Source organism: Pleurodeles waltl, chromosome 8 (assembly GCF_031143425.1).
Source record: "Pleurodeles waltl isolate 20211129_DDA chromosome 8, aPleWal1.hap1.20221129, whole genome shotgun sequence".
NCBI lineage: Eukaryota > Metazoa > Chordata > Amphibia > Caudata > Salamandridae > Pleurodeles > Pleurodeles waltl.
Window position 1 is genome coordinate 796,965,252 of NC_090447.1, and position 144,179 is coordinate 797,109,430.

Below are 144,179 nucleotides of genomic sequence, written 5' to 3' on the forward strand. Positions count from 1 at the left end.
TTCTTTAAGATGGTTAAAGGGATTGTGTATGGCACTAGTCAGTTTAAATAAGATTATGCAGTGATCCAACCAGGATTGGGGGTGGGGTCTTCGATTGTCAACCCGAGGTGATTAAAACAAATCCCATCAAGACTGTGCCCTAACATGTGGTTTTGGACAGTTACCCTTTGGGAAAGCCCTATTTTCCTATGGGTGTCTAACAAATACATTACTTCTGGGTTGAGTGAATCTTCAAAATCAAATTTGAAATGTCCCAGAAAAATAAAATTGACATACTGGGGGGCAATGAGGGGGCAAGTGTCTCCCACAGTGTGGGTAGAAATGGAGCGACAGCTCCAGGGGAACGGTAGAGCAAGCAGCCCGCAACGGACTGAGAATGGTTGATTTTAAGCTAAAAATCTTGGCTTTCTGCTCCATTAACGGAGCCATTCTCAAACGGGGCTACATTGTAGTGTGTCCCAAATGATAATGGCTATTCCAACCTCAGGGCCTTCCTTTCAGCCACGTCTAATGATTGTATTTCCCTCGGGGAAAGGTAGTACCAATATCTGGGTTAGCCCAAGGCCTTAACCAAGTTTCAGCAATAAATAAAAACTCCAGTTGATTAACAGTAATTAAGTCATTCACTTCTTCTCTTTCTAAGAGATCGTGTATATATTAGGCCTCCATACAAGGAGCAGGTGGTTGGGGTCAGTTTCAGTGGCAGGACAAAGGGCTGGCTCAGTGGAAACACCAGACTAATTTTAGCATCCAGTACAAGCAACTGGGCCCATTAAATGTTTTGGGTCCCAAGTAAGACAGTTATAGTTTGGATTAGGCCTAAAACACTTGAAAAATGAGGAGTTAGGACTTTATCTGTTTTAAACTGGCAAAGTGGCTGGCACTGGCCGTGGAATGGATGTGGACGGGGACAGATGGGCTTGCCTTTGGCACACCTTTGGTACTCCAGCAGTGCACCCACTGCACATCTGCACTGCGGGCCTGCACATAAAAGCTGCTTTGTCCCCACACTCAAAAACAGCTAGTGTGGTCTTCCAATAAGGTGCTCCCAGTGAGTTAAAATAATTGTGCAATTAAAAATAACATTAAACCTAAGTTTAACTAACAACGATCCTCTGTAAGAACAGCAGCGTAGATAACGATTCCCTTGCAGGAAAGCCACAAATTTGGTTTTGATGTAGAGTGCCTCACACAGAGCACCTGCAGTCAGTGATGTCGGGAAATGTAGTGCCTTGCAGGCCACGTCTGCTGGCCTGCACATAAGGACAGCTTTGGCCCTATCCCCAACAACAGCTGCTGCAGTCTTCCTATAAAGTGCTCTCAGTGAGTTAAAAAAACAGCACAATTACAAATGTTAAACCTAAGCTAAAACATGCAAAAACAATGATCCTCTGTAAAAAACAGCAGTGAGATGAAAATGCCGTTGCAGATAATCATGAGTTTAGTTTTGAATCATAGTGCCTCGCACAGAGCACCTGCAGTCAGTGATGTTGGGAAATGTATTACCTAGCTTTTTAGTGTCAAACACTCCTTTAATGTCCAACACCTTCTTCAAATTGGTATAGATTGGAGTGGGGATAGTGCATTTCACCCCTTTAGTGTTCAGCACCTTCCTTAAATTAGTTGGGATAGGAGTGGGAATAGTAAATATCACCCTTGTGCTGCCCAACAACTTCTATAAACTAGTTTAGATTGGAGTGAGAATAGGAAATGTCACCCCATTAGTGTAAGACTCCTTCCTCAAATTGGATTAGGGTGGAGTGGGAACGGTAAACATCACCCCTTTAGTGTGCAACACCTTGCCAAAGCTGGTTTAGATATGAGTGGTAATGGAAAATGTCACCCACTTATTATCCAACACCTTCCTCAAATTAATTCAACTTGGAATGGGTGATAAGAAATGTCCCTGCTTTAGTCTCCAACACCTTGCCCAAATTAGTTTGGGTTGTGGTGGGAATAGTACAATTTCACCCTCTTAGTCTCCAACATCTTCCTCAACTTTGTTTAGATTGGCATGGGAATAGTAGATGTCACCACTTTACTCTCCCACATCTTCCTCAAATTGGTTTAGATTGTAGTAGGAATATTGCATTTTACCCCTTGATTGTCCAACACCTTCATCAAATGATTTTAGATTGGAGTGGCAATAGTGAAAATGACCTCTTTAGTGTCCAAAACCTTCCATATTGAGTTGAGATTAGAGTTGGAATAGTAAATCTCACCCCTGTACTCCCTAACACCTTCCACAAGCTGCTTTAGATTAGAGTGGATTTAGTAAATGTCATCCATTTAGTGCCCAACACCTTCGTCAAACTGATTTAGATTGGAGTAGTAACAGTAAATTTCACCCCTTTAGTATCCAAGGCCTTCCTTAAGTTCGTTGAAATTGGGGTGGATATACTACATTTCATGACTTTAGTGTTCCCCAAATTGGTTTGAATGGAGAGGGAATAGTATATGTCATCTTTTAAAGTTCCAACATTTTCTTCAAATTGGTTTAAATTGGAGTCAGAATACTAATTTTCACTCCTTTACTCTCCAACACCTTCCTCAAATCGGTTTACATTGGATTGAGAAAAATGAATGTCACCCCTTAATGTCTACCACCTTTCTTGCATTGGTTCAGATTGGAGTGTTAATAATGAATAACACCCCTTTAGTGTCCAAAACCTTCCACAAATTGGTTTAGATTTGTTAGAAATGGGTTCTCTGGTTGGCAGTCAGTTTGCACTCTGTCCCAGCAGGGGCCCTCACTCTAGTCAGGGCAATGGAGATACACACTTAGATAACTCCTGCTTACTCCCTTGGTAGCTTGGCACAAGCAGTCAGGCTTATCTCAAAGGCAATGAGTAAAGTAGTTGTACCAAACACATTAATACAGTGAAAACACTACAAAATGGACACCACACCAGTTTAGAAAAATAGGCTGTATTTCTCTATATCAACCAAGACCAAAACTACAAAAATCCAACATACACAAGTCAAGATATGAATTTTCAAAAGAATAAGATTCTTACTTCATAGAAAACAATGGAAATGTTGTTGTTACACAAAGTACCTGGTTTGCATCAAAAATAAAGGCACATGGGTGAGTGTGTGTCGGAAAAAGCCAGCGATGCGTTGATTCCTTACTCACAAGTGAGGGAGTGCATCAGGTAGGTGAGGCATCATTTTTCTCTCTTGCAAGAGAGCGATGCGTCGATTTCCGGACTGGCACCTTGGCTCCTCGCAGGCTTTGCTGATATTTGAAGCCCAGTGATGCAGCGTGAGCAATCTGGTCCCACGGTGTTGGGAAACCGCGCTGCGTGAGGTTTGCTTTGTAATCAGCAGCCGCATGCGGGAGTTGCATGATTTCTTCAGCTGCGATATGTTGATCTCCCAGATGCAATGCAGGTGGAACATCGATTTTAGCCATGAAGTGGGTGCCGAGTCATTTTTCAGCTGCGGTGCAGATGGTGCGTCAAGATTTTGCCTGCACGGTGTCTGTGCATGGATTACAGTCCTTGTTCTGTCACCTTTACCTCTCAAGGGCCCAGGGACTGGATAGAGCATCACTTGGCAGGGCAGATGTCTCAGTTGATAGTCCAAGAGATGGCAGAGGAAGTCTTTGAGACTTCATAACAGGAGGCAAGTTCAATCCAAGCCCTTGGAGATTCTTCACAACCAAGAATATACCACAAAGACCAGTCTTTGTCCTCTTTCAGGCAGAAGCAGCAACTGTTGGCCAACCCAGCAAAGCACAATCAAAGGCAAGGGGGCAGTACTGCTCCTCCAGCTCTTCAGCTCTTCTCCTTGGCAGAGGTTCCTCTTGATTCCAGAAGTAATCAAAACATCTGGGGGTTTTGGTCCACTACTGATATCCCTTTCTGCATTTGAAGTAGGTAAAATTCAAAGGAAAGCCTCTATTATTCACAAGATCCTGCCTTGTCTATGCCTGGCTCCAGGCTCACACCAGGGGGTTGGAGACTGCATTGTGTGAGGGCAGGCACAATCCATTCAGTTGTACGTGACCACTCCTCCCTCCACTCTAGGTCAGATGGCCCATCAGGACATGCAAGCTACATGCCAGCTCCCTTTGTCTCACAGTCTAGAGGGGATTCACAAACAGCCCAACTGTCAGTCTGACCCAGACAGGTCATACACAAGCAGGCGGAGTCACAGAATGGATTAAGCAAGAAAATGATCACTTTCTAAAAGTGACATTTTCAAACTGACAATTTAAAAGCCAACTTTACCAAAAGATGTATTTTTAAATGAGTTTAGAGACACCAGGGGTAACTGAACTTGAAAGATATTTAAAGCCAACCCCCATGTTAACCTAGGAAAGAGATAGGCCTTGCAACAGTAAAGACGAATTTGGCAGTAATTCACTATTAGGACATGTAAAACACATTAGTAAATGTCCCACCTTTAACATACACTGCAACCTGCCCATAGGGCTACCTTGGCCCCACCTTAGGGGTGCCTTACATGTATAAAAAGGGAAGGGTTCAGCCTGGCAAGTGGCAAGGTCAAATTGGCTGGTTAAAACTGTGCACACAGATACTGCAGGAGCAGGCCTTAGACATGTTTAAAGGGCTACTCATGTGGGTGGAAAACCCACTGCTGCAGGCCCACTAGTAGCATTTGATTTACAGGCCATGGGCACCTCTAGTGCACTTTACTAGGGACTTACTAGTAAATCAAATGTGCCAATCATGGAAAAGCCAATTGCACATACATTACACAGGAAGCACTTGCACTTTAGCACTGGTCAGCAATGATAAAGTTGCCAGAGTACCAAAACAGCAACAACAGAGTTCAAACATGGGAAGCAGAGTCAAAAAAAGATAGGAGAGACCAAACCAAGGATGCCACGTCTAACAAGATTGGAATGAGAATTGTAAATGTTACCCCTTTAGTGTCTAACACTTTCTTCACAGAGGGCTGGATTGCAGTGACAATAGTAAATATCACCCCTTTATTGTTGAAAGCTTTCCCAAATTTGGTTTAGAATAGATGTGGGAATAATAAATGTTGCAACTGTAGTGTCCAACACCTTCCCAAATTGGCTTATATTGGAGGAGGGATTGAAAATGTCAGCCATTTAGTGGCCAAACCCTCCTCCAATATGGTTGAATTGGCATGGGAATTGTAAATATCACCCCTTAATTGTCCAACATCTTCCCCCAATTTGGTTTGATTGGAGTTGGAACACCAAATGTCATCCTTATAGTGCCCAACACGTTCCCAAAATTGGATGAGATTCAAGTGGGAATAGTAAATATTACCCTTTAGTGCTCAACGTCTTCCCCAAAATGGTTTGGATTGGAGTAGGAATAATAGATGTCATACTTTAAGGGGCTGTTTAAGAGTTTGGCGGTCCGAGGACCACAATGTTGATGGTGGAGGTCTGACCGCTAATGGTCTAGTGGAGCGGGCCGCTATATTACAAGTTTGGCAGTCATAGAAACAGAAGACCTTCAGTGGACTTCCGCCACCACCGGGCAGTACAAACTGCCACAGTAACCTGGAAGCACAACCAGACCAGCAGAGCCTGTGTTTCTTCTGTACCCATTACGGGGTTGCACACTGCCAATGGAACTGTGGCGGTCCAACCACCATGTATAAGCTGGTTGGAACAGACAGTATAAAGGGAAAAATTTACCTGCAGGGCCACCATGGAGCCCTTCACAAACATCATGCAGCTGCTCCTGCTCGTCAAAGTACACCAAAATCACCGCCACCATGGATGACAGGAACTGCAAGTACATACACTAACCTGTATCATTAACCAATAAAGCAACATCACAAAACAAAATAAAATGATGGACGGAGTGTTGAAACATTTCAAACACACATCACAGATCTGGGTTTAATCCATCGTTATTTTGCTCGCCATGTCACCCCAGTTTGGACCCAGCCATATGCAAATCAGTCTTGACCCTGTTCCCCATGGGAACAGTCCAGCCCGAACTGCTAGGCCAGGTCCTCCCTGGACAGGAAACAAGCATCCTGGGACCGGTTTCTGGGTATCACCCTTCATCAGCCAGGCTAGCTTGAATCCAGTGGCACAGCGAGCAAGGGACCCACGTCTGGGCATACCCCTGCCACTTAGGGCGCATAAAGCAACATCACAAAACAAAATAAAATCCATCATCCTTTTGTGTTGTACAGTTGCCCTAAGAGGGAAGGGTATGCCCAGACGTGGGTCCCTTGCTCACTGTGCCACTGGATTCAAGCTAGCCTGGCTGATGAAGGGTGAAACCCTGAAACCGGTCCCAGGATGCTTGTTTCCGGTCCAGTGAGGACCTGGCTTGGCAGTTCGGGGTGGATTGTTCCCATGAGGAACAGGGTCAAGACTGATTTGCATATGGCTGGGTCTAAACTGGGGTGGCATGGTGAGCAAAAGAACAATGGATTAAACCCAGATCTGTGACTGGAGGTGAGTGTTTGCATTGTTCAGCACTCCGTCCATCATCCTTTTGTGTTATAAAGTTGCCCTAAGAGGGAAGGGCATGCCCAGACATGGGTCCCTTGCTCACTGTGCCAGTGGATTGAAGCTAGCCTGGCTGATGAAGGGTGAAACCCTGAAACTGGTCCCAGGATGCTTGTTTCCGGTCCAGTGAGGACTTGGCTTGGCAGTTCGGGCTGGACTGTTCCCATGAGGAACAGGGTCAAGGCTGATTTGCATATGGCTGGGTCCAAACTGGGGTGGCATGGTGAGCAAAAGAATGATGGATTAAACCCAGATCTGTGACTGGGGGTGAGTGTTTGCATTGTTCAGCACTCCGTCCATCATCCGGCTACACGTGTTACACAATACACACCTACAAACATACATCAACATCGACACCCACACACTTTGATCAGCACACACACACACACTGCACTGCAAAAACTACACAAATACACATGGCCACATAGCTCAGACAGAGGGACACTGAAGGCTACACAACATTCTCACACACAGTAACAACAACATAACTACTGCACATATACAAATACAACTCAAACACTCACAGCCAACACTGGCCAGGAACTGTCCACACATACAATACACTTATCCATAAATGTGGCATGGAACACATACAACATAACCATGAAACAACCCTGCAATGGACACACACAGCTCAATGGAAGCACAATGGCATGCACAAAACAAAGAGAGACAAATAGACAAAAGAGACAAAAAGCACCCCAACAACAAACCTGCATATTTGGGATGGGAGCCTAAGGAGCATACATGGAAAGAGGCTGCACTGGTACACATATCATGTTGAAGGGCGTGCTCATACAGCATGCACACAAGAAATCGGCCTACGTCGATCCCACGTACAAACAATACCAAAATCAATTGTCACGCACAGCTACACAATGGGGAAGGGTAAGTCTACAAAGCACATGCAACTCCTATACCACGGGACATAACTCGACATGAACTAGCTGCAAGTGACACACACCTAAATGGACACATGCACACTCAAATGCAAATCAACCCAGCACAACTGAACACTCTCCATGTCTGTACTAATAAACCCCAAGAAGATACACATCACATGTATACAATACCCATATTAGGGGGACAAGTGAAAACATCATACATGCCCACATTGCACAAAACAAAAAGAAATACTTATCATACCAAACACTACACAATGCCATGACACCAACATTGCAGCTACACACACATATTCATCACACAACAGATATCTTTCTCTTAGGGGACAACATCACTGCATACAAACTCACATACTGCAAACAAAGCCACATGGAGCAGGAAGCAGGCACACACACATACAACTACAGTACACAAACCAAGTCAATCAAAAACAACAAAAAGCTAAGAAAGGATTTGCAGGACAATGGTGTACCAAAAAAAACCAACAACTGGTTGGGTTTATTAAAAGTAAAGGGCTGTAAGTCTAAGGCCATAGGCCAGTCCACATGCTGTCTAAATAATGGCACTGTGTTGTGCCCAAACGTGACTCCTAAATGTCATGTAACCTCCATGGTAAGGGGCATCAAGGGGGGAGGCAGGCACCTCAGGGATGATCTGTGGGGTGGGGATATAGGGTTTTGGAGGGGGGGTTTGGGTTTGGGCTTGGAGGGCTCCTTTTTGGGAGGGGGGCTTCTTTTTGGAAGGGGGTATGGGTGCTTGCAGGGAGGGCAGGGGAGGCCTTGGAGGTGGACGGGATGGCCTTGGCCAAGACAGAGGTCCTTTTGGGTGTGGTATGGGGGGCAAACAGGATAAAGGTCTAGGTCACAAAGGAAACATTTCTTTGACACACAGGGGCGGGCATCAGTAGAGTGTTGGGATTTGAAGGTTAAGAGAGTAGTTGTCTGACGTGTAGTAGTGGATTTCTTGGGTGTGTGCTTGTGGGAGGTATGCTTGTGTGGAATTGGTGTCTGTTAGGTGGGTGAGTGAAGGCTTTTATGTGCCTTGAGCTGAGGGGGTGGAGGTCCTGGGGGATGACTCTGTCTGTTGGGTGGTAACTGCAGGTATACTGGATGTGGTGTATGTATGTGTTTCTGTAGTTGTGGTGTCTGCTGATATGGTGATGGGGTAGATGTCTGAGGGTCTGCTGAGGTGGTGTCTGTGGGTAAGATGAATGTGGTGGCTGGGTCTGTGACTGTTGTGGTGGTGTCTATAGGTATGCCAGATGTTGTGTGTGTGATTCTGGAGGTGAGGAGGGTGTCAGGCAAAGTAGTAACTATTGCTGTGTCTGCGGATGGATGTTGTTTGTGTGCATGCCAGTGTGTCTTATGATGCTTGTGTTTGTGAGTGCTTCGTATGTCTGTTAAGGTGGATGCATAGGAACTTTCTGTATGCTGGGAAGAGGGAGGTGGAGGGGGGACGGAAGACAAGGGGTGAATGGTTACCATCAGTGTGGAGACCAGAGCTTGAAAAGATCATTGTAGGCCAGTCATTGCACCATGAATGCCCTCCAGGAACGCATTTGTCTGCTGGAGTAGGGTCACCAATCCCTGGATGGCATTCACAATGGTGGACTGACCCACAGCTATGTTTCTCAAGAGGTCAATAGCCTACTCACTGAGGGTAGCAGGGAGAGCAGGGACTGGGGGAGGTGCCTGTGGCAAAGGAGATGCCCACCCTCTTGGGTGAGTGGGAACAGCCAACTGGGTGGGGAGCCACAGGGAGGATGGTGATTTAACAGGGTGACAGACAAAGATGGTGCTGGGGGTTCCCTGATGGGTCCGCCACCACTAGGCAGTGGCCACTGGAAGAGGAATATAAGGATGTAGTGGCTGACCCGGTCTCCCCCATGGCACACCCTGTGCCCTCCAGGCCACTGGGTCCCTCTGTGTTTGTTGTATCTTGACCCGAGGTCCTGCATCCAGATGCTTCTCGACTTGGCTGTGCCCCGTCTCCTTTGACTGTCTGTACTGATGCAGCCAAAAGAAAGAGAGCACACAAGCACAACATAGACATGAAAACACTTCAATCACAACTCTGAGAGACAAACCATGCCATAATTTCACGTAGCCCCTGCAAAAAGCCCCACCTAAGTGATACAATCATACACCATTACATACCCATGCATGACATCTTGAATTAGAAAAGTGACACAAAGGAAAATCAGGACCTAAGACAACTCAATCGCATGGATGAAGTCTAGCAACCACACTAACCATACTACAAGTAGGTTAACACACCATCCTCAAACCTGCGTACATGCAGCAGGCCCAGCAAACTAGTAGCCAACAACTGGATGCCATTGTAGGGTACTCTACTAAATACACAGACACAAGGTCAGGCACCCATCTATTCTGCACTGTTGTGATGTACCAGCAACACCAGAGGTTGCAAGTGAAGGGCAGCTAACAGAGGTACAAATCTGCAAAAACCTGGGGTAAGTGACATGGAAATGCCTGTGTCTCTATGGACACATCACAACATTGTACAGCTGCACAAGTGACAACTATACAAAATGAGTTAAGGAGGTAGTAGCAATGTCACTCAGGCATGCCCCAACTGTGGCATTGTAAGGAACAACAATGATATAATTTTCAAAATCTCATGGAGGGATGTTTCCAGAAAACACACAACAATGATTTTGTAAGGCCCAGGATAGCCACCACCAATGTCTGACACCCACTACAATGTTCCATCTGAGTGTGTTTGTAGTGAACAACTGTACCATGAAGGTTGGAGAGACATGGAACTTGCAATCACCAACAGAAGGACCCAAACTTGTTGTCCAATGAGAAGCTACATTACTACCCACATCTCAGACATGGCAAGCATGGCATCCGTCTGTTTATGAATCCCTGTCCCCAACATGTGATGCAAACATCACTGCAAGCCACTCCATGATGCACTCCAACACTCAGGGCACAATCCTCAATCATTACACAGGTGCAGTGCACCTCTCAACATGAATTCACATCAAGGGTACATACGAACATTAAGTGGATCCACACTCTGACCATACCTGTCATGTCCCTCGTTACTACTGCAGTTTTACATAACTAATGACATGCTATGTGGCATGAATGTACAGATCAGATGACCTATGATGGTGTCACACTCCTGTTTGTGGTGCCACAAGAAATGGGCCACCATTGCATATGTATCATTACAACAACAGTTCCCCATGCACATATATGTGAGATACTCCAGACATCATCCCATCAACATGGGTAGCAAATGCATAAAACAGAAGCATAGATATATACCCTAAGGCGAATGGAACGTATGACATGTAGGCACAAGGACTGTTGGCTACAGTGATGACACATCACTCATGTCAATGCACATCCCCCACTTAACCAAGGGAAAGTAGTTTGCTACAGCATGTACGTCATGTCATGTCACATGTATGATGGACCAGACTTCAGGGAGGAAACAGCACCCATCATACACTGAAGATAACTAGCTCCTGGGTGGCAGATCTCAACCTACACATATTCCCAGACACATGGCAGAGGACAGTGCCCACATCCTACTTATCTTTACACTCTAACATTTGGAAGGAGTGATCCGGTGCAGATAACTAACACCTGCTAGAAGAACAAATAGTACATATGTTTTCACTTCACACAGCCATATGTGGTCCCTGCAAAGCAAAAGGTCTGAGGATTCCCTATAGTTTTGTCCTAAGTTCCAGGTCCAAAAGGAAAAGCACATCCATTGGAAACACATGACCTGTCTATACAAATAAACCCTCATGTGATCTGTGACACCTCACACATCCCTCATTGTCAGGGGGAGCAGTAAGTCCTTCATTTCACACCTGGCAAAGGGACAAGCAGGAATTCGCCTTGTACTCACCCCCTTGTGGGTGCTGTGCAGCCCTCAAAAATCCATCCAACTCTTGGTAGGTCATTGCCAAAATGAGGGTCTTTGGGGGGTCATTATCCAAAGGGTACCCCATCCACGTTTGGAGGACAGTCCAAGCTGGCCCTCTGTGATCTTCTGGGCCCAGCATCTCAGGTCCTTCCACCTCTTCCGACAGCGGGCACTCCGCCGGTTGTGGACAACCAGGGTCCGTACCTTATTGGTGATGGTTCTCCAAATCCCCTTCTTCTGATAGGCATTGCCCTGCATGGATGCAAACGACATGACAAGACATCATGTCAAAAATTCCTGAAGAAAAGGACTGAGTCACATACTTGTCAGTGTGCCAAGCTATGAACATCCTGTCCCTGACCGTACTTCCCATGGGTTGCACATATCAGTCATTGGACATAGGGACATGACTACAATCACTCCCCAATATGCTGCCCTACACACCACCCAGCTCGGGCCCTGCACTGACTAGGTAGATCAACTGTGACTTCTATGGGACATTCTGGGCTGTCTACAGGTAAGATATCACAATGTACAGAGAAATTGTGCATATGGAGCACTTACCTGCTCTTCTGGTGCATCACAGAGCTATCCATACAGGGAAAGGACCTCCTCCACAAGCTTCTCCACCTCTTCCGGGGAAAAGGCAGGGGCCCTATCACCTGTTGGATGTTGCATGATTGCTCCCAGAGGCAGTACACAGCAGCTCAGGTAGTGGAGTTCTTGCTGGCAGGAGTGTCAGGAGTCAAGTGATGAATTTTGCAGAACACAGCGGTCACATCCGTCACGTATGCCCTGTCACGTATGCTGGCCTTCTCCTATCATGTAGGTCAATTGAATTTGACATCATTTTGGTATGATGCCAAGCACATGTGACAACATGATTAGGGGCACAGGCCCCCACCCCCGAAACCCAGGGAAATGTTGGTTTGGGGGCATTAACTCACAGTCCAAGTGGCAAGTCACATGCACACATTGTTGCTGTCCAGATAGATGATGTGTATACATTTGTGGAAATGCAAGGGGGAAACATGTAATTTCTGTGTAATTGAAGGTGGTGATGTGTATGTGTATCATGTTCTCTGGTACTCACATGCCATGTCACTTTTCGTCTATGACCTGCATTATGTGTCTTGCAAGTGACATGTTGAATTACGGCTATGCTTTCCTTTTGTCCTACATATTTACCATTTACCCTGGGAGGGAAAGGATCACACAAACTCCTATGTACTGTCCACTGGCAGATCTTCAGGCAATGGAGGACAGACACGTCATCCAGATATGCCATCTGGCTAGGCAGACAATCACAGATCTTTGTCATCAGTTTGAGCCAGATCTGATGCCTGCCATCATTCATCCACATAGCATACCACTGAACACTCAAGTCACAGCAGTGTTGCATTTCCTGGCCACAGGGTCCTTCCAAATTACAATGGCCTTACCTACTGGGATGTCCCAGCCTATGTTCAGTTTGGTCTTGGAGGATGGATTCAAGCTAGCCTGGATGATGAAGGATGATTCCCTGAAACTGGTCCTAGAATGTTTGTTTCTAGTCCAGGGAGGACCTAGTTTGGCTGTTAGGGCTGGACTGTTTCCATGGGGAACAGTGTCAAGACTGATTCGCATATGGCTGGGTCTAAACTGGGGTGGCGTGGTGAGCAAAAAAACATGGATTAAACCCAGATCTTTGTGACTGGGGTGAATGTTTGCATTGTTCAGCATTCCGTCCATCATCTGTTCTTTTTGCATATGTTGTTATTGTGAGCCACCCACTGTTAAGGCATTTGGATGTAAGTCCCTCTGCTGCTCCTTGATTTCCCTGAGTTTGGTTAGCACCAGGCCCATCACACTTTGGGAATTTTGATAGGCTCCCAGGACCTGGTTGATAGTGTCCTGGCCAGGGGCATCACCAGCAGCCTGTTGCTGCTGGGTCACACCATCCCTCCCACGCACCCTATCCCCACACCTGCTCCTTTCAACTGGTTCCAGGTCCTTCATTGTCAGAGTTGGCTGGCTGTGACTCAGGGACCTGGACTGGGGGGACAAGATGTTTGGGACTGTCCTCGAGACACAGGTTTGGGGGTGATTGGCTGCCTGAGATGTAGAGGCCACGGGGTTGGGAGGAGTCAATGTGGTCAGGGTGAGGCTCAAAGGTGTCATTTGACTAGTTTGCCTGGACGGGCCAGAACCAACCTCAACGTCCACCTGTCCAGGAGTGGTGTCCTCACTGAAGGCTTTACCCATAGAGGTAGTGGCAGTCTCTTCAGTGGTATTTGCAGTGGCTGCTCGACCTGTTGATGTGAGAGATACAATTTTACAGTTTTTATTGTGACATCTCCCTCAAATAGTTGACAGTGACATTGGGCTAGGGCCATGTTCACTTTGGATTTGTTGATTTGCCTTATGTGACAGGTAAACATGTTATCATTTGTATTGCCCTGACATTGGAGTTACATACCAATTCCATTTCAGTAAACTAGCCACATACTGTCTGGTATGTTTGGCTGATAAAGGGATGGTCATGGATTCATATCTTGCCAGCAGTGCAGGCAAAACAGTGGCTGGACAGGATGTTGTTTGGATCATTTTGAGACCTAGTTCTCTGTTATGCAGTCAGTGGCAAAACCTTGGATGATATATGATAGATGTCATCCTGTGGGCAGTGCATTGCAGATTTGACTGCTGCCAGTGCCATTCAGATGACACATCTTGGGGTCTTAGAACTGTCTTAGGTATTTCTTTGCAAACATTTTGAGCTGTCCTTCATGTCCTCACTATTTTCATCTTGGCATAGCTGCTCAAGATGGATCTGGGAGTGTTGCCACATCACAGGTGTACCATGACCTGTATCCTTGTCCCTCCCAGATGTATTAACTTCATAAGTGAGTTCACGGACATGGCACAATACCATATGGACACTGGCCTGGTGTTTGAGGCTGCATGGCCTGGCCCTCCTGGGATTTACGTTGACGTTATTCAACACACAACTTGCAGTTTACATTGTTAATCCTTTGAGGTGAGTAACTTCCATTGCAAGAATACCAACAAGGATATATAAACATGTGCAGTGCGGGATGTATTGTTGGATTGGGTAGACAGAGCCTCCAGGCATTGGCAGCCATGTGACTCCCTGTACTATATGCAGTTGTTCGATGTAATTCCCCAGATGTGTGCACTTTATATGTGAATTCCCAAGAAATTGTATTTTGGAAGGAATACAGTGGACTGTTGCTTCGAGTGACAGTAAGGGATCCTCCTATGGGTTCTATCCATTTCACTCCCCCTATCACACACACTGTACAGTTGTCCTCCTCTCAGGTAAGTCAAGTTCAAAGGGTGGGGAGTGGGGGAAGGGTGTTTTGTGGCAGGGAACACTGTGTTGGCTGGGGGGGGGGTAACACTGCTATTGCCCCCCAGCTTGGCCTTCCTGTCAGTGACTGTCCTACTCCCACAAACTGTACAGTTGTCCTCCTCTCAGATGAGTACAGTTCAATAGGTCAATAGAGGGAGAAGGGTATTTTTTATTTGAGTACACTATGTTGGCTGGGGGGGTAACACAACTGTTGTCCCTTAGCCTTGGCATTCCTGTCAGTACCTGTCCCACTTCCACACATTGTACAGTTGTCCTCCTCTCAGGTGAGTACCATTCCCTAGGGATTTGCAGAACTAGGTAATTTTGAGTGTGACACACTGTTCTGGTTTTTGTAATAGTAGAACAGTGCCTGCTGAGAATTGTGGTACTGTCATTCCCTCTGCTATACACAGTATACAGAGATGTGGTTCCCCCAGGTGAGTCTAGTTCCTATGTGAGATGGCAGATAGTAGTCTTTGGACAGGTCATGACAAGGCTGGTGAGTGGGGGGACAGTGAAGGGGCTACTGGTGATCAGTGTGCATGCATGACAATACATTTAAGGGACATTTATTTTATGTTGTGACTTACTTGACTCTACTGCCCCAGGTATTCCTGCAAAGTGCCTGGGATACAGGGTGGCCAAGACCTTCTCCTCCCATGATGAGAGCTGTAGGAGAGGAGGTGGGGGACCATCGCCAGTCTTCAGGACCACAAGCTGCTGTCTGGTTGCCATGGAATGGACCTTCCCCCTGTGGTCCCTTTGTACGCGGGGAGGTGCATAGAGAATTCCCTCTGTTGACTATCGTTTGCCACATTTCCATTTTGCTTGTGATAGTAGTTTGCTGGACTCTGAATAATTGTGCCTCTGCTCTAATGATTTCATTCACCATGACTCTTCATCTGTGAAACTGGGAATTTTCTGGGGTGACAGGGTGGTGTTGGATGAATACCTATATTGATGGGTGCTGGGTGCTAAACAGGTGATGGGGAGTGTATAGAGTGGGGAGGTGGAACTGGAAGTGATGGGTGTGTTTTGAGGATGTGAGATATGTGGTTGTGAAAGTTGAAAGACTGCCTAATCTATGATTTAAATTTTCTTTTGTGAGATCTATCTTGCTGTGTGGGGTGTTGTTGATGCAAATGATTGTGGTGTGTGAAGGGGTGTGTTGAGTGTGTGAATCTGTGTCAGCTGTGTTGTTTTCAAATGCATCCAATGAGGTGTAGTGCACTGCTGTGGTGACCGCCAACTGCAGCGGTTCGGACCGCCATTAGAAGACAACCATGGCAGGACCACCATTGTGTCTTTTGACTTGTAATACGGTCAGTGGTTGGTTGATGGGATGGCGTTGCCGGTGGTCGGACCGCCTATTTCCCGCCCTCCAGAGACCTGCCTGGGTCAGCTTTTTGGCTGACTTTTGGTGGTCCTGCCTTTGCTGCTTGTAATACGGCAGTCTGTGTGACAGCCAACATGGCAAACCTTTGGGGGCCACCACTATGCCAGTCTAGTGATTCAACCGCCAAACTCGTAATGAGGCCAACACCTTCCACAAATTGATATAGATTGGAGTGGCAATAGTAAATGGCCTTCTTTTGGTGTTTAAAATCATTTTTACATATGATCATTGTTGAAGTTTCAGGTCATATTCTTATTCTGAAATCTTTTTTTTAATTTTTTTTATGTATGTAATAGAAATATTTAGTGTCATTTTGTTTGAATTGTTTTTCAATAGTAATACATTATCAATCAATCAATCAAGGATTTTTAAAGCACAGCTAATCACCCATAGGGTCTCAAGGCGCTGGATTTAGGGGTGCTGCTCAGTCGAAGAGCCAGGTCTTGAGGTCCTTCATGAATTGCTTCAGTGATGCGGTCTGCCTGAGCTTGAGGGGAAGTATGTTCCATGTCCGGGCTGCTAGGTAGGAGAAGGATCTTCCTCCTGCTGTACTTTTCCGGATTTTAGGGACTGCTGCAAGGGTGAGCTGGGAGGAACAGATACGTCTGTTGGGTACGTAGAAGGTGAGGCAGTGGTTGAGGTATGCTGGTCTTGTGTTCTGCAGTGCCTTGAAGGTGTGGATCAGGAGTTTCTTTGTGATGCTCTTGTTGACTGGGAGCCAGTGTAGGTCTGTGAGGTGGGAGGACATTCAGCTGTGTTGGGAGATGTCCAGGATGAGTCTGGCTGCTGCATTCTAGACCCGTAGCCTTGATTAAAGTTTCTTGGTAAAGCTGGCATAGAGTGTGTTGCTGTAGTCCAGTTTGTTGGTGATGAGTGCGCGGGTGACTGTCTTCCTCGTGTCAGGGAATCCATTTGAAAATCTTCCGCAGGAGATGGAGGGTGTGGAAGCTTGATGAGGAGACTGCGGGGCATTCATAGAGTAGAGTCCAGGATGATGCCCAGGTTGCATGCATGGTCCATGGGGGCGGGTGCATTACCCAGAGTGGTGGGCCACTAGGAGTCATTCCAGGCAGAAGGGGTGGAGCTGATCACGGGGATCTCTATCCTGTCCAAGTTGAGCTTGAGGCAGTTGGCCTCCATCCAGGAGGCGCCTGCTCTTATCCCGATGTGGAAATTCCTCTTGGCTTGCGCAGAGTCCTTGGATATGTAGAGGATCAGGTGGGAGTCATCAGCATAGAAGACTATGTTTAACTATTGTTGTTTGGTGAGCTTAGCGAGGGGTCTATTTAGACGTTGAAAAGCATCTGGCTGAGTGAGGATCATTTGGGTACTCAGCAGCAAATGTCTTTAGGTTATGATGTGAACGGTGGTAGTCTAACCTTCTGTGTTCTTCCAGTGAGGAAGGACCTGATCCAGTTTAGGGCTTTGTCTCAGATGTCGGAGTTGTGAAGTCTGTCACAGAGAGTGGAGTGGGAGACGGTGCCAAATGCAGCAGAGAGGTCGAGGAGGATGAGTGCAACAGTGCCTCCATGGTCCATTATGATGCATATGTCATCGTGGCTGCTAAGAGTGCGTTTTCGGTGCTGTGTTTGCTTCTGAAACTGGACAGGGAAGGGCCCAGGATACGGTGTGTCTTGAGGAACTTGGTGAGTTGCCGGTTGATGGCTTTCTCGGTTACCTTGGCTGGGTAAGGGAGCAGAAAGATGGGTCTGTTGTTCCTCAGCTCCCTATGGTCGGTGGTGGGTTTCTTGAGTAGTGGGATGATTTTGGTGTGTTTCCTGTTGGAGGGAATGTAGTGGTCTTGAAGGATAGATTGATGGTTTGGCAGAGCGCAGTGCTATGGGGGCACTGGCCAAGTTGAGGATGTGATGAGGGCATGGATCCGAGTGTGCTCCTGAGTAGATGGAGTTCATCAGTCTTTGAGTGTCCTCTATGGTAATGGTGGTCTAAGAGTTTAGTATTTGATGGGGTACAAGGTCCATTGTTTTGAGCGCTGCTGGCGAACTTTGGTTCCTGAAGCCTTCGTAGATGTCCTGGATCTTACGATGGAAAAGGTGGCAAGGTTGTTGCAGAGGTTTTGGGAGGGAGGGATGGATGAAGTGCCTCGGGATTCATGAACTCTTTGACGATGGCAAAGAGCTCTTTGCTGTTGTGAGTGCTGGTGTTCAGGCGTGCTTGAAAGGTGGCTTTCTTGGCGGTTCTGGTGTTCTGGTGGTGAGTGATGACTGCTATTTTGTAGACTGTGCGGGATTTGGTGGATTTGCTGAGCCTCCATTTATGACTCAATCATCTGCAGGCGCGCTTGGATTCCTGTAGGTCTGGCATAAACCACTTGGGTGCTTTCCTCTGTCGATTCCATGCTGATTTCCTTAGGGGGAGCTATTAGCAAAATAGTTGAAGGCTTGAGAACAATGTTAATATTAATTACATTGATTCACATAATAAAGATATGCCTCCCATTTTCTCATTTTGTTTCTGTTGCAAAAGTTTATTTTTGACATTTCAAAAATATGTATTTTATCTGAAAAACAAACTGAGGCTGGCAGTCCTACGACCTCCAGCCTTGTGGTGGCAGTTGGACCACCGCAGCTGTGGGGGTCTGCCCACCAAATTACAACTTTGGTGGGCATGACCCACCAAAAGACCACCGTCTCCGCCAGGATCAGAGCTCCTGATGGGGTGGTAGCAGTTGGGCTTGTAACCAGCCATGGTGGCACTGAACTCAGTGCCATCTGGCTGATTACAACTAGGCCTGGACTGAGTTCACATAGCACACTATGCAGATCTCTACGAAGTCGTAAAAAAACTCCATCGCACCACGCAGAGTTCCGCTAGGCGGCAGAGTTTCTTGCTGCACCCATTTGCGTGACATTGAACATTCCTGGCAATGCAAAGTACGTCCTCGCTTTGGAATTCTCACACGAATGTAACCACACAGTTCGCATGGGTGCAGCCATCTTGTTTTTTTTGCTTGTTATGGTGCTAGGACCGACTTTTATATTCTAGTTTCTGGTTATTATATTATCTTTTCTCTTTGTGTTTTCATATTTGAACTTTCCTCCTTTTTGTGTTTTTTGCAACTTTTTTACTTTTAAATTTTTTGTTTTACTTTTTTTTTCCCTTCCTTCTCCCTTATCTCTCCCCCTAACACTCCATCGCCATGGCAAAGCAGGGGAACAGCAGTGCCAGGCCCCCAACCATCATCTTCAGCTGCCTTCGTTGTGGACTGCGGCAACGTGAACGGGTGCAGCCTGTGTCATTTTTTCTGAGGTGGAGATGGCTGCCTTGGTGTTTTATGTGCAGCAGCACCTGCCCTCCGCCTTGGCAGCAGGCTGCAGGCCCGGGTCTGGGTTTGGCCTCTGAGAGCACCAACAACACTGGGAGAGGGTGCGCTGGGCTGTGCACCGCATCTCTTGGGCACCCAGCAACAGCTTAATTACCGGTGGGCCGATATCCTGAAGCGTGAAATGGACCTAACTGACCTGCTAGGCGTAGAGGTTGTGGGGCTCGGTGAGTAATTACTAATTATTAGTTGTGTTCTATGCTAATAGTTTCTTCCCAAATAGCATCCATGCTTCTCACATGTAGGTAAGTTAACTTTATGTTACAAATATAATATTTTGTGATCCTCATCTCGACAGGTGCCCAGCGCTACCTAAGTGTACTTATCTTTGGCACTTGCTTGGGCTGATTAAGACGTAATACAGAGACTCCTCCTGTGCCCCATCTAAGATAGTCATAGTTGATATTAGTATTAGTGAGCTAGCATGTTCTCTCACATCTCTGTGCCTTTATTTTTTGCAGCTCGTACAATGCCAACTGACAAGCAATTTCCCAGTGATGTGTAGTAGCTTTGCAAGCATGCACCCAATCTATGCATTGAGAGATTGAGAATGAGATGAGAACTGTAGAAATCATTCATTGCAATTTTTTTGTAATTACCCAAATGTAGTTTAGGAAATTTGGAATAGGATTAGGAAATTTGGACTACGATGGCCCATGATATTAATATTATTATTAAACAGGCGCTCTGAACCTCTGATGTAGAAATATTACTGTGTTTGCCTTTTTCTCTGAAAAATTAATATTTTTGGGCAGATTATTTATTACCAGCACCACTAATCTTTTCTAATTATTTTCTTACATCATCCAGCATCCAGGGGCAGTAAGGGGGCTGGGGAGGCAAGTGTGGTAGCTGAAGGTGGCCCCTCCACAAGTGCCGGGGAAGATGGCTCCGCTGGCCCCATTAAGTCCTCCTGTTGTTTTTAATATTAATATTTATTTCCCTAACTTTCACCACTCCGCATTTAGAATTATTTCCTACCTTTTTACTTTGCCTGTCTCCTAATATGTTTCCAACTCCACTTCAATTTATCTATTCAATAATTCTTCTTATCCCTGCATTATTCTATTTACTTATTTTCTATATTTCAAGTTTCTTTACTTAAAACTGCCTGGTTGTACTGGTCTGTCCATGGCTTCCTTTTTTCTGCTTTGTCAGTGAGCTTTCCCTCTCCCCTTATATATCTTATCTTGTGGAGTGGTGGTGAGGTTCAGAGAACCCATGTAATGAAGATTGCATGCCCATGTAAGGTATTCTTCATGTTTCGTAAGAAGGCTTTCTTTTTCTTGCTGCAGCTCAATCATTAAAAAAAGGGGAAAAAGGGGCTTTTGAACATGGTCATGTAATTGTTTGTACCCTGTAATGTTGTGTATGTATTACTAGTATACTAGCAGTTGGTAGCCGTGCATTATGGTTGGAAGTATGAGGAGGATGGCCCCATGGCATTAGCCAACCAAGACCATTTGCCCTTCTTTGACCAATTCTTGCACCCTTTTATTTCTCTTAAAAAACTTTATTGATTCATCAATAGCTAGTTCTGCCCTTCCATTATCAAAAGTTTTTTTACTCTACTTCCTGGCTTTTAAAAAATTGCCAACCAACAAAATGCCCACCTGATATTTCGATAGAAGAGAAGTGTGTAGCCAAAATATATAGATGTATTGTGGTTGTATTTTGCTATTAGGAAAAAAAAACAATGCGGGGAGGTGTATCTGTCCTCTAAATTGTGCAATGTTTTTATAGACGCACCGACCACTAGTGCCGGGGCCAGCAGTGACAGCGCAAGCACAGACATGGCTGACTGGAGCAGATGAGGGGGGAATCTTGGCGGCGGCACTGACGGGAGGTGGTAAGTCCTATTGCTTGCTTATTGACAATTAGTAACATAGTCACTACAAGGGTGTATTAGGGTTGTTGACTCACTCATCAATACCCTTCTTTAGCAGATGCAACAGGAGTTATGTATTAATGGCCTCTTCTATCTGCAACTCAGCAGACTAAGGTTTATAAATGAACTTGAACAATGATGTGTTTTGGGAAATTGAAAGAAGGATGGAAGGAGAAAGGATGGGTGAAATATAATATGAGTAAAAGGATGTGTAGATCAAAGGGTGCATGATAATCATATAGGTAGGTGATGAGGATGAAAGGATGCATGGGATGAAAGTGTACACAGGTGAAAGGATGCCAGCCCAGGTGGGTGTAAGAGTATGGGTGAAAGGATTCCATGCTTGGATGGGTGAACTGACTCATGGGTGGGTTAGATCTCTTGGATGGGTGAGTTGGTGAAAGAATGCATGGGGTGATATTGGGTAAATGGATGTTTGAGAAAGGTTAGTAGAGAGCCATTTTTTAAATTTGGATGGTTTTAAATAGCGAAGAACTGAATGAGAGAATTTAAAGCTTAAATGGTGTGTATCAAAGCCAAGGATGAAGAATAAGAGTACTAGAAGAACAAATGTGCAATGATGAATAGATAAATGCTTGAAATGAAGAAAGAATGGAGCTCTTCTGTATAAGGGCACTCTTCTCACCTAATTTACTTGCTTGGAATGTTTTTCATTAAAGGTTTGATTCAAAGGGTTGGATGGTATTTAAGAATATTCCCTTGACTCACAGTATTTTTCAAGAGAAGCAGGTAATATGTATCCCAGCATCCATTAACCATCACCTCCCTCCCTAGCTATGGCCTTTCACCAGTTCCACCCATAAAGACCGAACAGCTGCATGGTTCAATTCAGCAGAATCAGCACTGCAATGTTGCATCTATCTTCTTAAGTTAATGTGTCAAACACCTTTCAGTCCATGGCAAAGCAAAAACAAGGTGTGTTTCACTTTCCTTCCAGTGCTCATTAGGTCAGTCGCTGACAAGTACGTCCCTCGTTTAATCTTTCTTAAGTTCTCTCCCAGACTTCTGAATAATTAGAAAAATCCAATCTTTGCTTCTGTGTCATTTTTCTACCCGAGTGATTGTAGTGCTACATGCACTACGTGCAAGGTAAACAATGGTGCAGGGTGTGGACCATTGGCCTCTGCTTCCATTGGCCTTCGCTTCCATTTTGGTTCACAACTCCATTTTGTCGAGTCTGGTTCAGTGCGTAAGGCACTGTTCTGTGTTTTTCCACAAGCTTCTGCAAGCTGAAGGGTGGGGTGTTTTTCTGCTCAACTTCGCTCCATCTGCCTGATACAAAGGGCGCTATTTACATTCCACGAGCTATCAGTTAGAACAACAGGGGGATGCGCCTGTACACAAGGAGGAATGCAAGCTTCACCTTGGAGCCCTCTCCTGGGAACTTGGCCCATTCTGAGGAGACGTCTCGAAGGGTGAACAAGGTACCGCCAATTGCACAATTTGTAAAGGAGGGGGTCTTTTTCTAGAAAAGACTCCTGGGCGTTAATAAATACTATAAAGGTTGGGGGCCTGGATGGACTGGTTTAGGAACTCTCTTCTGGGTTGGACGCAACGCCAGGAGGACTGATTGTCCCGAAAGGAGGCTCCCTGTGCCAGCTGATTTGGGTTCCCCGGCTTTGTGTACGGCGGAGGGATGCAGACGCTCTTTTCGGTGAAGCTTTTCAATTTATTAAGTATATTGTGTGTGCGTGCGTAATATACACTTATTCTTGCAGTCATTTTCATGCTATTGAGCATTGAAGTATATTGTGTGTGCTTGTATTATATGCACTTACTCTTGCAGTTATTCACAGAGTGCTTATATCTTCATCATTATTCCCATGTTATTCTCCTGATATATATATATATATATTAGTGTGGTTTAGTTTTGCTATCTGAGAACTTGCCCCTTAAATAAACTTGATTATTCTACTTATGAAGGTGTCTGGGAGTGATTGCTTTACATTGCGCCTTAAAATATCCTGAAGTGCATAGTTCTGATATTCTGAAGAGTAAAGCAACACAAATTGGCGTTTGCAGGATTCGAAAAAAAAAAAGGGAAAATGCTTAATAAGATCAAAGCGAACTCAAAAGCAAGTTCTCATGTAGCAAATCCAGATATAGAAATACCGGGGTGGGAAATGGCCCCGTATAAACTTTTAGCTCAGGAATGGTCACGTTGTGCTGGTTTGTGTGAAAATTGGAATGCGTGTATGTTAAATGCAGAACCTGAAGATGTTCTTACATGTTTACAAAAAGTTTCAATTGACAAGGGAAGGGAGATTTGTGTGTTGGGGAGGCGAGGCTGGATCTTGCTGTCTGCGTACCGAAAGTTGTCTGAAAAATGTTTACAGTTACAAAAAGACCACGAGCAGCTGGAGAAGGAGTTAGTAGAAGCCGGAAATTCTTCTACCATGCTAGCTTGTCAAAATAAATTATTAAGTGATAAGCTGGAAATGTACCAACTGGTTGCAGAGAGAACGGCTGTTAGCGTCGCTAAATATAAACACAAGAAACGAAGAGGGAAAGTTATTAAAAAGAAGGTGCATTTAGCTATCTCTCAGGCAGGATTAGCCTTTGACCCTGAATTTTGGGATGGAAACATCTGGGATACATCTGATTTTTCAGATGAGTCCGGGGGTGATAACTGTCAAGATGTTAGTCAGGGAAAGACAGAGCACAGGAATGTTGTCCATGCGCAGCCCATATATCGGTGAAAGTTACAGCATAGCCCAGCTAATCCTGGAGGGGTGATGTTGGATGCCCTGGAGGATTATACACAGCAAGAACTAAGTGATGTGATAGACAGATTTCGACAGAGGTCTGGGGAAACATTGCTTACATGGATGGTGCGTGTGCATGATATGGGAGGCCAGGGGGTCCAATTGGATCACGGCGACGCCCCGAGGCTTTGTATGTTAAGTACAGACCCGGTTATCCAAAATGAGTTTAGAACTTATCCAGGGAATGGTCCCATGACCAATTTGTTGTTGGAGTTAGCTGTGCAAGGGTGTGCTCAGAAGTATCCGACAGAGTCAGACTGGCCGCCTAATGATAAACCTTGGTATACTTTGAGAGATGCAGTACAGAGATTGAAGGAAGAAGAGATGAAAACTATCTTTATGGGTAATGCCCATGATTTGATGAATGGAATTTTAAGTGTGTCTGTGCGAAACCGGTTGATTAGGGCCGCTCCTCCTGCATATAAGCATGTCATCATGACTTTGTTAATTAATCAGACGGGTAACCCATTGTCTCAGGTGGTAGAAGCGGTGCGTGAGTTAAGTGATTTAGGAGAATGGGCCAAGCCAGAGAGGAATTCACGGTCTGAGAATCGTACTGATAACAACAGGGTGACCAGGCGGGACATGTTTCGGGCCTTGCTGCGAGATGGGGTGACCAGGGATGAAATTGATGGGATAAGCACCAAAGACATGTGGGAAATGTACCGCAAACGCGGTTTGGATAAAAAGGAGGGGAGCAGGAAAGGGAACAAGAAGGATAACAAAGTGGTGAACCAGAGAAAGGCAGGAGGGGAGGAGCGTGAGGGTGAAAAGGGAGAGAGAGGGAGAGAGCCCCACGGTAGAGAGAGATCCCCAGATGATGGAGATTGGGAGGAAGAGCACCGAAGCTCAGAGGGAACCCAGAGCAGGGAGAGAGACCAGGAACTGACAGGTTCTGGGAAAACTCGAGGAAGAGAGTGGGAGAGGGAGCTGGTAAGCTCAGAGAGGTTGCGAAGCAGAGACAGGGAGGAGGAGTTCCCTGAGAATTACCGCAAACTGTATCCAGATCTGACTTGGGCAGACTCTGATGTGCGCAGAGTGAAAATAGATTAGGAAACAGGTCAAACTCCGGTGCAGGGATGGGCTCGCAAAGATAACAGACCTCATGTCAAAGTAGAAATTTATTGGAAACGTGGAAATGTTCAAAAAGTTCGAGCCCTCGTTGACACCGGAGGGGAGGCCACTTTGATTCATTACAACCCAAGAAAATTCAGGGGACAGTACTTCACCATTACGGGATTGGGCGGAAAAGAAACCCAGGCAGTGCAAATAGTGGTTCCCATGAAAATAGGGGCACTTCCAAAGAGAGAATACACTGTCTTGATTGTGCCCATTCCTGAGTACATTATTGGAATTAACATTTTGAAAGGGATGACCCTACATTTGGAAGATGGATGTTATCAATTTGGTTCCAAAAGATTTATATCAGTAGCCGCCGCAAGGGTGGGGCTGTTGAAGATTCCTCCGGTAACACTTCCCCAAGCTACTAAGGTGATTCAAATGAAACAGTACAGAATACCGGGAGGACATGAGGAGATTAGCCAGATTATACATGACTTACTGGAGGCCGGGGTAATAGTTCCCATCACCACTGCGTGGAATAATGCCCTCTGGCCTGTTCGTAAAAGTGATAACAGTTGGAGGATTTGCATTGATTATCGCCAATTGAATAAACATACACCTCCTCTGACTGCAGCGGTCCCATACACCATTACCTTGATTGAGAACATACAGAAACACAGTGGGACTTGGTATGCCACCATTGACATTGTCATTGCCAATGCGTTCTTTACGATACCAATAGCTACTGAGAGTCAGCCTCAACTGGCATTCCAGTGGGCGGGGCGTCAGTATACCTTCTGTAGATTGCCCATGGGGTATTTACATAGCCCCACTATCTGCCACCGGCTGGTGGCAGAGCATTTGGATGAAGTACCAGTGGTTCCTGGAGTGCAAATTTCTCACTATATAGATGACGTGATGATGCCGGGATAGACACAAGAACAGGTGCAGATTCAGCTAGACAGGGTGGTGGAACATTTGCAGAATAAAGGGTAGGAGATTAACCCCGAAGAAGTGCAGGGACCGTCTCAGAGCGTGAAATTTTTGGCCATTCAGTGGAATCAGGGACACAGAGAAGTGTTGCCAAAAGTGAAACAAAAGATTAAGGAATTTGCAGTGCCGCGAAATCGGAAGGAAGCCCAGAGTTTTATTGGACTATTCGGGTATTGGAGACAGCATATACCCCATTTGTCTCAGATTTTGGCCCCATTGTACAAAGTTACACAAAAGAAAAATGCGTTTGAATGGGGAGAGCAGGAGCAGCGCGCAATTGAATTGGCGAAAGACGCCATTCAGCATGCTTTGGATTTGTGGCCGATTCGAGAGGGAAACATTGAGTTGAATGTGACAGTCCAGGGGCAGTATGCTAATTGGAGTTTATGGCAAAAACAAGGAAGAAAGAGGGTGCCCCTGGGATTTTGGACAAAGAAATTACCCGAGGCAGGAGAGCGGCTGCTGGCCTGCAATTGGGCCCTGGTTGATACTGAGCAAATTACACTGGGACACAATGTGATTTTAAGGCCTGACATTCCCATCATGCAGTGGGTGAGGAGTTCCCCTAAAACTCATAGAATTGGGCATGCGCAGGAAGCCAGCATTATAAAATGGAAATGGTATGTCCAGGACAGGGCACGAGCGGGTCCAAAAGGAACTGCCGTTTTGCATGAGCAGGTAGCGCAGGCTCCAGTGGAGAATTCCGAAATGTTGCATGATGTACCTTCAGTGTGTGAATCCCCAGAAGGGTGGGGCCAGCCGTTCGCAGACTTGTCTGCAGATGACAAAAAACATGTGTGGTTCACGGATGGCTCAGCAAAATATGTTGGAGCGAAAAGGCACTGGAAGGCAGTGTCCTATAATCCTGTTACAAAGAAGCTTTTGACAACTACAGGACAGGGAAAAAGTAGCCAGTTTGCAGAGCTTTATGCCGTGTATCAGGCTTTAAAACAAGAGCTACCCGGAAAATGTCACATTTATACAGATTCCTGGTCTACCGCCAATAGGTTAGCTACTTGGCTTCCCACGCGGCATGCACATCAGTACAAAATCCATAACAAAGAGGTATGGGGGAAGGAGTTATGGCAGGAGATCTGGGAAATGTTACCTCAAAGCACCGTGACTGTCTATCATGTGGACGCTCACTGTCCAACTGATTCATTAGACCGATGGTTCAATTGTCTTGCAGACGATCGAGCCAAGATTCAAGAGGCTGAAGTGGAGGTGCAGAATTCTGATTTGGTGGGAATGGCTAAATGGGCACACCAGAAATGCGGACATCTTGGAGAAAAGGCTACTCACAGGTGGGCCGAGATTAGAGGGATGCATCTTCCCCTAGATTTGATTAAAACAGCGATCATTGAATGTCCCATTTGTCAGCATGCACAGCACAGACCGGTCCCACAGGTGGTGAGAGGCCAGCTAGGCAGAGGTAAATTGCCAGGACAGATTTGGCAGATTGATTACATTGGACCAATGCCAGTGAGCAGGGGGTGTCAGTATGCCTGCACCGTGGTAGATACTTACTCTGGTTATCTCATAGCCTTTCCCTGCAAGCGGGCAAATCAGCAGAGCACCCTGAAAACATTAGATCTGTTGATTATGTACTATGGAGTGCCGCTCCAAATTCAAAGTGATAACGCCAGCCACTTCAAGGGCAGACTAGTGCAGGACTATTGTGCACAACACAATATTGAGTGGATTTTTCACATACCTTACTACCCACAAGCAGCGGGACTGATTGAGAGAATGAATGGGTTGCTGAAAGAACAATTGCGTAAACTGTCTGATGGGACACTGAAGGGGTGGAGGGATAATTTGTACGATGCTTTGCAAATTTTGAACAACCGACCCCTTACAAATGCCGAGACACCTCTTATGAGAATGCTCACACCTGCTTTACAGATTAATCCGTTTACAACGAGCAATACCATTGTGTATTGGGAAACAGCTCCAGGAGCTTTGGCCCCATATCGAGCTACCCCAGAATCTGCAGGACTTGACTTACATGCTTTACACATGCATCGATTAAAGCCTAGAGACATCACTCTGATTGAAACTGGGGTGGGAATTCAGATTCCCCCTGAGCATTACGGTCTGTTTGCCCCTCGATCTGGGCTTGCCCTGAGAGGCATCCAAGTTTTAGGAGGCGTGATAGATGCAGACTACCAAGGCGAGTTAAAAGTCATTCTCTTGAACAGTGGTGACGCAGACCTAGTGGTGCAACCTGGTGATCGCGTTGCCCAAATTGTCATCATGCCGGTTTATGGAGGTGTTGTTAAGAAGGGGAGTGCCCCAGCTCTTCTCACTGTAAGAGGCAAAGGAGGGTTCGGATCTACTGACAAGAACCCAGGGGCCAAAGTGTGGATTGAATCCCCAAATAACCCTCCTCAACCCGCTGATGTCATCGCCACTGGACCAGACAATGTCCTGGTAGTTATGCGACCTGGTCAAGACAAATGGGAGCATGTTCCCGCTGACAAATGCTATTTGCGAGAATGATAATACGTGTTTTGTCCTTTGTTCTTTTCAGATCATACTGTGGAGTGCCTGTGCCATGAGTGTGGTGTATGGAGCCCGTTCGGGAGACTCCACCGGGGAGCGGGAGGGGCTCATAGCCCAAAAATTCAACCGTCAGCCGCAGATGCCGATGCTGCTGCATCAACCGAACAATGTTTGGATTCATCTAGCGCAGGAAGTGCTGAATATATCTCACTTCTGTATGAGTAACATGCAAAGCGTTCAAGATCTGATTACCACTTGTCTAGTGGCAGTGCCCACTCCTGCTGCCGTATTATTGCACATCTTTAACAATACAAACCAGGATGGAATGGTGGATGTGAGTGACGTTCGCTCCCATCTGTCACTCTATGAGTACTGCCGTCGTTGCCCGGAAGTGGGCAGGCGGTTGTGGAGGAACATGACATCTATACTCACGTTTAACATCTCAAATGTGGATGTGTGCTATTCATTGACCTGTGATCCTATGAAAATAGGTAAATGTGCTCAGCTCAAATTGGAGAAAAGAGACAAAAACTTAACTGCTGCACAACGGACGTTGTGCCACTCAGGGAATGACCTGACCTGTTTGAATGTAAATAATTTGATGTTTTGCCAGCATGTGGTGCCTGCTGCCAGCCACATTCAAAATGTTAAGTTGCCTAAAGGTTGGCTCTTTTCTTGTGGCAACCTTTCTTTTACTTATATTCCAGCCAATCTAACCGGAGGGCCTTGTGCCTGGTCACGCTTAGGCTTTCTCATGTTTCCTATGGATACTGCTCTACACCCTCGCTATACCAGAGACACTATTCAATTACCTACGGACTGTGATTCTGAAATTTCATTGCTTTCCAAAACAGAATATGTTAGTTTAGCTGGTTCTGTCGTAGGGGTGCCAGGACTTGCAGTATACAATACCAGAGTTATTAATAAACTTGCATGTTTAGTAGTCAAGAATATTAACTATACATCAGCTGCCTTAGCTGAGCTATTATTAGATGTACAGGGAATTAGAAGAGCTGCTTTGCAGAATCACGCTGCTATTGATTATTTACTGCTTAAACACAACCATGGCTGCAGTGATTTTGAAGGGTTGTGTTGCTTCAATTTATCCGACCACTCCATATCAATCAACTCCCATATAGAGGCCCTGCATAAGTTAGTGAAGGGGGTGCAGCAGGATGTTGACAAGGGGTGGTGGGATTGGGCTTTTGGATGGCTGCCTAATTTAGGCCAACTGCGTTATATCTTTGGTGTAATCATTATCATAACAGTTATTTTAATTTCGTTATGTTGTTGTATTCAGTGTGTGCCTAACCTTCTATCTCAGTGTCACCCAAGAACATTGCCATTTCAGCTTATAGGATATACTTAGTTGTAAGTTGGCCAAATGGTCCAAGGGTGGAAATGTAGTGCTACATGCACTACGTGCAAGGTAAACAATGGTGCAGGGTGTGGACCATTGGCCTCTGCTTCCATTGGCTTTCGCTTCCATTTTGGTTCATGACTCCATTTTGTCGAGTCTGGTTCAGTGCGTAAGGCACTGTTCTGTGTTTTTCCACAAGCTTCTGCAAGCTGAAGGGTGGGGTGTTTTTCTGCTCAACTTCGCTCCATCTGCCTGATACGAAGGGCACTATTTACATTCCACGAGCTATCAGTTAGAACAACAGGGGGATGCGCCTGTACACAAGGAGGAATGCAAGCTGCCTGTACACAAGGAGGAATGCAAGCTTCACCTTGGAGCCCTCTCCTGGGAACTTGGCCCGTTCTGAGGAGACGTCTCGAAGGGTGAACAAGGTACCGCCGATTGCACAATTTGTAAAGGAGGGGGTCTTTTTCTAGAAAAGACTCCTGGGCGTTAGTAAATACTATAAAGGTTGGGGGCCTGGATGGACTGGTTTAGGAACTCTCTTCTGGGTTGGACGCAACGCCAGGAGGACTGATTGTCCCGAAAAGAGGCTCCCTGTGCCAGCTGATTTGGGTTCCCCGGCTTTGTGTACGGCGGAGGGATGCAGACGCTCTTTTCGGTGAAGCTTTTCAATTTATTAAGTATATTGTGTGTGCGTGCGTAATATGCACTTATTCTTGCAGTCATTTTCATGTTATTGAGCAGTGAAGTATATTGTGTGTGCTTGTATTATATGCACTTACTCTTGCAGTTATTCACAGAGTGCTTATATCTTCATCATTATTCTCATGTTATTCTCCTGATGTGTATATATATATATATATTAGTGTGGTTTAGTTTTGCTATCTGAGAACTTGCCCCTTAAATAAACTTGATTATTCTACTTACGAAGGTGTCTGAGAGTGATTGCTTTACATTGCGCCTTAAAATATCCTGAAGTGCATAGTTCTGATATTCTGAAGAGTAAAGCAACACAGTGATATAAATATAATTCATTATGGCTTTCATAATGGATTTACTTCTGTTCAAATGTTTCCCTTTCAACATTTGCCAACCACAGTGAGTCACACAATTAGCCAAACCCTCAGGCACATGATAATGAGGAATTGATCAGTAAAATGTGAACTCTACCCATCATAATCCCCTTTACCTTACCCTGCAGTTGAGTACGTTGAGAAGATTCCTTTCCTTACTGCAAAGCAAATGTATTTAAAAATAAAAAAAAAGTAGTAATTACAAAGTGTGGTGGAGTAGGGGCACGAGGACAGTGAGTAAAGTAGTACTAAGTAAGTGCCTTGATTTTCCTGAATGGGACAGTTTGTGATGATGTGAATTCGCCAAATACTATATATATATATATATATATATATATATATATATATATATACACACACACACACCATTCCTTATTCCTTTCCCTGTACTGCAGTGCATCACATTTTCCACCATCTACTTATGGCATACAGGATGTCTGCATGATTAATTTTACTATCCTACATTGCGTGTTTCATTCTTAGTATTCATCAGCCTTGTAGTCTGGATATAAAGAAGAACAAGGCCATTGGAATAAGATAATTTTGTAGTACAGCGGCCCCACCTGCAGACAGTAATGAGTACAACTAGGACGCCACCATTAATTTAGCAGAACAGGAGAGAGAAGAATACTTGTACTCCACAGAGCATAATGGCTGTGACTCTAATCTCCTTAAAATTGAATGGCATGAGGTGACTACCAAATGTACTGCTACTGTGCCACTATACTGCATGATTTTAATCAAGTGTTTTGCTCAGAGCAATGTTTACAATTTTTCTTTTTTTTCCCCCTTGATATAGCTATTCCTGCTGGTCAACCATCATGACAGAAAATAATAGCCCGGCTGCAGCGGCAGAAGCTGGAAACAGTCGCTGCCAGTTCTCAGGGCCCTAGCGTCTCCAGCCAAACAAACCCTGCCTCAGTCCCAGGGCAGCTGCTTGTCTCCATACCATCTCTGGTATCTCCCCCACTTCGGTCACTGTTTTCCAATTCTGTGTCCTTTGGAGGCTGGCGCTGTTAGAGGTCCATCAGGCCCGCATGGAGGGGCTCCTCAGATGAATCCTGGCCCACCTTCATTGTCTTCTTCTGCCATTTTTTTAACTGTTTATTTTTGTGGGTGGAACTTGTTGTGGGTGGAGAGGGTGATAATGTGTTTTTCTGGGACTTTTCTACTTTGTTTTGTGTTATATTATGGGCAATTGGACAGGTTTTATTTTAGGAAAGCGGTTGGGTAAAGGGACATATGTTTAGGGATAGGGGTAGGCCAGTTTTTGGTTGAAAGGGGTGTGTATATATTCTTTATGTTAGGGACAGGGAAAATAAATACTTATTTATAGTTGTTTATGCTAAAATCTTTTTGGGGTGTTTTATTTCACACTGATGCCCTTATTCAGTGTGTTTTTGAAATCTGCTAATAGTGTGTTCCTTTTAGCGCAGAATGTTTTAAAATCTGCTGATAGTGTATAACAATTATTTGTGCTGTTAAGTACCTTTGTCCTAATACTCTGCTAGTCTCTGCAGTGCATTCTGCTAAATTTGACCTATAGAGTGGGGCAGAGAGATTTTCCATTGCCAATTATACTACCCAAACTAAAAGTACAACAATGGTCCATAATTCTCTTACCTGAATAGATGAAGCGAGGGCTGCATGGTTTCTTAAGGTACCTGTGAGAAGGTTGCCTCTTTCTAGCATGGTTGCTGCCATTTTTGGCCTGTTTGTCAGTGTTTGTCAGTGTGTTTTAACTGTGTCACTGGGATCCTGCTAGCCAAGGCCCCAGTGCACATGGTTTGTGGCCTAACTGTCAGTCAGTTTAACTGTTTTTGTCAATATGCTTAACTGTGTCACTGGAGTCCAGCTAACCAGACCTCCAGTGCTTATGTTCTCTCTGGTTCCAAATTTGTACTTACATACTGGTAACCTAGTATTTCACTCCAAATTGGCATGCTGGACCCCCCTTATAAGCCCCTAGTATATAGTACCTAGGTACCCAGGGCATTGGGGTTCCAGGGGATCCTTATGGGCTGCAGCATTTCTTTTGTCACCCATAAGGAGCCCATACAAAGGCTTCTACAGGGTTGCCATTGCAGCCTGTGTGAAATAGCGCATGCACATTTTCACAGCCATTTTTACTGCACCAGGCCCCTTAAAAGTCACCTATATGTCAGGCCTTCAGACTCTGAAGGATGGGTGCAAAATACCTGCACTAGCAGAGGTGCCCCCACGTGGTCCAGGCCCATTTTCCCAGACTTACTGAGTGTGGAGACACAATTGTAAGTGTGTACTGGACATAGGTCAATACCTAAATAACCCTCAATATGGGTATGTAGGGTGTCTTACAACTGGGAATTGTACCCCAATACTGAGTCCAGTATTGGTTAAAAATTCCATGCACTCTTGGGGCTCCACAGTAGACCCCCAGTACTGCCATAGCATTCTGAGGTTTTTTCTGCAGCTCCAGCTGTTGCCACCTCACAGACAGGTCATTACCCTCTTGGGAGTTGAGTAGCTCAATCCCAGGAAGGCAGAACAATGCATTTTTTTAGGAGAGGGGTGTTACACCCTCTCCCCTTGGAATTAGGTGTTACAGACATGGGAGGGTATCCTCCCAGAGACTGTGGAAATGCTTTGAAGGGCACAGTTGGTGCCCTCCTTGCATAATCTCATCTACATTGGTTCAGGGACCCCCTAGTTCCTGCTCTGGGGAAAAGAAAGGAGAGTGACCACTCCTCTGTCCATTTCCACCCCAGGGGGGGGTGCCAAGAGCCCCTCCAGAGTGTCCCTGCGTTTTGCCATCTTGGATTCCAAGGTGGTGGGGCACTCTGGGAGCATTTTAGTGGCCTGTGCCAGCAGGTGACGTCAGAGACCCCTCCTGATAGCTGCTTACCTGGATAGGTGACCAATCCCCCCCTCTCAGGGTTATTTAGGGTCTCTCCTCTGGGGGTTTCTTCAGATTCAGATTGCAAGACTCCAGCGGGAATCCTCTGCATCCTTAACTTCATCTTCTACCGATGGATCAACCACTGACTGCTCCAGGAACTCTACAAAACTGCAACAAAGAAGCTAAGATGGCTTCTGCAGCTTTGTAACTTCAGCTCCTGCCAGCAACTGCACCAGTAAGGAACCCCCATCTGTCTTCTATGGTGTTATACTGACTTTCTTCTCCTCACCAGTGGTTCTTCTTTTGCACCTTTATCAGGGTTAGTAAGGGCTCCTGATCTCCCTGGATTCTTCAGTGCTTCAGGTCCGGGAATCCATTGTTTGTGTCTTGCAGTTTCTTCTGGTTCTTTCATAATCTTCTATCACAAAATTTAGTGTACTTTAGGAAACTTGCTGTGTTTTACTCCTGCTTTCCTGGGCCTTGGGGTGGGGTCTATTACTTACCTTTGGTGTTTTCTTACACTCCCAGCACACTACATTTGCCTAGGTGGGAAACCAACTTTTGCATTCCACTATTTTAGTATATGGTTTGTGTTCCACCCTAGGCCCATGGCAATCTATTGTGATGTTCACTGTTTTCACCATTTTCTGACTATTTACTTACCTGTTTTTGGTTACTATTGTATGTATTGTGTAATTTACTTACCTCCTAAGGGAGTATAGTCTTCAAAGTATTTTTGGCATTGTGTGACTAAAAAAAGTAAATTCATTTCTGAAACACTGAGTATTGTCTTTCATGTGTGTAAGTACTATGGCCTGATTTATACTTTTTGAGGCAACCCTGTGTTAGCGCAGGTTTGCGTCAAAATGTTCACCGCTGGCTAGCACCAATCCTGGATGGCTGCTGGGCGTCATATTAAAGGAATGACGCTAGCCAGTGGTAAGGCTCGGTTAACGTCAAAATAAATGTCGCTAACTGGTTGGGGGAGGCATAGGGGAAACAGGAGATTGTACGTCAAAGAATGACGCTAGTCAGGTTAGAGTCAGAAAAATTACTCTAACCTGACTAACGTTATTTTTTTACCACAACTCCCATTGACATGACTCCTGTCTTATTAAAGAAAGAAGTCATGGCCCCCTGCCCAATGGCCATGGAGGGGGGCCCAAGTTATGCCCCCATATGGCACCTCAATAAATCACACAGCACGGGGGAAGAGGGTTAGGGATTTGATGAATGGATGGAAAAGGGATTTGGGGAAAGGTGTGACAAAAAGACAAACACTACACAAACACAATATTCATCTCGGAAATGATCAGTAGCCTGCTGTGGGAAGAATAAAAAAATGAATATGTATGACACAGTTAACTTCACATTCCGTCAGCCCCAGTGAGACCGAAGTTGTTATAATATGTATATCTAAAAATATTCGGTCAAATACATTTACAAAATAGGACATATAATTAATCTTGGGGTGAAGCTAACACACAGTTCTAAAAAAAGATTATTGAAAGAATACATGACACTGTGACAACTGCACCAGCTGCACTGAACAAAAGCTCAGCAGACACACTGGGTACAAGGCAAGCCAGATACTTCACTGCCAGCCTGCTGAACACTGGCCATTGGCGCCTCTTCCCATAGCATTACACCAATGGGCTTTGATCCAGATAGACCTCTGTCGGGTCATACAGGTAGGCCTGGACCATCCTCTCAATAGTCATTGGTGCTCCACCTTGCACGACCTCTTTTGCCTTCAGCTCTGCAGTGGACTTCACCCTTGCCTTTAAAAAGCAATCAAATGCATATTTTCAGGCTGCTGGTCCTGTTCCTATTGTTGTTGCTGGTGTTGATTTTGGCTGCTGTGAGCCAACAGCACTGTCTGCAGGGTCTATGGAAGTTGTAGGCTGCACCCTAGAACTTCTGCCTATGAGTGGTCCTCTAATTTCCAGCCTTTCTTTTTCTAGGTCTCTGGCTTGCTCAGCAATCCATGTCTTGTAGATTGAAACATCCCTGTCTGAAAAAGGAAGTAAACTGGCTGGTAATTGTCAAGAATTGTGGCACAGATGTAATGTTTGGATGACACAATGTCTCTTTGCAGCCTAGTATAAACAGATAGGCGAAGGATTAAGTTTTCCGCCAACTCCTGCGCATCTGCTTTTCATCTACGCCTGCGTACATTTCAGACACCTCCTTTAGCTGTTTTTGCAATACATGCACCAATGGGATAGCTTGGCCCATGGTACAGTCCCATGTGAACATTCTAAAGGAGCAGCATCTCTGTCAGGCATTTGACTCATCCCCATTGGTCCTTTCACAGTTGCACCCCCTCTTTGCATGACATATTCATTGATCGGTCTGTATTGCTCAAACAGACGTTGCAACATGTAATAAATAGAATTCCAATGTGTTGGCACCTACTGTATAAGGTCTTTCACTGGCATTCTATTATCATGCTGGATAATCCTCAACAGCTTGTGGGTTTTAAAAGACTGGCTAAAATGAAAGCAGATTGTTCTGCATGTGGACAGTAAGTTGCTGACTCTGAGTTCTTTTTTGAGAAAGTCATGTACAATGATGTTTATGCAGGGCGCCAAACACAGGACCCTGAAATAGCCACCATCTGACATGACCTTAAGTATATTACTGACATTGTCTGTGGCAACAAATCCAATGTTAAGCCCTCTGGGGCACAGCCATTCAAATACCCTGTTGTTAAAGTAATCCAAGATGTTTGTAGCTGTATGTGATTTCTCCATGGCAAAAATAGCTACCATTGTATGCTTCAGAGCACCATTAAAAATTTCAGCTGTGTCAACACGTGCAAATATTATTTCTCTACCCCCCCACAAAAGAGATCCGGTGTGCAGTGGCTTGCCGACTGGTCCTCATGTCTGTTGTCAGGTGGAATGTGTAGGCAGCACTCTGATGCAAAGCTTGTCCTAATAATTCCAGCACATCGTGATGTAGCACTGGAACAGCAACCCTAGCAAAATAGGTTGGCTGGGAACCATCGATTTTGGGCAGATAGCTGCCACAAATTCTAGAAATCCCACTCTTTCCACAAAAGAAAAAGGGAAGAGGTCCAGTGCCCACATTTCATGCAGTTTCCCGTAAACGCAAACGTGCTGTTGGATGGTTGCGTTCGTACTGTCCCTCCTGCCTAAACATGGCAGTAATAGTAGCCTGGTTTTGTTTCTTTGCTGGTACCACTGATGCAGGTGATTTCAAAGCAGAAGGTGGTGGTAGGCTCAATGTGCATCTCAGGGGGGCAGCCTCTGTATGTTCTTGCATTGGTGTTTTGACCTGACACTGAATCTTCCTGTGCCAATGCGATGCTGCTTATGTGAGTGACAAAACTACTGCGCTGCTGGAAACAGGGCTGATTTGTGTATCAAAATGTCACCCTCTCCTTTACCTTCACCTTCCACCATCATCGGATCAGATTCCCTGCTTTCAACACCTTTACTAACACCACTTGCAGGCTTTTGGGTGCTGAGGTGCACCTCGCAGTAGGTTGCATGGTATTTTCTCAAATGGGTAGTTTGGCTTCCAGTTCCAAAGTTTGTACAAAGCTTACCCTGACTAACACTTGCTCAGCAAATGGAACGTATATCAATGTTTGGCTCCCTTTCACTAACCGTAAGGAAGTCCCAAACTGGGGATGTCAACTTTCTAACAATGGGGCCACTGCCAATATCTGAAGAAGTGGAAATAGGTGGATGTTGTTTTAATGATGTTTGCCTCTCTGCAGTGCCTTCTTCTATGGGGGTGGCTGTGGATGTAGGTCGCACCCGGGGTCTTGTAATTATGGAAGCTGGTGGAGGTGGAGGTTGTGGTATCTGTGCCACATCTCTCAGAGCAGGTTGAGAAGATGGGGTAATGTTTGACTCCACTGGGCTGGGCTAACTTCCATAATGACTGGCTCATCGTCAGACTCGTCATCATCCTCTTCTTCATCCATAACTCTGAGGCTTTCAGGAACCTTCATTTTTATTCCTGCCCTCTTCTGGCATGTCTCAGACTAAGGTGGCATCCAAGTGGAGTCTTGATCATTTAAAGGTTGGCTTGAAGAAGAAAATGGCCTAGATCTGGAAGACAATGGATCTTGTGAAGGAGGGGCTTCTTTGGCTTTCTCAGCATGAAGCTCAACATCCTGATGTACTCCTTCCTCTGGAGGAACTGCTATTGCTGGCTGTGGCTGTTGTTGTCTGCTGACCTGAGTTTCAGTTAATGATTGGGTACTACTTTGAGAAAGAGATAAGTCCAATTTAATGTCACTACTTGTCGGCATTCCTGTGATTAGAAATGCTGCCTCTGTACCAGACATGGGTTTGGGACTAGTTTGGAATGGGGCCACTGATGTGTGAGTGCTGCTCCCAGCTTGCTCCCCAGAGGCTGGTGCAGCCGGGACACGTTTTTGCCAAAAAAGGTCTGGAGTGACCTAACAGTGGTGGAAAGCTCCTTCTTATAACTGGCCACTTTCTTGGTAGCAGCTTTCTTTGGGGCCATCTTGAAGCTGTCAGTTGGCAGTAGCACTTAGCTTCACAAGCTGAAGCGATGTCCGTGTAGTTGTGAGTATGGTCACACATCACATCATGCACAGGCCTTCTGTCTGGTAGTACTGTGGGTTATTTCTCTTTCTCTATGTGCATCTAAAAAGCAAACATCCAAGAAAGATCAGTGAAACAAGGCATTGTTGCAGTTGCATTTGTAGTAGAAACAATATAATTAAATGGTTACTTAACTAAACTTCTAAATAGTTATGAAATAATACAGCATATCCATTTGTAAAACCACATGAACATTAACTTTCATTATCATGTACACTCATGAAGGATAAGAAAGAGCAACAATTGCAACATACAGAATATTTGCATCAAGTTGGCATGTGACACTTAGGGATGTGCTGGTGACAAAGGGAATAAGAATCCTTAAATAATGTAATGTAGTGCAACTGTACACCTATGGCAGACATTGGGTTAATGAGGAAAATGGGAAAAAAAAAAATTCAAGGAATAAAATAAACAAAAATTAATTTATATAAAAACAATTCTAAAACCAAGAAAAAATAATAATAATATGATTATACTGTTAATATAAAATTAAACAAAATAAAGTTTGTGAAACAAATTACAAAAAAAAATACAATAAAAAAAAATGAAATTGCTGATGTACTAGGGGAAGGGGACTACCATGAAAAACCACAGGAATTTGGGAGGCAATAAGTGGTGGAGGTGAAGAATGCAGAAAAAGTATATAATAAAATATAAAGCACTGCTCTTATAGTACATTCAGTAACAACCGTTGACCTGCTAGGCATGAATAACACACAAAATGGCCCCCAGCCACATAGTAAAAAAACAACCAGCAAGGATGCATGGCCACCACAAATAAGAAGAACACATGCAGGCCTAAAAGCACACTGGCTGCTTACACAAAATGCCCATTAGCCACATGGTCAAACAAGAACCAGCAAGGAGATATGGCCACCACAACAAAGAAGTACACAAGGAAGCCTAAAAACACACTGGCTGCCCACACAAAATGGCCGCCAGCCGCATGGTCAAACAACAACCAGCAAGGAGACATGGACACCACAACAAAGAAGAGCACATGCAGTACTACTGGCTGACTGCACAAAATGGCCACCAGCCACATGGTCAAACAACAAGCAGGATGAATAGAAAACAAAAAAACACATATAGGTATAGGACTATAATTGACTATACAAAAAGGGCCCATGGCCACATACCATGAGGAACAAAGATAAATGGTGGCCTATAACAAACACTTTCACAGACTGGCCAGACAAAGAATACATTGGTACAGGTGAGAAAAAACAGCATTAAGTCAGTAATTCCAAAAACAAAAATCAAAGGGGCTAAAAATGTTACAACAACAACACACATCATAGCAAGGCATCAAGTACTAATACCACACCATACACTGTTTGCAGGAAAAAATGTGAAATACCTCCAAACAACATTTTGTTCTCTTTAATCCAATGCCATCCATGGTGTTTCGGTTCAACAGACACCACAAACAGTTGTTTCATCAAACACCCATGAATAGTAATGGGCCTACAGCTCAATGGCCTATTCCATTAGCAGACTAGGTCACTTAACGTTAACATAGTGAATTAAATGAATATTACAAATTTACAACACACGACATGGAGAAAATGTAGTGAACTGTAAAACATTTTTCCTTTATTAAATAAAATTTACAACTAAAACTATAACCAAATGCAGGCCACCCACCACAATAAATTCTAAAAATGTAATAAAAGTACAGATAAATTCCGATGCATGCCCTGTATTAAACAAACAAGTTGCACAACACCCAAGTCTTTTTTAAATTGATCAGTGAAATCTCAACTACAGCAAAGCCCTTAAATCCAATGTACATCCAGGAGACAAAGAAAGTGATCCTTCCAACTCAAAATCCAAGTGAAAAGTGACCTGGCGATGGACAAAGCACTGGGAAGAGCATGCTGGACAGGAACAGGAAGTTGGAGTCTCTGGGGCACCTCCTTTTGTTGAAAAATATCATGTAAAAAGTACTCCTTGTACAAAAATACCAACGTGAATGGTCCGTTAGATAACATTTTCAACTCAAAGTTGTAGTTTTTAGCTGCTTCAGCTTTGCCAGGTGGCTGCAGTCAATCGCGCTCACTCGCTCTCACCACTATGTCACAAAAGACATGCTTGAAGTCACCGGCATGGCGCTATCTATTGCAAGCGGGTAAAAAATCTAGTTTGTGCTCAAGAGAGACCAGAAGTCTCACTTCCCAGGCATGCAAAATGACAGTAAGCATGTGCCAAAGGGGAAAAAACTGAAGAAAAACTTCACGACGTTATGGAGTGAAGGGTTTATCAGTAACTTTATGTTCTCTGTGGAATGCGGAGTTGACAAATTCTGCAAACTCGGCCAGCGGAACGCAGTTTTTCGCCCAGGCCTTATTACAACCTCACTTTCCACTAACTTTTAATTGGCGGGGATGCCATGAAAAGGCTGGTGGAAAGACAATGCTGGGGCCTACAAGGGGCCTCCACACTGCACATGCCCATGGTGTGGCCAGTGCAGCCCACCCCCAGCCCAGCACCCTCACAGTGTGCACTGTCATTGCAGACAGTGCGCATTCTGAGGGTGCTAGACGGTCCCCTCCGTGCTACAATATAGGACTATATCGTAGCACGTTTCCTGCCAGACTGACAGGTGGAAATGCATATTAGAATGTTCCCACCGGTTATCCCCTCAGAAACAGTGAAATACGCACGGTGAGGACATCACAACCATGGGGGTGGCGTTCTCCCTGTGAGTTTGGCGGTACGCGGTGGGACCATCAGACACAAAATAAAGCCCCATTGTGTGCTTTATGTTTTCAACCTTTCTTTCTAATTTTTCAAACGTTTTTGAATATTTTTAATTTGTTTTATATTCATATTTTCCACATCTTTTTAAAATATGTATTAGTGTATATATTAAATAATTATGTATGTGTTATACTATGGTTTAATTTATACTTTATATATTTTAAACTTTTTATCACAAAATGTTTGACATTTCTCATATTTAATATTTTTAAACTTGTTATATGAATTCAACATGTTTACAAGATTCCCAATTCATTTCTATGTGGAGATTTTTGTTTAGTTTCATTTCTTGGCCATTTATTTTACTGCTACCTGATAGTTTGTAATTGATTTGTGTTGGTTTTAGTCTACCTTCCCAGAAACAGGTCACTTCAAGGTGCTGCTGCTGGTCTGAACAGGAAAGTCCTTCTTTAATACGTTTAGGTGGAGGTCTTTATAGTGTTGATTGTAACTTTATTTGTATATTTACATGTATTAGTGTTAGCGTTTTCCGTTTTAAATATCATTTTAGTAATGTGTTGCTATGTTGTGTTAAATTAAGTTCTGTTTGTTATATTTTGATGATTAACTGTTGTTGATATGTATTTTTGGGAGCATATTGTTTCTTATGGGTGTATTTATGTTTTACTTTGCAGGTTTTTGTCTACAAATCTGTCCTACAAGCATTGGGAGTTTACATGTTTTTTTAAGGAAATAATTTTTGGTTTATCATAAACCACTGCTTTGTAACTTGATTTCCTTTTTTTGTTTAAGCAGACCATTTATTTTTTTAAAACATGTCTTGGGTTTTTTGTGGTTTCTACATACACGGGATTGCTTTGATATATTTGTATTGGATTTGTTTATTTTTTGCATTTTTTGGGGGTTGCTTGGACAATATTTTTCCATTTGTTGTGTGTTACTAAATTTGTATTTCATTGATAAAGAGAAATATCTGCAGGTACAGAACATTTCAGTTTTCTTTAATTAATTTTCCTTTGGGTGGGAAATATTGGTGCAAATATTATTTGATGGATTTGTGGCATTCTGTTTGTGTTGTAATTAATTTATGTGATGAATGGAGTTGTTTTTCTAATTTCTTTGTTGGTGATGATAAAATTGTAGTTTACATAATTTTTTGATAGTTTTAGTATATCAGTCTTTATTAAAATTGAAATTTTAATGAATGTTTTCACCAATGTGGTAGAAAATTATATTTATTATTTGAAAAATTTGAGGTTTGATATGTTGGTTAGGAAATTGTTAGAGTTTTTGAGGACTTTGGTAGGTTACTATTTGTTTTATAATATGCTTTTGGCTATCATAATCTAGTCCTGTGTAATTTGTGAAGCGTTTTAATTTAAATTGTAGCATATTGTATATTCTTTTGGTTTGTTTCCTAGGGTTAGGCCCAATTTGGGTAACAGATTGCTCAATTTGTAGTTGTTGGTAGCTTTGCTATTTTTGTAATACTTCTATAAATTTGTACAATGTGGGTTGGGGTCTGCCTAATGCAGATTGGGAGACATTTTGCAATCCTTCCACTACATTGTTTGTTTTGGTTTCCTGGGACTAGGTGCTGTCATAGACATTTCACCATGGTATTTGGAAGTTGATGTGGGGTCTGTGTCTGGAGTGATGCAATCTGCCAGTGTGACGCAGCGGAGATCAGTGGCGTCCCCCTCACAGGCCGCGGTCGGATCGGCGGTCCGCGTTTCAGGCATCCGGTAATGCCGCAAGCCGCTTTTTTGGCCCAACCTGCTTTATGGGCTGTGGCATGGCCTGGGAGTGCTGTCTTGGGCTCTGGGTCATGCTGAGCTCATTCACGGCCCCCATAATTTGCTCACCTGTTTTTTGGATTTCTTTTTCTTCTTTTCTTTTTCTTTTCCTTTTTTCTCCTTCCTTGGCCATATTTGTTTCTTCTTCCAAGGAGTCTGTGTTTCCTACCCTGCATGCATTGCTTACCACCTATTCTACTTTGGCTATTTTTCCATTCACCTGTAAGTTGCTGTCCCAATCCAAGACGATATCTTTAGCTTTTCCTGCATGTCATTTCCTGTTTGTCAGTATAAAAGCACAGAAGGTTTTCTGTTCCTTGCATTGCAAATACTCCTGTCCTGTTGGATCTCCTTGCTCCTGTTTCCTGTGATTTGGACCTTTCCTGTTTTTGCCTGCAGTTTTGTTGTTCCTGATTCGTTATTTTTCTCATTTTTTTCCCTTTTCCTCTTTTCAGGAGTTCCTGTGAGTTGAGTTTTTTTTTCCCAATATTCATTTTTTTCCTCTAAGTTTCCTTCTGGAGGTTATGGACTTCTAGGCATTATACTGTCTGCAGCACCGTGGCTACTGGACAGGGTCACCCTTACCTTGGCCAATCCAGAACAGCAAGAAACCAGGTGGTGCCCTGAGACTGGCAGATTACAGCGATAGGAAGCATGCAAATCGTGACAGCCAACCCAAGAGTCTTCGAAATAGTCCATTATGGGTTAAGTTTTTCTTCATTTTGTTGGTAGCAAGGGCTTTCTATTAGTACATTGTAGTGGTTGGCTACCACTGAGACAGTCATAAAAGGTAGTGCTATCATTGTTTTGATGTCAAGGACTAATTGGTTGTTTGTAGAATATTCTATTCTTAGTGCAGATCTTTAAAGGTGCTGTGATATGCTTTGATTGAATTGATAGTAACTGTATTATATGGCTGTGTGAGGGTGATTTTTGAATGGTTTGAATCATAGCTTGCTCAAAGTCTATGATTATTTTTGGGGGGTAGTAATTATTTGTTTTGTGTTTGATATGGTTTAGGAGCTCGTAGTAAGTGCTGCTTTGTTTATTTGGTAGTAGAATATATAAAATTGATATTTGGGTGTTGATAATAACAATGTATGGTGTATATCTGAGTCAATGGTTTGCAACACATTTTGAAGGTCCCATCCATCAGTGATGTTTAACATTGCTCCAGTTTTACTAGGTTTGGTGCTGCAGAAATTATTAGAATTAGTTTTTTGTTATTTAGGTTGTCATGTGAAACAAGAGGTTCCTCCTTATGTATTGTTATTAAGTGTTCAGGTATGTGTATGTATTGGTATATTCTAGGGGCTGGTAGGGTGTCACTGGTCGCTCTTTTAGCTCATGCAATTACATAATTTAAAGTGAGGACAGGTTTTATTTGGCCTGTTATGTGTTAGTGGACTTAAGGTAATATAACCTTAAGGATTTTGCCTTTGGGTTTGTAGTAGCTAGTGATTGCTTCTCCTATATCCTGCAATATCTCTCTTACTTCTATTTCTGTTACATTTGTGGAGTGATTGCTCTCTCTTACATGAAGAACAACATTGTCTTTTGTAGTCATCCTTCCATAGCATGCATTAGAATAATATTTAGTATATTTCCAGTTTATAGTTTCCGTTGATACTGTTTCTTGGCTGTAGGTGTATCCATGTGATCTAGTAACTGCTTTCCTTTGTGTGAAATGATATACTTTGCAACTTCTGTCATTGTATCTGAAAGTGATGTAATAGTATACATTTATAGAATATGTTAATGTTTATATATTTATTATTTACACTTAAAATTAAGCAATCACTTATCATTTGTATACATGCATGTCGTGTATAAGTGTTTCACATGATTTTGCTGCTTTTTTGTTGGGGGTGTTCTTATGTGCAGCAGGTGCCTTCTTTTCTGGTGGATGAAAAAAATCTTAAGTTTCGCTTGAAATATTAATTTATTTAAATTGTTAATTTGTTGCTATATTGTAGACATTGAGGTCATTAGGTGTATTTTTACTTGTTATTTGGATGAGTTTATACTTTTGTATTAATTCATATTATACTTTCTTTCTTACATTTTTGATGATTTTTGTTGCTATTGCCTGACAGTTTATCACTGTTTCTAGGCATGAGATTTTCTTTTAGGAAGTCTCTGTAAAATACAGAAGTGAAATGCTGTTCTATTAATTATTTGCTATTTTAACCTTTCTAAGATTAATAACAATTACGTTTTTGTGGAAAAATACGTTTTCTAACATTGGTTAGGCAGTTGTTGAAATGTATATATTATTTCTATGATGGTTTGGTGAGAAAATCTGACAGAGCTTCTTCGTCTTGCACTGCTTACCATTTTCAACTTAGTTAGTTATTTAAAGTGCCTTTAACATTGTTGATTTAATTGTTTGTTTGGTTTGACTGGTCAATGTTGTTTATAGGCTTATTTCATTGGTATGTTTAGTTTAAGTTCAAACATTTTAATTCATTTTGTCCTTCTACGGTAAATTATAATTTAGGTATTATTTGTGATGTAAAATATATGTGTGCATGTATATATATATCCCAACAGCAAGTCGCTCCTTCTGGGACCAAATACCCGAGAGGAGTGGTGTGCTTGCCAGCGGAGCAAGTCGGTCCCAAATATCACAAAAGTCCGAAGTAAATGCACAATCAGGGCACAGTCCTTGATTCAGAAATGTAGTTTTTTGGTAAATCTCACAACACATTTCGATTGATGAACAGTCTTGATCACATGCCAAAACAACAAATTGTGTGAAATTTTATACCATAAGTGTCAAGAACACAAACAACGGACAAAACATATACTACCTTTCCCTTATTGCATCAAGAGCAGTGGCCATTTTATACTGTCATTTAGCTCTCCAAACATACTCTTGCTCAAGAACAGTTCTGATGTTAATTGTGGAATATAATATGACATTGCGTAATCATGGTTAGAAGATTATGACTCCATATTAGCTGTTCATGCAAAATAAAATTCAGCGTGTCACCACTTAGTAAAAATATTTTGCGATCAGGTCATGGCATATATCCTGTGTCAAGATCCATTATATAATACTGGAGTAATGCGGCAACAATCATTAAGCTGCTTATCGCATGGGGGAGGAGAAACATGGGAGAGAGCAGAGTATTAAAAACAATGTTTCCAACATTCAATCACAACAAATATATTATGCTGTACTTAAAGCTTGTTCCAATGGGAAGTTGGATCAAGGAATAGGAATACGCCCACACTGTCATGACCCATGAATCAACGCGGCAGTCTTTCAACCGCGGTCATCCATTGGCGGTACACACCACCGCGCTCCAAATACACACACACTTACAAAACACAACCACATTGGACAATTCGAAAAATACACACCTGATACACATACACACACCACACCCACACACCCAATCCAATATAAAACACACACCCACATCACCCACAAACCCTTACAACCAAAAATTTGAAAGAAGGCCAGAGAGAGAGACTACCTAAAACAACACCAGCATCCACAGACACACAACACCATCACCTACACAACATCCACGCACCTCAAACAACACACACCAACGCATCCTCTCACACATCACAACAGACATCACCTCACACATCACCCACACCACATCATGGCACCTCAAAGACACCCCAGGTTCTCTGAGGAGGAGCTCAGGTTCATGGTGGAGGAAATCGTCCGGGTAGAGCCACAGCTATGCGGATCACAGGTGCAGCACACCTCCATTGCAAGGAAGATGAAGCTATGGCGCAGAATTGTTAAAGCAGCGGGACAGCATCCAAAAACACGGGATGACATCAGGAAGAGGTGGAACGACCTACAGGCTCAGATTGCTGTTCAGAGGACTGGCGGTGGACCCCCACCTCCTCCCCCATAACTAACAACATGGGAGGAGCAAGTCTTGGCAATTCTGCATCCTGAGGTCCCCGCAGGAGTAGCAGGAGGACTGGACTCTGGTAAGGCAAATCTTTACTACTTTATCCCCCACACCCCACCTGCATGCCATCACATACCGCCACCCTTACCCTCACACCCATCACCCCAACAACCCACAGATACCCCACTAACACAACCCACACATCCCAAAACCAAGGCCTGCATGTAACACCAATGCATGGACACCCATCACCAAAGCATGTCCAGTACAGAGACTCACTCATGCCCCAAAATCACCAATCACACAAGGACCAAGCCAATACAGGAGTAGAGGGTCACTCACCCATTGCACAAGATGGCACACACAGATACATTAACTATGCATTTCCACCCCAAAAGGACTCATACCCAACGTCACCGGACAGGAGGTGCCAGACATATCCAGTCCCCCCCACAGAAGAGACCCACAGCGATGACAGCAGCTCTGCACGCCTGGATCAAGATGACCAGCCCGGCCCATCAGAGACCTCGGGACAGTCGGTTCCCCTGACACAGTCACAAACCACCACTGAACCTCCCCACTCAGGAAACACCACCACAGCACCCACCCAGCGGGCCCATCCCTCTGTCCCCAGGACACATCAATCAGCAGTGTGTCCACCACTACAGGGAACTCAGGCAAACCCACTAACACAGGATGATCTGGGCCCTGGAGGCAGTGGGCCCATGTTTCAGAGGACAGAGTCACAGGATAACAGGGAAGCTGGGAGGACTGCTGTACGACAGGGGGAGGACAGGCCCAAGGAACCCACTCTCCACGAGGCACTCTCCAACATCCTGGGAGCTTATCACCATTCCCAGGAGACCATGGGCACGGTACTGGCCAAGTTTCAGGAGACCCAGGGGCTGCAGGAGGAACACTACCTGGGGATCAGGGAGGACTTGAAGTCCATCAACACCACCCTGGTCACCATTGCAGGGGTTCTGGAAGACCTTCTCAACACCAGGAGGGACACAGTGGCACACCAACGGGCCCCTGACACTAGCCTGGACGATGAACAGCCCTCCTCCTCCGCCGGCACTAGTGGACAGGAGGCACTGCCACAGGACCAACAGACCACCAGCACCCCACCCCCTGCTGATGGAGAACCACCACGCAAACGGTCCCTGAGATCCAGGAACAAGACAGAGAACATTGCCAAGACCCCCTCCACGAAATAAGACCCACCTGAAAGTCACCCTTCTGTCCCACTATGTCACCCTGTCCATCCTTAAACTGCCATTGCTCCACTACCTATGCCCCTTTGGACAATGTACCTGTGAAACAAATACACAGGACTCTGCCATGGACCTACCTCCACGATCACCCCAGTCCATTTTACAACCCACTCCACTTATTTGCACAGGAATAAACACACTTCAATCACAAAACAATCTGGAGTCAGTCTGTGCTTTCACAAACGTGTAATTGCAATATCTATGGAATATAGCAATGTCAATTTACTTGTTCACCTACCAATGTAACACAGCTGAAGGCCAGGAGTAAACATAGCAGAGGGCACAAAGTGGGACCCAGATCTGTGAAATGGAAAGTCAAAGTGACAAGTCAGTGTCCATACACTGAGTGAAAATTACAGACTTATGCTAGCTCAAACAATAGTATGAGATGTAGGAAGCAGTGACATCTTCTTACCTGTGTCTCACTGGAAGTATTGCAAGATGATGTTGTTTCGGTTGTCGATATCCTCTTCTTCTGCCTCCTCTTCTTCACTGTCCATAGGCTCCACAGCTGCCACAAGACCACCATCTGGCCCATCCTCCTGCAGAAAAGGCACCTGGCGTCACAAAGCCAGGTTGTGCAGCATACAGCAGGAAATGATTATCTGGCACACAGTAGTATAGGAAACCACCTGTCAGATGAAGGCACCGGAATCTGGCCTTCAGGATGCCGAATGTGTGTTCTATTATCCTCCTTGTTCGCCCATGTGCCTCATTGTAACATTCCTCTGCCCTTGTCCTGCCTTTCCTCACTGGGGTCAGTAGCCATGAGAGGTTGGGGTAACCAGAGTCACCTGCAAATGTCGAGGGACAACTGTTAGACACACACTAACCCTTAGGGACAACCCCATACCCAGACACCTAAGTCAACTGTATTGGGACCTTGGCCTCACCTATTAGCCACACACGGTGCCTCAGGAGTTGCCCCATCACATAAGGGATGCTGCTATTCCTCAAAATGTAAGCATCATGCACAGTGCCAGGACACTTGGCATTCACATGGGAGATGTACAGGTCTTCCAAACACACCATCTGCACATTCATCGTATGGTAGCTTTTCCGGTTTCTGTACACCTGTTCATTCCTGCGGGAGGGGACAAATGCCACATGTGTACCATCAATGGCTCCAATGATGTTGGGGATATGTCCCAGGGCACAAAAGTCACCTTTCACTGTGGGAAAATCCTCCACCTGAGGGAAAACGATATAGCTGCGCATGTGTTTCAGCAGGGCAGACAACACTCTGGACAACACATTAGAGAACATTGGGTGGGACATCCCTGATGCCATGGCCACTGTTGTTTGAAAAGACCCACTGGCCAGGAAATGGAGTACAGACAGGACCTGCACTAGAGGGGGCATCCCTGTGGGATGGCGTATAGCTGACATCAGGTCTGACTCCAATTGGGCACATAGTTCCAGGATTGTTGCACTATCAAGTCTGTATGTGATTATGATATGTCTCTCTTCCATTGTCGACCGTTCCACCAGGGGTCTGTACACTGGAGGATGCCGCCCTCTCATCACCTGCCCCAGCAGACGTGCCCTATGGAGGAGAACAGCGAGCAGAGAGTCATCCACCCCTGAGGTATCACAATGTATTATTTGCAGAAACGTTAGTAATCCGCAATGTGCTGTTATCTGTCTGTATTCCCGGCCTAGATAGGTGTGACGCACTTTTCATCCATCCCATGTGGCCCCCTGAAATGTCGGCTGCCTGACCTGTAAGGTGGGACAAGGGGAGATGAGCTACTGCGCTGGCGTTGTACACCGTCGCGTTTGGCGGTCGAAGACCGCGGCGCAATTCTGCATTGGTTAACATTGGACCCTATCGGTCCCAGGAGCCAATGACGATGTACGCCGTCGGTGACGGTACGCACCGCCGCGGACGTGACCTCCATTTTCTGTCTGTTCACTCACTTGATACCTGACCTTCAACAGGAGAGGACCTACACTGCAAGTGTTGCTGTGACCTGTGTCTGGAAGCGACAATGGCTACAGTGTCTGGGGAAAGGGCCCCTGCCTTCACTTCGGAGGAGTTAGAGAAACTGGTGGATGGGGTCCTCCGCCAGTACATGCAACTGTACGGTCCTCCAGACAAACAGGTGAGTACACTGTGAGCATGCTGCATGGGCAATGCCTGCTTTCAGTGTTGTGGATGGAAGATGCATGGAGGGCTGAGGTCTGCATGTAAGGATGGTGAGAGTATGTGCATCAGGGCATGGGTGGGAACTGGTGGGCAATGAGTATGACGGTCCAGACTGGTGAGTAATTTACTTCCCCCGTGTACAATTCCTCTAGGTCAGTGCCCACCAGAAGAAGGGTATTTGATGTGCCATCGCCAAGGACGTCCGGACCCTGGGGGTCTACCACAGACGGAGCACCCACTGCTGTAAAAGATGGGTGGACCTGCACCGCTGGAGCAAGAAGACGGCAGAGGCCCAGCTGGGGATGGCCTCTCAACGTGGAAGGGGTGCCCGTCGCACCATGACCCCCTGATTTCCCAGATCCCTTGTGAGGCAGGCTATGTGGCACCCCAACCCCACTAGTGGTAAGAGCCATCTACACCTAGTCAGGCTCCTGTGACTTCCAGGTATGCAGTAATTGGGCCTAGGCCTCGTACCGCATGGTCACATGAATTTTCTAGGAAATGTTAGTGCATGGCGTAGTTCTGAGGGCTGCTCCCTGTGTGTTGTGTCCGCCAACGGTAGTGGTGTTGCATGCACTTTTCTTCTGTCTTTACCTCCGTTTCTGTGGTCTACCTGTTCATGTGTGCAATAGCATCATCAGGCGGAGGAGCAGTGGCACCGGAGCAGGAGGGAGCTGCAACTCACTTGGCCATGGAGGGTGAAGCAACGGAGTCTGAAGCCACCAGTGGGATGGAGGGCGAGGGGAGCTCCACAGCGGGGACAGGAGCGTACACCAGTGACAGCAACTCCTCCTCTGATGGGAGCTCCCTTGGGGTGGCGGGCACCTCTGTTCCCCCCGCATCAACAGGTACAGCCAAACCCCCCACCAGCACCGCTCTCCCAGCAGCCCCTCAGCGTGTGTCCTGTGGCCGCTCACCCAGGAGGGTAGGCATCTCCTTCGCCCCAGGCACCTCAGGCCCTGCCCTAGTCAGCCCTGCTGCCCTCAGTGAGGAGGCTATTGACCTCCCGAGAACCCTCACTGTTGGACAATCTACCATTTTGAATGCCATACAGGGTGCTGAGAGGCATTTGCAACAAACAGATGCATACCTGGAGGGCATTCATTCTGGGCAGGCGGCCCCAACAGAGAGCATTTCAGGCTCTGGCTACAGCACTGATGGCAGCCATTGTTCCTGTGTCCAGCCTCCCCCCTCCAACTTCCTCCACCCAGACCCAATCCCCTGTACCTCAGCCTATCCCAAGCACACCATCAGACCAGCATGCACACACATCAACACACAAAAGTGGCTCCGGAAAACATAAGCACCACACATCCCAAAGGCACTCACACAGGCACCATCCCCATGCAGACACAGCAACATCCACTGCCTCCACTGTGTCCCCCTCCTCCACGTCCTCCTCCTCCCTCCCTGTCTTGTCTCCATTCACACCTACATGCACTACATCCTCAGCCGCTACCTCCATTACCAGCACGCCCATCACCACACACCGCCCACGTGCAATCACCACCCCCACTACCATTCACAAGTCCCCAGTGTCCTCTCCCAGTGTGACTGTGAGCCCTCCTCCCAAAGTACACAAACGCAGGCACACACCCACCCAACAGCCATTCACCTCACAACAGCCTCCGGCCCATGCACCTTCACCTAAATTCAGCAGACGTACACCTCCTACAACCACTACCTATTCCTCCACTCCAAAACCCCCTCCATCTTCCCGTCCCAGGGTGTCTAAAAAACTCTTCCTGGCTAACATTGACCTCTTCCCTACACCGCCTCCCCCCGTCCTTCCCCTAGGGCCAGGCTTTCCAGGTCCCAGCCCAGCACCTCAGCCACCAAATCCCCAGGCACAGTGGTGCCAGCAACTGCAGGGTCATCAAATGCGTCACTCATCAGGGCTGCCAGTGTGCCACGTAGCGAGAGCAAGGACATTCCGCCACCTGCCAAGGTGAAAAAGGTGCCCACATCCCAGAGGGAGAAGCCGCTGCTACCAGCCACCAAGGGCTCAGCAAAAACAAAAGTGGATAGTGGCAGGACAACTGCGGCACCATCAAAGGTGGGGAAGGGACAAAAGCACAAGAGCAGGTCAGGAGATGGCACAGTGGCACCGACTGAGGGACCAGTGTCACACCTTCTGTCCACGACCACACCAACCTGTACGGCAGCGAACACCGCAAGCTGCCCCGCCACCACAACCGCCACCTGCCCCACCACCTGCACCGCCACCTGCACAGCCACCTGCACAGCCAACGGCACGTCTACAGCCCCAGCGACAGTCCCTAGCCTCTTCCCCAGTGGGCAGCAGTCCGAGGCTGCAGGAGATGTCCTGCCGTGTCCCTCAGCAGGTGCTGACACATGCACCACCGCTAGCACCGCCGCCACAAACACCGCCGCAAGCACCACCACCAGCCCCACGACGTGCTCGGACAGTGGCACCACCGCTGACATGGCTACCATCCCCAGTGGTCAGTCGCCCGAGGCTGGAGGAGACTTCCTGGACCCTGGCCAGCTTCCATGAGGCACTGTTTGTACCTGCAGGTGGAATGCGAAGCTGCAGCAGTGTGGGGTATGTTGCTGCCTCCATGGCGTATCATGTTACCTGTACCTTGGCAATCTCATGGCACACACACCCAGGTGAGGGAATTGTACTGGCCACACAGCACGTGGAGCACTCTGGGCAACATGCTCCCTCCAGAACCAGTGGAGAGATACATCCACTACCTTAGTCCTTGGCAGGATGAAGCACTCTGGACACCATGCCCCCTCCAGAACCAGTGGAGAGAGACATCCACTACCTCAGTCCTTGGCAGGATGAAGCACTCTGGGCACCATGCCCCCTCCAGAACCAGTGGAGAGATACATCCACTTGAGAGACTGTGGCTTTGTACTCCCCAAGATAAAGCAGGGGGCAAACCACCCACTGGAGAGACTTGAGAGACTGTGGCTTTGCACTCCCCAGGATAAAGCAGTGGGCAAACCACCCACTGGAGAGCCTTATGAGACTGTGGCTTGGCACTCCCCAGGATAAAGCGGTGGGCAAACCACCCACTTGAGAGACTGTCGAGACTGTGGCTTTGCACTCCCCAAGATAAAGCAGTGGGCAAACCACCCAATGGAGAGACTTGAGAGACTGTGGCTTTGCACTCCCCAGGATAAAGCAGTGGGCAAACCACCCACTTGAGAGACTTGAGAGAATGTGGCTTTGCACTCCCCAGGGTAAAGCAGTGGGCAAACACCCCACTGGAGAGACTTGAGAGACTGTGGCTTTGCACTCCCCTGGATACAGCAATGGGCATGGAGCTCCCTCATGCAGCAGTGGCGTTGTGCGTTCATCTGGCTGAGGTACCCCCCTCCCCTTGAGGTGCCTGTATATTTTCAATCTGATGACCCAGCAGTGTTCTCTCCGTTTCCAGTCAGGTATCTTGTGTAGGCTTTGCCCATGCATTTTGGGCCCAGTGGTCCACGGACAATGATTGGTACACTATCCGGACTTGTGTAGTTGGTGTACATATTTGTATATACTGGATTTTGATTTTTGACTATCAGATTTTTCATGATTAAAATCGTTACAATAATTTCCTTTTGTCCTTGCATTCTTCCAGGGGGTGATGGGGTGTATATGTAATGTTGCTGCATGTATTTGTGTGTATGTTGTTGTGGGTGAGGGTGGGGGTGGGGTGTGTCACTCTCTTTTCCCTCCCCCTCCCCTGTGTTGTAGGTGCAGTACTCACCGTGGTCGTCGACGACATCTGTCCTGCACCTGATAGAGCAGGAGGAAGAGCAGCATTGTTAACGCCTGTAGTTCGGGCTCCATGGCGTCCTGGTTCCTCGTTGGGTGTCGAGAGGTGAGTGGTTTCCCTTCTGTGTACTGTTTCCGCCGTGCTTTTGACAGCGTTGGTTCCGCCCCAGAAATGGTGGCAGATAGGTGTGTTGAAATACAGTGGGCGATACTCTGTCCTCCGTCTGTCTGTTGGCGGTTACCGCCGCGGTGTTTGTTTCTACCGCCGTGGCAGTTGGAGTGTTAAAGTGGCTGTCTGTGTGGGTGGTTTTCGCCATATTCGTGATTTCATTTTTTTTTCGCCAGCCTGTTGGCAGTATTACCACCGCTTTAACACAGACCGCTAGGGTTGTAATGAGGGCCTTAATGTCCACAAAAACACAAAGTGTGCTCAGATTCTTATCTGTGGATATGTATCACCCAGCCCATGCAGATGAAGAAAAGGGTAGGGGAACCAGATCCAGTTTCACTAGTCACCTCCAGGACTCTTTCCTTTCCTCCTAAAACAAGAAGAACAAATGGAATATTCATTACAATTGCACAGTAAAAACAATTTAATACCAAAACTTTCTAATAATAGGCTATAAAAACAAAGATGAATATATGTATTATAAAATGAATATCCCAAAGCCTGTATAGCCTTAGATTAGAAGAGACAAGAAAAAGAGAAGAAAGGGGGCAACAGGAAAAATACTCAAGCCACCAATCTTCAGTTATATGGACCCCCAATTCTTCATGAATACTGAGTTCCCCCGGGTTTTTTTACTCAAGGGCCAGGATATGTTTGGACTCTTTCTGTCTCAGTCTCAGAGTCCTATCACCACCTCGGATTTACTAAACTGTATGGTGTGTATTTTATCATCAAAGATCTCAAACCTCACATCCAGATACTCCCCCATTGATCTACTTATATTATGGGAGAGGATACTGTTGTGAGTGCTGCCATTAAGTTTATCAATGACGCTCATAACTTCTGCTTCAGTTCCCTTCTAGATGATGAACAGGTCTTCAATATATCTTAAGCAGAGTATGACCTGTTGAAACTCTGGATACTTCTCAGTATTGTTAAAAATATCTTCTTCCTACCATTCCAGAAACAAGTTTGCAAAACCTGGGGTGAAATATGTCCCCATCATGGTTCCCAGGACCTGCCTATACAAGGACCCTTCACACAACAAAAAAGGAATTGGAGAGACAATATCTAATCAGGTCTGAGATCATATCAGTGTGTGCAAGATACTTCAAAGATTTAGCTCATAAAAAAAAATCCTGAATACTGTTTTCTTGGTGAATGATAGTATATAAAGAATTGACATCCAAAGTTAACAACTTCTACTCTTGCTCCCAGTGTATATCATAAAGTTTTCCCTGGAAATACATGGTGCCCCTAACAAGGTTACATGAATGGTTGAGTATTGTTGTTTTAAAAAGGAGTACCCCAAAGAGGGCGGATGTTGATATGTGTAGCAACTTGGCCGGGTCGGACAATTGCCAGCATCCAGTACCATCCTTCTTGTCATCTGGGTTTAGGCTCACACACGAGAATGTGGACCGAGACAGAAGGCGTCTTTTCTACCCGTGTCGCAACAACCTGGGGCTGAATGTGTAACAGGGGGCCAAGGGCTGAAACGGACCACACCTCCCAGGCACACCGACGGGAGGAGGCCGCCTACGATGCTCTGCAGCGCCAGAAGGTGCATAAACTTGACACGCGGTTTCCTCTGCGCACAACACTCTGCTCTTTGCCACAGGGGATGCAGGGCTGAAACGAACCACACCTCCCAGGCACACCGTTGGGAGGAGGCAGCCTACGACGCTCTTCAGCGCCCGAAGGTGCATAAACATGACAGACGCTTTCTACTGTGCGGAACGCATGTGGGATGTACCCGGGCACGTGCCTGGGCGAAGACCGGGCCAAGAGCGGGCCCGTCCCCGTCCAAACGAGGCTGGGTTGGGCCTACTCTTTTGGCCTTAGGATCGTTTAATGTTTGATCAGGCTGTTTATAAAACGGCAACTGATCATAGGTTGCCGGGCAAGTTTAGGAGACTTTTAAGTGTGCTATCATTGTTCCTCTATTTGATGACCACCCCTTGCAGCTGTACACCGATTTATTGAAGTGAGTGTCAATATATATATCTCAGACTACGCGACAATGGAAAACTATAGTTCAGACGGCAGATACTGAACCTTGCTGTTCAACAGTCGACTCCTTTCGGGTACGGGTGGTGGGAGGTATTTCCAAGGAAATTGACCTTGTCTATCCCTGGTGCAGCTGGACCGAGTGAAGGTACAGAGGGACCCCCCAGACCATTAGACTAATAACTGATCCTAATCATACCTTAGAATTGAAGGACATGAGGAATGGTGTTGACGGTACAGGGTATATGGACTCAGTTACTGTTACCCCTATAACAGTTAATCACTCACCTGCAGTTAAAAGGAGGAAACAATGCAGAAAGGGGGCTGATAGTGAATTGGGCCCTATAATGCCAGCTAATCCCGAACCCATTTATTGGAATAACCTTATGTCTGCCTTTAATGATCTGCTGAAACCACTTGGAGATAAATTGGATACAATTGAAGGGGAGGTGGAGAAAAACATGGATATGTGTCAGAAACTTTCCATGCCCTTGCCGGCTCCGATCCCCCTATCAACTGTTGCACAGAATGCGGCACAAAGTGAGCCAGGTCCCATAGTTATATAGCAGGGCATTGAGCCTATAGATTAAGATGGTTTAGCCACAAGTCCTAGGGGGAGGCACAATACAGTAGATGAACTAAGGGTGGCCTATGGCAAAGGCCAACCTAGTGGACAGTGTACAATTATTAGTAAGAAGCCGCATGGCTTGCCACCGGATGACTCAAGACCCATAACTAATTCTATACACCTAGTATGCCATAGACATGCAACATTTTGAACCTAACACGTACTGCACCAGCCCCGTTGCAAGGGAGGGAGGCTCCCCCAACTATTAATTTATCACCAGAGTGCTGCCCCTATGTAATTATCATGGCCAATGTCCTCCCCTGCCATCCACGGCCAGGTCATATCGAATCCCAAGGGACTCAGAAGAACAAAGTATTGAATTGGCTGGTCCAAAAATAATTTATTTACAACAGATAATGCCCACCAGATCATCTTACCTCGAAGAGTAAACTGTCCTTTAGATAAAGAATGTGGGGGAGATTGTATAATTATTAACTTTAGGAGCCCTAGACTTGTGAGGGATATTTTATATAGGGCTACCTTCCACCTACATCCTGTTAATATTCCATCATTACTCCCGTTGAGTGAATTCTATCGGCATTTGCAACCTGCACAATCAGGGTACCACCCGGTATATCACTATTCCGAGCCAATTGGATTTTTTTTCAACAGCCACCCAGTCCCATTAAGCAACAGATATCAGGCCCTGAGTACACTTTCAGACAACGATTGACAAAAGTATAGGGGACACTTGGATAGTCCAAAGATGGGGCCCAATATGGTAGAGTCCACTGGAAAGATATAGTTTACTGGCCATAGTAATGTCCCCACAGAGACCCAGGAGACAGAAGGGTCAGATTCCAAGGCCTGTACTATTAACCCCCAGTAATGGGGTGGCACAATGATGACAATCAGCCCTTGGTCAGGTTTTCAACAGACAGTCTTTATTTATTTTATTTTTTTCTTCGGTCCTTTGGTTAAAGTTAGTCTGTGCTACTTTTACTTTGTGCAGCTGTTTTTCGCTGAGGTTCATCTTCGTCTTCCTATTTTCAGGTGGGGTCCCCGGAGGCACTTGTGGGAAGAAAGGGAGAGAGAATGGTAAGTGGACTGGTGAGTCTTTGATCTTTTCCTCTCTTTCTATTTTCTTTCTTTTCTTTTCTCTTTTTCTTTTCTCTCTCTTTCTCTCATCTGTTGTTTTTTCTTGTTTTTCCCCTATTGTCTCTGTCTTGTACCTCTCTTCGTTCTATTACTTTCCATTTTTCTGACCATACAAAAAAAAAAACACTTTCTACTGGGTGAGGCTTTGTAGTAGACTTCTTTAGTTTTATTCACGGTGTTCCGCTTTTACATGCCCCTTTTCTTGTCTCTTTTGTCTCTGACTGTGTCACGGAAAATAAGACTAGAGAACCACAACATAAAGCACTTATTACCACTGTTGTTTTGTTTATAGTAGTCAAATAAACAATTAAAGAAAAAAATAAGTAGAACAAAAGAAATAATAGCGGAGTATTTCCGCGTTTCCAAAATTGAATTATCCTCACTGCTGTTTCCCCTCCACCTCCCTTCACCCCTTCAGCCCTGGCCACGCACCTGAAAAGGCCACGCTCTCCCCAGAGCGTGGCCAACGTATGGGCACACTGCCTCCTGGCCCCCTGCCGACTTCTCGGTGTGGGCGGTCTGGTGAGATCCCTGGCGTCCCGCTGGTTAGAACCTCTCCCGGACTGCTCCAGTAGATCCGGTCGCCACCGTCTCCTCCTCTGCACTCGTCTTCTTCTTTTAGTTGTTCCTCACCACCCTGCTCTACTTTGCCGCTTTCGCCATCTGCCACTGTTGCCCCGTCGTCGCCGTCACCAACCTTTTTAATCCTGGGAAAGGCACGAAGTTGCTGTTGCTGCCGGTCGTTCCCCGGAAGCTTCTGCTGATTGGTTCCCGCCCGGAGGACATCCGGGTCGGGAATTCCTATGTTGGCAGTGCCCCAGAGGTATCCAAGAACACAAACAGTGGCTGTGTATACATGGAGTGCACTTCCAAAGTGTACGCTAAATATTTTGCACAGGAACAATATAAAAGTGTCCTAAATGTTGGTCAGAGGAGTGCCAAAGTGGTTAGACACCCAGCCACAGAGTGTGGTAACTGTACACCAAAGTGGTTAACAGTTGTTTAGACGACAAAGAAAAAACCACAGCACATCACATCTTCCATGTTTCTTGTCTTTTATTTTTCTGTGATAAGTTAATAGATATCCGAACAAGTGGAATTCAGAAAGTTTGTTCATGACCATAATGTCAACCAGCTGAACAATTGTGGCAATTAAAGACCATCCACAGCCGACATGTGTTTCGTCAGTACTTGACTTTTTCAAGGCAAAACGAGTATGCTGTCAGAATACATGGTCAAGTATCGCAGTGGCAGTACTGCCGTCTGCTGCTAGTAGAAACTGACTACTTATTTCTGCGTTGTCCAATTCATAGAAAGACCATGGTAAGTCATTGAGTCTTAATTCTTGGGTTATCCGTATGCGTGGATCAGACCATGATAAGTCACTTCGACGGTCCGTCCGAATAACGGAGTCGGCGTCTCGTCGGCCCGTCACACCCCCATAGGGAATTAATCGGGAATTTTAGAAGTACCAGTAGCCAACTAGAAGCAAGGAATGGTGATAATAAGGTAATTATCAATATTAAAGAGCACCAAAACTTTGCTACATGGAATGTCCAAGGCCTACGGAGTAAGATTGGTACAGTGGAGTGGGGTAAAATCATCAACAAACTTGACCTGGTATCTATCCAAGAAACTTGGTGTGTTTCTCCAGTCCATATGCAGGGATTTATCTCACACTTCCTGTCAGCTACCCGTTCCCATTCTGGGAGGGCTAGGGGTGGGCTTCAAGTGCTTATCTCAAATAAACTCCCTATAGTGGTTAAAAAGACCTCCTGGGAGACCCCACATTTTCAACTAATGTGGTTGAAATATACGGATATAATATATGTGGTATTAATCAACTATTATAATAATGTTTTCAATTCTACCCATCGCAGAGTAGTTCATGCACTAGATCAGAACCTACACAAATTTCTATGCTCTATTCAGTCTAATTGTTTTATTTTATGGGTTGGTGACTTTAACATCCAATCATGTCCTCTACCAACATCCCGAACATGTGTGCTAACCAGTAATGAGGGAGTAGATTATGACCATTTCTATCATAATGATTATGGAGAGGCGCTCAATAAGATTTTGTCAAAATATGATTTGATGTTAATGGAATGTAAACGGGGTGTTAATGGGGAGGTAAATACCATCATTCAGAGGCACTAACTCCTCATCTCTAATTGATCATATTGTAGTGTCATTGTTTGTCAATAACGTATGCGATACCCCCTACATTGCCCAGTCATTACTGAGCGATCATGATCTGATTATTCTTCCAGCAGTATTCTGGGGCTCAAGCAGGAGTTCCATATTATTGCGAACCAGGCAGAGGTACCTATAACAAATGGGCTGCGACTGAAATGGAATGAAGTGGATCCAGCAGATCTTTTACAGAACATTGTGCGAGGATGTTCGTCTGAAATTAATTACTGCTTACAAGAGGAAATAGAACCCTCACAGTTGCTCAGTAGTTTTAGTAACACATACTAAGAGCCTTCTGACATATTACCCCCACATAGGCAGGTTAAGAAGAATAAAGGGTGGTTTGATCATGCATGCACTAAAGCCAGGAGAGATCTTAACCTAGCCCTCCATATATTTCCCAGAGACCCAGTAGCAATCAGGTCACTACGGGTACAATACAGGGAAGCCCTGGAGCAAACAAAGAAAGAGTTGAGGGAAGAGGCATGGTCAAATCTGGCATTGGCGACAGATACAAATAATACCAAATTGTTATGGAAAATAGTAAATGTTCCTTTTTTGAACAAATGGGTGCCTCCCGAAGTGGGTTCTAGCATATTCTGTGCAGCATGGGTGGAGCACTTCTCAAAGATCTTCAAGAAAAGAAGTGGGATAGCAAACATACCTAGGCAATTGGAGTTGGGGTATCCCAACCATTTACAAATTACAATAGATGAGGTTTTATCAGCTATCTCAGTTAGTGCCAGGGATAAGGCCACAGGCCCAGAAAGGGTACCGGTTGATGTTTTTAAATAGCAAAGTGATTTTTGGGTACCTATTCTGACAAGGATATTTAATATTGCCATGACCGGGGAAATCCGAAATGTCCTGGGCTATGTCCATCATTATACATATATAAAAGAAAGGTGACAAAGCTGATCCTAAAAACTACCACTCAATATCATTTCTGGATTCATCCATGAAAATCTTTAGCAGGATAATCTTGGCAAGACTCAATGAAGGGTCATTGGATAATAATATCCTTTAACCTGCTCAGTTTGGATTTAGGACAGGACTGGGCACTATAGAGCAATGTCTTAACTTAGATCTGATTATAGAGAAATATACAAAGGCCAAAAAAGGGGCTCGCTACCTCTGCTTTCCAGATCTTAGCAGTGCCTTTGACTTACTTGAGCATACCCTTCTATGGACCACACTGCTGAATATGGGTGCCCCAAGATACATCATTGAGTTTGCTGCTCACGGTTATGCAGAGCTAACATGTAAAGTCTGCTTTGGCCAATTAGGAGAATGCACTCCCCCTTTTAATATTGGTAGAGGTATTCGATAAGGCTATGTGCTGGCCCCGTTATTGTATTCCTTATATATTAATGGGGTGGATAAGTTCCAGCAGGAAATCCAGGTGGACCTCCCATATGTGGCAGGTGGTCCCGTACCCCCATTACTCTATGCTGATGATGTTGTCCTGATTTCTAGGACCCCATTGGGTCTTCAAAAACTAATGGACGGTCTAAAACAGTTCATGACATCAAAGGGTATAGTGATTAATAACTCTAAAACTTTTACTATGCCCTGTGGCCAAAAGATAAAGACAGGCAGGAGTTTTTATATCCATAACACAGAGATTGCTACTGTAAAGTCTTTTAGTTACCTGGGTGTATTGTTTTTGATAAATGGGCAATGGGAACAACATATTAATTTGGGAAAGGATAAGTTAAGAAGGAATTCCGGTGTCATTTTCAGATTCGCCAGCAAATTAGGGAACCGCCCCATTCCATCTATGATACACATCTATAGGGCTAAAGCATTATCCACAGTAGTGTATGGCTCTGGCGTGTGGGGGTACACAAAAAGCACCCCTTTACAATTAGAGGAAAATCATTTTTTAAAACGATTGTTATGTTTACCTAATTTAGCATCTAATTGGATCGTAGGTCAAGAGGTGGGTGTCCAGTTCCTGGAGGATGTGCTGTGGGTGAGCCCCTTGCTCCATGGCATAGTATTTGGTCCAAGGAGGAAACTGTTTTCACAAAGAAAGTTATTCTAGATTGTTTAAAATTGGATAATGCTGTGCGTATTCCATGGCTCGCCTTTACTGATTTCTCATTCAAATCTGTTTTCAATATAAATATAACACCAGACCCAGAGACAGTGTTAGTATTATCAAAGAAAAATATAAAGGACACTTTTTTGCATCACAGGGCTGACGTTAGGAAAACAATTGAATCTATGAAAACCACTGCAGGCATCATATTTGTCCCTTTCATTGGACGCATGTAGAGAAGGTTACCAACTTGGTGTTACTAATACGCAGCACCAGTTCCTCCTGACAGGATGAAGACTGTGTATAGTGCATCATTTAGTAGCATTTCCGAGTATGAGGTCTTGTCCTCTTGAGACAGTCTGTTGCCCCTGTGATAGGAGAAGTAAACAAAGCACTCTGCACTTAATGTTATTTTGTAAATTTTATGAACATCTTCGAAATTTTTATCTTAAACCTCTTTTTAAAAGAAAAAATAGCATAAGAACCTATCTGTTGGCACTGGGATTTTTGTTGACACTTAACAATACACATGTATGTCATAGGGTTGCATATTATATCCTAAGCGCCATAAAAGTCAGGAAAGGTCTTGTTTTTATGTCTGGTGAAACCGGATAAGTGCAATATTAGCATTTTATTTTATTTTTTAAATGGTAAATGTGACTTTGGGGGGGGTCAGTATTAATGTTATTATATATTATATATTAATGTTGTATCTATTCTGGTTAGTTAGTATCTGTATTATGAATTAGGATATGAATTTGTTGATTATGTATTTATATCAATGCTCTTTTATGGCTATTTTGTGTTGGCCAAATAAAGTTGATGAAATGAAACGAGTACCCCAAGCTACCAGTATTCGAAGAACCTGGTCTGGCAGTTCGGGCTGGACTGTTCCCATAGGGAACAGGGTCAAGACTGATTTGCATATGGCTGGGTCCAAACTAAAATGGCAAGGGTAGCAAATAATTGATGGATTTGGGCCAGTTCTCTGTACTGGGGATGATTGTTTGACATTGTTCAGCATTCTATCTATCACTTGTTGTTTTTTGTAATTGATGCCCTTAGTGGGACAGGTATGCCGAGACGTGGGTCCATGTTTCCCATGTCACTGGAGTCAAGCTAGCCTGGCTGATGAGGATTAATACCCCAAAACTTATCCCAGGATGCTTGTTTCAGTCCAGGGAAGACCTGGCCTAGAAATTCAGGCTGGACTGTCTCCATGGGAGTACAGTCAAGACTAATTTGCATATGGCTGGGTCCAAACTGGAATGGCATGGGTTGCAACAAAATGATGGATTTAGGCCCAGATCTCTGTACTGGGGGTGAATGTTTGACATTGTTCACTATTTCATCTATCACTTGTTCTGTTTGCATTTGTTGCCTTTATTGGGACTGGTATGCCCTATCAATGGTCCCATATTCCCCATGCACTGGAGTCAAGCTAGACTGGCTGATGAAGGGGGATATCCCAAAACTGGTCCCATGATGCTTGTTTCCAGTCCAAGGAGAACCTAGTCTGGCAGTCCCGGCTGGACTCTTCCCATGGGGCACAGGGTCAAGACTGATTTGCATATGGCTGGGTTCAAACTGGAATGGCATGAGTAGCAAGAAAAGATGGGTTTAGGCCCAGATTGCTATACTGGGGGTGAATGTTTGACATTGCTCAGCATTCCCCCGATCACTTGTTCTTTTTACACTACTTCTATTGTAGGCAAAAATTAGACGCTTTGGACTCAAGAGCAATGTCAGAAACGAAAACATGAAGTCACCAATAACAAGGTATTATTTGTAAAATGGACTAAGATGAACTTTAAAATATTAGAAGTGGTAGAAGAATCAAGGTGTGTTGCTAAAAAAGCTAACTTCTGATTTCAAAGAGAAGCCAAGTCAAGTCAATCTTTATTCAGTTTTAAGCAAATCATAAAAGTACATATAAAAACAGGTCCCCTATATATAGATAGATAGATAGATATATATATATATATATATATATATATATATATATATATATATATAGATAGATAGATAGATAGATAGATAGATAGATAGATAGATATAGATATGACCTTGTCAAAAATTTCATACAATTAAAACAGTGACTAATATTCAGAATATGTATCAAATCTAAGAGATATGAGTTAAGACCCCAAAAATTGAACCTAATGCAAAAAGTTAAGAGGCTTAAAGTGCATGAGATCAGTTTTACAGTTCTAAAACACTACAGCTAACCAAGAGTCACCCACCCATTCACCAGCACTTCTAGCAGATGACACATGTACCCAAAAAAGCAGCCCAATAGTCTTAGGCCAATACCTTTGCATATCAGTACTACTGAGGTAATGAATCTATATATGGTGTGACAAACTGCCTCAGTCTGAAGCAGCTGTTGATAGAAGAAAGCTGTTTTACACTAGTTAATTATGAGGTTCTGCAGAAAGGGTCTTAAAATGCATAGCTTCGGCTCGTTATAGAGTTCACAGAAAAAAAAAACATCTGCATATTGAGATGATGTTGTATTACATGGTATTATCAAATCTTGACTGTTATGAGCATTTGAGGGGTAAGATAGCAAATAATGGACTGAGCCTAGTCTAAATCCAGTCAAGTGAAATCCCTGATAGCATGGAAATTTGGTCAAATAAGGTTCCATGCCAGGAATAGCGCACAACAAAAGGTATGCTTCAGCTGACGTATTCCTTGACTCCAGCATCATTCTTTGAGTGACAAAAAAGTTTAGTAGTCCACGTTTGACAAGAACCTTGGTTGAGTGCTTAATGTTCTGCGGATTTTAAAAGAGATCAATCCTACTAATTGCCCACAAGCCATATTTAAGATGCTGGAACCATCTGAATTTATTAGCCTGTCCCAACTTTAAACAGTCAGCCATCACTGTTTGGCCCAGCACAGTTTTATCTGGACCAGACGGACAATCACAGCAAGGTTGGGGCTATCCTCATACTATCCTTCTATATCCTAATTCCTCATGCACTATTAGGGATGGGGTACTACTTGGGAGTGATAGGAGTCTGAGCAAAAAACTGTTTTCACTGGCCTGAACATGGAATGGTCAGTATATGCCCACACTTCTGCACCATAGGAATCAACTGATGCGGTCGGGCTTTATAGATGGTAATAGTGGCGTCAGGTGGCATGGACCCTAATTTCATGGCACATTTAAACTATGAGGCTATATGTTACTCTAATTGCACTGTCCTAACATCCATCAAATGCTTCCAGAATCCAACACCATCAAAAGGCACCACAAGATAGGTAAGAGTGGGTACACACTAGAGAGCAGTGCCATTCATATTAAACAAAGGGGTCGTGCTCAGAGGTCGATCACACACCATAGCAAAAGATTTTGCTTTATTGGTAGAGAGACCCAAGTTGTACATGAAAGTAACAAACTTGTCTAAAAGCTTTTGAAGCCCCCGACCTGTTCTGGCCATGAAGACACAATCATCAGCATGCATTGATAGTGGCAATAGCCTAGTCCCCGCCCATGGATGTTCTGCTTCTACCTCAGCCAGATAAACAAAAAGCCCATTGATTCAAAAACTAAAAAGGAAGGGGGCAGCACACAGCTGTGTCTGACCCATTTTCTAATTTTGATAGGGGATGATCACTCTCCTTTTTCCCCAGACCTTATTATGGCCTCGACATCCTCATTAAGCAGTGAAAGTAAGAGCATGATCCCTGGATCAGTGTCCTTCTTTGATAGCATATCCCACAGCCTTTCTGTTACAACATTATCAAAGGCTGCACTGACATTCATGAATGCTAGGAAAAGGCACCCTTCTTTAGCAAGCACATATTTATTAATCAGTATATGAAGGTTCAGGCACTGATCAGTTGTCCAGAGTCCCTGTCTGAACCCATTCTGGGCCATTGCTAGAATGCCCTTCTTGTTTGCCCAGTTTTCCAAATGGTCCAATAATGTCTTGCCCTATACCTTAGCAGAGGAATCAATTGAGTCTATCTGGCAAAAATATTGAGGGTTGCCCCTATCACCCTTTTTAAAGATCAGGACAATTTATGCTTTGGACCAATATTTGGGGGGTCCAATACTAATCGCACTTTGAAGCACGTTCACCAAGAATGAGGCCCAATTTATCAGATTGCTTTTAAAAAGATCAATTGGGACACCATCTGGTCCCAGTGCTTTATTGCTCGGGCACCTATCTAGTGCTGAAACAACATCCTGAACTGCAATTTTTAGCTGCTCCTTGCCTGTTATTCCATGGATCTTGATGGGGGTAGGGCAGTCACTATGGGATCAATTATAGGAATCGTATACAGTGGGAAAGTGCTTAACTCAAGCATATTCAGTTATAGTCATATCTATTTTAGTAGAGGGGCTCTTCATCAAAAAGGATGCATTATCTCCCAGAACTTAGTCACATCATTCCTAGCACAGGTGACAGTGGATTGCTCTCAAGCATCCCTTCTCATCTCCTCTTTTCTCATCACAATGATTTCTTTGCTGTGTTTTCTGAGCATCCTAATATTCACCTTGGCTCTGGGGGAATCTTGTGAGTACTTGCAACAGGCTTCAGTGTGCTTGGATGCACACTTTGCCAAACCACTTTTCACAACTTGGGGCTCGATGCTGTTGGGATACTGTTAGTAACTCAGTTGCCTTCTTACATCTTTCATATAATGCACACATTACACTTGTTGGGATGGGATCGATGCTCAGGCATAATTTAAAATGCTCCCTTTTGCTTCTCAAAAGAAGTTCTAGAAACACCTCCAGATCAAAATCTCTCCATTTGTGATGTATACCTCTGTTCCTGTAGCATACGATTTGGGCAACCATCTTGGCAAGGGTCATCGAGGGCAGCTCTAAATTGAGACCTAGGGCCAGATGTAAAAAGCCTTTTGCATGTCGCAAACTGTGAAAAACGCAGTTTGCGATGTGCAAAAGGCCTAACGCGATGCACAACCTCAAATTGCAAGTCGGTACCGACTCGCAATTTGAGGCTGCGACTCGCAAATAGGAAGGGGTGTCCCCTTCCTATCTGCGACCGCATCGCCATGCTAAGTTGCTTTGTGACCGCGAATGAGGTCGCAAACCAACTCGCAGTTACCACCCACTTGAAGTGGGTGGTAACTCATTCGCAAAAGGGAAGGGGTCCCTTGGGGACCTTTGTGAATGACGAAAAAAAGGTTTTTTCAGAGCAGGCAGTGGTCCTATGGACCACTTCCTACTCTGAAAAAAACGAAACCAAATGGTTTTTCTTTTTGCAACTCGTTTTCCTTTAAGGAAAACGGGCTGCAAAAAGAAAAAAAAAACTGCTTTATTAAAAAAGCAGTCACAGACATGGAGGTCTGCTGTCTCCAGCAGGCCACCATCCCTGTGTGTGCATGGACTCACTATGGGGTCGCAAAATGCGACCCACCTCATTAATATTCATGAGGTGGGTCTTTGCGACCCCATAGCGAGTCGCAGAAGGTGTCTGAGACACCTTTCTGCATGCACTTTTGCGACTTGCAATTTGCGAGTCGGTATGAATCGCAAATTGCAAGTCGCAAAATTGTACTTACCTACATCTGGCCCCTAATTCCAAAAGGTTATGGCACTTATCGGACACTTTACTATGGAGAATTTACACAACTTGCCTTGGATACAGCAATACAATCAATCAGAGAACCATTTCCTCTACCTATAAATGTTACCTGTTTAAAAATGTCTAAGGGGACCAGGTCTACGGCCAGAAAGAGCCCATGTGTAATCAACAGTCTATTCAGATTATTGCCACAGGAGGTGTGCTTGAAATGGGAGAAATTGCAAGATTCCTCAAACCCCATTCAACAAACATTATTATTAGAAACAAGGTATAATCTATGATTGAAGTCCCCCCCATATTATAACAATACCCTCTGTCAACCCTGCAGTCTTCATATCTAAGGCATTTATGAGTCATTCAGTAACAGACATATTGTTTTTGTCAAAATTATTATGATGAAAATTGATCAGCACTATAGGTGGAGTCACTGTAATTGACATACAAATTATCTGAAAAAAAGGCTTACTCTACAAAGACTTCTCCTACCTTGGCCGGCAGGGTGGTACTGACTAAAGTTAAGAAATCACCACTATGCCATCCTGACATTGACAATGTCGCTGGGGTGAATATTGAATAGAAACTGTTGATATGTATATGTGTGCAGGGCCATGTCTCTTAAAAACAACCTGATGGTCACCTACCAGTGTAGCCCAGTTATTATCAATCTACTTGCTGCTTATCCCTGTCATGTTCTAAACAAGTAAACTTATGTCATGATTAGCATGGCTGTATTTTACTTCACCTGAGCACATCTGCCCTTGGTTGAGGGGTTGCAAAGATCTTGGCAGCCCATCAGGTACTAAAGTGCTATTCTCCAGAAGTCTTCCCTCCTTGTTGGGTGCCTTGTAAAGTGACTGACCAATGGAACTTGCTGCCTGCATAAATGCATCCAATGAGAGAGAATGAAAATCAAGGCCACCCTTTAATGCTCTACTAGTAGGTTAGTCAATCAATTTGGGCTGAATAACTAAAGTTGGAGGGGGGTTGATGAGACCGATAGCCTCTATGTGTGTCCTTGGACTAGCTGGAGGGACTTGTTTGGGGGGTAGTCAGTCAACCTCTTCAAGGCCTGCAAAACAAATATGTGTTGGAACTGAATATAACCTGCTCCCTTCAGAGATACAATTTGGCCTGGTGGGGGATTCATGAGTATAGGACTGTAAAAATAGCCCATTGAGAGCAAACAAATCCCAGTACGGGGCTGTGAAAACCACCAGATTTGGGTCACAGATATTTGTTACAAAACAGTTGCCAGTTTCCCTTTTTGGACCTTTTTTCTAACAAATTGGACCCTGCAGAGGTCTATGATAGCTTTTGTAAATATATTGTTGCTAATGCACCCAAGAGCTGAGGCTAAGCAGTGGACTACCTTGTTCTTTAACTGAGTATCTGACTCGCATTGAGGATCGTAAAGGAAGTACATTTTTTAAAACTACCAATTACGGGGTACACTCAGGAGGCAGTTTAAAAAATTTAGAGTTTTTTAATAGAGTCTACACTGTCAGGAATACTGGATGCAGGAGGACCCAAGATATTTTTTGAGTTAAAATTAGGCCCATCAGGAAGGGGCTGTGTCTCAATGGGTGGAACAACTCAGTTGATCCTTCTGTCTTTGCAATAGCTGAAAACTGTCTAGGGAGCAGTGTAGCAGTTTCTGAAGGTCAAAGTTGGGGCTCCTCACCCGTAAATAGGCCAGGCAGTTTTGACTGAATTTCCAGGGATAATTCCTTCAAAGTCTCATTTATGTCCTGGAGGGCTATCACCATGGCACCAAGCAATTTTGCAAGTTTCTCTTCTATTTGACTATTGCTGCTGGGGGCTACAGCTACAGTAATATTGCTAGAATACCCTGGAGGCAGGACTTGGCTCTGCAGAGTTGTATCATGGTCTGAACGTTCTCTCCTGTGCTCCACTTATGCTTGCTCAGGGTTTTTTATGAGAAATCTTTGCCGCTCAAGTTGAGCACAGATTGCCTTTCATTCTTTTTGTAGGTGTGAGTCATTAATATTCTTAATCAGGGAATTCCTAGCACAACGTTCTTGCATCAGTGGCACCACTATAGTGTCCAAGTCTACCTGGAATATAGATAGATCATTCACTTCAGTGCCCTGGTCTTTTCAAAGTCGACTGAGGGTCCCCCCTGGTTGGTTGCTTGCGGGTGTGGCTATGTCTAGTGCAGGATTGGTTACCTGCTCTCTATTGGTTGTGAGTGATAAAGACCTCCTGGTTGCCTCTAACCTTTCTTCTATGCTCTCAATTTCTGAATTGATATCTGTAGGAAGTTGGCTCTGTATATACTATTTCAAAGTAAGAAATAGTGAGCACAGAGTCCAAGGGTTCCCCTTAGAGGTAAGATAGTGGCAAAAGTAGATAATTCTAATGCTCTATTTTGTGGTAGTGTGGTCGAGCAGTAGGCTTATCAGAGGGTAGTGTTAAGCATTTGTTTTACACACACAGGCAATAAATGAGGAACACACACTCAAAGGCTTACTCCAGGCCAATAGGTTTTTATATTGAAAAATATATTTTCTTAGTTTATTTTAAGAACCACAGGTTCAAGATTTACATCAAACACTTTAATTGTAAGGTACTTCACTTAGATACTTTAGGAACTTTGAATGAAAACAATATCATGTACAGTCTTTGTAAAAATGGCAATAAGCTAGTTTCAAAGTGGACACAGTGCAAAAATCAACAGTTCCTGGGGGAGGTAAGTAAAGGTTAGATTAGGAGGTAAGCAAAACACTTACAAGTCTCAGTTCGGGGGCATAGGCAGCCCACCGTTGGGGGTTCAAAGCAGCCCCAAAGTTAGCACACCAGCAGCTCAGGGCCAGTCAGGTGCAGAGGTCAAAGAGGTGCCCAAAATACATAGGCGCCTATGGAGAACGGGGGTGCTCCAGTTCCAGTCTGCAAGCAGGTAAGTACCTGCGTCCTCAGGGGGCAGACCAGGGGGGTTTTGTAGAGCACTGGGGGGGATACAAGTAGGCACACAAAACACACACTCAGCGGCACAGGGGCGGCCAGGTGCAGTGTGCAAAGCGGGCGTCGGGTTTTCTATAGGTTTCAATGGAGGGACCCGGGAGTCACTTTAGAGGTGCAGGCAGGCACGGGGGGCTTCTCGGGACAGCCACCACCTGGGCAAGGCAGAGGGTCACCTGGGGGTCACTCCTGCGTTGAAGTTCGGTTCCTTCAGCTCCTGGGGGCATCAGGTGCAGTGTTGGTTCCAGGCGTCGGGTCCCTTGTTACAGGCAGTCACAGTCAGGGGGAGCCTCTGGATTATCTCTGCAGGCGTCGCTGTGGGGGCTCAGGCGGGTCGTCTCTGGTTACTCACGGGCTCGCAGCCGCTGGAGAGTCCTCCCTGAGGTGTTGGTTTTCTGCAGGTTGAGCTGAGGGCGTCGGGTGCAGAGTGTAGAGTCTCACGTTTCTGGCGGGAAACGTGAAGTCTTTGGAAGTTGCTTCTTTGTTGCAAAGAAGTAGCTGGTTTTGAACAGGGCCACTGTTCACAGGAGTTTCTTGGCCCTGCAGTCCAGGGCAGTCTTCTGAGGCTTCTGAGGTCGCTGGTCCCTGTTGGATGCGTCGCTGGAGCAGGTTTTTGAAGTTGAGATAGGCCGGTAGGGCTGGGGCCAAAGCAGTTATCGTCTTCCTCCTTCTCTGCAGGCTTGTAGGTCAGCAGTCCCTCTTCTTTCTTCAGGTTGCAGGATTCTGATTTCCTGGGATCTGGGGAGCCCCTAAATACTGAATTTAGAAGTGTGTTTAGGTCTGGGAGGCCAGTAGGCAATGGCTACTGTCCATGAGGGTGGCTACACCCTCTTTGTGCCTCCTCCCTATGAGAAGGGGGGCACATCCCTAATCCTATTGGGGGAATCCTCCAAACTCAAGATGGAGGATTTCTCAAGGCAGGGGTCAACTCAGCTCAGGACGCCTTAGGGGCTGTCCTGACTGGTGGGTGACTCCTCCTTGTTTTTCTCATTATCTCCTACAGCTTTGCCGCCAAAAGTGGGGGAAGTGGCCGGAGGGGCGGGCATCTCCACTATCTGGGATGCCTTGGGGCACTGTAACAAAAGGGTTGAGCCTTTGAGGCTCACCGCCAGGTGTTACAGTTCCTGCAGGGGGAGGTGAGAAGCACCTCCACCCAGTACAGGCTTTGTTCCTGGCCACAGAGTGACAAAGGCACTCTCTCCATGTGGCCAGCAACATGTCTGGTGTGTGGCCGGCTGGCAGAAACTGGTCAGCTGCACTAGAAGTCAGTATTCAGGGGGCATCTCTAAGATGCCCCCTGGGTGTATGTTACAATAAATTGCACACTGGCATCAGTGTGCATTTATTGTGCTGAGAAGTTTGATACCAAACTTTCCAGTTTTCAGTGTAGCCATTATGGAACTGTGGAGTTCGTGTCTGACAAACTCCCAGACCATATACTCTTATGGCTACCCTGCACTTACAATGTCTAAGGTTTTGCTTAGACACTGTAGGGGCATAGTGCTCATGCACATATGCCCTCACCTGTGGTATAGTGCACCCTGCCTTAGGGCTTTCAGGCCTGCTAGAGGGGTGACTTACCTATGCCACAGGCAGTGTGAGGTTGGAATGGCACTCTTAGTCATACTTAGCACACACAAGCTGGGAGTCAGTGTGCATGTGCTTATTGGGGGTCCCCAGGGTGACATAAGACATGCTGCAGCCCTTAGAGACCTTCCCTGGCATCAGGGCCCTTGGTACCAGGGGTACCAGTTACAAGGGACTTACCTGAGTGACAGGGTTGTGCCAATTGTGGAGACAAAGGTACAGTTTAGGGAAAAAACACTGGTGCTGGGGTCTGGTTAGCAGGGTCCCAGCACACTTTCAAATCATAACTTAGCATCAGCAAAGGCAAAAAGTTAGCGGGGAACCATGCCAAGGAGGCATTTCCTTACAATATCATTCATGGGAGTGTTCAAATAATTTGTAATTGATCTCACTGTCAGATACTCTTTGGCTGCAGCAGTAATGGCACTGGCCTTTTTCGTACTCATTTGCTGTCAGCTGCGGATGTTGGAAAAGCTGAGCCCCAAATGACCGAGCCAAGAGGGGTGGCATGACCCAGCCTCCTGCATGCTCTGATGGGTGCAGACTTTCCCAGTTCTTGGCCTTGTCTTTGGGTGGGCACAAGCCCGGTAACATTCCGCACCACAGGCAGGTAAGTGTGCTTTAGTAGCATTGCGTTTTGCAGCCACTCCTCCTGGCTCACAGGTTGGATGTTGTGCAGCGAGGCCTGCTGGGGGATGTAGTTCCACCCCAGCAGGTCACAGGTACTTGAACAAACAAGCATCCTGTGCAGTGGACAGGTAAGCACAGTTTAGTAGTGTGGTGCATTGCAACCCCCCTCCAGACACATGAGCTGGGTGTTCTGCAGCGAGACCTGCAGGGGGGACATAGTCCTACCCGAGAAGGCCACAGGTCTTTGAACAAACAAGTATTCTATTCCACAGGCAGGTAAGCGTGCTTCAGAATCCAGTGCGTTGCAGCACCTCCTCGTGGCACACAGGCTGGGTGTTGTGCAGCGAGGCCTGCTTGTGCAGGTAGTCCCACCTCAGCAGGTCATAGGTCTTTGAACAAACAAGCATCCCATGATGCAGGCAGGTAAGCACGCTTTAGTAATGTGGTGCAGTGCAGCCTCTCCTCCTGGCACACGGGCTGGGTGTTGTACAGCAAGGTCTGCTGGGGGATGTAATCCCACCCCAGAGGTCACAGGTCCTTAAACAAACAAGTGTCCTGTGCCCAGTGCTTAATTTGTAAATAAAAACTTGCCGGTGCTCAAAGCCCTCTTTTTAAACATGCGGTTGCTGCAATTAAATGTGGGAACGCGAAATACTGAGGCAGCGTAATCGTGAAGCCATCTTGCGCCTCTTAAATCCATTTAAAGCCAATCCCTGCACCTTCAGCTCACTTTTGCAGCTTTCTGCTTTCTCCCACTATGACACTTAGGGGGTCATTCTGACTTTGACGGGCGGCGGAGGCCGCCCGCCAAAGTCCCGCCGGCAGAATACCGCTGCGCGGTCAAAAGACCGCCGCGGTAATTCTGAGTTTCCCGCTGGGCTGGCGGGCGACCGCCAGAAGGCCGCCCGCCAGCCCAGCGGGAAACCCACTTCCATGAGGATGCCGGCTCCGAATGGAGCCGGCGGAGTGGAAGGGGTGCGACGGGTGCAGTTGCACCCGTCGCGATTTTCAGTGTCTGCTTGGCAGACACTGAAAATATTGGTGGGGCCCCCAGGGGCCCCACGACACCTGTTACCGCCAGCCAGGTTCTGGCGGTCAAAACCGCCAGAACCAGGCTGGCGGTAAGGGGGTCGGAATCCCCATGGCAGCGCTGCTTGCAGCGCCCCCATGGAGGATTCCCCTGGGCAGCGGGAAACTGGCGGGACACCTCCGGTTTCCCGTATCTGACCGCAGCTGTACCGCCGCGGTCAGAATGCCCATGGGAGCACCGCCAGCCTGTTGGCGGTGCTCCCGCGGTCGTTGGCCCTGGCGGTCCATGACCGCCAGGGTCAGAATGACTCCCTTAGTTTTTCTCTTCCTCCGTCTTTCCCATTTGTGTCCTTTGCTCACAGCAAATGCTTGGGGCAGAAGAATAACCATTGCCCCTCAAAAATAAGTGCTGGTGCTCAGCACCAGAAACAGCAAACACAAATTAAGCCCTGCCTGTGCCGTGTGCAAGTAAGAGTGCTTTAGTAGCATGGCATTTTTCAGCCCCTCCTCTGGGGACACGGGTTGGATGTTATGCAGCGAGGATTGCTGGGGTACATAGTCCCACCCCACCAGGTCACAGGTCCTTGAAAAAACAATCGTCCAAAAAGAAGCATTCTTTATCGATAATTTAAGCATCATCTTCTCTCAAGGCTTAAATGAGAAATTAGACTTTCCAGTTTTCCGTACGTTTCTAGAAGTTCATTGAACTACAATAGAACATGACAAACTGCCATGAAGTGACTTGTTAAAAATCAGCACAACCATTCTGCATGGAGTTTTGGATTCTACAAGAATGCTGACCTCACTGGTCTGCCAGAGATGTTCAGTAAATTTCCTGGTGGTAAAAATTGAACCAGGATTGAATTTCTTGACAGACCTTTACGTCCTCATTACAATTTTTCTAGACTTTGGTATTGGGATACTGCTAAGGCAGAATCTCTGTTTCCAGAGAGTATTTCTGCACCTATTCCTGCACTTAAATCCTGGCATTACAAGTGTTTTAGTAGCAAATGGGAGCTAATTTATGGAACCATTAATTCTAGTTCAAATCTAAATGTTTTTCTCCATTCGAAGGGAAAAAACATGCCCAAATCTGCACACGTTTACCACCTGCTTGGCGTAGGAGATTTCTATGTGTGGGGGTTATTTTAAGAACTCTGTTGCGTGTTGTGTGGGGGTACAGTAGGTTAAGTCACAGATGGGGGCGCTTTTGCTACTCAGCCCATGCAGTAGGAAGTGTGCGGGCTGGACTAGGTGCAACAGCTGCAACAGCCATTCACAAAGGTTTGGTTTAATCCCGGGCCCAGTTATTTAAATTAAGACTTCTGGTGAATTGTGTCCAGCATGAAATACATTGAGTACTTGTAAACGATAGGTTCATTTTGTTGATAAACACAGAAAGAAAACACATTAAAACGCATTTAAAGACATTTTATTTCTCTCTAGGAGAAAAAAATCGAATTGCCTAAAAAGTGTATGCATTGCATTTACGAAACACCAGAATTATTATGCTTTGATTATAATTTTCCTTTCATTTGAAGTTGGACTATGGTTCTCTGCGGTTTATATTCAAAGCTGTTACCACTGGTGCTCCATTTGCTGTACGTACCTTAATGGTTACCAGAGTATCAACAATTAACAGCTCTGATTGGATATTCCATGCAGATTCTTGACATTTGATTGAGGAGAGCAACCGCCGTAAAGGTAAGCATCAATCATTTGGGCGGTGGCACGTTTTGACCTTTGATGAATGCCTAAGACTCTGATGTCTACAAAGTCAAGGCCGATTTGCATCTTGATTGGCAGGAACTCCATTTTCATCTGTTCCACTCCATGAATGCATTTTAAATGTTCACAATCCAAACTGGGATCAATTGAGCGCAAGCGATCCAACGTGGGAAGTCATGTGACTTTTGAAATGTAGTTCATCTATTCATTTAATTGTTTGAAAAACGAATAACGTGGGGATTTACTTACACTACCTCTTGCTGCTTTATGTAATGGTAGCAGTGTCAGCAGCGAAGAGCAATTAAATGTCATCACAAATATACTTGATCCATTTTTTTTAAAATCCCTTTTATAAAACTTCACTCAAAATAGTAAACTAGCTAATAGTCCAAAGACGTTTCCAGGCTCAAAGACTGAAGCATGTCTTTTGTTGATCCCTGAGATGACCTTGTGAACTTCCATTTTTGAAGCGAGTTTAAAAAAATGTCATTGGCCTCTCCTAGACTATTTTCTTGAATTTTGTAAAGCCTGATTCCATATTACGTAACTATTTAAGGTTCGGAGTAAATCGTACAGCAGAATGTTGGAATATAGGAATACTATATCCCAGGCGGTGTTCGGCTTGAGATCAGTGCAATGCCTAAAATTTTAATGTAAATTTTAACCTTTTAACGTGTGATTACCATTTCGTAAATTTTCCCGAAAGTGTGTAGTTCCTTTGCTTGGTCGCTTTTGCATTAGGGTGAAGGGCCTGTTAGAGCCCTCCCCTTTTTGCGACGGCGGCCATATTGGAAGTAGGGGACCAGGTCAGCAGACTAGCTGCTGTACCTGCGCTCCCGAACAAGCTACCATTTGGCATTTAAGCCGAAGAGGATGTGGCCGCGCTGCTGGCGTGCCAAAGGTGCCCCTAAGGCAAGCCTGTCTGTGCCCGATCGGGTCCGGGGGGCGAACATTAGGATACTGGGAGAGGAGTCTCCCTGCCCCTCCAGTACTCTAGACAGGACTGTCTGACTATTGCCACTATGCAGACATATGATGGGTGAGAGCAAGCCGGCCCTGAACAGACTAAGGGGTGGAGGTGTGGGGTGTGTACCTGGGAGCTTGAGGCGGCATCTTGCAGAGCTAAGTTAGGGGGCAATGTGAAAAACCACCTTATATGTGGTCTGACGAATGTACGCTCACTGAACAAGCACAGTGTGGAAATCAGAGATATGATTGAATCCACGAATTTAGATTGCCTCTTCATTACGGAAACATGGGCCAGAGAAGACTCTGGCCCAGACTTCTTGGCAGCTTCTCCGCCTGGCTGTGTGTTTCCTAGACTCAATAGGACCGGCAAGAGGGGAGGCGGTCTGGTGGTGATCTTTAGGTGCAATTTGCATCGTGCACTTGAATCCATCAACGTTAGCCCCGATTTTTGTGAGGGGGCCTACTTCAAGTTACGCTTACAGTACTCAATACTCTTCGAGGGTCTTCTAATCTATTGCCCCCCCCGGGCCCCACGAACACTTTTCTCTCCATCTGGCCTGCTATTGAACCTATTGCTAGGGTCCCTAAGGCCATAGTGCTTGGAGATTTCAATAATCATCTAGAAGATAAAGAAGATACCGCCACTGGTGCATTTCTCTACCTCATGTCAAGCCTTGATTGGGACCATATAGGCTCGCAAACCACACATCATGCGGGGCACGGGCTGGATGACATTTTTATCTGTCACGATAATTGCACCCTATTGGTGAATACAGCTCTAGACTGGACAGACCATCACTTGCTTACCTTTAAGGTAGCAAGTTCGATAGTCTCCACCAATGTCCCCCTAGCCCCTAGTCTATCCAGGCAATGGCACAGGGTTGAGGGGCAGAGCTTTGCTCGGGCCCTTAAGGCGGGCTGGGACCAAGTCAGGGAACAGGGCATTTCCACGCTGGAGGGTTTTGAGTATGGGCTCAGAGCGGCCATTGACTCACTCGCTCCTCATGGGGGGGTTGATTTAACTTCTCCTTGGTATACTGAGGAACTCAAAGATCTACAGAGACTATACAGACAGCAGGAATATAGATGGAAGCTACACCAGAATGATGCAGAGAGAGCCAAGTTCAGGTCTATACTGGAGGACTACAAATTAGCAATCAAAAAAGCTGAATCCACTATTTTTCCCACAAAATTAAGGAAGCGGACAATGTACCCAGGGAACTTTTAAAGGTGGTCTGCTCCTTGACCTCCCCTACCTCACCCCCAGAATTGGAGAATTCATCTGCTTTTTGTCAAAGGGTTGCCGACTTTTTAAAAACCAAAATACTACAGATCCACAAACACTTTGTGCAGCCTCTAGTGGATCTGAGTCTGGGGGCTTTGGTGGGAGCTCTAGCCCGAGATAATGGTCCTACATTCTCCAGGTTCCAACCTTTACAGGCAAACAGAATCAAAGAACTGATGTGCGGGGTCAAGTCTGGGTCTCCTAATGACCCTTGCCCTCCCAAGATACTGAAGCTTGCCCTAGGCCTGGTTTCGACAGCACTAGAACCGGTCTACCATGACATTTTGAAGGAGGGGAGCTTCCCTCTCTCCTGGAAGGAGTCCATTGTGATTCCGCTTATAAAGAAAACTGTTGGCACACCAAACGACTTGAAAAATCTCCGCCCTATATCCTTACTATCCACCCCGGCCAAAATCTCAGAGAAACACCTAAATATTGAACTGGCTGGCTTTTTACAGGCCAGTGGCTGCCTTGACCCTTTCCAACACGGGTCCGTAAAGCACATAGCACGGAATCCACTCTCATCTCTACAGTTTACATTATTTGGAGATGAGTGGCTCAGGGGGAGGGCCCCATTCTAGTTCTGCTGGATCTTAGAGCGGCGTTTGATACCATCTCCCCACAATTAATGATCCAGGGTCTTTATCAAGCTGGAGTTAGAGTTGAGGCCCTGGACATCCTAGAATCCTTTTTGTTGGATAGATCTATCACGGTAAGCTGTGGTGATTGCAAGGCTACACCGTTTCAACTCCCCTGTGGGGTTCCACAGGGGTCCTCTCTCAGCCCTACTCTGTTTAACATATATGTTGCCCCATTGGCCATACTGGTCTGCTCCTTCTGCTTTCAAGTGGCTTTTTATACTGATGATACTCAGCTCATCATCCCTGTCAACAGGAATTGGGAGGAGGTGGCAGATAGATTTCACAATTGTATGAGCGAGATTAACAAATGGATGTGCCACAATTGGCTCAAAATAAATGGAGAAAAGACAGAAATTCTCTTCTTTGGCTTAGACAGTGCCTTATGGAGCCCCCACTGGTGGCCACAGTCCTGCAGTGAGCGGCAAGGTCCTAGTCTTACAGCCAGAATCCTCCAAATCTTATTTGATAATAATCTATCTTTTGAGCAACAGGTGAATCACTCCGTTAAAACCTGTTATTGGACTTTGAAAATTATCAAGAAAATCCTTCCTTTTCTTCAGAAGGAACTTAGAATTTCTGTGATTCTGGCCTTAGTCACCTCTAAACTGGATTACTGCAATGCCCTGATGTTGAGCATTAGCAAAGGGTCCCTTTATAGGTTACAACCGATTCAGAATGCTGCAGCTTGCCTTGTCTTGGATCTACTGCGCTCAGCCTCTGCCAGTAGCAGCTTGAGGCAGCTGCACTGGCTACCTGTGGAAAGGGCATTATTTTTAAGACACTGCCTCACACATAAGGCTCTTCACTTGGAAGGCTGCAAATATACTTGTTCATCTTTGCAGCAGAATACGCCTAGTCGTCTGCCCAGATCTTCTAGTCTCAATTTAATTTCAATGCCTCGCTGTCGAAAGGCCAGTTGGGAAGACAGAGCCTTTTTGGTGGTGGTTGCGAAACTCTGGAACACTCTTCCACTGCCCATCAGGAAAGAAGACACTCACCTGCCTTTTCGGAAGCGGCAAAAAAATAGGCTTTTTTCTAGCTAGGGTGGGCTTCATTTACCAGTCCCACCGTTCCAGTGGTTTCTTTAGGGAATCATTCACTTCACTCACTTCTCAGCGCTTCGATGCTACAGCCCGAATGCACTTTATAAATACAAATACTATCATACGTCAGATTTAAAGATCATATCTGGCTCAATAATGATTGCTATATGTTGGCAGAAGCCCCTGTCATGGTGGGTCCTATCAAAGTGCAAAAAGGGGGGACAGCCACTTCTTCATTGGGTTGCTGGAGGAAGCTTTCCATTGACTGAACCAACAGGACTCTTTCAACGAAAAGCCCAGTGGCATAACGAAACTTGAGGGTCCCCCGCAAAGTTGCTGGAGGTGGCCCACTCCCATCTGGACCCAGTCAGGGATGTGCCATCTGTGCACAATGTACTGTGCTGAGGGGGCCCCCTAGGCTCACATCCCCCTCCCGCACAGCAGAGGCTTCAGGGGCCTTTGTTATGCCACTGCAAAAGCCAATGGTCCTCCCTGTGGGCAGGTGGACATTTGGGCAAGCCATGTACTCTGTTGCTTTTGACTAGGAGTTCCCTATTTGCAAAACTATAAATCACCCTCAAAGTGTTCAACATCTATAAGTCAGGAATGTTATCTGGGAAGCACACTTTGTTCTTTGATGTGTTCATCCTTAATGTCTAGACTCCAGCAACAATTGCTGTGACTTCTGGAGTCGGATCTCCCAATAGATAGGGCATCATCCCTGTTGTTCGCTTTATCCTGACTCATACACACATTGAGGGGGTCATTATGATCCCTGGCGGTTCAGCCCGCCATGGCGGCGGTTGGTGAAAAGACCGCCACCGGCATGGCGGGCTGAACCGCCATATAAAGAACACAGGGAGGGCTGCCATAGGTGGCCCTCCTCCACAGCCAGGCTGCCTCTGACAGGCAAACGGTGGAGGGAATCATTATCCGACAGGGCAGCTGCCCCTTGGATAATGATCCCTACTGCTACCAGCCTTTCCCTGGTAGGTTCCCCTGCCAGGGAAAGGCTGGCGGAAGGGGTGCTCTAGGGCCCCCATGGGAGCCCCTGCACTGCTCTTGGCATGGGCAGTGCAGGGGCCCCTGTGCAGTGCCCCATCGCGCAGGTCACTTCCCGATTTACAGGCAGTGATCTGCGTGACAGGTGCAGCTGCACCCACCGCACAGAGGCATTGACGGCGGCTCCATGTGGATCCGCCGGCAGTGTCCTGGCCATGCATTCTGCAGGGCCGGCGGGCAGAAACAATGTTTACGCCCGCTGGCCCAGCAGAATGTTCTTTATGCGGCCGGCGGGGTCCCGGGGGGCTGGCAGTCAAATGACTGCCACCCTGAACATGGCGGTAAACACTGCTGTGTTCATTATGAGGGCCTTAATCCTCTCTCCATTATGGACATATAAATGTATGCGCTATTTTCCCCTAATTCAATATTCAGTAATGAATTATGTAAATCATATTTATCTTTCAAGAAGTATTTCTAGTGAAGATAGTTGACTTTGTTATACTCCTGCAACTGAAAAATGTCCACAGATGTAAGAGAATGTTTTTTAGTTTTGGTTAGGACTCAAAAATCCCAACTTCGGTTACAAATTGTTTTTGTTTAGAAGTGGAATCTGTGAGAAGCATTCTTCTCTAGCTAAACATGACATCAAGCTCTTAAACTAAGACACATACCCACTTACCTTGTTCAGTGTGACCTGATTCTCATAATATCTTATTACCAATATATAACTATGCTGACCAGTCTAGGAGCATGTGAATATAGCATTTTAACATATGTTCAGATTTAATGCTGTTTCTATGGCATTTAGGGGGTGATTCTAATTCTGGCGGGCGGCGGAGGCCGCCCGCCAGAATTCCGCCCCCATAATACCGCTCCGCGGTCAGAAGACCGCGGAGGGTATTATGAGTTTTTCCCTGGGCTGGCGGGCGGTCTCCAAAAGACCGCCCGCCAGCCCAGGGAAAAACTCCCTTCCCACGAGGATGCCGGCTCGTAATCGAGCCGGCGGAGTGGGAAGGTGCGACGGGTGCAGTAGCACCCGTCGCGTATTTCAGTGTCTGCAAGGCAGACACTGAAATACCTTGCGGGGCCCTCTTACGGGGGCCCCTGCCGTGCCCATGCCATTGGCATGGGCACGGCAGGGGCCCCCAGGGGCCCCGCGACCCCCCCCCTACCGCCATCCTGTTCATGGCGGCTTTCCCGCCATGAACAGGATGGCGGTAGGGGGGGTCAGAATCCCCCATGGCGGCGCAGCAAGCTGCGCCGCCATGGGGGATTCTGAGGGCAGCGGTAAACCGGCGGGAGACCGCCGGTTTACCCTTTCTGACCGCGGCCAAAGCGCCGCGGTCAGAATGCCCTGCGGGGCACCGCTGGCCTGTCGGCGGTGCACCCGCCGACCCTCGCCCCGGCGGTCGAAGACCGCCGGGGTTAGAATCAGCCCCTTAGTGTCATTGTGTGCAAATTGCATAACTTGGTAATTGGCTGCAATAGGTAATGGCCCTCCTGTGAAGCAGGCAAATACAGCCATGATAATTTGAGTGGATAATTGCTCTTTTCTATACATATGCCTATCTAATTCATTCGGTACAACATAAATATGTTTCATATTAAATGAACACCATTTGTTCATGTTCCTCGACATATTTGGGAGAATAACATTTTAACAGATTTGTTCATTGCCTACAATTACAATTTAATAGTGTAACCCACGGGTAGTTTGATTTGTTGACATTATAATCAGCAGTTACCAACAAATAACAGCGGCGTAACAGCAAAGACATTGCTGCATACGGTGTTTTCGTAATTTTCGAGCCTAGTGATTTGCTGTTCTTTCTCCCATTTGGCTAGCATGTGCTAAAAGTCAATTTAAATCTGTTCCCTGCAATATAACATTAATGCCACGTCATGTTGTTTTCTGGAAATAGATTACAGCTGACGTTGTTTAATATGAGATACTTTTCACAACATTTATATGTATTTCCTGTCGGCAGCCACAGAAATGTTAAAACTGTTTTTTTTACTATTATGTCTGCCTTGGAGGTAGTTTGCTAAGTGCAGCAAAAAGACACATGAGAAAAGTTAGATCGACAGAAACTTTCTTCTTTGTTTAAGGGGATCAAAAACAGGCACAGGAAGACGAGAGAACAAGCAGTGGCACAGCAATTACGTCTGGCTTGAGGGAAGTCTTTGGGGATAGCTGGGAGACTTTTTTGTGTCATATAATGAAGCAACATCTAGCATACAATAATATGAAAGGTGGAGGTAGAGTCCTTAAGCTGTCCAGATTGCATTAGTTAGATTTGAGCCATACCCTCAAATAATGTGGTTACAAACATGAGTTAAAAAAGCCTTGGTACATGAACATCTTTATTAGGTGAACATAAAAGGCTGTATATCCAAACATTACAGTCAAGGCAGCAAAGTGAAACACATGAATGGGAAGGGGTGATTGATGAATAGCACTGCTTCCTTATACTAGACATTGATTCCTACCCAATGCACTTCATTAACAAAAAAGCCATACACCAACATAAAATGTGTCAGCAAAATAAACACATTAATGAACATAAACCGGTCTTCGGTAACAACAAGCTTGATAAGCATTCCATCCAAGCAATGTGAACCATGAAAAACAAATGAAAGCAGGTGGCGCAACGAAACTTGAGGGGCACCTCTGCAAAGTACCTGGAGGGGGTCCCCCCTCACCCCTGGACCCAATCAGGGTTCTGCTGCCCGTTCACAGTGTACTGTGTGCTGAGGGGGGCCCTGGAGCTCCGCTGCCGGGGCCTTTGTTACGTCACTGATGAAAGCTATGGCTGAAGTGGACTGGCCCAAAGCCTACCCTCTTAATAACCCTTCTTATTGTACATGTTTTTGAAGACTGGATGACATGAAATCTTCTGAGCACATAAAGCCGGTGTCGCCAGACCTAAACAGAGGAACACTAAGTACAAACAAACATTGCTTCCTGACAAAGCAAGACATTTGAACAAAATATACACTCATTACGTATCTGCAATACCATCCATAGATGCGGTTCAGTCATGCAAACGGTCTTTCTTAAGCTAGATAAGCAGGCATGCTGGTACACTGCACTGCAACCATCCTGGAACACATATATAAGTGGGGTTTGAATGCATTTATCTCAATTAGGCCGAAGATGCATCAAGATCATCTTCAGCAAACATAATGAAGACAAAAAAAAATAGGCACAGGGAAGAATTTAAAAAAATGACAACCTATAACATGGTGTAAGTGACCCAATTTCAACAGTTTCAATTGCATAGCAGAACCTGCCAGATACAGATTGTTTCATCAAAGAAAATACAAGTCAAGTCTCGGATTCATCAATGAAAATGGTGGAGGGCCAACATGCTATGTGGAGATATTTTCTGACATAAATTGAAATTAAGTAAGAATTCTATACAAAAGCATATGAATTAAAAATTAGACACAAATGATCAAATCAGCTAGACATTATATTTGGATCAGGTGTATTAGCCATACCATTTCCTTAGATGAAATGCCCTCTTTCCCTTAGCATTATTCAGGACAATGTGTTTTGAAAGACAAAGGTCACTTTTTTGCGTACTAACCACCCACTTTTTGGACTGATGATGCTGGTGTATGGAATTTTTTAACACATAGGCGTTGCCGTCCAGTATCCTGTCTATGTGCTCTGACCTGTAAAAACATGTACAATTGGCTAATCCCTGATTGGTATATTTAACTTACCTATAGGTCCCTGGTATATGGTACTCTGTATACTCAGAGGCTGTTAGGTATGTCAATAATGAACTGCAACACCTATTGTGCCACCACGAAAGTGATAGGATGATAACGCAAAGCATAGCCTGCCCTTGCAACCTGAGTGTACAGTTTTAAAGCTACAAATTAGACTTTGCACAAACCCTTTGCTGGGCCTTAACCTTCTTATTAATTCTTATAATTCACCCCACCCTGAAAGTATCCTGTAATTACCCATAGTGTAGAATGCATAATATATAAAACTAAGAACATGCATAATCAAATGTAGATGCCCTAGCAATGGTTTTTTCACTGTAGCAAGGCTTGTTCTCCCACAGAAAAGTGTTGGATTAGAGTATAACACCATAGAATGCATAACTTCAGTTTGGGAATAGGTAGAGCCATGATACAAGGAGTCAAATAAATGGGACTTTAAAATGCAATCTTATGCTAAAGACAGATTTTAAATTAAGATTTTGGAAATGCCACTCTTAGAAAGTTATTATTTTTATGCCTAAAAGCCTCTCGCAGCCCTTTCCGAGATAATCCCCAACTGTTGTTTGGGAGCCTACTGCGAGTTGTGGATTTTTCTCAGAAAAGGGAACAAAAGGGATTTGGTTGGGAAGAGGTGTAACCACCTCCTGACAGGATGGCTTAGGGATTTTGGCCATCAACTGTACAAGCTTTAATGGTGCAGCCCCTGTCAAAGGCAGGTGTAACTCACAGAGAGACCTGCCTCTGCCATAGTTCATTAACCATTGTGGCACCAATTCCAGTGAGAGAAAACCTTTTCCACAACTGATTTTGTAGAGGGAGCCTCTCATTTGCCTAGACACACCACATGGGTGTGCCCAGAGCTCTGACTATAGGAGGAAATATTCTTCCATGTTGGATTTTGACAGTTCAGGGCACCACTGGATTGTTTAGGGCCAACCCTCACAACTCCCACCCCCCAGAAATTATGTAAAAGTGGGCAGGGTTGCCCCTAGGAACATTTTCCCTATTGGTTAGGGAGTCACTGCCACCCACAGGCTAGTGTCAGGCATAAACGTGGCAACCCTGGATACTTCGGCAGAACCCTGCTGGACCTGAGGGAGACAGAAGAAGGACCACATTGCTGAACCCTGACTTAAGAAAGAGGACTGTACATACTTTAACCTGTGCAGAGGGGCCCCATGAGCTGGACCTGCTCCACTTCAATCCATAAAAGAAGAGTAAACTTCAAGTGTTAGCTGGCTAACCTCCAATTAAGTTGCAAGGTCACAAAAACCTGCAAGAAGCCCAACCTCCTCAAGAAACTAGCTCACCAGTTCCAACTGGACTTTCCCTGAACCCTCCTGGTGTCTGCCTCTGGAGTGAGTTGTGGCCTCCAAATGGTGTCCCTAAGGTCCTGGGGCCTAAGAATAAGTGTCAGGGTGTACTTCTCCTCCCTAATCCTAAAAGCTTAGAAGCAGCAAGTTGTCCAAGAAGTTTTGCCAAAAGGACGAGAGGCTACGACTGGACTGTGTAGGAAAGTACCATCTTGCCTGGCATGTTACCCCCATTTTTCACTGTATATATGTTGTTTTAGTTGTATGTGTCACTGGGACCCTGTTCACCAGGGCCCCAGTGCTCATAAGTGTGCCTGAATGTGTTACCTGTGTAGTGACTAACTGTCTCACTGAGGCTCTGCTAATCAGAACCTCAGTGGTTATGCTTTCTCATTTCTTTCAAATTGTCACTAACAAGCTAGTGACCAATTTTACCAATTTACATTGGCTTACTGGAACACCCTTATAATTCCCTAGTATATGGTACTGAGGTACCCAGGGTATTGGGGTTCCAGGAGATCCCTATGGGCTGCAGCATTTCTTTTGCCACCCATAGGGAGCTCTGACAATTCTTACACAGGCCTGCCACTGCAGCCTGAGTGAAATAACGTCCACGTTATTTCACAGCCATTTTACACTGCACTTAAGTAACTTATAAGTCACCTATATGTCTAACCTTTACCTGGTAAAGGTTAGGTGCAAAGTTACTAAGTGTGAGGGCACCCTGGCACTAGCCAAGGTGCCCCCACATTGTTCAGGGCCAATTCCCCGGACTTTGTGAGTGCGGGGACACCATTACACGCGTGCACTACATATAGGTCACTACCTATATGTAGCTTCACAATGGTAACTCCGAATATGGCCATGTAACATGTCTATGATCATGGAATTGCCCCCTCTATGCCATCCTGGCATAGTTGGCACAATCCCATGATCCCAGTGGTCTGTAGCACAGACCCTGGTACTGCCAAACTGCCCTTCCTGGGGTTTCACTGCTGCTGCTGCCAACCCCTCAGACAGGCATCTGCCCTCCTGGGGTCCAGCCAGGCCTGGCCCAGGATGGCAGAACAAAGGACTTCCTCTGAGAGAGGGTGTTACACCCTCTCCCTTTGGAAAATGGTGTGAAGGCAGGGGAGGAGTAGCCTCCCCAGCCTCTGGAAATGCTTTCTTGGGCACAGATGTGCCCAATTCTGCATAAGCCAGTCTACACCGGTTCAGGGGACCCCTTAGCCCTGCTCTGGCGTGAAACTGGACAAAGGAAAGGGGAGTGACCACTCCCCTGACCTGCACCTCCCCTGGGAGGTGTCCAGAGCTCCTCCAGTGTGCTCCAGACCTCTGCCATCTTGGAAACAGAGGTGTTGCTGGCACACTGGACTGCTCTGAGTGGCCAGTGCCACCAGGTGACGTCAGAGACTCCTTCTGATAGGCTCCTTCAGGTGTTAGTAGCCTATCCTCTCTCCTAGGTAGCCAAACCCTCTTTTCTGGCTATTTAGGGTCTCTGTCTCTGGGGAAACTTTAGATAACGAATGCAAGAGCTCAGCCGAGTTCCTCTGCATCTCTCTCTTCACCTTCTACCAAGGAATCGACTGCTGACCGCGCTGGAAGCCTGCAAAACTGCAACATAGTAGCAAAGACGACTACTGCAACTCTGTAACGCTGATCCTGCCGCCTTCTCGACTGTTTTCCTGGTGGTGCATGCTGTGGGGGTAGTCTGCCTCCTCTCTGCACTAGAAGCTCCGAAGAAATCTCCCGTGGGTCGACGGAATCTTCCCCCTGCAACTGCAGGCACCAAAAAGCTGCATTACCGGTCCCTTGGGTCTCCTCTCAGCATGACGAGCGAGGTCCCTCGAATCCAGCAACTCTGTCCAAGTGGCCCCCACAGTCCAGTGACTCTTTAGTCCAAGTTTGGTGGAGGTAAGTCCTTGCCTCACCTAGCTAGACTGCATTGCTGGGAACCGCGACTTTTGCAGCTACTCCGTCCTCCGTGCACTTCCGGCGGAAATCCTTTGTGCACAGTCCAGCCTGGGTCCACGGCACTCTAACCTGCATTGCACGACCTCCTAAGTTGTTCTCCGGCGACGTGGGACTCCTTTGTGTAACTCCGGGTGAGCACCGTTTCACGCATCCTCGTAGTGCCTATTTCTGGCACTTCTCCGGGTGCTACCTGCTGCTAAGAGGGCTCCTTGTCTTGCTCGACGTCCCCTCTCTCTCCTGGTCCAATTTGCGACCTCCTGGTCCCTCCGGGCCACAGCAGCGTCCAAAAACGCTAATCGCACGATTTGCAGCTAGCAAGGCTTGTTGGCGTTCTGTCGGCGGGAAAACACTTCTGCACGACTCTACAAGGCGAGAGGGATCCGTCCTCCAAAGGGGAAGTCTCTGGCCCTTTGCGTTCCTGCAGAAACCGCAGCTTCTTCTGTCCAGTAGAAGCTTCTTTGCACCCGCAGCTGGCATTTCCTGGGCATCTGCCCATCTCCGACTTGCTTGTGACTTTTGGACTTGGTCCCCTTGTTCCACAGGTACCCCAGATTGGAAATCCAGCGTTGTTGCATTGTTGGTTTGTGTCTTTCCTGCATTATTCCTCTAACACGACTTATTTGTCCTTAGGGGAACTTTAGTGCACTTTGCACTCACTTTTCAGGGTCTTGGGGAGGGTTATTTTTCTAACTCTCACTATTTTCTAATAGTCCCAGCGACCCTCTACAAGGTCACATAGGTTTGGGGTTCATTCGTGGTTCGCATTCCACTTTTGGAGCATATGGTTTGTGTTGCCCCTATCCCTATGTTTCCCCATTGCATCCTATTGTAACTATACATTGTTTGCACTGTTTTCTAAGACTATACTGTATATTTTTGCTATTGTGTATATATATCTTGTGTATATTTTCTATCCTCTCACTGAGGGTACACTCTAAGATACTTTGGCATATTGTCATAAAAATAAAGTACCTTTATTTTTAGTATGACTGTGTATTGTGTTTTCTTATGATAGTGTGCATATGACACTAAGTGGTACTGTAGTAGCTTCACCCGTCTCCTAGTTCAGCCTAAGCTGCTCTGCTAAGCTACCATTATCTATCAGCCTAAGCTGCTAGACACCCTATACACTAATAAGGGATAACTGGGTTTGGTGCAAGGTGCAAGTACCCCTTGGTACTCACTACAAGCCAGTCCAGCCTCCTACATTGGTTGTGCAGTGGTGGGATAAGTGCTTTGAGACTACTTACCACTCTTGTCATTGTACTTTTCATAACAGAAAAATATAAAAAACAAGGTCAGTGTATATACACATAGCCAAAAAGTTTTGCATTTCCTCTTTTCACTCTTTTCTAAGTGCTGAAAAGTACTTCTAAACTTTCAAAAAGTCCTTAAAAGTTAAAAAAGTTTTTTTGTTCTGTCTTTCTAAAAAGTTCTGAAAAGTTTTTTCTCTTTTTCTATCACTTTAACTCTCTCTAAAAATGTCTGGCACAGGCCAAAATGTTGATCTGTCCAAACTTGCATATGACCACCTTAGCTGGAAAGGAGCAAGGAGTCTCTGTGTAGAGAGAGGTTTGAGTGTAGGGAAGAATCCTTCCTTGGAATTGTTACTTAACATGCTTAGAGAACAAGATAAGGCTATAAGTGCCCCATCTGTTGAAAAAGTACCTAATAGTTCCCAATCTGATCCAGGGACTCCCCCAGGAAAAGATTCAGGAAAGAAACTTCCTAGCCTGCCCATTACTAGACAGTCTAGCATAGTTGGTAATGATGATGAGCCACACCATACAAATAGTGTTGTCTCACATCATAGCAAAAGCATTTATTCTCACCATACTGGTAGTAATGTTTCTGTTAGCCAAGCTGTTAGGCTAGCTTCTGTAAGGGACAGGTCTCCTTCTGTTCATTCCCATCATACCTCTGTATCTAGGAATGTCCCTCCCACCAACCCTGATGACAGAATGTTAGAGAGGGAACTCAATAAGTTGAGGGTGGAACAAACCAGACTGAAGCTTAAAAAGCAACAGCTGGATTTGGATAGACAGTCTTTTGAACTAGAGAAGGAAAGACAGAAGTTGGGTTTAGATACCCATGGTGGCAGCAGCAGTATTCCCCATAGTCATCCTGCAAAAGAGCATGATTCCAGGAATCTGCACAAGATAGTTCCCCCTTATAGGAGGGGGATGACATTAACAAGTGGTTTGCTGCACTTGAGAGGGCCTGTGTTGTACAGGATGTCCCTCAAAGGCAGTGGGCTGCTATCCTATGGCTATCATTTAGTGGAAAAGGTAGGGATAGGCTCCTTACTGTGAAAGAAAATGATGCCTATAATTTCCAAGTTCTTAAGAATGCACTCCTGGATGGTTATGGCTTAACCACTGAACAATACAGGATAAAGTTCAGAGAGACCAAAAAGGAGTCTTCACAAGACTGGGTTGATTTCATTGACCATTCAGTGAAGGCCTTGGAGGGGTGGTTACATGGCAGTAAAGTTACTGATTATGACAGCCTGTATAACTTAATCCTGAGAGAGCATATTCTTAATAATTGTGTGTCTGATTTGTTGCACCAGTACTTGGTGGACTCTGATCTGACCTCTCCCCAAGAATTGGGAAAGAAGGCAGACAAATGGGTCAGAACAAGGGTGAACAGAAAAGTTCATACAGGGGGTGACAAAGATGGCAACAAAAAGAAGGATGGTAAGTCTTCTGACAAGGGTGGGGACAAATCTAAAAATGAGTCTTCATCAGGCCCACAAAAACACTCTGGTGGGGGTGGTGGGCCCAAATCCTCTTTTAATCAGAACAAGGAAAATAAACCATGGTGCTATTTATGTAAAATAAAAGGCCATTGGACAACCGATCCCAGTTGTCCAAAGAAAAGCACCAATGCTCCTACCACTACAACCCCTACTGCTACCCCTAGTGTCCCTACTAATAGCAGTGGTGGTGGGAGCAAACCTACTAATAGCCAATCCAAGGGAGTAGCTGGGCTCACTATTGGTAACTTAGTTGGGGTTGGCCTTGTTAGGGAGGCCACAGAGGCTGTGTTAGTCTCTGAGGGGGCTATTGATTTAGCCACCTTAGTTGCTTGTCCCCTTAATATGGATAAGTACAAGCAGCTACCCCTAATAAATGGTGTTGAGGTTCAGGCCTACAGGGACACTGGAGCCAGTGTGACTATGGTCATAGAGAAACTGGTCCACCCTGAACAACACCTACTTGGTCACCAGTACCAAGTAACCGATGCTCACAACAACACACTTAGCCACCCCATGGCTGTTGTTAATCTCAACTGGGGGGGGGGGTTACTGGTCCAAAGAAAGTTGTGGTAGCCACAGATTTACCTGTAGACTGTCTACTAGGAAATGATTTGGAGACATCAGCTTGGTCAGATGTGGAGTTGGAGGCCCATGCGGCAATGCTGGGCATCCCAGGGCATATTTTTGCTTTGACAAGGGCTCAGGCCAAAAAGCAAAAAGGACAGGGAAGCTTGGATCCTGGAACAATGGACCAAGTGCTCCCTAAAGCTAGGGCTAGTAGAAGCAAACCACTTCCTACTATCCCTCCCTCTACAGTGGATTCTACTTCTGAGGAAGAAGAATTCCCTCCTTGTGCAGAACCTACACCAGAGGAGCTGGAAGCAGATACTGCTGAGCTTTTGGGTGAAGGGGGGCCTGCCAGGGAGGAACTGAGTGTGGCACAGCAAACCTGTCCCACATTAGAGGGTCTCAGACAGCAAGCTGTCAAACAGGCTAATGGGGATGTCAGTGACTCTCACAGAGTTTACTGGGAGGACATCCTCTTGTACACTGAGCATAGGGATCCTAAACCTGGAGCTGCCAGGAGATTAGTGATTCCTCAGGAGTACAGAAAGTTCCTCCTAACTCTTGCCCACGACATTCCCCTAGCTGGGCATCTAGGGTAAATGAAAACTTGGGACAGGCTTGTTCCCTTGTTTCATTGGCCTAGGATGTCTGAGGACACAAAAGATTTTTGTAAGTCCTGTGAAACCTGTCAAGCCAGTGGCAAGACAGGTGGCACCCCAAAGGCACCCCTTATTCCACTGCCTGTGGTTAGGGTTCCCTTTGAAAGGGTAGGGGTTGACATAGTTGGCCCCCTTGACCCTCCTACTGCTTCAGGCAATAGATTTATCTTGGTGGTAGTGGACCATGCCACAAGATACCCTGAAGCAATTCCTTTAAGGACCACTACAGCACCTGCAGTGGCAAAGGCCCTCCTGGGAATATTTTCCAGAGTGGGCTTCCCAAAGGAAGTAGTATCAGACAGGGGAAGCAATTTCATGTCTGCATACTTAAAGGCCATGTGGAAGGAGTGTGGTGTAACTTACAAGTTCACAACACCCTATCATCCACAAACAAATGGACTGGTGGAGAGATTTAATAAAACTCTCAAAGGCATGATTATGGGTCTCCCTGAAAAACTCCGCAGGAGATGGGATATCCTTCTACCATGCCTCATTTTTGCCTACAGGGAGGTACCCCAGAAAGGAGTGGGCTTCAGCCCCTTTGAACTTCTTTTTGGACACCCTGTTAGGGATCCACTCACACTTGTAAAGGAGGGTTGGGAACAACCTTTAAAAACTCCTAAGCAGGATATTGTGGATTATGTACTTGGCCTCAGATCAAGGATGGCTGAGTACATGAAAAAGGCCAGCAAAAACCTTCAGGCCAGCCAAGAGCTCCAGAAGCAATGGCATGATCAGAAGGCTGTTTTGGTTCAGTACCAACCAGGGCAGAAAGTGTGGGTCTTGGAGCCTGTTGCCCCAAGAGCACTCCAAGATAAATGGAGTGGACCCCACACAATTGTTGAGAAAAAGGGTGAAGTCACTTATTTAGTTGACTTAGGCACTGCCAGGAGTCCCCTCCGGGTGCTCCATGTCAACCGCCTGAAACCCTACTATGACAGGGCTGATCTCACCCTGCTCATGGCAACGGATGAGGGACAGGAAGAAGACAGTGATCCTCTACCTGATCTCTTCTCTTCCACAGAACAAGATGCTCTTGTGGAAGGGGTAGTTTTGGCTGATTGTCTTACTGCTGAGCAGAAAGACCATTGCATAAATCTCCTAGATCAATTCTCTGAACTCTTCTCTACTGTGCCAGGTACCACTTCTTGGTGTGAGCACACTATAGATACTAGAGACAGTTTACCTGTCAAAAGTAAGATCTATAGGCAGCCTGACCATGTCAGGGACTGCATAAAGCAAGAGGTGCAGAAAATGTTAGAACTAGGAGTGGTTGAGCACTCTGAAAGTCCATGGGCTTCTCCTGTGGTACTTGTACCAAAACCCCATTCCAAAGATGGAAAGAAGGAAATGCGGTTTTGTGTAGACTATAGAGGTCTCAACTTGGTAACCAAAACTGATGCTCACCCTATACCCAGGGCAGATGAGCTCATAGATACACTGGCATCTGCCAAGTATCTAAGCACTTTTGATTTGACTGCAGGGTATTGGCAGATCAAATTGTCAGAAGATGCTAAACCTAAAACTGCATTTTCAACCATTGGAGGCCATTACCAGTTTACTGTAATGCCTTTTGGTTTGAAAAATGCACCTGCCACTTTTCAAAGGTTGGTGAACACAGTCCTGCAAGGGCTGGAGGCTTTCAGTGCAGCATATTTGGACGATATAGCTGTCTTTAGCTCCAGCTGGGATGATCACCTGGTCCACCTATGGAAAGTTTTGGAGGCCCTGCAAAAGGCAGGCCTCACTATCAAGGCTTCAAAGTGCCAGATAGGGCAGGGGAAGGTGGTTTATCTGGGACACCTTGTTGGTGGGGAACAGATTGCACCACTTCAGGGGAAAATCCAAACAATTATTGATTGGGTTCCCCCTACCACTCAGACTCAGGTGAGAGCCTTCCTAGGCCTCACTGGGTATTACAGGAGGTTCATTAAGAACTATGGCTCCATTGCAGCCCCTCTTAATGACCTCACATCCAAGAAAATGCCTAAAAAGGTATTATGGACAGCAAACTGTCAGAAAGCTTTTGAGGAGCTGAAGCAGGCCATGTGCTCTGCACCTGTCCTGAAAAGCCCTTGTTACTCTAAAAAATTCTATGTCCAAACTGATGCATCTGAATTAGGAGTAGGGGCAGTCCTATCACAACTTAATTCTGAGGGCCAGGATCAACCTGTTGCTTTTATTAGTAGGAGGTTGACCCCTAGAGAAAAGCGTTGGTCTGCCATTGAGAGGGAGGCCTTTGCTGTGGTCTGGGCACTGAAGAAGTTGAGGCCATACCTGTTTGGCACTCACTTCATTGTTCAGACAGACCACAAACCTCTACTTTGGCTAAAACAAATGAAAGGTGAAAATCCTAAATTGTTGAGGTGGTCCATATCCCTACAGGGAATGGACTATACAGTGGAACATAGACCTGGGAGTAGCCACTCCAATGCAGATGGACTCTCCAGATATTTCCACTTAGACAATGAAGACTCATCAGGTCATGGCTAGTCTTATTGTCCTTCGTTTGGGGGGGGTTGTGTAGGAAAGTACCATCTTGCCTGGCATGTTACCCCCATTTTTCACTGTATATATGTTGTTTTAGTTGTATGTGTCACTGGGACCCTGTTCACCAGGGCCCCAGTGCTCATAAGTGTGCCTGAATGTGTTACCTGTGTAGTGACAACTGTCTCACTGAGGCTCTGCTAATCAGAACCTCAGTGGTTATGCTCTCTCATTTCTTTCAAATTGTCACTAACAGGCTAGTGACCAATTTTACCAATTTACATTGGCTTACTGGAACACCCTTATAATTCCCTAGTATATGGTACTGAGGTACCCAGGATATTGGGGTTCCAGGAGATCCCTATGGGCTGCAGCATTTCTTTTGCCACCCATAGGGAGCTCTGACAATTCTTACACAGGCCTGCCACTGCAGCCTGAGTGAAATAACGTCCACGTTATTTCACAGCCATTTTACACTGCACTTAAGTAACTTATAAGTCACCTATATGTCTAACCTTTACCTGGTAAAGGTTAGGTGCAAAGTTACTAAGTGTGAGGGCACCCTGGCACTAGCCAAGGTGCCCCCACATTGTTCAGGGCCAATTCCCCGGACTTTGTGAGTGCGGGGACACCAATACACGCGTGCACTACATATAGGTCACTACCTATATGTAGCTTCACAATGGTAACTCCGAATATGGCCATGTAACATGTCTATGATCATGGAATTGCCCCCTCTATGCCATCCTGGCATAGTTGGCACAATCCCATGATCCCAGTGGTCTGTAGCACAGACCCTGGTACTGCCAAACTGCCCTTCCTGGGGTTTCACTGCAGCTGCTGCTGCTGCCAACCCCTCAGACAGGCATCTGCCCTCCTGGGGTCCAGCCAGGCCTGGCCCAGGATGGCAGAACAAAGGACTTCCTCTGAGAGAGGGTGTTACACCCTCTCCCTTTGGAAAATGGTGTGAAGGCAGGGGAGGAGTAGCCTCCCCAGCCTCTGGAAATGCTTTCTTGGGCACAGATGTGCCCAATTCTGCATAAGCCAGTCTACACCGGTTCAGGGGACCCCTTAGCCCTGCTCTGGCGTGAAACTGGACAAAGGAAAGGGGAGTGACCACTCCCCTGACCTGCACCTCCCCTGGGAGGTGTCCAGAGCTCCTCCAGTGTGCTCCAGACCTCTGCCATCTAGGAAACAGAGGTGCTGCTGGCACACTGGACTGCTCTGAGTGGCCAGTGCCACCAGGTGACGTCAGAGACTCCTTCTGATAGGCTCCTTCAGGTGTTAGTAGCCTATCCTCTCTCCTAGGTAGCCAAACCCTCTTTTCTGGCTATTTAGGGTCTCTGTCTCTGGGGAAACTTTAGATAACGAATGCAAGAGCTCAGCCGAGTTCCTCTGCATCTCTCTCTTCACCTTCTACCAAGGAATCGACTGCTGACCGCGCTGGAAGCCTGCAAAACTGCAACATAGTAGCAAAGACGACTACTGCAACTCTGTAACGCTGATCCTGCCGCCTTCTCGACTGTTTTCCTGGTGGTGCATGCTGTGGGGGTAGTCTGCCTCCTCTCTGCACTAGAAGCTCCGAAGAAATCTCCCGTGGGTCGACGGAATCTTCCCCCTGCAACTGCAGGCACCAAAAAGCTGCATTACCGGTCCCTTGGGTCTCCTCTCAGCATGACGAGCGAGGTCCCTCGAATCCAGCAACTCTGTCCAAGTGGCCCCCACAGTCCAGTGACTCTTTAGTCCAAGTTTGGTGGAGGTAAGTCCTTGCCTCACCTAGCTAGACTGCATTGCTGGGAACCGCGACTTTTGCAGCTACTCCGTCCTCCGTGCACTTCCGGCGGAAATCCTTTGTGCACAGTCCAGCCTGGGTCCACGGCACTCTAACCTGCATTGCACGACCTCCTAAGTTGTTCTCCGGCGACGTGGGACTCCTTTGTGTAACTCCGGGTGAGCACCGTTTCACGCATCCTCGTAGTGCCTATTTCTGGCACTTCTCCGGGTGCTACCTGCTGCTAAGAGGGCTCCTTGTCTTGCTCGACGTCCCCTCTCTCTCCTGGTCCAATTTGCGACCTCCTGGTCCCTCCGGGCCACAGCAGCGTCCAAAAACGCTAATCGCACGATTTGCAGCTAGCAAGGCTTGTTGGCGTTCTGTCGGCTGGAAAACACTTCTGCACGACTCTACAAGGCGAGAGGGATCCGTCCTCCAAAGGGGAAGTCTCTGGCCCTTTGCGTTCCTGCAGAAACCGCAGCTTCTTCTGTCCAGTAGAAGCTTCTTTGCACCCGCAGCTGGCATTTCCTGGGCATCTGCCCATCTCCGACTTGCTTGTGACTTTTGGACTTGGTCCCCTTGTTCCACAGGTACCCCAGATTGGAAATCCAGCGTTGTTGCATTGTTGGTTTGTGTCTTTCCTGCATTATTCCTCTAACACGACTTATTTGTCCTTAGGGGAACTTTAGTGCACTTTGCACTCACTTTTCAGGGTCTTGGGGAGGGTTATTTTTCTAACTCTCACTATTTTCTAATAGTCCCAGCGACCCTCTACAAGGTCACATAGGTTTGGGGTTCATTCGTGGTTCGCATTCCACTTTTGGAGCATATGGTTTGTGTTGCCCCTATCCCTATGTTTCCCCATTGCATCCTATTGTAACTATACATTGTTTGCACTGTTTTCTAAGACTATACTGTATATTTTTGCTATTGTGTATATATATCTTGTGTATATTTTCTATCCTCTCACTGAGGGTACACTCTAAGATACTTTGGCATATTGTCATAAAAATAAAGTACCTTTATTTTTTGTATGACTGTGTATTGTGTTTTCTTATGATAGTGTGCATATGACACTAAGTGGTACTGTAGTAGCTTCACCCGTCTCCTTGTTCAGCCTAAGCTGCTCTTCTAAGCTACCATTATCTATCAGCCTAAGCTGCTAGACACCCTATTCACTAATAAGGGATAACTGGGTTTGGTGCAAGGTGCAAGTACCCCTTGGTACTCACTACAAGCCAGTCCAGCCTCCTACATTGGTTGTGCAGTGGTGGGATAAGTGCTTTGAGACTACTTACCACTCTTGTCATTGTACTTTTCATAACAGAAAAATATAAAAAACAAGGTCAGTGTATATACACATAGCCAAAAAGTTTTGCATTTCCTCTTTTCACTCTTTTCTAAGTGCTGAAAAGTACTTCTAAACTTTCAAAAAGTCCTTAAAAGTTAAAAAAGTTTTTTTGTTCTGTCTTTCTAAAAAGTTCTGAAAAGTTTTTTCTCTTTTTCTATCACTTTAACTCTCTCTAAAAATGTCTGGCACAGGCCAAAATGTTGATCTGTCCAAACTTGCATATGACCACCTTAGCTGGAAAGGAGCAAGGAGTCTCTGTGTAGAGAGAGGTTTGAGTGTAGGGAAGAATCCTTCCTTGGAATTGTTACTTAACATGCTTAGAGAACAAGATAAGGCTATAAGTGCCCCATCTGTTGAAAAAGTACCTAATAGTTCCCAATCTGATCCAGGGACTCCCCCAGGAAAAGATTCAGGAAAGAAACTTCCTAGCCTGCCCATTACTAGACAGTCTAGCATAGTTGGTAATGATGATGAGCCACACCATACAAATAGTGTTGTCTCACATCATAGCAAAAGCATTTATTCTCACCATACTGGTAGTAATGTTTCTGTTAGCCAAGCTGTTAGGCTAGCTTCTGTAAGGGACAGGTCTCCTTCTGTTCATTCCCATCATACCTCTGTATCTAGGAATGTCCCTCCCACCAACCCTGATGACAGAATGTTAGAGAGGGAACTCAATAAGTTGAGGGTGGAACAAACCAGACTGAAGCTTAAAAAGCAACAGCTGGATTTGGATAGACAGTCTTTTGAACTAGAGAAGGAAAGACAGAAGTTGGGTTTAGATACCCATGGTGGCAGCAGCAGTATTCCCCATAGTCATCCTGCAAAAGAGCATGATTCCAGGAATCTGCACAAGATAGTTCCCCCTTATAGGAGGGGGATGACATTAACAAGTGGTTTGCTGCACTTGAGAGGGCCTGTGTTGTACAGGATGTCCCTCAAAGGCAGTGGGCTGCTATCCTATGGCTATCATTTAGTGGAAAAGGTAGGGATAGGCTCCTTACTGTGAAAGAAAATGATGCCTATAATTTCCAAGTTCTTAAGAATGCACTCCTGGATGGTTATGGCTTAACCACTGAACAATACAGGATAAAGTTCAGAGAGACCAAAAAGGAGTCTTCACAAGACTGGGTTGATTTCATTGACCATTCAGTGAAGGCCTTGGAGGGGTGGTTACATGGCAGTAAAGTTACTGATTATGACAGCCTGTATAACTTAATCCTGAGAGAGCATATTCTTAATAATTGTGTGTCTGATTTGTTGCACCAGTACTTGGTGGACTCTGATCTGACCTCTCCCCAAGAATTGGGAAAGAAGGCAGACAAATGGGTCAGAACAAGGGTGAACAGAAAAGTTCATACAGGGGGTGACAAAGATGGCAACAAAAAGAAGGATGGTAAGTCTTCTGACAAGGGTGGGGACAAATCTAAAAATGAGTCTTCATCAGGCCCACAAAAACACTCTGGTGGGGGTGGTGGGCCCAAATCCTCTTTTAATCAGAACAAGGAAAATAAACCATGGTGCTATTTATGTAAAATAAAAGGCCATTGGACAACCGATCCCAGTTGTCCAAAGAAAAGCACCAATGCTCCTACCACTACAACCCCTACTGCTACCCCTAGTGTCCCTACTAATAGCAGTGGTGGTGGGAGCAAACCTACTAATAGCCAATCCAAGGGAGTAGCTGGGCTCACTATTGGTAACTTAGTTGGGGTTGGCCTTGTTAGGGAGGCCACAGAGGCTGTGTTAGTCTCTGAGGGGGCTATTGATTTAGCCACCTTAGTTGCTTGTCCCCTTAATATGGATAAGTACAAGCAGCTACCCCTAATAAATGGTGTTGAGGTTCAGGCCTACAGGGACACTGGAGCCAGTGTGACTATGGTCATAGAGAAACTGGTCCACCCTGAACAACACCTACTTGGTCACCAGTACCAAGTAACCGATGCTCACAACAACACACTTAGCCACCCCATGGCTGTTGTTAATCTCAACTGGGGGGGGGGGTTACTGGTCCAAAGAAAGTTGTGGTAGCCACAGATTTACCTGTAGACTGTCTACTAGGAAATGATTTGGAGACATCAGCTTGGTCAGATGTGGAGTTGGAGGCCCATGCGGCAATGCTGGGCATCCCAGGGCATATTTTTGCTTTGACAAGGGCTCAGGCCAAAAAGCAAAAAGGACAGGGAAGCTTGGATCCTGGAACAATGGACCAAGTGCTCCCTAAAGCTAGGGCTAGTAGAAGCAAACCACTTCCTACTATCCCTCCCTCTACAGTGGATTCTACTTCTGAGGAAGAAGAATTCCCTCCTTGTGCAGAACCTACACCAGAGGAGCTGGAAGCAGATACTGCTGAGCTTTTGGGTGAAGGGGGCCTGCCAGGGAGGAACTGAGTGTGGCACAGCAAACCTGTCCCACATTAGAGGGTCTCAGACAGCAAGCTGTCAAACAGGCTAATGGGGATGTCAGTGACTCTCACAGAGTTTACTGGGAGGACATCCTCTTGTACACTGAGCATAGGGATCCTAAACCTGGAGCTGCCAGGAGATTAGTGATTCCTCAGGAGTACAGAAAGTTCCTCCTAACTCTTGCCCACGACATTCCCCTAGCTGGGCATCTAGGGTAAATGAAAACTTGGGACAGGCTTGTTCCCTTGTTTCATTGGCCTAGGATGTCTGAGGACACAAAAGATTTTTGTAAGTCCTGTGAAACCTGTCAAGCCAGTGGCAAGACAGGTGGCACCCCAAAGGCACCCCTTATTCCACTGCCTGTGGTTAGGGTTCCCTTTGAAAGGGTAGGGGTTGACATAGTTGGCCCCCTTGACCCTCCTACTGCTTCAGGCAATAGATTTATCTTGGTGGTAGTGGACCATGCCACAAGATACCCTGAAGCAATTCCTTTAAGGACCACTACAGCACCTGCAGTGGCAAAGGCCCTCCTGGGAATATTTTCCAGAGTGGGCTTCCCAAAGGAAGTAGTATCAGACAGGGGAAGCAATTTCATGTCTGCATACTTAAAGGCCATGTGGAAGGAGTGTGGTGTAACTTACAAGTTCACAACACCCTATCATCCACAAACAAATGGACTGGTGGAGAGATTTAATAAAACTCTCAAAGGCATGATTATGGGTCTCCCTGAAAAACTCCGCAGGAGATGGGATATCCTTCTACCATGCCTCATTTTTGCCTACAGGGAGGTACCCCAGAAAGGAGTGGGCTTCAGCCCCTTTGAACTTCTTTTTGGACACCCTGTTAGGGATCCACTCACACTTGTAAAGGAGGGTTGGGAACAACCTTTAAAAACTCCTAAGCAGGATATTGTGGATTATGTACTTGGCCTCAGATCAAGGATGGCTGAGTACATGAAAAAGGCCAGCAAAAACCTTCAGGCCAGCCAAGAGCTCCAGAAGCAATGGCATGATCAGAAGGCTGTTTTGGTTCAGTACCAACCAGGGCAGAAAGTGTGGGTCTTGGAGCCTGTTGCCCCAAGAGCACTCCAAGATAAATGGAGTGGACCCCACACAATTGTTGAGAAAAAGGGTGAAGTCACTTATTTAGTTGACTTAGGCACTGCCAGGAGTCCCCTCCGGGTGCTCCATGTCAACCGCCTGAAACCCTACTATGACAGGGCTGATCTCACCCTGCTCATGGCAACGGATGAGGGACAGGAAGAAGACAGTGATCCTCTACCTGATCTCTTCTCTTCCACAGAACAAGATGCTCTTGTGGAAGGGGTAGTTTTGGCTGATTGTCTTACTGCTGAGCAGAAAGACCATTGCATAAATCTCCTAGATCAATTCTCTGAACTCTTCTCTACTGTGCCAGGTACCACTTCTTGGTGTGAGCACACTATAGATACTAGAGACAGTTTACCTGTCAAAAGTAAGATCTATAGGCAGCCTGACCATGTCAGGGACTGCATAAAGCAAGAGGTGCAGAAAATGTTAGAACTAGGAGTGGTTGAGCACTCTGAAAGTCCATGGGCTTCTCCTGTGGTACTTGTACCAAAACCCCATTCCAAAGATGGAAAGAAGGAAATGCGGTTTTGTGTAGACTATAGAGGTCTCAACTTGGTAACCAAAACTGATGCTCACCCTATACCCAGGGCAGATGAGCTCATAGATACACTGGCATCTGCCAAGTATCTAAGCACTTTTGATTTGACTGCAGGGTATTGGCAGATCAAATTGTCAGAAGATGCTAAACCTAAAACTGCATTTTCAACCATTGGAGGCCATTACCAGTTTACTGTAATGCCTTTTGGTTTGAAAAATGCACCTGCCACTTTTCAAAGGTTGGTGAACACAGTCCTGCAAGGGCTGGAGGCTTTCAGTGCAGCATATTTGGACGATATAGCTGTCTTTAGCTCCAGCTGGGATGATCACCTGGTCCACCTATGGAAAGTTTTGGAGGCCCTGCAAAAGGCAGGCCTCACTATCAAGGCTTCAAAGTGCCAGATAGGGCAGGGGAAGGTGGTTTATCTGGGACACCTTGTTGGTGGGGAACAGATTGCACCACTTCAGGGGAAAATCCAAACAATTATTGATTGGGTTCCCCCTACCACTCAGACTCAGGTGAGAGCCTTCCTAGGCCTCACTGGGTATTACAGGAGGTTCATTAAGAACTATGGCTCCATTGCAGCCCCTCTTAATGACCTCACATCCAAGAAAATGCCTAAAAAGGTATTATGGACAGCAAACTGTCAGAAAGCTTTTGAGGAGCTGAAGCAGGCCATGTGCTCTGCACCTGTCCTGAAAAGCCCTTGTTACTCTAAAAAATTCTATGTCCAAACTGATGCATCTGAATTAGGAGTAGGGGCAGTCCTATCACAACTTAATTCTGAGGGCCAGGATCAACCTGTTGCTTTTATTAGTAGGAGGTTGACCCCTAGAGAAAAGCGTTGGTCTGCCATTGAGAGGGAGGCCTTTGCTGTGGTCTGGGCACTGAAGAAGTTGAGGCCATACCTGTTTGGCACTCACTTCATTGTTCAGACAGACCACAAACCTCTACTTTGGCTAAAACAAATGAAAGGTGAAAATCCTAAATTGTTGAGGTGGTCCATATCCCTACAGGGAATGGACTATACAGTGGAACATAGACCTGGGAGTAGCCACTCCAATGCAGATGGACTCTCCAGATATTTCCACTTAGACAATGAAGACTCATCAGGTCATGGCTAGTCTTATTGTCCTTCGTTTGGGGGGGGTTGTGTAGGAAAGTACCATCTTGCCTGGCATGTTACCCCCATTTTTCACTGTATATATGTTGTTTTAGTTGTATGTGTCACTGGGACCCTGTTCACCAGGGCCCCAGTGCTCATAAGTGTGCCTGAATGTGTTACCTGTGTAGTGACAACTGTCTCACTGAGGCTCTGCTAATCAGAACCTCAGTGGTTATGCTCTCTCATTTCTTTCAAATTGTCACTAACAGGCTAGTGACCAATTTTACCAATTTACATTGGCTTACTGGAACACCCTTATAATTCCCTAGTATATGGTACTGAGGTACCCAGGATATTGGGGTTCCAGGAGATCCCTATGGGCTGCAGCATTTCTTTTGCCACCCATAGGGAGCTCTGACAATTCTTACACAGGCCTGCCACTGCAGCCTGAGTGAAATAACGTCCACGTTATTTCACAGCCATTTTACACTGCACTTAAGTAACTTATAAGTCACCTATATGTCTAACCTTTACCTGGTAAAGGTTAGGTGCAAAGTTACTAAGTGTGAGGGCACCCTGGCACTAGCCAAGGTGCCCCCACATTGTTCAGGGCCAATTCCCCGGACTTTGTGAGTGCGGGGACACCAATACACGCGTGCACTACATATAGGTCACTACCTATATGTAGCTTCACAATGGTAACTCCGAATATGGCCATGTAACATGTCTATGATCATGGAATTGCCCCCTCTATGCCATCCTGGCATAGTTGGCACAATCCCATGATCCCAGTGGTCTGTAGCACAGACCCTGGTACTGCCAAACTGCCCTTCCTGGGGTTTCACTGCAGCTGCTGCTGCTGCCAACCCCTCAGACAGGCATCTGCCCTCCTGGGGTCCAGCCAGGCCTGGCCCAGGATGGCAGAACAAAGGACTTCCTCTGAGAGAGGGTGTTACACCCTCTCCCTTTGGAAAATGGTGTGAAGGCAGGGGAGGAGTAGCCTCCCCAGCCTCTGGAAATGCTTTCTTGGGCACAGATGTGCCCAATTCTGCATAAGCCAGTCTACACCGGTTCAGGGGACCCCTTAGCCCTGCTCTGGCGTGAAACTGGACAAAGGAAAGGGGAGTGACCACTCCCCTGACCTGCACCTCCCCTGGGAGGTGTCCAGAGCTCCTCCAGTGTGCTCCAGACCTCTGCCATCTAGGAAACAGAGGTGCTGCTGGCACACTGGACTGCTCTGAGTGGCCAGTGCCACCAGGTGACGTCAGAGACTCCTTCTGATAGGCTCCTTCAGGTGTTAGTAGCCTATCCTCTCTCCTAGGTAGCCAAACCCTCTTTTCTGGCTATTTAGGGTCTCTGTCTCTGGGGAAACTTTAGATAACGAATGCAAGAGCTCAGCCGAGTTCCTCTGCATCTCTCTCTTCACCTTCTACCAAGGAATCGACTGCTGACCGCGCTGGAAGCCTGCAAAACTGCAACATAGTAGCAAAGACGACTACTGCAACTCTGTAACGCTGATCCTGCCGCCTTCTCGACTGTTTTCCTGGTGGTGCATGCTGTGGGGGTAGTCTGCCTCCTCTCTGCACTAGAAGCTCCGAAGAAATCTCCCGTGGGTCGACGGAATCTTCCCCCTGCAACTGCAGGCACCAAAAAGCTGCATTACCGGTCCCTTGGGTCTCCTCTCAGCATGACGAGCGAGGTCCCTCGAATCCAGCAACTCTGTCCAAGTGGCCCCCACAGTCCAGTGACTCTTTAGTCCAAGTTTGGTGGAGGTAAGTCCTTGCCTCACCTAGCTAGACTGCATTGCTGGGAACCGCGACTTTTGCAGCTACTCCGTCCTCCGTGCACTTCCGGCGGAAATCCTTTGTGCACAGTCCAGCCTGGGTCCACGGCACTCTAACCTGCATTGCACGACCTCCTAAGTTGTTCTCCGGCGACGTGGGACTCCTTTGTGTAACTCCGGGTGAGCACCGTTTCACGCATCCTCGTAGTGCCTATTTCTGGCACTTCTCCGGGTGCTACCTGCTGCTAAGAGGGCTCCTTGTCTTGCTCGACGTCCCCTCTCTCTCCTGGTCCAATTTGCGACCTCCTGGTCCCTCCGGGCCACAGCAGCGTCCAAAAACGCTAATCGCACGATTTGCAGCTAGCAAGGCTTGTTGGCGTTCTGTCGGCTGGAAAACACTTCTGCACGACTCTACAAGGCGAGAGGGATCCGTCCTCCAAAGGGGAAGTCTCTGGCCCTTTGCGTTCCTGCAGAAACCGCAGCTTCTTCTGTCCAGTAGAAGCTTCTTTGCACCCGCAGCTGGCATTTCCTGGGCATCTGCCCATCTCCGACTTGCTTGTGACTTTTGGACTTGGTCCCCTTGTTCCACAGGTACCCCAGATTGGAAATCCAGCGTTGTTGCATTGTTGGTTTGTGTCTTTCCTGCATTATTCCTCTAACACGACTTATTTGTCCTTAGGGGAACTTTAGTGCACTTTGCACTCACTTTTCAGGGTCTTGGGGAGGGTTATTTTTCTAACTCTCACTATTTTCTAATAGTCCCAGCGACCCTCTACAAGGTCACATAGGTTTGGGGTTCATTCGTGGTTCGCATTCCACTTTTGGAGCATATGGTTTGTGTTGCCCCTATCCCTATGTTTCCCCATTGCATCCTATTGTAACTATACATTGTTTGCACTGTTTTCTAAGACTATACTGTATATTTTTGCTATTGTGTATATATATCTTGTGTATATTTTCTATCCTCTCACTGAGGGTACACTCTAAGATACTTTGGCATATTGTCATAAAAATAAAGTACCTTTATTTTTTGTATGACTGTGTATTGTGTTTTCTTATGATAGTGTGCATATGACACTAAGTGGTACTGTAGTAGCTTCACCCGTCTCCTTGTTCAGCCTAAGCTGCTCTTCTAAGCTACCATTATCTATCAGCCTAAGCTGCTAGACACCCTATTCACTAATAAGGGATAACTGGGTTTGGTGCAAGGTGCAAGTACCCCTTGGTACTCACTACAAGCCAGTCCAGCCTCCTACATTGGTTGTGCAGTGGTGGGATAAGTGCTTTGAGACTACTTACCACTCTTGTCATTGTACTTTTCATAACAGAAAAATATAAAAAACAAGGTCAGTGTATATACACATAGCCAAAAAGTTTTGCATTTCCTCTTTTCACTCTTTTCTAAGTGCTGAAAAGTACTTCTAAACTTTCAAAAAGTCCTTAAAAGTTAAAAAAGTTTTTTTGTTCTGTCTTTCTAAAAAGTTCTGAAAAGTTTTTTCTCTTTTTCTATCACTTTAACTCTCTCTAAAAATGTCTGGCACAGGCCAAAATGTTGATCTGTCCAAACTTGCATATGACCACCTTAGCTGGAAAGGAGCAAGGAGTCTCTGTGTAGAGAGAGGTTTGAGTGTAGGGAAGAATCCTTCCTTGGAATTGTTACTTAACATGCTTAGAGAACAAGATAAGGCTATAAGTGCCCCATCTGTTGAAAAAGTACCTAATAGTTCCCAATCTGATCCAGGGACTCCCCCAGGAAAAGATTCAGGAAAGAAACTTCCTAGCCTGCCCATTACTAGACAGTCTAGCATAGTTGGTAATGATGATGAGCCACACCATACAAATAGTGTTGTCTCACATCATAGCAAAAGCATTTATTCTCACCATACTGGTAGTAATGTTTCTGTTAGCCAAGCTGTTAGGCTAGCTTCTGTAAGGGACAGGTCTCCTTCTGTTCATTCCCATCATACCTCTGTATCTAGGAATGTCCCTCCCACCAACCCTGATGACAGAATGTTAGAGAGGGAACTCAATAAGTTGAGGGTGGAACAAACCAGACTGAAGCTTAAAAAGCAACAGCTGGATTTGGATAGACAGTCTTTTGAACTAGAGAAGGAAAGACAGAAGTTGGGTTTAGATACCCATGGTGGCAGCAGCAGTATTCCCCATAGTCATCCTGCAAAAGAGCATGATTCCAGGAATCTGCACAAGATAGTTCCCCCTTATAGGAGGGGGATGACATTAACAAGTGGTTTGCTGCACTTGAGAGGGCCTGTGTTGTACAGGATGTCCCTCAAAGGCAGTGGGCTGCTATCCTATGGCTATCATTTAGTGGAAAAGGTAGGGATAGGCTCCTTACTGTGAAAGAAAATGATGCCTATAATTTCCAAGTTCTTAAGAATGCACTCCTGGATGGTTATGGCTTAACCACTGAACAATACAGGATAAAGTTCAGAGAGACCAAAAAGGAGTCTTCACAAGACTGGGTTGATTTCATTGACCATTCAGTGAAGGCCTTGGAGGGGTGGTTACATGGCAGTAAAGTTACTGATTATGACAGCCTGTATAACTTAATCCTGAGAGAGCATATTCTTAATAATTGTGTGTCTGATTTGTTGCACCAGTACTTGGTGGACTCTGATCGGACCTCTCCCCAAGAATTGGGAAAGAAGGCAGACAAATGGGTCAGAACAAGGGTGAACAGAAAAGTTCATACAGGGGGTGACAAAGATGGCAACAAAAAGAAGGATGGTAAGTCTTCTGACAAGGGTGGGGACAAATCTAAAAATGAGTCTTCATCAGGCCCACAAAAACACTCTGGTGGGGGTGGTGGGCCCAAATCCTCTTTTAATCAGAACAAGGAAAAGAAACCATGGTGCTATTTATGTAAAATAAAAGGCCATTGGACAACAGATCCCAGTTGTCCAAAGAAAAGCACCAATGCTCCTACCACTACAACCCCTACTGCAACCCCTAGTGTCCCTACTAATAGCAGTGGTGGTGGGAGCAAACCTACTAATAGCCAATCCAAGGGAGTAGCTGGGCTCACTATTGGTAACTTAGTTGGGGTTGGCCTTGTTAGGGAGGCCACAGAGGCTGTGTTAGTCTCTGAGGGGGCTATTGATTTAGCCACCTTAGTTGCTTGTCCCCTTAATATGGATAAGTACAAGCAGCTACCCCTAATAAATGGTGTTGAGGTTCAGGCCTACAGGGACACTGGAGCCAGTGTGACTATGGTCATAGAGAAACTGGTCCACCCTGAACAACACCTACTTGGTCACCAGTACCAAGTAACCGATGCTCACAACAACACACTTAGCCACCCCATGGCTGTTGTTAATCTCAACTGGGGGGGGGTTACTGGTCCAAAGAAAGTTGTGGTAGCCACAGATTTACCTGTAGACTGTCTACTAGGAAATGATTTGGAGACATCAGCTTGGTCAGATGTGGAGTTGGAGGCCCATGCGGCAATGCTGGGCATCCCAGGGCATATTTTTGCTTTGACAAGGGCTCAGGCCAAAAAGCAAAAAGGACAGGGAAGCTTGGATCCTGGAACAATGGACCAAGTGCTCCCTAAAGCTAGGGCTAGTAGAAGCAAACCACTTCCTACTATCCCTCCCTCTACAGTGGATTCTACTTCTGAGGAAGAAGAATTCCCTCCTTGTGCAGAACCTACACCAGAGGAGCTGGAAGCAGATACTGCTGAGCTTTTGGGTGAAGGGGGCCTGCCAGGGAGGAACTGAGTGTGGCACAGCAAACCTGTCCCACATTAGAGGGTCTCAGACAGCAAGCTGTCAAACAGGCTAATGGGGATGTCAGTGACTCTCACAGAGTTTACTGGGAGGACAACCTCTTGTACACTGAGCATAGGGATCCTAAACCTGGAGCTGCCAGGAGATTAGTGATTCCTCAGGAGTACAGAAAGTTCCTCCTAACTCTTGCCCACGACATTCCCCTAGCTGGGCATCTAGGGTAAATGAAAACTTGGGACAGGCTTGTTCCCTTGTTTCATTGGCCTAGGATGTCTGAGGACACAAAAGATTTTTGTAAGTCCTGTGAAACCTGTCAAGCCAGTGGCAAGACAGGTGGCACCCCAAAGGCACCCCTTATTCCACTGCCTGTGGTTGGGGTTCCCTTTGAAAGGGTAGGGGTTGACATAGTTGGCCCCCTTGACCCTCCTACTGCTTCAGGCAATAGATTTATCTTGGTGGTAGTGGACCATGCCACAAGATACCCTGAAGCAATTCCTTTAAGGACCACTACAGCACCTGCAGTGGCAAAGGCCCTCCTGGGAATATTTTCCAGAGTGGGCTTCCCAAAGGAAGTAGTATCAGACAGGGGAAGCAATTTCATGTCTGCATACTTAAAGGCCATGTGGAAGGAGTGTGGTGTAACTTACAAGTTCACAACACCCTATCATCCACAAACAAATGGACTGGTGGAGAGATTTAATAAAACTCTCAAAGGCATGATTATGGGTCTCCCTGAAAAACTCCGCAGGAGATGGGATATCCTTCTACCATGCCTCATTTTTGCCTACAGGGAGGTACCCCAGAAAGGAGTGGGCTTCAGCCCCTTTGAACTTCTTTTTGGACACGCTGTTAGGGGTCCACTCACACTTGTAAAGGAGGGTTGGGAACAACCTTTAAAAACTCCTAAGCAGGATATTGTGGATTATGTACTTGGCCTCAGATCAAGGATGGCTGAGTACATGAAAAAGGCCAGCAAAAACCTTCAGGCCAGCCAAGAGCTCCAGAAGCAATGGCATGATCAGAAGGCTGTTTTGGTTCAGTACCAACCAGGGCAGAAAGTGTGGGTCTTGGAGCCTGTTGCCCCAAGAGCACTCCAAGATAAATGGAGTGGACCCCACACAATTGTTGAGAAAAAGGGTGAAGTCACTTATTTAGTTGACTTAGGCACTGCCAGGAGTCCCCTCAGGGTGCTCCATGTCAACCGCCTGAAACCCTACTATGACAGGGCTGATCTCACCCTGCTCATGGCAACGGATGAGGGACAGGAAGAAGACAGTGATCCTCTACCTGATCTCTTCTCTTCCACAGAACAAGATGCTCTTGTGGAAGGGGTAGGTTTGGCTGATTGTCTTACTGCTCAGCAGAAAGACCATTGCATAAATCTCCTAGATCAATTCTCTGAACTCTTCTCTACTGTGCCAGGTACCACTTCTTGGTGTGAGCACACTATAGATACTAGAGACAGTTTACCTGTCAAAAGTAAGATCTATAGGCAGCCTGACCATGTCAGGGACTGCATAAAGCAAGAGGTGCAGAAAATGTTAGAACTAGGAGTGGTTGAGCACTCTGAAAGTCCATGGGCTTCTCCTGTGGTACTTGTACCAAAACCCCATTCCAAAGATGGAAAGAAGGAAATGCGGTTTTGTGTAGACTATAGAGGTCTCAACTTGGTAACCAAAACTGATGCTCACCCTATACCCAGGGCAGATGAGCTCATAGATACACTGGCATCTGCCAAGTATCTAAGCACTTTTGATTTGACTGCAGGGTATTGGCAGATCAAATTGTCAGAAGATGCTAAACCTAAAACTGCATTTTCAACCATTGGAGGCCATTACCAGTTTACTGTAATGCCTTTTGGTTTGAAAAATGCACCTGCCACTTTTCAAAGGTTGGTGAACACAGTCCTGCAAGGGCTGGAGGCTTTCAGTGCAGCATATTTGGACGATATAGCTGTCTTTAGCTCCAGCTGGGATGATCACCTGGTCCACCTATGGAAAGTTTTGGAGGCCCTGCAAAAGGCAGGCCTCACTATCAAGCCTTCAAAGTGCCAGATAGGGCAGGGGAAGGTGGTTTATCTGGGACACCTTGTTGGTGGGGAACAGATTGCACCACTTCAGGGGAAAATCCAAACAATTATTGATTGGGTTCCCCCTACCACTCAGACTCAGGTGAGAGCCTTCCTAGGCCTCACTGGGTATTACAGGAGGTTCATTAAGAACTATGGCTCCATTGCAGCCCCTCTTAATGACCTCACATCCAAGAAAATGCCTAAAAAGGTATTATGGACAGCAAACTGTCAGAAAGCTTTTGAGGAGCTGAAGCAGGCCATGTGCTCTGCACCTGTCCTGAAAAGCCCTTGTTACTCTAAAAAATTCTATGTCCAAACTGATGCATCTGAATTAGGAGTAGGGGCAGTCCTATCACAACTTAATTCTGAGGGCCAGGATCAACCTGTTGCTTTTATTAGTAGGAGGTTGACCCCTAGAGAAAAGCGTTGGTCTGCCATTGAGAGGGAGGCCTTTGCTGTGGTCTGGGCACTGAAGAAGTTGAGGCCATACCTGTTTGGCACTCACTTCATTGTTCAGACAGACCACAAACCTCTACTTTGGCTAAAACAAATGAAAGGTGAAAATCCTAAATTGTTGAGGTGGTCCATATCCCTACAGGGAATGGACTATACAGTGGAACATAGACCTGGGAGTAGCCACTCCAATGCAGATGGACTCTCCAGATATTTCCACTTAGACAATGAAGACTCATCAGGTCATGGCTAGTCTTATTGTCCTTCGTTTGGGGGGGGGTTGTGTAGGAAAGTACCATCTTGCCTGGCATGTTACCCCCATTTTTCACTGTATATATGTTGTTTTAGTTGTATGTGTCACTGGGACCCTGTTCACCAGGGCCCCAGTGCTCATAAGTGTGCCTGAATGTGTTACCTGTGTAGTGACTAACTGTCTCACTGATGCTCTGCTAATCAGAACCTCAGTGGTTATGCTCTCTCATTTCTTTCAAATTGTCACTAACAGGCTAGTGACCAATTTTACCAATTTACATTGGCTTACTGGAACACCCTTATAATTCCCTAGTATATGGTACTGAGGTACCCAGGATATTGGGGTTCCAGGAGATCCCTATGGGCTGCAGCATTTCTTTTGCCACCCATAGGGAGCTCTGACAATTCTTACACAGGCCTGCCACTGCAGCCTGAGTGAAATAACGTCCACGTTATTTCACAGCCATTTTACACTGCACTTAAGTAACTTATAAGTCACCTATATGTCTAACCTTTACCTGGTAAAGGTTAGGTGCAAAGTTACTAAGTGTGAGGGCACCCTGGCACTAGCCAAGGTGCCCCCACATTGTTCAGGGCCAATTCCCCGGACTTTGTGAGTGCGGGGACACCAATACACGCGTGCACTACATATAGGTCACTACCTATATGTAGCTTCACAATGGTAACTCCGAATATGGCCATGTAACATGTCTATGATCATGGAATTGCCCCCTCTATGCCATCCTGGCATAGTTGGCACAATCCCATGATCCCAGTGGTCTGTAGCACAGACCCTGGTACTGCCAAACTGCCCTTCCTGGGGTTTCACTGCAGCTGCTGCTGCTGCCAACCCCTCAGACAGGCATCTGCCCTCCTGGGGTCCAGCCAGGCCTGGCCCAGGATGGCAGAACAAAGGACTTCCTCTGAGAGAGGGTGTTACACCCTCTCCCTTTGGAAAATGGTGTGAAGGCAGGGGAGGAGTAGCCTCCCCAGCCTCTGGAAATGCTTTCTTGGGCACAGATGTGCCCAATTCTGCATAAGCCAGTCTACACCGGTTCAGGGGACCCCTTAGCCCTGCTCTGGCGTGAAACTGGACAAAGGAAAGGGGAGTGACCACTCCCCTGACCTGCACCTCCCCTGGGAGGTGTCCAGAGCTCCTCCAGTGTGCTCCAGACCTCTGCCATCTTGGAAACAGAGGTGCTGCTGGCACACTGGACTGCTCTGAGTGGCCAGTGCCACCAGGTGACGTCAGAGACTCCTTCTGATAGGCTCCTTCAGGTGTTAGTAGCCTATCCTCTCTCCTAGGTAGCCAAACCCTCTTTTCTGGCTATTTAGGGTCTCTGTCTCTGGGGAAACTTTAGATAACGAATGCAAGAGCTCAGCCGAGTTCCTCTGCATCTCTCTCTTCACCTTCTACCAAGGAATCGACTGCTGACCGCGCTGGAAGCCTGCAAAACTGCAACATAGTAGCAAAGATGACTACTGCAACTCTGTAACGCTGATCCTGCCGCCTTCTCGACTGTTTTCCTGGTGGTGCATGCTGTGGGGGTAGTCTGCCTCCTCTCTGCACTAGAAGCTCCGAAGAAATCTCCCGTGGGTCGACGGAATCTTCCCCCTGCAACTGCAGGCACCAAAAAGCTGCATTACCGGTCCCTTGGGTCTCCTCTCAGCATGACGAGCGAGGTCCCTCGAATCCAGCAACTCTGTCCAAGTGGCCCCCACAGTCCAGTGACTCTTTAGTCCAAGTTTGGTGGAGGTAAGTCCTTGCCTCACCTAGCTAGACTGCATTGCTGGGAACCGCGACTTTTGCAGCTACTCCGTCCTCCGTGCACTTCCGGCGGAAATCCTTTGTGCACAGTCCAGCCTGGGTCCACGGCACTCTAACCTGCATTGCACGACCTCCTAAGTTGTTCTCCGGCGACGTGGGACTCCTTTGTGTAACTCCGGGTGAGCACCGTTTCACGCATCCTCGTAGTGCCTATTTCTGGCACTTCTCCGGGTGCTACCTGCTGCTAAGAGGGCTCCTTGTCTTGCTCGACGTCCCCTCTCTCTCCTGGTCCAATTTACGACCTCCTGGTCCCTCCGGGCCACAGCAGCGTCCAAAAACGCTAATCGGACGATTTGCAGCTAGCAAGGCTTGTTGGCGTTCTGTCGGCGGGAAAACACTTCTGCACGACTCTACAAGGCGAGAGGGATCCGTCCTCCAAAGGGGAAGTCTCTGGCCCTTTGCGTTCCTGCAGAAACCGCAGCTTCTTCTGTCCAGTAGAAGCTTCTTTGCACCCGCAGCTGGCATTTCCTGGGCATCTGCCCATCTCCGACTTGCTTGTGACTTTTGGACTTGGTCCCCTTGTTCCACAGGTACCCCAGATTGGAAATCCAGCGTTGTTGCATTGTTGGTTTGTGTCTTTCCTGCATTATTCCTCTAACACGACTTATTTGTCCTTAGGGGAACTTTAGTGCACTTTGCACTCACTTTTCAGGGTCTTGGGGAGGGTTATTTTTCTAACTCTCACTATTTTCTAATAGTCCCAGCGACCCTCTACAAGGTCACATAGGTTTGGGGTTCATTCGTGGTTCGCATTCCACTTTTGGAGCATATGGTTTGTGTTGCCCCTATCCCTATGTTTCCCCATTGCATCCTATTGTAACTATACATTGTTTGCACTGTTTTCTAAGACTATACTGTATATTTTTGCTATTGTGTATATATATCTTGTGTATATTTTCTATCCTCTCACTGAGGGTACACTCTAAGATACTTTGGCATATTGTCATAAAAATAAAGTACCTTTATTTTTAGTATGACTGTGTATTGTGTTTTCTTATGATAGTGTGCATATGACACTAAGTGGTACTGTAGTAGCTTCACCCGTCTCCTAGTTCAGCCTAAGCTGCTCTGCTAAGCTACCATTATCTATCAGCCTAAGCTGCTAGACACCCTATACACTAATAAGGGATAACTGGGTTTGGTGCAAGGTGCAAGTACCCCTTGGTACTCACTACAAGCCAGTCCAGCCTCCTACATTGGTTGTGCAGTGGTGGGATAAGTGCTTTGAGACTACTTACCACTCTTGTCATTGTACTTTTCATAACAGAAAAATATAAAAAACAAGGTCAGTGTATATACACATAGCCAAAAAGTTTTGCATTTCCTCTTTTCACTCTTTTCTAAGTGCTGAAAAGTACTTCTAAACTTTCAAAAAGTCCTTACAAGTTAAAAAAGTTGTTTTGTTCTGTCTTTCTAAAAAGTTCTGAAAAGTTTTTTCTCTTTTTCTATCACTTTAACTCTCTCTAAAAATGTCTGGCACAGGCCAAAATGTTGATCTGTCCAAACTTGCATATGACCACCTTAGCTGGAAAGGAGCAAGGAGTCTCTGTGTAGAGAGAGGTTTGAGTGTAGGGAAGAATCCTTCCTTGGAATTGTTACTTAACATGCTTAGAGAACAAGATAAGGCTATAAGTGCCCCATCTGTTGAAAAAGTACCTAATAGTTCCCAATCTGATCCAGGGACTCCCCCAGGAAAAGATTCAGGAAAGAAACTTCCTAGCCTGCCCATTACTAGACAGTCTAGCATAGTTGGTAATGATGATGAGCCACACCATACAAATAGTGTTGTCTCACATCATAGCAAAAGCATTTATTCTCACCATACTGGTAGTAATGTTTCTGTTAGCCAAGCTGTTAGGCTAGCTTCTGTAAGGGACAGGTCTCCTTCTGTTCATTCCCATCATACCTCTGTATCTAGGAATGTCCCTCCCACCAACCCTGATGACAGAATGTTAGAGAGGGAACTCAATAAGTTGAGGGTGGAACAAACCAGACTGAAGCTTAAAAAGCAACAGCTGGATTTGGATAGACAGTCTTTTGAACTAGAGAAGGAAAGACAGAAGTTGGGTTTAGATACCCATGGTGGCAGCAGCAGTATTCCCCATAGTCATCCTGCAAAAGAGCATGATTCCAGGAATCTGCACAAGATAGTTCCCCCTTATAGGAGGGGGATGACATTAACAAGTGGTTTGCTGCACTTGAGAGGGCCTGTGTTGTACAGGATGTCCCTCAAAGGCAGTGGGCTGCTATCCTATGGCTATCATTTAGTGGAAAAGGTAGGGATAGGCTCCTTACTGTGAAAGAAAATGATGCCTATAATTTCCAAGTTCTTAAGAATGCACTCCTGGATGGTTATGGCTTAACCACTGAACAATACAGGATAAAGTTCAGAGAGACCAAAAAGGAGTCTTCACAAGACTGGGTTGATTTCATTGACCATTCAGTGAAGGCCTTGGAGGGGTGGTTACATGGCAGTAAAGTTACTGATTATGACAGCCTGTATAACTTAATCCTGAGAGAGCATATTCTTAATAATTGTGTGTCTGATTTGTTGCACCAGTACTTGGTGGACTCTGATCTGACCTCTCCCCAAGAATTGGGAAAGAAGGCAGACAAATGGGTCAGAACAAGGGTGAACAGAAAAGTTCATACAGGGGGTGACAAAGATGGCAACAAAAAGAAGGATGGTAAGTCTTCTGACAAGGGTGGGGACAAATCTAAAAATGAGTCTTCATCAGGCCCACAAAAACACTCTGGTGGGGGTGGTGGGCCCAAATCCTCTTTTAATCAGAACAAGGAAAAGAAACCATGGTGCTATTTATGTAAAATAAAAGGCCATTGGACAACCGATCCCAGTTGTCCAAAGAAAAGCACCAATGCTCCTACCACTACAACCCCTACTGCTACCCCTAGTGTCCCTACTAATAGCAGTGGTGGTGGGAGCAAACCTACTAATAGCCAATCCAAGGGAGTAGCTGGGCTCACTATTGGTAACTTAGTTGGGGTTGGCCTTGTTAGGGAGGCCACAGAGGCTGTGTTAGTCTCTGAGGGGGCTATTGATTTAGCCACCTTAGTTGCTTGTCCCCTTAATATGGATAAGTACAAGCAGCTACCCCTAATAAATGGTGTTGAGGTTCAGGCCTACAGGGACACTGGAGCCAGTGTGACTATGGTCATAGAGAAACTGGTCCACCCTGAACAACACCTACTTGGTCACCAGTACCAAGTAACCGATGCTCACAACAACACACTTAGCCACCCCATGGCTGTTGTTAATCTCAACTGGGGGGGGGGGTTACTGGTCCAAAGAAAGTTGTGGTAGCCACAGATTTACCTGTAGACTGTCTACTAGGAAATGATTTGGAGACATCAGCTTGGTCAGATGTGGAGTTGGAGGCCCATGCGGCAATGCTGGGCATCCCAGGGCATATTTTTGCTTTGACAAGGGCTCAGGCCAAAAAGCAAAAAGGACAGGGAAGCTTGGATCCTGGAACAATGGACCAAGTGCTCCCTAAAGCTAGGGCTAGTAGAAGCAAACCACTTCCTACTATCCCTCCCTCTACAGTGGATTCTACTTCTGAGGAAGAAGAATTCCCTCCTTGTGCAGAACCTACACCAGAGGAGCTGGAAGCAGATACTGCTGAGCTTTTGGGTGAAGGGGGGCCTGCCAGGGAGGAACTGAGTGTGGCACAGCAAACCTGTCCCACATTAGAGGGTCTCAGACAGCAAGCTGTCAAACAGGCTAATGGGGATGTCAGTGACTCTCACAGAGTTTACTGGGAGGACATCCTCTTGTACACTGAGCATAGGGATCCTAAACCTGGAGCTGCCAGGAGATTAGTGATTCCTCAGGAGTACAGAAAGTTCCTCCTAACTCTTGCCCACGACATTCCCCTAGCTGGGCATCTAGGGTAAATGAAAACTTGGGACAGGCTTGTTCCCTTGTTTCATTGGCCTAGGATGTCTGAGGACACAAAAGATTTTTGTAAGTCCTGTGAAACCTGTCAAGCCAGTGGCAAGACAGGTGGCACCCCAAAGGCACCCCTTATTCCACTGCCTGTGGTTGGGGTTCCCTTTGAAAGGGTAGGGGTTGACATAGTTGGCCCCCTTGACCCTCCTACTGCTTCAGGCAATAGATTTATCTTGGTGGTAGTGGACCATGCCACAAGATACCCTGAAGCAATTCCTTTAAGGACCACTACAGCACCTGCAGTGGCAAAGGCCCTCCTGGGAATATTTTCCAGAGTGGGCTTCCCAAAGGAAGTAGTATCAGACAGGGGAAGCAATTTCATGTCTGCATACTTAAAGGCCATGTGGAAGGAGTGTGGTGTAACTTACAAGTTCACAACACCCTATCATCCACAAACAAATGGACTGGTGGAGAGATTTAATAAAACTCTCAAAGGCATGATTATGGGTCTCCCTGAAAAACTCCGCAGGAGATGGGATATCCTTCTACCATGCCTCATTTTTGCCTACAGGGAGGTACCCCAGAAAGGAGTGGGCTTCAGCCCCTTTGAACTTCTTTTTGGACACCCTGTTAGGGATCCACTCACACTTGTAAAGGAGGGTTGGGAACAACCTTTAAAAACTCCTAAGCAGGATATTGTGGATTATGTACTTGGCCTCAGATCAAGGATGGCTGAGTACATGAAAAAGGCCAGCAAAAACCTTCAGGCCAGCCAAGAGCTCCAGAAGCAATGGCATGATCAGAAGGCTGTTTTGGTTCAGTACCAACCAGGGCAGAAAGTGTGGGTCTTGGAGCCTGTTGCCCCAAGAGCACTCCAAGATAAATGGAGTGGACCCCACACAATTGTTGAGAAAAAGGGTGAAGTCACTTATTTAGTTGACTTAGGCACTGCCAGGAGTCCCCTCCGGGTGCTCCATGTCAACCGCCTGAAACCCTACTATGACAGGGCTGATCTCACCCTGCTCATGGCAACGGATGAGGGACAGGAAGAAGACAGTGATCCTCTACCTGATCTCTTCTCTTCCACAGAACAAGATGCTCTTGTGGAAGGGGTAGTTTTGGCTGATTGTCTTACTGCTGAGCAGAAAGACCATTGCATAAATCTCCTAGATCAATTCTCTGAACTCTTCTCTACTGTGCCAGGTACCACTTCTTGGTGTGAGCACACTATAGATACTAGAGACAGTTTACCTGTCAAAAGTAAGATCTATAGGCAGCCTGACCATGTCAGGGACTGCATAAAGCAAGAGGTGCAGAAAATGTTAGAACTAGGAGTGGTTGAGCACTCTGAAAGTCCATGGGCTTCTCCTGTGGTACTTGTACCAAAACCCCATTCCAAAGATGGAAAGAAGGAAATGCGGTTTTGTGTAGACTATAGAGGTCTCAACTTGGTAACCAAAACTGATGCTCACCCTATACCCAGGGCAGATGAGCTCATAGATACACTGGCATCTGCCAAGTATCTAAGCACTTTTGATTTGACTGCAGGGTATTGGCAGATCAAATTGTCAGAAGATGCTAAACCTAAAACTGCATTTTCAACCATTGGAGGCCATTACCAGTTTACTGTAATGCCTTTTGGTTTGAAAAATGCACCTGCCACTTTTCAAAGGTTGGTGAACACAGTCCTGCAAGGGCTGGAGGCTTTCAGTGCAGCATATTTGGACGATATAGCTGTCTTTAGCTCCAGCTGGGATGATCACCTGGTCCACCTATGGAAAGTTTTGGAGGCCCTGCAAAAGGCAGGCCTCACTATCAAGGCTTCAAAGTGCCAGATAGGGCAGGGGAAGGTGGTTTATCTGGGACACCTTGTTGGTGGGGAACAGATTGCACCACTTCAGGGGAAAATCCAAACAATTATTGATTGGGTTCCCCCTACCACTCAGACTCAGGTGAGAGCCTTCCTAGGCCTCACTGGGTATTACAGGAGGTTCATTAAGAACTATGGCTCCATTGCAGCCCCTCTTAATGACCTCACATCCAAGAAAATGCCTAAAAAGGTATTATGGACAGCAAACTGTCAGAAAGCTTTTGAGGAGCTGAAGCAGGCCATGTGCTCTGCACCTGTCCTGAAAAGCCCTTGTTACTCTAAAAAATTCTATGTCCAAACTGATGCATCTGAATTAGGAGTAGGGGCAGTCCTATCACAACTTAATTCTGAGGGCCAGGATCAACCTGTTGCTTTTATTAGTAGGAGGTTGACCCCTAGAGAAAAGCGTTGGTCTGCCATTGAGAGGGAGGCCTTTGCTGTGGTCTGGGCACTGAAGAAGTTGAGGCCATACCTGTTTGGCACTCACTTCATTGTTCAGACAGACCACAAACCTCTACTTTGGCTAAAACAAATGAAAGGTGAAAATCCTAAATTGTTGAGGTGGTCCATATCCCTACAGGGAATGGACTATACAGTGGAACATAGACCTGGGAGTAGCCACTCCAATGCAGATGGACTCTCCAGATATTTCCACTTAGACAATGAAGACTCATCAGGTCATGGCTAGTCTTATTGTCCTTCGTTTGGGGGGGGGTTGTGTAGGAAAGTACCATCTTGCCTGGCATGTTACCCCCATTTTTCACTGTATATATGTTGTTTTAGTTGTATGTGTCACTGGGACCCTGTTCACCAGGGCCCCAGTGCTCATAAGTGTGCCTGAATGTGTTACCTGTGTAGTGACAACTGTCTCACTGAGGCTCTGCTAATCAGAACCTCAGTGGTTATGCTCTCTCATTTCTTTCAAATTGTCACTAACAGGCTAGTGACCAATTTTACCAATTTACATTGGCTTACTGGAACACCCTTATAATTCCCTAGTATATGGTACTGAGGTACCCAGGATATTGGGGTTCCAGGAGATCCCTATGGGCTGCAGCATTTCTTTTGCCACCCATAGGGAGCTCTGACAATTCTTACACAGGCCTGCCACTGCAGCCTGAGTGAAATAACGTCCACGTTATTTCACAGCCATTTTACACTGCACTTAAGTAACTTATAAGTCACCTATATGTCTAACCTTTACCTGGTAAAGGTTAGGTGCAAAGTTACTAAGTGTGAGGGCACCCTGGCACTAGCCAAGGTGCCCCCACATTGTTCAGGGCCAATTCCCCGGACTTTGTGAGTGCGGGGACACCAATACACGCGTGCACTACATATAGGTCACTACCTATATGTAGCTTCACAATGGTAACTCCGAATATGGCCATGTAACATGTCTATGATCATGGAATTGCCCCCTCTATGCCATCCTGGCATAGTTGGCACAATCCCATGATCCCAGTGGTCTGTAGCACAGACCCTGGTACTGCCAAACTGCCCTTCCTGGGGTTTCACTGCAGCTGCTGCTGCTGCCAACCCCTCAGACAGGCATCTGCCCTCCTGGGGTCCAGCCAGGCCTGGCCCAGGATGGCAGAACAAAGGACTTCCTCTGAGAGAGGGTGTTACACCCTCTCCCTTTGGAAAATGGTGTGAAGGCAGGGGAGGAGTAGCCTCCCCAGCCTCTGGAAATGCTTTCTTGGGCACAGATGTGCCCAATTCTGCATAAGCCAGTCTACACCGGTTCAGGGGACCCCTTAGCCCTGCTCTGGCGTGAAACTGGACAAAGGAAAGGGGAGTGACCACTCCCCTGACCTGCACCTCCCCTGGGAGGTGTCCAGAGCTCCTCCAGTGTGCTCCAGACCTCTGCCATCTTGGAAACAGAGGTGCTGCTGGCACACTGGACTGCTCTGAGTGGCCAGTGCCACCAGGTGACGTCAGAGACTCCTTCTGATAGGCTCCTTCAGGTGTTAGTAGCCTATCCTCTCTCCTAGGTAGCCAAACCCTCTTTTCTGGCTATTTAGGGTCTCTGTCTCTGGGGAAACTTTAGATAACGAATGCAAGAGCTCAGCCGAGTTCCTCTGCATCTCTCTCTTCACCTTCTACCAAGGAATCGACTGCTGACCGCGCTGGAAGCCTGCAAAACTGCAACATAGTAGCAAAGACGACTACTGCAACTCTGTAACGCTGATCCTGCCGCCTTCTCGACTGTTTTCCTGGTGGTGCATGCTGTGGGGGTAGTCTGCCTCCTCTCTGCACTAGAAGCTCCGAAGAAATCTCCCGTGGGTCGACGGAATCTTCCCCCTGCAACTGCAGGCACCAAAAAGCTGCATTACCGGTCCCTTGGGTCTCCTCTCAGCATGACGAGCGAGGTCCCTCGAATCCAGCAACTCTGTCCAAGTGGCCCCCACAGTCCAGTGACTCTTTAGTCCAAGTTTGGTGGAGGTAAGTCCTTGCCTCACCTAGCTAGACTGCATTGCTGGGAACCGCGACTTTTGCAGCTACTCCGTCCTCCGTGCACTTCCGGCGGAAATCCTTTGTGCACAGTCCAGCCTGGGTCCACGGCACTCTAACCTGCATTGCACGACCTCCTAAGTTGTTCTCCGGCGACGTGGGACTCCTTTGTGTAACTCCGGGTGAGCACCGTTTCACGCATCCTCGTAGTGCCTATTTCTGGCACTTCTCCGGGTGCTACCTGCTGCTAAGAGGGCTCCTTGTCTTGCTCGACGTCCCCTCTCTCTCCTGGTCCAATTTACGACCTCCTGGTCCCTCCGGGCCACAGCAGCGTCCAAAAACGCTAATCGCACGATTTGCAGCTAGCAAGGCTTGTTGGCGTTCTGTCAGCGGGAAAACACTTCTGCACGACTCTACAAGGCGAGAGGGATCCGTCCTCCAAAGGGGAAGTCTCTGGCCCTTTGCGTTCCTGCAGAAACCGCAGCTTCTTCTGTCCAGTAGAAGCTTCTTTGCACCCGCAGCTGGCATTTCCTGGGCATCTGCCCATCTCCGACTTGCTTGTGACTTTTGGACTTGGTCCCCTTGTTCCACAGGTACCCCAGATTGGAAATCCAGCGTTGTTGCATTGTTGGTTTGTGTCTTTCCTGCATTATTCCTCTAACACGACTTATTTGTCCTTAGGGGAACTTTAGTGCACTTTGCACTCACTTTTCAGGGTCTTGGGGAGGGTTATTTTTCTAACTCTCACTATTTTCTAATAGTCCCAGCGACCCTCTACAAGGTCACATAGGTTTGGGGTTCATTCGTGGTTCGCATTCCACTTTTGGAGCATATGGTTTGTGTTGCCCCTATCCCTATGTTTCCCCATTGCATCCTATTGTAACTATACATTGTTTGCACTGTTTTCTAAGACTATACTGTATATTTTTGCTATTGTGTATATATATCTTGTGTATATTTTCTATCCTCTCACTGAGGGTACACTCTAAGATACTTTGGCATATTGTCATAAAAATAAAGTACCTTTATTTTTAGTATGACTGTGTATTGTGTTTTCTTATGATAGTGTGCATATGACACTAAGTGGTACTGTAGTAGCTTCACCCGTCTCCTAGTTCAGCCTAAGCTGCTCTGCTAAGCTACCATTATCTATCAGCCTAAGCTGCTAGACACCCTATACACTAATAAGGGATAACTGGGTTTGGTGCAAGGTGCAAGTACCCCTTGGTACTCACTACAAGCCAGTCCAGCCTCCTACATTGGTTGTGCAGTGGTGGGATAAGTGCTTTGAGACTACTTACCACTCTTGTCATTGTACTTTTCATAACAGAAAAATATAAAAAACAAGGTCAGTGTATATACACATAGCCAAAAAGTTTTGCATTTCCTCTTTTCACTCTTTTCTAAGTGCTGAAAAGTACTTCTAAACTTTCAAAAAGTCCTTACAAGTTAAAAAAGTTTTTTTGTTCTGTCTTTCTAAAAAGTTCTGAAAAGTTTTTTCTCTTTTTCTATCACTTTAACTCTCTCTAAAAATGTCTGGCACAGGCCAAAATGTTGATCTGTCCAAACTTGCATATGACCACCTTAGCTGGAAAGGAGCAAGGAGTCTCTGTGTAGAGAGAGGTTTGAGTGTAGGGAAGAATCCTTCCTTGGAATTGTTACTTAACATGCTTAGAGAACAAGATAAGGCTATAAGTGCCCCATCTGTTGAAAAAGTACCTAATAGTTCCCAATCTGATCCAGGGACTCCCCCAGGAAAAGATTCAGGAAAGAAACTTCCTAGCCTGCCCATTACTAGACAGTCTAGCATAGTTGGTAATGATGATGAGCCACACCATACAAATAGTGTTGTCTCACATCATAGCAAAAGCATTTATTCTCACCATACTGGTAGTAATGTTTCTGTTAGCCAAGCTGTTAGGCTAGCTTCTGTAAGGGACAGGTCTCCTTCTGTTCATTCCCATCATACCTCTGTATCTAGGAATGTCCCTCCCACCAACCCTGATGACAGAATGTTAGAGAGGGAACTCAATAAGTTGAGGGTGGAACAAACCAGACTGAAGCTTAAAAAGCAACAGCTGGATTTGGATAGACAGTCTTTTGAACTAGAGAAGGAAAGACAGAAGTTGGGTTTAGATACCCATGGTGGCAGCAGCAGTATTCCCCATAGTCATCCTGCAAAAGAGCATGATTCCAGGAATCTGCACAAGATAGTTCCCCCTTATAGGAGGGGGATGACATTAACAAGTGGTTTGCTGCACTTGAGAGGGCCTGTGTTGTACAGGATGTCCCTCAAAGGCAGTGGGCTGCTATCCTATGGCTATCATTTAGTGGAAAAGGTAGGGATAGGCTCCTTACTGTGAAAGAAAATGATGCCTATAATTTCCAAGTTCTTAAGAATGCACTCCTGGATGGTTATGGCTTAACCACTGAACAATACAGGATAAAGTTCAGAGAGACCAAAAAGGAGTCTTCACAAGACTGGGTTGATTTCATTGACCATTCAGTGAAGGCCTTGGAGGGGTGGTTACATGGCAGTAAAGTTACTGATTATGACAGCCTGTATAACTTAATCCTGAGAGAGCATATTCTTAATAATTGTGTGTCTGATTTGTTGCACCAGTACTTGGTGGACTCTGATCTGACCTCTCCCCAAGAATTGGGAAAGAAGGCAGACAAATGGGTCAGAACAAGGGTGAACAGAAAAGTTCATACAGGGGGTGACAAAGATGGCAACAAAAAGAAGGATGGTAAGTCTTCTGACAAGGGTGGGGACAAATCTAAAAATGAGTCTTCATCAGGCCCACAAAAACACTCTGGTGGGGGTGGTGGGCCCAAATCCTCTTTTAATCAGAACAAGGAAAAGAAACCATGGTGCTATTTATGTAAAATAAAAGGCCATTGGACAACCGATCCCAGTTGTCCAAAGAAAAGCACCAATGCTCCTACCACTACAACCCCTACTGCTACCCCTAGTGTCCCTACTAATAGCAGTGGTGGTGGGAGCAAACCTACTAATAGCCAATCCAAGGGAGTAGCTGGGCTCACTATTGGTAACTTAGTTGGGGTTGGCCTTGTTAGGGAGGCCACAGAGGCTGTGTTAGTCTCTGAGGGGGCTATTGATTTAGCCACCTTAGTTGCTTGTCCCCTTAATATGGATAAGTACAAGCAGCTACCCCTAATAAATGGTGTTGAGGTTCAGGCCTACAGGGACACTGGAGCCAGTGTGACTATGGTCATAGAGAAACTGGTCCACCCTGAACAACACCTACTTGGTCACCAGTACCAAGTAACCGATGCTCACAACAACACACTTAGCCACCCCATGGCTGTTGTTAATCTCAACTGGGGGGGGGGGTTACTGGTCCAAAGAAAGTTGTGGTAGCCACAGATTTACCTGTAGACTGTCTACTAGGAAATGATTTGGAGACATCAGCTTGGTCAGATGTGGAGTTGGAGGCCCATGCGGCAATGCTGGGCATCCCAGGGCATATTTTTGCTTTGACAAGGGCTCAGGCCAAAAAGCAAAAAGGACAGGGAAGCTTGGATCCTGGAACAATGGACCAAGTGCTCCCTAAAGCTAGGGCTAGTAGAAGCAAACCACTTCCTACTATCCCTCCCTCTACAGTGGATTCTACTTCTGAGGAAGAAGAATTCCCTCCTTGTGCAGAACCTACACCAGAGGAGCTGGAAGCAGATACTGCTGAGCTTTTGGGTGAAGGGGGGCCTGCCAGGGAGGAACTGAGTGTGGCACAGCAAACCTGTCCCACATTAGAGGGTCTCAGACAGCAAGCTGTCAAACAGGCTAATGGGGATGTCAGTGACTCTCACAGAGTTTACTGGGAGGACATCCTCTTGTACACTGAGCATAGGGATCCTAAACCTGGAGCTGCCAGGAGATTAGTGATTCCTCAGGAGTACAGAAAGTTCCTCCTAACTCTTGCCCACGACATTCCCCTAGCTGGGCATCTAGGGTAAATGAAAACTTGGGACAGGCTTGTTCCCTTGTTTCATTGGCCTAGGATGTCTGAGGACACAAAAGATTTTTGTAAGTCCTGTGAAACCTGTCAAGCCAGTGGCAAGACAGGTGGCACCCCAAAGGCACCCCTTATTCCACTGCCTGTGGTTGGGGTTCCCTTTGAAAGGGTAGGGGTTGACATAGTTGGCCCCCTTGACCCTCCTACTGCTTCAGGCAATAGATTTATCTTGGTGGTAGTGGACCATGCCACAAGATACCCTGAAGCAATTCCTTTAAGGACCACTACAGCACCTGCAGTGGCAAAGGCCCTCCTGGGAATATTTTCCAGAGTGGGCTTCCCAAAGGAAGTAGTATCAGACAGGGGAAGCAATTTCATGTCTGCATACTTAAAGGCCATGTGGAAGGAGTGTGGTGTAACTTACAAGTTCACAACACCCTATCATCCACAAACAAATGGACTGGTGGAGAGATTTAATAAAACTCTCAAAGGCATGATTATGGGTCTCCCTGAAAAACTCCGCAGGAGATGGGATATCCTTCTACCATGCCTCATTTTTGCCTACAGGGAGGTACCCCAGAAAGGAGTGGGCTTCAGCCCCTTTGAACTTCTTTTTGGACACCCTGTTAGGGATCCACTCACACTTGTAAAGGAGGGTTGGGAACAACCTTTAAAAACTCCTAAGCAGGATATTGTGGATTATGTACTTGGCCTCAGATCAAGGATGGCTGAGTACATGAAAAAGGCCAGCAAAAACCTTCAGGCCAGCCAAGAGCTCCAGAAGCAATGGCATGATCAGAAGGCTGTTTTGGTTCAGTACCAACCAGGGCAGAAAGTGTGGGTCTTGGAGCCTGTTGCCCCAAGAGCACTCCAAGATAAATGGAGTGGACCCCACACAATTGTTGAGAAAAAGGGTGAAGTCACTTATTTAGTTGACTTAGGCACTGCCAGGAGTCCCCTCCGGGTGCTCCATGTCAACCGCCTGAAACCCTACTATGACAGGGCTGATCTCACCCTGCTCATGGCAACGGATGAGGGACAGGAAGAAGACAGTGATCCTCTACCTGATCTCTTCTCTTCCACAGAACAAGATGCTCTTGTGGAAGGGGTAGTTTTGGCTGATTGTCTTACTGCTGAGCAGAAAGACCATTGCATAAATCTCCTAGATCAATTCTCTGAACTCTTCTCTACTGTGCCAGGTACCACTTCTTGGTGTGAGCACACTATAGATACTAGAGACAGTTTACCTGTCAAAAGTAAGATCTATAGGCAGCCTGACCATGTCAGGGACTGCATAAAGCAAGAGGTGCAGAAAATGTTAGAACTAGGAGTGGTTGAGCACTCTGAAAGTCCATGGGCTTCTCCTGTGGTACTTGTACCAAAACCCCATTCCAAAGATGGAAAGAAGGAAATGCGGTTTTGTGTAGACTATAGAGGTCTCAACTTGGTAACCAAAACTGATGCTCACCCTATACCCAGGGCAGATGAGCTCATAGATACACTGGCATCTGCCAAGTATCTAAGCACTTTTGATTTGACTGCAGGGTATTGGCAGATCAAATTGTCAGAAGATGCTAAACCTAAAACTGCATTTTCAACCATTGGAGGCCATTACCAGTTTACTGTAATGCCTTTTGGTTTGAAAAATGCACCTGCCACTTTTCAAAGGTTGGTGAACACAGTCCTGCAAGGGCTGGAGGCTTTCAGTGCAGCATATTTGGACGATATAGCTGTCTTTAGCTCCAGCTGGGATGATCACCTGGTCCACCTATGGAAAGTTTTGGAGGCCCTGCAAAAGGCAGGCCTCACTATCAAGGCTTCAAAGTGCCAGATAGGGCAGGGGAAGGTGGTTTATCTGGGACACCTTGTTGGTGGGGAACAGATTGCACCACTTCAGGGGAAAATCCAAACAATTATTGATTGGGTTCCCCCTACCACTCAGACTCAGGTGAGAGCCTTCCTAGGCCTCACTGGGTATTACAGGAGGTTCATTAAGAACTATGGCTCCATTGCAGCCCCTCTTAATGACCTCACATCCAAGAAAATGCCTAAAAAGGTATTATGGACAGCAAACTGTCAGAAAGCTTTTGAGGAGCTGAAGCAGGCCATGTGCTCTGCACCTGTCCTGAAAAGCCCTTGTTACTCTAAAAAATTCTATGTCCAAACTGATGCATCTGAATTAGGAGTAGGGGCAGTCCTATCACAACTTAATTCTGAGGGCCAGGATCAACCTGTTGCTTTTATTAGTAGGAGGTTGACCCCTAGAGAAAAGCGTTGGTCTGCCATTGAGAGGGAGGCCTTTGCTGTGGTCTGGGCACTGAAGAAGTTGAGGCCATACCTGTTTGGCACTCACTTCATTGTTCAGACAGACCACAAACCTCTACTTTGGCTAAAACAAATGAAAGGTGAAAATCCTAAATTGTTGAGGTGGTCCATATCCCTACAGGGAATGGACTATACAGTGGAACATAGACCTGGGAGTAGCCACTCCAATGCAGATGGACTCTCCAGATATTTCCACTTAGACAATGAAGACTCATCAGGTCATGGCTAGTCTTATTGTCCTTCGTTTGGGGGGGGGTTGTGTAGGAAAGTACCATCTTGCCTGGCATGTTACCCCCATTTTTCACTGTATATATGTTGTTTTAGTTGTATGTGTCACTGGGACCCTGTTCACCAGGGCCCCAGTGCTCATAAGTGTGCCTGAATGTGTTACCTGTGTAGTGACAACTGTCTCACTGAGGCTCTGCTAATCAGAACCTCAGTGGTTATGCTCTCTCATTTCTTTCAAATTGTCACTAACAGGCTAGTGACCAATTTTACCAATTTACATTGGCTTACTGGAACACCCTTATAATTCCCTAGTATATGGTACTGAGGTACCCAGGATATTGGGGTTCCAGGAGATCCCTATGGGCTGCAGCATTTCTTTTGCCACCCATAGGGAGCTCTGACAATTCTTACACAGGCCTGCCACTGCAGCCTCAGTGAAATAACGTCCACGTTATTTCACAGCCATTTTACACTGCACTTAAGTAACTTATAAGTCACCTATATGTCTAACCTTTACCTGGTAAAGGTTAGGTGCAAAGTTACTAAGTGTGAGGGCACCCTGGCACTAGCCAAGGTGCCCCCACATTGTTCAGGGCCAATTCCCCGGACTTTGTGAGTGCGGGGACACCAATACACGCGTGCACTACATATAGGTCACTACCTATATGTAGCTTCACAATGGTAACTCCGAATATGGCCATGTAACATGTCTATGATCATGGAATTGCCCCCTCTATGCCATCCTGGCATAGTTGGCACAATCCCATGATCCCAGTGGTCTGTAGCACAGACCCTGGTACTGCCAAACTGCCCTTCCTGGGGTTTCACTGCAGCTGCTGCTGCTGCCAACCCCTCAGACAGGCATCTGCCCTCCTGGGGTCCAGCCAGGCCTGGCCCAGGATGGCAGAACAAAGGACTTCCTCTGAGAGAGGGTGTTACACCCTCTCCCTTTGGAAAATGGTGTGAAGGCAGGGGAGGAGTAGCCTCCCCAGCCTCTGGAAATGCTTTCTTGGGCACAGATGTGCCCAATTCTGCATAAGCCAGTCTACACCGGTTCAGGGGACCCCTTAGCCCTGCTCTGGCGTGAAACTGGACAAAGGAAAGGGGAGTGACCACTCCCCTGACCTGCACCTCCCCTGGGAGGTGTCCAGAGCTCCTCCAGTGTGCTCCAGACCTCTGCCATCTTGGAAACAGAGGTGCTGCTGGCACACTGGACTGCTCTGAGTGGCCAGTGCCACCAGGTGACGTCAGAGACTCCTTCTGATAGGCTCCTTCAGGTGTTAGTAGCCTATCCTCTCTCCTAGGTAGCCAAACCCTCTTTTCTGGCTATTTAGGGTCTCTGTCTCTGGGGAAACTTTAGATAACGAATGCAAGAGCTCAGCCGAGTTCCTCTGCATCTCTCTCTTCACCTTCTACCAAGGAATCGACTGCTGACCGCGCTGGAAGCCTGCAAAACTGCAACATAGTAGCAAAGACGACTACTGCAACTCTGTAACGCTGATCCTGCCGCCTTCTCGACTGTTTTCCTGGTGGTGCATGCTGTGGGGGTAGTCTGCCTCCTCTCTGCACTAGAAGCTCCGAAGAAATCTCCCGTGGGTCGACGGAATCTTCCCCCTGCAACTGCAGGCACCAAAAAGCTGCATTACCGGTCCCTTGGGTCTCCTCTCAGCATGACGAGCGAGGTCCCTCGAATCCAGCAACTCTGTCCAAGTGGCCCCCACAGTCCAGTGACTCTTTAGTCCAAGTTTGGTGGAGGTAAGTCCTTGCCTCACCTAGCTAGACTGCATTGCTGGGAACCGCGACTTTTGCAGCTACTCCGTCCTCCGTGCACTTCCGGCGGAAATCCTTTGTGCACAGTCCAGCCTGGGTCCACGGCACTCTAACCTGCATTGCACGACCTCCTAAGTTGTTCTCCGGCGACGTGGGACTCCTTTGTGTAACTCCGGGTGAGCACCGTTTCACGCATCCTCGTAGTGCCTATTTCTGGCACTTCTCCGGGTGCTACCTGCTGCTAAGAGGGCTCCTTGTCTTGCTCGACGTCCCCTCTCTCTCCTGGTCCAATTTACGACCTCCTGGTCCCTCCGGGCCACAGCAGCGTCCAAAAACGCTAATCGCACGATTTGCAGCTAGCAAGGCTTGTTGGCGTTCTGTCGGCGGGAAAACACTTCTGCACGACTCTACAAGGCGAGAGGGATCCGTCCTCCAAAGGGGAAGTCTCTGGCCCTTTGCGTTCCTGCAGAAACCGCAGCTTCTTCTGTCCAGTAGAAGCTTCTTTGCACCCGCAGCTGGCATTTCCTGGGCATCTGCCCATCTCCGACTTGCTTGTGACTTTTGGACTTGGTCCCCTTGTTCCACAGGTACCCCAGATTGGAAATCCAGCGTTGTTGCATTGTTGGTTTGTGTCTTTCCTGCATTATTCCTCTAACACGACTTATTTGTCCTTAGGGGAACTTTAGTGCACTTTGCACTCACTTTTCAGGGTCTTGGGGAGGGTTATTTTTCTAACTCTCACTATTTTCTAATAGTCCCAGCGACCCTCTACAAGGTCACATAGGTTTGGGGTTCATTCGTGGTTCGCATTCCACTTTTGGAGCATATGGTTTGTGTTGCCCCTATCCCTATGTTTCCCCATTGCATCCTATTGTAACTCTACATTGTTTGCACTGTTTTCTAAGACTATACTGTATATTTTTGCTATTGTGTATATATATCTTGTGTATATTTTCTATCCTCTCACTGAGGGTACACTCTAAGATACTTTGGCATATTGTCATAAAAATAAAGTACCTTTATTTTTAGTATGACTGTGTATTGTGTTTTCTTATGATAGTGTGCATATGACACTAAGTGGTACTGTAGTAGCTTCACCCGTCTCCTAGTTCAGCCTAAGCTGCTCTGCTAAGCTACCATTATCTATCAGCCTAAGCTGCTAGACACCCTATACACTAATAAGGGATAACTGGGTTTGGTGCAAGGTGCAAGTACCCCTTGGTACTCACTACAAGCCAGTCCAGCCTCCTACATTGGTTGTGCAGTGGTGGGATAAGTGCTTTGAGACTACTTACCACTCTTGTCATTGTACTTTTCATAACAGAAAAATATAAAAAACAAGGTCAGTGTATATACACATAGCCAAAAAGTTTTGCATTTCCTCTTTTCACTCTTTTCTAAGTGCTGAAAAGTACTTCTAAACTTTCAAAAAGTCCTTAAAAGTTAAAAAAGTTTTTTTGTTCTGTCTTTCTAAAAAGTTCTGAAAAGTTTTTTCTCTTTTTCTATCACTTTAACTCTCTCTAAAAATGTCTGGCACAGGCCAAAATGTTGATCTGTCCAAACTTGCATATGACCACCTTAGCTGGAAAGGAGCAAGGAGTCTCTGTGTAGAGAGAGGTTTGAGTGTAGGGAAGAATCCTTCCTTGGAATTGTTACTTAACATGCTTAGAGAACAAGATAAGGCTATAAGTGCCCCATCTGTTGAAAAAGTACCTAATAGTTCCCAATCTGATCCAGGGACTCCCCCAGGAAAAGATTCAGGAAAGAAACTTCCTAGCCTGCCCATTACTAGACAGTCTAGCATAGTTGGTAATGATGATGAGCCACACCATACAAATAGTGTTGTCTCACATCATAGCAAAAGCATTTATTCTCACCATACTGGTAGTAATGTTTCTGTTAGCCAAGCTGTTAGGCTAGCTTCTGTAAGGGACAGGTCTCCTTCTGTTCATTCCCATCATACCTCTGTATCTAGGAATGTCCCTCCCACCAACCCTGATGACAGAATGTTAGAGAGGGAACTCAATAAGTTGAGGGTGGAACAAACCAGACTGAAGCTTAAAAAGCAACAGCTGGATTTGGATAGACAGTCTTTTGAACTAGAGAAGGAAAGACAGAAGTTGGGTTTAGATACCCATGGTGGCAGCAGCAGTATTCCCCATAGTCATCCTGCAAAAGAGCATGATTCCAGGAATCTGCACAAGATAGTTCCCCCTTATAGGAGGGGGATGACATTAACAAGTGGTTTGCTGCACTTGAGAGGGCCTGTGTTGTACAGGATGTCCCTCAAAGGCAGTGGGCTGCTATCCTATGGCTATCATTTAGTGGAAAAGGTAGGGATAGGCTCCTTACTGTGAAAGAAAATGATGCCTATAATTTCCAAGTTCTTAAGAATGCACTCCTGGATGGTTATGGCTTAACCACTGAACAATACAGGATAAAGTTCAGAGAGACCAAAAAGGAGTCTTCACAAGACTGGGTTGATTTCATTGACCATTCAGTGAAGGCCTTGGAGGGGTGGTTACATGGCAGTAAAGTTACTGATTATGACAGCCTGTATAACTTAATCCTGAGAGAGCATATTCTTAATAATTGTGTGTCTGATTTGTTGCACCAGTACTTGGTGGACTCTGATCTGACCTCTCCCCAAGAATTGGGAAAGAAGGCAGACAAATGGGTCAGAACAAGGGTGAACAGAAAAGTTCATACAGGGGGTGACAAAGATGGCAACAAAAAGAAGGATGGTAAGTCTTCTGACAAGGGTGGGGACAAATCTAAAAATGAGTCTTCATCAGGCCCACAAAAACACTCTGGTGGGGGTGGTGGGCCCAAATCCTCTTTTAATCAGAACAAGGAAAAGAAACCATGGTGCTATTTATGTAAAATAAAAGGCCATTGGACAACCGATCCCAGTTGTCCAAAGAAAAGCACCAATGCTCCTACCACTACAACCCCTACTGCTACCCCTAGTGTCCCTACTAATAGCAGTGGTGGTGGGAGCAAACCTACTAATAGCCAATCCAAGGGAGTAGCTGGGCTCACTATTGGTAACTTAGTTGGGGTTGGCCTTGTTAGGGAGGCCACAGAGGCTGTGTTAGTCTCTGAGGGGGCTATTGATTTAGCCACCTTAGTTGCTTGTCCCCTTAATATGGATAAGTACAAGCAGCTACCCCTAATAAATGGTGTTGAGGTTCAGGCCTACAGGGACACTGGAGCCAGTGTGACTATGGTCATAGAGAAACTGGTCCACCCTGAACAACACCTACTTGGTCACCAGTACCAAGTAACCGATGCTCACAACAACACACTTAGCCACCCCATGGCTGTTGTTAATCTCAACTGGGGGGGGGGGTTACTGGTCCAAAGAAAGTTGTGGTAGCCACAGATTTACCTGTAGACTGTCTACTAGGAAATGATTTGGAGACATCAGCTTGGTCAGATGTGGAGTTGGAGGCCCATGCGGCAATGCTGGGCATCCCAGGGCATATTTTTGCTTTGACAAGGGCTCAGGCCAAAAAGCAAAAAGGACAGGGAAGCTTGGATCCTGGAACAATGGACCAAGTGCTCCCTAAAGCTAGGGCTAGTAGAAGCAAACCACTTCCTACTATCCCTCCCTCTACAGTGGATTCTACTTCTGAGGAAGAAGAATTCCCTCCTTGTGCAGAACCTACACCAGAGGAGCTGGAAGCAGATACTGCTGAGCTTTTGGGTGAAGGGGGGCCTGCCAGGGAGGAACTGAGTGTGGCACAGCAAACCTGTCCCACATTAGAAGGTCTCAGACAGCAAGCTGTCAAACAGGCTAATGGGGATGTCAGTGACTCTCACAGAGTTTACTGGGAGGACATCCTCTTGTACACTGAGCATAGGGATCCTAAACCTGGAGCTGCCAGGAGATTAGTGATTCCTCAGGAGTACAGAAAGTTCCTCCTAACTCTTGCCCACGACATTCCCCTAGCTGGGCATCTAGGGTAAATGAAAACTTGGGACAGGCTTGTTCCCTTGTTTCATTGGCCTAGGATGTCTGAGGACACAAAAGATTTTTGTAAGTCCTGTGAAACCTGTCAAGCCAGTGGCAAGACAGGTGGCACCCCAAAGGCACCCCTTATTCCACTGCCTGTGGTTGGGGTTCCCTTTGAAAGGGTAGGGGTTGACATAGTTGGCCCCCTTGACCCTCCTACTGCTTCAGGCAATAGATTTATCTTGGTGGTAGTGGACCATGCCACAAGATACCCTGAAGCAATTCCTTTAAGGACCACTACAGCACCTGCAGTGGCAAAGGCCCTCCTGGGAATATTTTCCAGAGTGGGCTTCCCAAAGGAAGTAGTATCAGACAGGGGAAGCAATTTCATGTCTGCATACTTAAAGGCCATGTGGAAGGAGTGTGGTGTAACTTACAAGTTCACAACACCCTATCATCCACAAACAAATGGACTGGTGGAGAGATTTAATAAAACTCTCAAAGGCATGATTATGGGTCTCCCTGAAAAACTCCGCAGGAGATGGGATATCCTTCTACCATGCCTCATTTTTGCCTACAGGGAGGTACCCCAGAAAGGAGTGGGCTTCAGCCCCTTTGAACTTCTTTTTGGACACCCTGTTAGGGATCCACTCACACTTGTAAAGGAGGGTTGGGAACAACCTTTAAAAACTCCTAAGCAGGATATTGTGGATTATGTACTTGGCCTCAGATCAAGGATGGCTGAGTACATGAAAAAGGCCAGCAAAAACCTTCAGGCCAGCCAAGAGCTCCAGAAGCAATGGCATGATCAGAAGGCTGTTTTGGTTCAGTACCAACCAGGGCAGAAAGTGTGGGTCTTGGAGCCTGTTGCCCCAAGAGCACTCCAAGATAAATGGAGTGGACCCCACACAATTGTTGAGAAAAAGGGTGAAGTCACTTATTTAGTTGACTTAGGCACTGCCAGGAGTCCCCTCCGGGTGCTCCATGTCAACCGCCTGAAACCCTACTATGACAGGGCTGATCTCACCCTGCTCATGGCAACGGATGAGGGACAGGAAGAAGACAGTGATCCTCTACCTGATCTCTTCTCTTCCACAGAACAAGATGCTCTTGTGGAAGGGGTAGTTTTGGCTGATTGTCTTACTGCTGAGCAGAAAGACCATTGCATAAATCTCCTAGATCAATTCTCTGAACTCTTCTCTACTGTGCCAGGTACCACTTCTTGGTGTGAGCACACTATAGATACTAGAGACAGTTTACCTGTCAAAAGTAAGATCTATAGGCAGCCTGACCATGTCAGGGACTGCATAAAGCAAGAGGTGCAGAAAATGTTAGAACTAGGAGTGGTTGAGCACTCTGAAAGTCCATGGGCTTCTCCTGTGGTACTTGTACCAAAACCCCATTCCAAAGATGGAAAGAAGGAAATGCGGTTTTGTGTAGACTATAGAGGTCTCAACTTGGTAACCAAAACGGATGCTCACCCTATACCCAGGGCAGATGAGCTCATAGATACACTGGCATCTGCCAAGTATCTAAGCACTTTTGATTTGACTGCAGGGTATTGGCAGATCAAATTGTCAGAAGATGCTAAACCTAAAACTGCATTTTCAACCATTGGAGGCCATTACCAGTTTACTGTAATGCCTTTTGGTTTGAAAAATGCACCTGCCACTTTTCAAAGGTTGGTGAACACAGTCCTGCAAGGGCTGGAGGCTTTCAGTGCAGCATATTTGGACGATATAGCTGTCTTTAGCTCCAGCTGGGATGATCACCTGGTCCACCTATGGAAAGTTTTGGAGGCCCTGCAAAAGGCAGGCCTCACTATCAAGGCTTCAAAGTGCCAGATAGGGCAGGGGAAGGTGGTTTATCTGGGACACCTTGTTGGTGGGGAACAGATTGCACCACTTCAGGGGAAAATCCAAACAATTATTGATTGGGTTCCCCCTACCACTCAGACTCAGGTGAGAGCCTTCCTAGGCCTCACTGGGTATTACAGGAGGTTCATTAAGAACTATGGCTCCATTGCAGCCCCTCTTAATGACCTCACATCCAAGAAAATGCCTAAAAAGGTATTATGGACAGCAAACTGTCAGAAAGCTTTTGAGGAGCTGAAGCAGGCCATGTGCTCTGCACCTGTCCTGAAAAGCCCTTGTTACTCTAAAAAATTCTATGTCCAAACTGATGCATCTGAATTAGGAGTAGGGGCAGTCCTATCACAACTTAATTCTGAGGGCCAGGATCAACCTGTTGCTTTTATTAGTAGGAGGTTGACCCCTAGAGAAAAGCGTTGGTCTGCCATTGAGAGGGAGGCCTTTGCTGTGGTCTGGGCACTGAAGAAGTTGAGGCCATACCTGTTTGGCACTCACTTCATTGTTCAGACAGACCACAAACCTCTACTTTGGCTAAAACAAATGAAAGGTGAAAATCCTAAATTGTTGAGGTGGTCCATATCCCTACAGGGAATGGACTATACAGTGGAACATAGACCTGGGAGTAGCCACTCCAATGCAGATGGACTCTCCAGATATTTCCACTTAGACAATGAAGACTCATCAGGTCATGGCTAGTCTTATTGTCCTTCGTTTGGGGGGGGGTTGTGTAGGAAAGTACCATCTTGCCTGGCATGTTACCCCCATTTTTCACTGTATATATGTTGTTTTAGTTGTATGTGTCACTGGGACCCTGTTCACCAGGGCCCCAGTGCTCATAAGTGTGCCTGAATGTGTTACCTGTGTAGTGACAACTGTCTCACTGAGGCTCTGCTAATCAGAACCTCAGTGGTTATGCTCTCTCATTTCTTTCAAATTGTCACTAACAGGCTAGTGACCAATTTTACCAATTTACATTGGCTTACTGGAACACCCTTATAATTCCCTAGTATATGGTACTGAGGTACCCAGGATATTGGGGTTCCAGGAGATCCCTATGGGCTGCAGCATTTCTTTTGCCACCCATAGGGAGCTCTGACAATTCTTACACAGGCCTGCCACTGCAGCCTGAGTGAAATAACGTCCACGTTATTTCACAGCCATTTTACACTGCACTTAAGTAACTTATAAGTCACCTATATGTCTAACCTTTACCTGGTAAAGGTTAGGTGCAAAGTTACTAAGTGTGAGGGCACCCTGGCACTAGCCAAGGTGCCCCCACATTGTTCAGGGCCAATTCCCCGGACTTTGTGAGTGCGGGGACACCAATACACGCGTGCACTACATATAGGTCACTACCTATATGTAGCTTCACAATGGTAACTCCGAATATGGCCATGTAACATGTCTATGATCATGGAATTGCCCCCTCTATGCCATCCTGGCATAGTTGGCACAATCCCATGATCCCAGTGGTCTGTAGCACAGACCCTGGTACTGCCAAACTGCCCTTCCTGGGGTTTCACTGCAGCTGCTGCTGCTGCCAACCCCTCAGACAGGCATCTGCCCTCCTGGGGTCCAGCCAGGCCTGGCCCAGGATGGCAGAACAAAGGACTTCCTCTGAGAGAGGGTGTTACACCCTCTCCCTTTGGAAAATGGTGTGAAGGCAGGGGAGGAGTAGCCTCCCCAGCCTCTGGAAATGCTTTCTTGGGCACAGATGTGCCCAATTCTGCATAAGCCAGTCTACACCGGTTCAGGGGACCCCTTAGCCCTGCTCTGGCGTGAAACTGGACAAAGGAAAGGGGAGTGACCACTCCCCTGACCTGCACCTCCCCTGGGAGGTGTCCAGAGCTCCTCCAGTGTGCTCCAGACCTCTGCCATCTTGGAAACAGAGGTGCTGCTGGCACACTGGACTGCTCTGAGTGGCCAGTGCCACCAGGTGACGTCAGAGACTCCTTCTGATAGGCTCCTTCAGGTGTTAGTAGCCTATCCTCTCTCCTAGGTAGCCAAACCCTCTTTTCTGGCTATTTAGGGTCTCTGTCTCTGGGGAAACTTTAGATAACGAATGCAAGAGCTCAGCCGAGTTCCTCTGCATCTCTCTCTTCACCTTCTACCAAGGAATCGACTGCTGACCGCGCTGGAAGCCTGCAAAACTGCAACATAGTAGCAAAGACGACTACTGCAACTCTGTAACGCTGATCCTGCCGCCTTCTCGACTGTTTTCCTGGTGGTGCATGCTGTGGGGGTAGTCTGCCTCCTCTCTGCACTAGAAGCTCCGAAGAAATCTCCCGTGGGTCGACGGAATCTTCCCCCTGCAACTGCAGGCACCAAAAAGCTGCATTACCGGTCCCTTGGGTCTCCTCTCAGCATGACGAGCGAGGTCCCTCGAATCCAGCAACTCTGTCCAAGTGGCCCCCACAGTCCAGTGACTCTTTAGTCCAAGTTTGGTGGAGGTAAGTCCTTGCCTCACCTAGCTAGACTGCATTGCTGGGAACCGCGACTTTTGCAGCTACTCCGTCCTCCGTGCACTTCCGGCGGAAATCCTTTGTGCACAGTCCAGCCTGGGTCCACGGCACTCTAACCTGCATTGCACGACCTCCTAAGTTGTTCTCCGGCGACGTGGGACTCCTTTGTGTAACTCCGGGTGAGCACCGTTTCACGCATCCTCGTAGTGCCTATTTCTGGCACTTCTCCGGGTGCTACCTGCTGCTAAGAGGGCTCCTTGTCTTGCTCGACGTCCCCTCTCTCTCCTGGTCCAATTTACGACCTCCTGGTCCCTCCGGGCCACAGCAGCGTCCAAAAACGCTAATCGCACGATTTGCAGCTAGCAAGGCTTGTTGGCGTTCTGTCGGCGGGAAAACACTTCTGCACGACTCTACAAGGCGAGAGGGATCCGTCCTCCAAAGGGGAAGTCTCTGGCCCTTTGCGTTCCTGCAGAAACCGCAGCTTCTTCTGTCCAGTAGAAGCTTCTTTGCACCCGCAGCTGGCATTTCCTGGGCATCTGCCCATCTCCGACTTGCTTGTGACTTTTGGACTTGGTCCCCTTGTTCCACAGGTACCCCAGATTGGAAATCCAGCGTTGTTGCATTGTTGGTTTGTGTCTTTCCTGCATTATTCCTCTAACACGACTTATTTGTCCTTAGGGGAACTTTAGTGCACTTTGCACTCACTTTTCAGGGTCTTGGGGAGGGTTATTTTTCTAACTCTCACTATTTTCTAATAGTCCCAGCGACCCTCTACAAGGTCACATAGGTTTGGGGTTCATTCGTGGTTCGCATTCCACTTTTGGAGCATATGGTTTGTGTTGCCCCTATCCCTATGTTTCCCCATTGCATCCTATTGTAACTCTACATTGTTTGCACTGTTTTCTAAGACTATACTGTATATTTTTGCTATTGTGTATATATATCTTGTGTATATTTTCTATCCTCTCACTGAGGGTACACTCTAAGATACTTTGGCATATTGTCATAAAAATAAAGTACCTTTATTTTTAGTATGACTGTGTATTGTGTTTTCTTATGATAGTGTGCATATGACACTAAGTGGTACTGTAGTAGCTTCACCCGTCTCCTAGTTCAGCCTAAGCTGCTCTGCTAAGCTACCATTATCTATCAGCCTAAGCTGCTAGACACCCTATACACTAATAAGGGATAACTGGGTTTGGTGCAAGGTGCAAGTACCCCTTGGTACTCACTACAAGCCAGTCCAGCCTCCTACATTGGTTGTGCAGTGGTGGGATAAGTGCTTTGAGACTACTTACCACTCTTGTCATTGTACTTTTCATAACAGAAAAATATAAAAAACAAGGTCAGTGTATATACACATAGCCAAAAAGTTTTGCATTTCCTCTTTTCACTCTTTTCTAAGTGCTGAAAAGTACTTCTAAACTTTCAAAAAGTCCTTAAAAGTTAAAAAAGTTTTTTTGTTCTGTCTTTCTAAAAAGTTCTGAAAAGTTTTTTCTCTTTTTCTATCACTTTAACTCTCTCTAAAAATGTCTGGCACAGGCCAAAATGTTGATCTGTCCAAACTTGCATATGACCACCTTAGCTGGAAAGGAGCAAGGAGTCTCTGTGTAGAGAGAGGTTTGAGTGTAGGGAAGAATCCTTCCTTGGAATTGTTACTTAACATGCTTAGAGAACAAGATAAGGCTATAAGTGCCCCATCTGTTGAAAAAGTACCTAATAGTTCCCAATCTGATCCAGGGACTCCCCCAGGAAAAGATTCAGGAAAGAAACTTCCTAGCCTGCCCATTACTAGACAGTCTAGCATAGTTGGTAATGATGATGAGCCACACCATACAAATAGTGTTGTCTCACATCATAGCAAAAGCATTTATTCTCACCATACTGGTAGTAATGTTTCTGTTAGCCAAGCTGTTAGGCTAGCTTCTGTAAGGGACAGGTCTCCTTCTGTTCATTCCCATCATACCTCTGTATCTAGGAATGTCCCTCCCACCAACCCTGATGACAGAATGTTAGAGAGGGAACTCAATAAGTTGAGGGTGGAACAAACCAGACTGAAGCTTAAAAAGCAACAGCTGGATTTGGATAGACAGTCTTTTGAACTAGAGAAGGAAAGACAGAAGTTGGGTTTAGATACCCATGGTGGCAGCAGCAGTATTCCCCATAGTCATCCTGCAAAAGAGCATGATTCCAGGAATCTGCACAAGATAGTTCCCCCTTATAGGAGGGGGATGACATTAACAAGTGGTTTGCTGCACTTGAGAGGGCCTGTGTTGTACAGGATGTCCCTCAAAGGCAGTGGGCTGCTATCCTATGGCTATCATTTAGTGGAAAAGGTAGGGATAGGCTCCTTACTGTGAAAGAAAATGATGCCTATAATTTCCAAGTTCTTAAGAATGCACTCCTGGATGGTTATGGCTTAACCACTGAACAATACAGGATAAAGTTCAGAGAGACCAAAAAGGAGTCTTCACAAGACTGGGTTGATTTCATTGACCATTCAGTGAAGGCCTTGGAGGGGTGGTTACATGGCAGTAAAGTTACTGATTATGACAGCCTGTATAACTTAATCCTGAGAGAGCATATTCTTAATAATTGTGTGTCTGATTTGTTGCACCAGTACTTGGTGGACTCTGATCTGACCTCTCCCCAAGAATTGGGAAAGAAGGCAGACAAATGGGTCAGAACAAGGGTGAACAGAAAAGTTCATACAGGGGGTGACAAAGATGGCAACAAAAAGAAGGATGGTAAGTCTTCTGACAAGGGTGGGGACAAATCTAAAAATGAGTCTTCATCAGGCCCACAAAAACACTCTGGTGGGGGTGGTGGGCCCAAATCCTCTTTTAATCAGAACAAGGAAAAGAAACCATGGTGCTATTTATGTAAAATAAAAGGCCATTGGACAACCGATCCCAGTTGTCCAAAGAAAAGCACCAATGCTCCTACCACTACAACCCCTACTGCTACCCCTAGTGTCCCTACTAATAGCAGTGGTGGTGGGAGCAAACCTACTAATAGCCAATCCAAGGGAGTAGCTGGGCTCACTATTGGTAACTTAGTTGGGGTTGGCCTTGTTAGGGAGGCCACAGAGGCTGTGTTAGTCTCTGAGGGGGCTATTGATTTAGCCACCTTAGTTGCTTGTCCCCTTAATATGGATAAGTACAAGCAGCTACCCCTAATAAATGGTGTTGAGGTTCAGGCCTACAGGGACACTGGAGCCAGTGTGACTATGGTCATAGAGAAACTGGTCCACCCTGAACAACACCTACTTGGTCACCAGTACCAAGTAACCGATGCTCACAACAACACACTTAGCCACCCCATGGCTGTTGTTAATCTCAACTGGGGGGGGGGGTTACTGGTCCAAAGAAAGTTGTGGTAGCCACAGATTTACCTGTAGACTGTCTACTAGGAAATGATTTGGAGACATCAGCTTGGTCAGATGTGGAGTTGGAGGCCCATGCGGCAATGCTGGGCATCCCAGGGCATATTTTTGCTTTGACAAGGGCTCAGGCCAAAAAGCAAAAAGGACAGGGAAGCTTGGATCCTGGAACAATGGACCAAGTGCTCCCTAAAGCTAGGGCTAGTAGAAGCAAACCACTTCCTACTATCCCTCCCTCTACAGTGGATTCTACTTCTGAGGAAGAAGAATTCCCTCCTTGTGCAGAACCTACACCAGAGGAGCTGGAAGCAGATACTGCTGAGCTTTTGGGTGAAGGGGGGCCTGCCAGGGAGGAACTGAGTGTGGCACAGCAAACCTGTCCCACATTAGAGGGTCTCAGACAGCAAGCTGTCAAACAGGCTAATGGGGATGTCAGTGACTCTCACAGAGTTTACTGGGAGGACATCCTCTTGTACACTGAGCATAGGGATCCTAAACCTGGAGCTGCCAGGAGATTAGTGATTCCTCAGGAGTACAGAAAGTTCCTCCTAACTCTTGCCCACGACATTCCCCTAGCTGGGCATCTAGGGTAAATGAAAACTTGGGACAGGCTTGTTCCCTTGTTTCATTGGCCTAGGATGTCTGAGGACACAAAAGATTTTTGTAAGTCCTGTGAAACCTGTCAAGCCAGTGGCAAGACAGGTGGCACCCCAAAGGCACCCCTTATTCCACTGCCTGTGGTTGGGGTTCCCTTTGAAAGGGTAGGGGTTGACATAGTTGGCCCCCTTGACCCTCCTACTGCTTCAGGCAATAGATTTATCTTGGTGGTAGTGGACCATGCCACAAGATACCCTGAAGCAATTCCTTAAGGACCACTACAGCACCTGCAGTGGCAAAGGCCCTCCTGGGAATATTTTCCAGAGTGGGCTTCCCAAGAGGAAGTAGTATCAGACAGGGAAGCAATTTCATGTCTGCATACTTAAAGGCCATGTGGAAGGAGTGTGGTGTAACTTACAAGTTCACAACACCCTAATCATCCACAAACAAATGGACTGGTGGAGAGATTTAATAAAACTCTCAAAGGCATGATTATGGGTCTCCCTGAAAAACTCCGCAGGAGATGGGATATCCTTCTACCATGCCTCATTTTTGCCTACAGGGAGGTACCCCAGAAAGGAGTGGGCTTCATCCCCATTGAACTTCTTTTTGGACACCCTGTTAGGGATCCACTCACACTTGTAAAGGAGGGTTGGGAACAACCTTTAAAAACTCCTAAGCAGGATATTGTGGATTATGTACTTGGCCTCAGATCAAGGATGGCTGAGTACATGAAAAAGGCCAGCAAAAACCTTCAGGCCAGGCCCAAGAGCTCCAGAAGCAATGGCATGATCAGAAGGCTGTTTTTGGTTCAGTACCAACCAGGGCAGAAAGTGTGGGTCTTGGAGCCTGTTGCCCCAAGAGCACTCCAAGATAAATGGAGTGGACCCCACACAATTGTTGAGAAAAAGGGTGAAGTCACTTATTTAGTTGACTTAGGCACTGCCAGGAGTCCCCTCCGGGTGCTCCATGTCAACCGCCTGAAACCCTACTATGACAGGGCTGATCTCACCCTGCTCATGGCAACGGTGAGGACAGAGGGACAGAAGAGAAGACAGTGATCCTCTACCTGATCTCTTCTCTTCCACAGAACAAGATGCTCTTGTGGAAGGGGTAGTTTTGGCTGATTGTCTTACTGCTGAGCAGAAAGACCATTGCATAAATCTCCTAGATCAATTCTCTGAACTCTCTCTACTGTGCCAGGTACCACTTCTTGGCTGTGAGCACACTATAGATACTAGAGACAGTTTACCTGTCAAAGTAAGATCTATAGGCAGCCTGACCATGTCAGGGACTGCATAAAGCAAGAGGTGCAGAAAATGTTAGAACTAGGAGTGGTTGAGCACTCTGAAAGTCCATGGGCTTCTCCTGTGGTACTTGTACCAAAAACCCCATTCCAAAGATGGAAAGAAGGAAATGCGGTTTTGTGTAGACTATAGAGGTCTCAACTTGGTAACCAAAACGGATGCTCACCCTATACCCAGGGCAGATGAGCTCATAGATACACTGGCATCTGCCAAGTATCTAAGCACTTTTGATTTGACTGCAGGGTATTGGCAGATCAAATTGTCAGAAGATGCTAAAACCTAAAACTGCATTTTCAACCATTGGAGGCCATTACCAGTTTACTGTAATGCCTTTTGGTTTGAAAAAATGCACCTGCCACTTTTCAAAGGTTGGTGAACACAGTCCTGCAAGGGCTGGAGGCTTTCAGTGCAGCATATTTGGACGATATAGCTGTCTTTAGCTCCAGCTGGGATGATCACCTGGTCCACCTATGGAAAGTTTTGGAGGCCCTGCAAAAGGCAGGCCTCACTATCAAGGCTTCCAAAGTGCCAGATAGGGCAGGGGAAGGTGGTTTATCTGGGACACCTTGTGGTGGGGAACAGATTGCACCACTTCAGGGGAAAATCCAAACAATTATTGATTGGGTTTCCCCCTACCACTCAGACTCAGGTGAGAGCCTTCCTAGGCCTCACTGGGTATTAAAGGAGGTTCATTAAGAACTATGGCTCCATTGCAGCCCCTCTTATGACCTCACATCCAAGAAAATGCCTAAAAAGGTATTATGGACAGCAAACTGTCAGAAAGCTTTTGAGGAGCTGAAGCAGGCCATGTGCTCTGCACCTGTCCTGAAAAGCCCTTGTTACTCTAAAAAATTCTATGTCCAAACTGATGCATCTGAATTAGGAGTAGGGGCAGTCCTATCACAACTTAATTCTGAGGGCCAGGATCAACCTGTTGCTTTTATTAGTAGGAGGTTGACCCCTAGAGAAAAGCGTTGTCTGCCATTGAGAGGGAGGCCTTTGCTGTGGTCTGGGCACTGAAGAAGTTGAGGCCATACCTGTTTGGCACTCACTTCATTGTTCAGACAGACCACAAACCTCTACTTTGGCTAAAACAAATGAAAGGTGAAAATCCTAAATTGTTGAGGTGGTCCATATCCCTACAGGGAATGGACTATACAGTGGAACATAGACCTGGGAGTAGCCACTCCAATGCAGATGGACTCTCCAGATATTTCCACTTAGACAATGAAGACTCATCAGGTCATGGCTAGTCTTATTGTCCTTCGTTTGGGGGGGGTTGTGTAGGAAAGTACCATCTTGCCTGGCATGTTACCCCCATTTTTCACTGTATATATGTTGTTTTAGTTGTATGTGTCACTGGGACCCTGTTCCACCAGGGCCCCAGTGCTCATAAGTGTGCCTGAATGTGTTACCTGTGTAGTGACAA